General features: G+C 38.0%; 2 protein-coding genes across 8 annotated transcripts; one reads left to right on the forward strand and one right to left on the reverse strand.

The window, feature by feature from the left end:
• Positions 1-27,827: 27,827 nt before the first annotated feature.
• PDIA6 (protein disulfide isomerase family A member 6) lies at positions 27,828-62,317 on the forward strand. Its single transcript, XM_072634220.1, has 13 exons — positions 27,828-28,196; positions 35,322-35,463; positions 38,699-38,756; positions 40,499-40,625; positions 44,465-44,562; positions 45,456-45,586; positions 45,992-46,106; positions 50,844-50,984; positions 52,408-52,492; positions 52,619-52,691; positions 55,624-55,782; positions 59,923-60,019; positions 60,861-62,317. The coding sequence occupies exons 1-13, from the start codon at positions 28,178-28,180 to the stop codon at positions 60,927-60,929; spliced, it is 1,314 nt and encodes a 437-aa protein (XP_072490321.1). The 5' UTR covers positions 27,828-28,177; the 3' UTR covers positions 60,930-62,317.
• On the reverse strand, positions 62,255-120,819 carry ATP6V1C2 (ATPase H+ transporting V1 subunit C2). Of its 7 annotated transcripts, XM_072634221.1 has the most exons (15): positions 120,513-120,652; positions 117,905-118,066; positions 114,855-114,922; positions 99,613-99,698; positions 98,771-98,800; positions 87,499-87,593; positions 80,398-80,489; positions 73,750-73,848; positions 72,592-72,660; positions 69,880-69,972; positions 69,407-69,500; positions 66,252-66,389; positions 65,108-65,205; positions 62,883-63,012; positions 62,255-62,594 (listed from the first exon to the last, which is right to left on the reverse strand). In XM_072634221.1, the coding sequence occupies exons 2-15, from the start codon at positions 118,034-118,036 to the stop codon at positions 62,505-62,507; spliced, it is 1,314 nt and encodes a 437-aa protein (XP_072490322.1). In that variant the 5' UTR covers positions 118,037-118,066; positions 120,513-120,652; the 3' UTR covers positions 62,255-62,504. The 7 variants fall into 7 exon arrangements, with proteins under 7 accessions (XP_072490322.1, XP_072490323.1, XP_072490325.1 ...); XM_072634222.1 differs by lacking the exon at positions 98,771-98,800 and having other exon boundaries at positions 120,513-120,819; XM_072634224.1 differs by lacking the exon at positions 66,252-66,389.
• Between the last annotated feature and the right edge of the window lie 1,077 nt (positions 120,820-121,896).

Here is a 121,896-nt window from a genome sequence, read left to right on the forward strand (position 1 = left end):
GCAAGTAAAACACACTTTACCAAGATTATGTTTTCCCCATGAGCTAAAAGTCCTATTTGGAAGAAAGTCTTTCTAGTTTACTTGGCTGGTATCTTACATTTGTTAGAAAAATAAATAAATAAAATATAGATACCCTTTGAACCAGGGTTTTTACCTCAAAGAAACCTTTGATAAGAAGAAATTCCCCATGTATGCAAAAATAGTCATAGCAGAACTTTTTGTGATAGCAAAGAATTGGAGACAAAGTAGAAACTCACTAACTGGAGAAATGGCTAAACAAACTGTAGTACATGAATACAAAAATGCTATTGTGCTGTAAGAAATTATGAGTGTGATGAATATAGAGCAGCATAAAAAGATCTATAAAAACTGATGCAAAGTGAAGTAAGGAGATCCAAAAAGAAATAACATATAAAGTGACTACAGTATGAAAAGAACCACATAGCAAAAAAAATCATAAGGATGGCTTTTGATGGGATGGCTCTCTGGGAGTGAAAAGGGGAGCAATTCTAGGGATAAATATAATAGTGTAAGAAAAAGAAGACATTAAAAATGTTTTTAAAAAGAAAGTTAAGTAAACGGGCACTGGGATTAACTTCTCTAATATCTTGTCTTCTGAGATCAGAAGTTTGACTGAGCATGAACATATTTAAAAACAACATTTAAGGGAGCAGATAAATCTAATTCTAGCCCACTATTACTTCTCTCTGAGAAAAGTGTGGTGGTGACCAGCCCCTGCCTTCCACCTCCTGCACTGCCTCCTTAGAGAATGGGAGGAAGAGAAGCCAGAGGTATCTATTCTTCCTCCCTTTAAGCCACACAACATTTGCGTGCTGCATGTAAGGGATAGCTCCTGCTATGCAATTATGTACAATCAAGCTATATGTAGGATAATTTTGAAATAGAGTTCTATACAGAGAATGCTAACATTAAAGAGGCTTTCAGGAAAGCCTTCCTGTAAAAGGCGAGATTTTATCTAAAACTTAAAGGAAGCTGAGGAAGCCAGGCAAGGCAATAAAATCTCAGGCAACAAGAATGCCATGTGTAACAGATTCTCCTGGTCTCCCCTGTCTGAAAGTCAGCTGTGTCACATTTCGCTCTAAGTGACTGGTGTTCTAATTCCACTCAGTTACTAATAGTTGGATTAGTTTTTACAGAGAAATAGTTACTTCAAAGGTATAAAATAAATATAGAGAGAGCTTAGCTCAGTTCTTATTAGAGCTCATGGCTAATTACAACTCCAGACCCTCCCTTGGGCTCAAGTTTAAGGACAGAGCCATAAGGGTCACCTTTGCTTAGTGGGCAGAAGGTGAATAATAAATCAATATAATGATGATTGTCATATGTGCAGAATGAATGTTTCTCCACATGGAAAACATAGAAAGTCTGTTTCCAGGAGAATCATGAAGACATATAAGGGAATGTGCCTTGGAGAGACATTCCTAGACCAGCTGAGGTTGGCTAACTGCATATTAAAGAGGAGGCTCTTTGATTGGCTACAGAGGCATTCAAGAAAGTCAGTCAGCACCTGTACAACCTATGTCGAATTGCTTGCCTTCTCTATGAAGGGATGGGGAGGGAGGGAGGGAGAGAATCTGGAACTCAAAGTTTTAAGAAATGAATGTTTAAAATTGTTTTCACATGTAATTAGGGGGGAAATAAATAAACTTTTTTTTAAAAAATCAGACAAGCATTTATTAAGTGCCTACTATGTACCAGGCACTGTGCTAAGCACTGGGGATACAAAGAAGGGCAAAAGACAGTCCTGGCTCTCAAAGAGCTCATAATCAAATGGGAGAGACAACATGCAGACAGGTAAGTACAAATGAGCTATGTAGAGGACAAATAGAAAATAATCAACAGAGGAAAGACATTAGAATTAAGAGAGTTTAGGAAAGGTTTCCTGTAGAAAATGGGAGTTTGACTACTTAAAGATGTTTTAAGCAAACGCATGAAAATGGGAGAGCAAATTGTACGTTGGGAAAGTAGAGCAAAATAGAGTTCAGATCCGGGTGTCACTAGCTGTGCCAGTTATCCACCATCCGGAAATGACTCACTTTCTTTGTTTTGGCTTTGCCTAGGAGTCACCATTGCCCTCCCTATTGACTAGTACAGGAGGTGCAGAACAGATAACCCAGAGACCTAGAATGGAACCTGTTATCTTGATTTGTTAAGTGAAATATTGGGTGGAGTACAAGACTCTAGCAACAGGGACCATATGCCTAGTCTTGTTTGTACTCAAGAGAAGAAATACTATAAGTATGTTTGGCAATGATCTCTAAAGCTATGGAAGCTTAACAGTATTTTGCACTAAGTAGCTTCTTAATAAAGAGAAATGATTGCATAAATCATAGGCTTGTACTTTGGGATAATGGATTGATACTGCTTGGTCTCTTGGTCCCCATGATGATGTGGGGGAGGAGTGTGCCAAAGAGAATCAGCCATATAGCAGGACCACTTTTTAGCCTTAAAAAAAAGAAACAGCTATCATTATCTTCTTTAAGGTCTTCCTCAGATGTTCAGCAGGGAGGGAAAGAGAAGGAAAGTATATTTCTCCTCTCTTCCTACTGTCAGCAGTTGGAGTAGCTGATCACATATGTCAGGAAGCACACATACTTGTCTGGACAACCCTAAAACTAAACCTCAGATGTCTGACTGCTTCTTGTACTTTGAGCTTCTTTCACTGAACACAGGTGACTCCTTGGTAGCAATCTCATGAGTTTGAGAGGTCAGGAGCTCCTGGGTCCCAGAGCTTGTTGCACAGCAGAAGATAATCTCCACATCAACTTCTCATAAAATAAAATGACCACTACCAAGAGTGCACTACAGATGCAAGGATGCAGGTTTGCCAGAAGGTATGACCCTTGAATAAGTTGCTCAGGTAGTACAAATTTGAAATAAAAGAGAAATTCCCATTCAGCAATTCCAATAATATTTCATATTTTAATGTTTTAAATTGTCAACCTCTGGAGTAGAGTACAATAGTAGTGAGACATTTCATGTACAATTTATAGATGATTACTTGTGAGTCTTCTGTGTTACCATGAAGGAGATAAATAGCTGTCTTATACCTAATCTACAATCCTATAACTATACCTTGAATATCTTTTTAGATGTATTCTATTAATCCTTTTCAGGAATACCTGAGACATGAGCCCATTCTTAAACTTTGTTTTCAAGATTTCCCTCCAGAGTTGTATTCTGGAGTGCGAGGTACAATGAGCCAGAGAATATGAAAAAGAACAGTTACCCTCTCTTTAGAAGCCAGACTATGTTGAGAGCTGAAAATTAGTTTGATTGGTATTGCCACAGCTCCCCCATCCCCCGAATACAAGTATACCAAGGCTAATAAATTCAAAGATTGAACATTAACCCTTCTCAGGCTCTTGCTAAAATGGTATCATTGGATTGTAATCTACTTTCCTATTCCTCATTCCTATTTCTCTGTTCCACATTCCTCCATCTTATTAGATAATTTAGAAAAGGTTCTCACTTTACTGGTCCTATCGATCAGGAGTCAACAATGGAAAAAGTTTAAGAAGCCCTAAGAAGTTTTAGATAACAAAGCAGTCTCTGATTAGTATCACATTGGCCCTTTGTTTCAAACAATACATGTGTCCCAAAAGTCTTAGTGAAATTTTATGCTATTCAAGCTTAAAAATACACTAAGACTTTTAAGATACTTTATCTAAATTTGATTCTGAAGGAGTTCTGGACCTTCTACCAGAGAATGGAAACCCTATCCCCCACCATGCTGCCTATTGGTGCAGGGAGGATACATACCAACGCTGGCTGGGCTAACAACTCTTCTCCTCTTCCCCTTAAATGCAGCAAGAAAATTTGCTAAAGATAATCTCCATGTGATATGTCACTTTTCATCTAGACTCTCTGCCTTAGAGGCTACCCAAGATTGAAATATGTCTGAGAGAGTACAGAACGGAAACATTTTAGTGGAGGAGGGAACCCCCTTGACTATGAGTCTTATATAGATAAAAATGAGGGAAAAAAAACTGTAAACTGGTTCTTAGGATCTTTTTTATAGGCCACCATGGAAGGAAGGTTCTTATTACAAGTCATCCTTCCAAGAATTCTAACTGATTTTTCTGTCTTCTTCCCCACTTCTGACTAACCCCATCAGCAATGACAAGATGCAGGAAAAGTCCATGACCATACATATACACTTGCCAAGTGCAGTAGTCTGAGAAAGAAGATGACAGTTCAAAGTCTAGAGTTGGGGTCCTACTGGAGAAATGGCAGGCCATGTGCTTCTGCTACGTCACCATTGCTGATGGCAGCACGGTTATTATTCTCTAAGAGGCACAAGGGCCAATATGAAGATCTCAGTAGCTGAGATCTACCTTCATGAGTATCTCTCTTCTCTGATTCTGCAAGTGACCCCTCTGTTTTTAAAGTTTCACTGAGGCTGAAGATGTGCCTCAGCCAGCTTTAACTAACAAGGAGATTATTGTTAGATTTTCAGTGTGAGCATTAATACCTTAGAAATTTGTGGTGGCTGCAAATCAGGCCTTGATTTACTGGTTTTTTGATCGTCCAGACTTAAGAAAGTGTTAATAATACAGATTAAACTTAAAAGTGTATTCTTACATTCCTTCCCTCCTCCCTCACCCCCAACCCAGTTGTTAAATATTTACCAATACAATCCTGACTGAAGCAATGATAAATCTATCATTTCCTGCTAATCCTCAATTCAGCTTCCTGGTCTTTCTTATACAAATAGACCAAGCAAAATCTAAAAGGTGAAAATAAGTCTTTTATAAGTGCAAATATGGGCCACTCAAAATCTGAATATAAGAGCTTCTCATTGTCTTTGCTATCTACCCTCTAACATCCTTAAATTTTATCAAGTGCAAAGGGACAGGAGGAGTGCTGGGTTCTATTGATCAGAAGTCCTAAATAATTTCCCCTTAAAAATCAAAGGCTGGCCATACCCCCACAGGGAGGTGCTTGTTATAACCCCTTGAATTATGAAAAATCATTGGAGTGGAAGATTGGAGACGTAACAAAGAGCAAATCGTGATCATTGGGAGCCTAACAGGCAATATTAACTTCCAAAGATAGCATAGGACTGGCCTACAATTTTAGGATACATAGAATATAAAAGCCTGTGAGCTAACTCTGGAGTTAAAGGATCATTGTGGAAGTCAGAAATAGATTTTTAAAGGCTTTCAGAGAACAAGATGTTGTAGAAAGAACACTCTATGGAAGTCAAAAGATTTGACTCAAATGCCAAGCTCTGCCACTTACCAGCTTTATGACTTTGGGCAAAACACTTCTGCTCTCTAGGGCTCAGATTCCACATCTGTAAAAATACAAGGATTGATATATAGTCCAAAGTGGGGACTGAAATGCCCTGAAAGACCATAACTTAACCACAAAGGGTATGTCATCAACCAGTTGCAGGGTTAGGGACATGGGTTGTATGCTACCTTCCCCCTACTCATAACTAATGGTAGGTTTGTCTCAAACATAACCGCAATTGCCCCTTTGCTATTCTCTTACTCCAAACTCTTTCACTGATGACTTGCCATCATGGCATCATGGTTTGCCAGGGCATGAACATCTCAGAGAAGTTATTGCCTAACCCAATCCAGGTACTGGTAGCAGCTATACAGGCAAAATTTCCTATTATTTTATCCTTATTTCATCCCTTTAAGATTCCTGTGTTTATGGAAGTTTTATGTGCATCATCTATGTAATACTATGTAACTTTTAAATAAGTAAATACAAATATATTGGGAATGCATGCCAAACATTTTTTGCTGATAAGTGTGTGTGTTCAAAAAAGTTTGGAGACCACAGGATTAGAAGATTTTTTTTTTGTTTTTTAATTTGTATTCATTTTGAGCTCTTTAAAATTCAATTTACATCTTTTATTCTGAACTTAAGAAATAAAACAAGCATTTCTATAGTAAAGTGGGATAAAAAAACAGAGAATTAAAAAAAAAAAAAAGAAACAGAGAATTGCACCTGAAATTGCAGATCTATTATATACAACTTGCTATCTTTTCAAATATACAGCAAAGTTATCATGTGACTTTCTCTTTTTTTCCCTTCCTTCTGCCCCAACTTTGTGATGACTGCCACTAGACACAAATCGGTATGTGCATGTATAGGTATATACATACATATGCACGTGTATATATATATATGTATATATATATATATATATATACATATATATATATACACATATATATATGTACATTCATACACACCTATGTATGTCAATTCTTTTTCTGGATTCAAACAGTATCTTTCTTCATAGCATCTTTGAGGTTAATTTGGATATTTATAACAATCTGAATGACTTGGTTGCTCAAAGTCATTCTTAAAAGAGTATTTTGGTTACTATATATAATGTTCGCTTAGTTCTGCCCATTCAGCTCTTCATTATTTCATGGAGGACTCTCTATGCTTTTCTGAAATCACTGAGCTCATCATTTCTTATGGCAGAGTAATATTCCATCATGAATGATACCACAATTTGTTTAACCATTCCCCAATTGACGGGCATCTCCACAATTTCCAGTTCTTTGCCACCACAAAGAGAGCTGTTAGTAAATATTTTAAAACATGTAGGTTCCTTTCCATTTCCCCTAATCATCTTGGGAAACAGACCTAATAGTGGTATTGCTGGGTCAAAGGGTGTAGGCAGTTTAATAATTCCAAATCTCCCTCTAAAATAATTAAATCAGCTCAGAGATCCACCAGCAATGAATTAAGATCCAATTTTTCCATATCTCTTCCAACATTTGTTACTTTCCCCTTCTAACATTTTAGCAATCTGAGAGGTGTAAAATGATATCTCAAGGTTGTTTTTTAATTTGCATTTCTAATCAATAAGGATTTAGAGCATTTTTCCATATGGCTATAAAATTGTTTTGATTTCTTCATTGCAAAATTACCTGTTCATATCCTTTGATCATTTGTCAACTGGGGAATGATTTGCATTTTTATAACTTGGACAAAATTCTTTATCTATTTGAGATATGAGACTTTATCTGAGCAATTGTGTCTATAAAAAATTTTTCCCAGTTTTCTGCTTTCCTTCTGATCTTGGCTAGATTTGTTTTATATGTACAAAATTTTTTTAATTTAATGTAATCAAAATTATCCATTTTAATTGCAAGGAGCTAAAAAGAAACAATTTGAGTATTGTGGAAATACAATCAGGATAACACAAGATCTAGCAGTTTCTACATTAAGGGTTCAAAGGGTGTGGAATATGATATTCCAGAAATCAAAGGAACTAGGACTAAAACCAAGAATCACCTACCCAGCAAAACTGAGTATAATACTTCAGGGGAAAAAATGGTCTTTCAATGAAATAGAGGACTTTCAAGCATTCTTGATGAAAAGACCAAAGCTGAAAAGAAAATTTGACTTTCAAACACAAGAATCAAGAGAAGCATGAAAAGGTTAACAGGAAAGAGAAATCATAAGGGACTTACTAAAGCTGAACTGTTTATGTTCCTACGTGGAAAGACAATATTTGTAACTCTTGAAACTTTTTTCAGTATCTGGGTAGTTGGTGGGATTATACATACACACACACACACACACACACACACACACACACACAGAGAGAGAGCACAGCACAGGGTGAGTTGAATAGGAAGGGACCATATCTAAAAAAATGAAATTAAAGGATGAGAGAGGAATATATTGGGAGGAGAAAGGGAGAAATGGAATGGGGCAAATTATCTCTCATAAAAGAGACAAGAAAAAGACTTTTCAATGAATGGAAAAAGGGGGGAAGTGAGAGGGAAAATGTGAAGCTTACTCTCATCACGTCTGACTCAAGGAAGGAATAAAATGCACACTCATTTTGGTATGAAAACCTATCTTACAATGCAAGAAAGTGGGGGAGAAGGGATAAGCAGGGTGGGGGAGGATGATAGAAGGAAGAGCAATGGGAGAAGGGAACAATTAGAAGTCAATGCTCTTGGGCAGGGACAAGGTCAAAAGAGAGAACAGAAGAAATGGGGGGCAAGATAGGATGGAGGGAAATATAGTTAGTCTTACACAACACGACTAGTGTGGAAGTCATTTGCAAAACTACACATAGATAGCTTATATTGAATTGCTTGCCTTCCCAATGGGGCTGGGTGGGGAAGGAGGAAGGAGGAGAAGTTGGAACTCAAAGTTTTAGGAACAACAGTTGAGCATTGTTCTTGCATACAACTGGGAAACAAGAAATACAGGTAATGGGGTATAGAAATTTATCTTGCCCTATAGGACAAAAGAGAAGATGGGGATAAGGGAAAGGAGGGATGTTAGAAGGGAGGGCAGATTGGTGGTGGGGGTAATTAGAATGCTCAGCACTTTGGGGTGGGGGGAGGGGAGAGATGGGGAGAAAATTTGGAACTCAAAATTTCATGGAAATGAATGTTGAAAATTTAAAATAAATTTTATTAAGTTATCCATTTTACATCTCACAAGACTATCTCTTATTTGTTCTTAAATTGCTCATCTATCTTTAAGCCTGATAGGTAATATGTTCTTTGTTTTTCAAGTTTTCTTATAATATCTCCCTTTATATCTAATTCATGTATTCACTTTGACTTTATCTTGGTAAATGGTGTAAGATATTGGTCTCTGCCCAATTTCTGCCAGATTACTTTCCACCTTTCCTAACAATTTTTACCAAATAATGAATTCTTATCCCCAAAACTTAAGTTTTTACACATCAAACACTAGGTAACTATATTCATTTGCTGCTGTATGTCTACTCTGCGACATTGATCTACCTTTCTATTTCTTAGCCAGTACCAGAAGGTTTTAATAATTACTGCTTTATAATATAGATTAAGGTCTGATACAACTAAACCTCTTTCCTTTACATTTTCCATTAGTTCCTTTGATATTCTTGACCTTTTGTTCTTCCAGGCAATTTTGTTATTTTTTTCTAGCTCAGTATAATAAATTTTTGGTTGTTGTGTTTATCCTTCATTTTCAAAGAGGACTGTGACATCAGAGAAATGATGACATGACTTGAACTTGACTTTGTTTTGAGTGAGGGAGGGCTGTGCAGGTCAACAGCCTCACTTCTCCTCCAGAGCCATCTGAATTCAGTGGCCAGATATTCATCAGGATGACTGGAGATGGCCCAGGATGCAATGTGAGACCTTGGTCTTTTGGGCTAAGACCTTTTCAGATACTTGCTTAAAGTAATGTAAAGCCCATTCATTGAATAGGCCTCTTTAAAAAGTAGTCGGGGGGTGGCCCCTTTAATAGAAAAGAGAAAAAAATAGATAAATCTAGGTGGGAGGGGCAGGAGCCTCAGGGTTGTTGTTCTGAAGAGAAACTGTTACACCTGTCTTTCACACTAAGGCAGGAGGGTCCAAAAACAGTCATTGAGTGGACAGGGCAGAGACCCATTATAGTTCAGTCCATGAGCCTGAGAGTGGCCTTGTTTGTAAGGTTTTAGGGGAGAGAAGGAAGGAAAAAAGGAAGGAAGGAAGGAAGGAAGGAAGGAAGGAAGGAAGGAAGGAAGGAAGGAAGGAAGGAAGGAAGGAAGGAAGGAAGGAAGAGAAATTACCAGTTTTTTGGTAATTTAATTGCGATGGTATTGAATATGCAGATTAATTTTAGTAAAATTGTAATTTTTATTATATTAGCCATTCTTACCTATGAATAAAAACTATTTTCTCCATTTATTTAAATCTGATTTTATTTGTATACAACTTTTTTTGTGGTTTTGTTCATATAGATTCTGGATTTGTTTTGGTAGGTATATTCCCAGATATTTTATACTATCTAGAGTTATCTCAAATGGAATATCTCTAGTTATCTCTTCCTACAGGATCCTGTTGGTGATATATAGTAATGCTGATGATTTATATGGGTTTGCTTTATATCCTGCTATTTTGCTGAAATTATTAATTATTTCAATCAACTTTTTAGTTAGTCTTTAGGGTGTTGCAAGTATATCATCGTATCATCTGCAAAAAGAGATAGTTTTGTCATGTGATTGCCTACTCTGATTATATTTCTTTTTCTTCTCTTATTTCTATTGCGAAGATTTCCAATACAATACTGAATGACGCTGATGACAATCAGCATCCTTGTTTCACACCTGATCTTACTGGGAAGGCCTGTACTTTATCCCCATTACAAATAATTCTTGCTAATGTTTTTAGGTAAATGTTTCTTATCAATTTAATGAAAAGTCTATTTATGCCCATACTTTCAAGTGTTTTAACAGAAATGAATGTTGTACTTTAACAAATGCTTTTTCTGCATCTATTAATATCATCATATGATTTTTGCTACTTTTGTTACTGATGTAATCAATTAATAATTTTCCTTTGTTAAACCATCCCTGCATTCCTGATATGAATCCCGCTTGGTCACATTGTATAATCTTTGTGATATGTTGTTATAATCTTGTAGCTAGTATTTTATTTAAGATTTTTGCATCCATTTCATTAATGAATTAATCTATACTTTTCTTTTTCTCTTTTTTCCTTTCCTTGGTTTAAGTATAAGCATCATATTTTTTTTCATAAAAGGAGTTTGGGAGGACCCCGTCTTTGCTTATTATTCCAAATAATTTATTTAATATTGCAATTGGTTGGTCTTCAAATGTTTCATAGAATTCACTTGTAAATCCATCTAGCCCTGGTGTTTTTTTCTTAGGAAGTTCATTTACAGCCTGTTCAATTTCTTCTAAAAGAGGTCTATTTAAATATTCTATTTCCTCTTCTGCTAATCTGGGCAGTTTATACTTTTGTAAATATTCTTCAATTTTGTTATTGATATAACCAATTACATTAAGAGTTCCTTATGTTAAATCATCACTGCGTTCCTGGTATAAATTCCACTTCATCATAATATATAATCTTCATAATATATTCTTATGGTATACTATCTAGCATTTTATTTAGGATTCTTACATTCATATTCATTAATGAAATTGGTCTATGGTTTCTTTCTCTGTTTTTGTTCTGTCTGGTTTAGGGTACTGATAGATGTTTCATAAAAGGCGTGTAGTAGGACTCCCAAAGAATGTATTTAATGTTGGAATTCATTGATCTTTAAATGTTTGATAGAATTCACTTGTAAATCCTTCAGGTCCTGATGCTTTTTTCCTTAGGAAGTTCATTTATAGCCTGTTCAATTTCTTTTTGTAAAATAGGTTTATTCAAATATCCTATTTTCTCTTCAGTTAATCTAGGCACATTTATTGTTAAATTCGTTGGCATGTAGTTAGACAAAATAATTCCTCATGATTACTTTGATTTCATCTTCATTATTGATATAGTTACCCTTTTCATTTTCAATATTACTAATTTAGTTTTCTTCTCTCTTTTTTAAAAATCTTGTTAACCAATGGTTCATTTTTTTTCCATAAAACCAACTCCTAGTTTTATTTATTAATTCAATGATTTTCTTATATTCAATTTTATTAATCTCACATTTAATTTTTGAGATTTCCAGTTTGGTGTTTAATTGGGAATCTTTAATTTGTTCTCTTTATAGTTTCTTTTTAATTGCATACCCAATTCATTGGTCTGCTCTTTCTCTATTTTATTGATAAAAGCATTTAGAGATATAAATTTCCCTCTGATTATTGCTTTTGCTGCATTCCATAGGTTTTGATACGTTGTCTCCTTATTGTCACTCTCATTAAATTATTAATTGTTTCTATGATTGGTTCTTTAAGCCACTTATTCTTTAAAATTAGCTTGTTGAAGTGAAAATGTATTTAATAGAAATGTATGTGTAGAACCTATGTAAAATTGTATGTCATCTCAGGGAGGGAGTGGAGAGGAAGGGGGAAAGAAGAAGGAGGGAGGGGAGAAAAAACTCTAAGTTATATGGAAGTGATTGCAGAACACTGAAAACAAATAAAATAATAATTTAAAAAATAAAATTAGCCTGTCTAGTCACCAATTAGTTTTTAATCTGTTTTCACAGTCCCTTATTGAATATAATTTTTACTTCATTATAATCTGAAAAGGATGCATTTAATATTTCTGCTTTTCTGCATTTAACTATGTTTTCATGCTCAATATCTGTTCAGTCTTTGAAAAGGTACCATGTACCACTGAGAATACGGTATATTCCTGTCTATTCCCGTTCCACTCTCTCCAGATAACTAACATATCTAGTTTATTTAAGATTCTATTCACCTCCTTAGCTTCTTTCTTATTTATTTTTTGGTTAGGATTAGATGATTTTTAAGATCCCTTCCAACTCTGACATTCTGTGATTCTATGACCTAAGTTCTAATCCTCACTCTCGAACTCACTTGCACTGAGATCTTGGGGAGATCATTTAACCTTTCAGTTTTCTAATCTATCAAATAAGATTTGAGTAGATCATCTCTTGTGGTTATTGTTGTTGTTTGTCCTTCATTCTCAAAGAGGACCATGACATTAGGAAAATGATGCCATGATCTGCAAGTGAATTGGATTTAAGTGAAGGAGAGCTATTGCAAAGTCACCAGCCTCACTCTCTCCTCTGGAGCCATCTTGGTCCAGTGGCAAGATATAGATCAGGATGACTGAAGATGAGCCCACATTTAATCTCTTAGGATCCTCCTAAGCCCAACATTCTATGATCCTATAAGGAAAACTTAACCTAGAAGTGACTTACCCTCTCTGAAATCCAAGCTTTGAGGAACGCAAAGGGAAAATTTTAGCTATTATATGTTACTGTCATTATTTCTACTCTATAGACAGACACTACATCCTTGCTGAACTAACCCTACTGCTATTACCCACATAGAGCTTGATCACCCCAGTCTTTGAACCTTTCCACCAGCACTCACTTTTACCTTATTCAAGTAAGAAGGTCCACTATATAGTATCATCTGAAGAGAATGGGAAGGAATCTGGCCAAAAAATATGACTATCCCCGAATAGTTCCTCTACCTTGGGGAATAATTCCTTTGATAGAAAAAATTGTTCTCCTTTAAAATGTAAATACCATTGGGAAAAGCTAACCATTATCATTTATTTTTATCTTGTTGCATATTCTAAAATCTCAGCCTGGAAGAACCTTCTGAAACCATCTACTCCAACCTGTATCTGAACAAGAATTTATTCTTCAACATCCCTGATGCTGATCATCCAGTCTACAAGTAAACACATTCAATGGGAAGTTCACAACTTTCTGAATCTAGACTGTCCCATTCCACTTTCAGATAACTCTAATTATTAGCCAGTTTTTTCTGATGTCAAATATAAATCCACCTCTTTGTTGCTTCCACTCATTACTCTTGGTTCTACTTTCTGGGGCTAAGAACAAGTCAAGTTTCTCATCTGTAAGACCATTTTTTTCAAATATAACCAATCTTCAGTAATCATAGATTCCTTATTTGCAAATTTACCTATGTACTAAAATTTTTTTGTAACCTCAAAATCAATATTCACAGTATTCATAGTCATTCACAGATACGCATAGTAATGAAAAAACTGAGTTGCTGATTGGAAAAATTCCCAGCTGAGGCTGAACAAGATGAGGACCTATCTTCTTGTTTCAGCTCTCATAATAGAAACAAGTATTCTTTTTATGGTCTATTTAGTTCCTTGTGTTTTTCACATTTGTGTGCACTTTTTGGTGATTTTGCTGTTTAGAATGGTCTCCAAATATAGTGCTGAAGTACCATCTAATGTTCCTAAAGGCAAGGAACCTGTGATGTGCCTTTTAGAGAAAATAAATGTGTTAGATAAGTTTCATTCAGATATGATTTATACTGCTGTTGACCACGAGTTCAATGTTAATTAATCAACAATTGTACATCCAGAAAAAGGAAGAGGAAACTAGCCAATCTGTACATGAAACCACTCAGAAAATGCTAAAGCAAATGTTGTGACCAGAGGCTCACAACAACTTAGCCCTATATTTCCCAAAGGAATAATGATTCCATATTCACTAATTCAGTATTTGGAGTGACTATAGAAGACAACTACTTCAAAAAACAGGAATTAACTGTACTTGAAATCCATTATCGTATTTACCCCTAAGCTTTCTCATCTCTGTACTGAATGTCCTCAGTTCCTTCAACTGACTATTGAAAGACATAATTTCCAGTCTTTTCACTTTCCTGTTCCTCCTCTGGAATATTCCCTTTTGTCAGTGTTCTTCCTAAAGGAATGAGCACTCTGAATGTAGTCTAACCAGGGCAGAGTGCAATGAGACCATCCTCTATTATTCAGACACAGTGATCCTATTAGCACAGCTAGAGCTGGCAACAGCTTCTTCAGCTGCCATGTCATTGTTATGTTGTATTTGTCCTTTGTTCTTGAAGAGGACCATAACATCAAGGAATGATGACATGACTTGCAGTTGACTTTGATTTGAGTGAGGGAGGGCTATACAAGGTCACCAGCCTCACTTTCTCCTCCAGAGTCTTCTGGATTCAGTGGCCAGATATTCATCAGGATGACTGGAGATGATCCAGGATGCAATGGGAGACCCTGGCCCTTTTAAGCTAAGGTCTTTTCAGGTTCTCACTTTGAGGGAGGTAACACGCATTCAGTGAATAGGCCTCTTTAAGAAGTAAGTCAAGGAATGGTCCCTTTAACAAAAAAAAAAAAATCAAACTGGGAGGGGAAGGCCCTCAGGATTACTGGCCAAAAGAGAAAGTTACTATTTACATTCACTGGGAGCCAGGAGGCCCCAAAAAATAGCCATTAAATGGTGTTTGGGCGTGAATTTAAGGTCTGGTCTTTGAAATCTAGCCAGTAAACCCCAAGTTAACTAGGCAGTTTTTGGCCATTAAAATTTACCTTCCTTTGGAGAGGAGAAGGACAGGAAGAGGGAGAGAAAGATAGGAGAGGTAGATGCAAGAGGAAGAGGGAGACAGAGAGGGAGAAGAGGATCTGAGTTACCCAATTGGCTGGGTCCCCATTGAGGCAGCTCAAGCTACTCACAGGCTGTGTTTGTCTTTCATTCTCTATGAGGGCAATGATGTCGGGGAGGTGATAACATGACGCAGTTGACTCTGATTTGAGTGAGGGAGGGCTATGCAAGGTCACTAGCCTCACTTTCTCCTCCAAAGTCATCTGGGTCTAGTGGCCAGACCTCAAACCACCAATTTTTTCCCCACACAATTTGTTGTTTAATCACATCTCCCCACATCCTATATTTACACATCTGATTTTTTTTTTTATAGTCAGTGTTGTCAGGTATAAAGAAATGCTGAAGTTGCAGCTTATGTGTAGAAGACATGGTTTCTGAGATTTATTTATGGCTCTCTCAGGCTTACCGCTAATGAGAACAAGAAAAAAAAACATTTTAAACATTAACAATCTGTGGGGTTGAAATAAGTATTAATAAGAATCAATACTTGTTAGCTATAAGGTGGTGGGGATACGCATCTAAAGCATTAATCAATTGAGTTTGACAAACATCCAGGAATCATCCCAAAAGTATCATGACATTCAAGTGTCTCAGCCATTGCCCTGCTCACACATTTTTATTAATGATGGCTAACTTTGAGAAAGTCATTTAACCTTTTCCTATCTTGAAGGTTTAGCCTAGAGTAAAAAAGACTGGAAAAGATATAATAGCTATTTTCAAGTGTTTGAAAGATTGTCATGTGGAAGAAGCAGAAGTTTATCCCAAGAAGACCAAACCAAAAACCATAGGAAGAAGCTTTGAAGAGACAAATATTATTGGTATATCATTATAACTTTTTAAAGAAAAAGCTTCCTAAAACCCTGAGATGTCCAAAAGTAGAGTAAACTGCCTAGACAGTCAGTGGATTCCACATCACTGAAAGTCTACTTGTTGGAAATATTGCAGAAAGATTTACTGTTCAGGTGATTCTAGGCTGTTTCTAAGACCATTTCTAACTCTTCAGTACCTCAGAATCAAAATTCCAACTATTACTAGGCCTTTCCAACTTGGTAAAATCAATCAAAGTCTATATTCTATTATAGTCTTCAAGATCTAGGGTCATATGTTATGCTATGAACAGATAAAATAATAATATGAATTACAATTCTTTTAATAAGTTTTTATTGAAGTATTTTATTTATTTATCATCATAATTTTCCCATTATCCATCCCATATAACAAACAGTATTTTTGAAGACAAAAAAAATTCAAGAAGAAAAATCAGCACAACGAATCAATAGATTAAAAAAGTCCAAAAATATGTACAATGTGCAACAGTTATGGTTCTACCATCTGCACAAAGCAGTGGGTTAGAAGCATCCTTTTCTATCTCTTCTTTTAAGTCACACTTATTATTTATAATTTAGCATCATTCAGTTTTTATTGATGTGTATGTGTGTATGTATCTGTTTTTTTTCCATTTACATTGTTTATATTGTTTTCTTGGTTCTACTTCACTCTGTTATCGGTTCATGTGTATTTTTCCATACTGTTTTGTATTCAGCACACTCGTCATTTCTCACAGAACAGTAATATTCCATTACATTCATGTACCACAATTTGTTGAGCCATTCTCTAATTGATGGGCATCTACTTTGTTTCCAATATTATGCTCCCACAGAAAGTGCTTCTACAACTATTTTGGTGTATATGATGACTTTACTCTTAGCAATGGTCTCCTTGAAGTATAAATCCAGTAATGTAATCTCTGATCAAAAGGTATAGACACATTAGCCATTTTATTAGCATAATTCCATATTACTTCCCAAAATGGTTGCACCAATTCATAGTTCCACAAGCAATGCACTAGTATACCAATCTTCTCACAACCTAACATTGATTGTTACCACTTTTTGTAATCTTTACCAATTTATAGAAAATAAGATGAAACCTCAGGATTGTTTTGATTTGAATTTCTCTTGTGATTTGATTTTCAATGTATTAGTTTTTTTTTTTAATTTGTTGATGTATCTTTATAGGAATATGATTTTTTCCCATTAGGACTGCTTTAGTTGCATTCCAGAAACTGGTATATTGTTTTACTATCATCATTTTCTGTCACATACTTATTCATTATTTCTGTAATTTATTCTTTGACCCTTTCATTATTTAGTATTTCATTGGATCTGTGTCCTTCATTCATGTTACCTGAACTGATTACTAATTTTATATTACGATCTCTGAAGAATGTGTTTATTTTTGCCTTTTTATATGTGTTTGTCATATCTCTGTGGACTGGTGTGGTCAATATTTGCAAAAGTTCTGCATGATATTGTTATATTCATTAACAGTCCCATTTAGAAGATTTCACAAATCATTTAGCTCTGGGTTCTGCAATTTGCTTAATTCAATATTTTCCCTTTTATTTTTCTCTTGGATTCATAAGAAACTGGGGGACATTGAAATCTACTAATATATCACTTTTGGTGTATTCTTATATTTTAGTGAATATTTTCCTCTTAGAATTTAGACCCTGAGACATGTAAAGCATATTAATTTAATACTGATATTGGTTTGTTGTCTTTGGTTCCCTTCAGCAAAATGTAGTTTCCTTGTTTGTTTCCTTTTTATCTTGTGAATGATAGTTTTTCCTTTGTCTGATACTATTATTTCAACTCTTGTTTCTTTTTAGATTCCTCTAATGCATAACAAATTTTTTCCAGACTCTCATTTTTATTCTGTGTTTATCTTTGGTCTTTAGGTATGTTTGACGTAAGCAAAAGATTGTGTTTTCTTATTCAATTCATTACTCTTTTTTCATGTTATGGGTTTTTTAATCCATTCAACTTTAAATCTCTAAGAATAAGGTTTATATTTTCCTCCATTTATCTCTCATATTAAGAGGTTTTTTAGAATTTGAATTTTTTTCCTTCTTCCTCTGTAAAAACAATATTTTGTCTCCTGTTATTTTAACTAAATCTAGCTTAAGGCAATTCTTTTCACACTGATTCTTCTGCCCTTACCCTCAAACCTCTCCCTCCCTCCATTTGTTACCCCAGGGTTTTTTATTTGTTTGTTTTGTCTTACATTTCTTTTTTTCTTTCTTTCCTTCTTTTATCTAGTTATTAAATTTGTCTCCTGTCATCTGTTCACTTCAGTTCTATTAGTCAAGTAAAATTCCTTTCTCTCTTCTCCTTCAACTTGTTTAATTTTAAAATTGCATTTTCTGATTCTTTTTTCCTTTCATTTTTTTCCCTTCATTCTTTTCCCTTCCCTGCTTTTATTCTTTGATTCAAGCTCTTATATTTGTTTAGTTCTTTTTCAGTCTCTGTATTACTCACAGAATTAAAGCTTCTAAGGTACCTATTTGGGGCACATTCTTCTAAGCAGTTTCTAGGTTATCATCTTGTAGCTCTTACTCCCTTAACTCCTTTTTCTCTTAGAAATACCAATTTCTACAAGTAATAGAGGGGATATTGCTCCCTTGGTAGCAATTTTCCTATGTTCTTGATTGTACAGTTTATTTTTAACCTTTATACTCTCCAATGGTATTTTTCCCTCATTTGTCATGAAATGTACTTTCTAGGTCTATGACTTCCCACTCTTCTAGGTATCGTTGCCTACAGGAGTTCTGATTCCCCTTCACCTGAGGCAGATGAGTGTTTGCTCTAAGAAACAAATTCCTGCAGATTATATTTATTGCAAGTCCCCCAACCCATCTCTCTCTCTCTCTCTCTCTCTCTCTCTCTCTCTCTCTCTCTCTCTCTCTCTTTCTCTCTCTCTCTGTCTCTCTCTGTCTCTCTCTGTCTCTCTGTCTCTGTCTCTGTCTCTGTCTCTCTGTCTCTCTCTCTCTGTCTCTCTCTGTCTCTCTCTGTCTCTCTCTCTGTCTCTGTCTCTGTCTCTCTCTCTCTGTCTCTCTCTCTCTGTCTCTCTGTCTCTCTCTCTCTCTCTCTGTCTCTCTCTGTCTCTCTCGCTCTCCCCCCCCCTTCAGGGAAAAGAAGGAAATAGAACCTTTTCTAACCACTGAAACAAGATTTCCTTTATTTTACCCTTTTTCAATTCCTTCATTTGCCTCCTCACTCATTTACTGTAGCCTCTCTTCTTTCTGAAAGACTATAGGAAATAATTTCCCTTCATTGTTCATCTTTAACATCACATATTCCCCTCTATCTTTTTCTTCCCCTCTTCTCTTTTACATACATTCTTATTCTGTAGTTTGTTGCTGTTTTTTTGTTCAGTCATTTCAGTCAGTCCAACGCATTGTCACCCCTTTTGGAGTTTTCTTGGCAAAGATATTGGAGTAGTTTGCTATTTCCTTCTCCAGTTCATTTTACAGATGAGGAAACTGAGGTAAATAGGGTTAAGTGACTTGCCCAGGGTCACACATCTAATAAGTAAGTGTCTGAGGCCAGATTTGAATTTAGGAAGATGAGTATTCTTGACTTCAAGCCCAGCACTCTATCAAATGCATCCCTTCACTCCCTCTTCTGTAATTTAATCCCACAAAAAAACCAAATATTGATTCACCTGTGAACAGATGTTATGGAGTTTAACCTATGATGTTTCAGGCCTGTTTCTCCACTATCACTTCTGTTTGATTATTTCACCTTTATCTGCTATATACTCGAGTTGTAAACTGGTTCACACAGATTCTGGAGAGCAATTTGGAATTATGCCCAAAGGGCTATAAAAGTGTACATACCCTTTGACCCAGCAATACCACTTCTAGGTCTCTATCCCAAAGAGATCACAAAAATGGGGAAAGGACCCCCATGTATAATATATACAGCAATATATAATATATACAGCAGCTCTTTTCGTGATGTCCAAGAACTGGAAATCGAGGGGATGCCCATCAGTTTGGGAATGGCTGAACAAGTTGTGGTATATGAATGTAATGGAATACTATTGTGCTATAAGAAATGATGAACAGGAAGACTTCAGAGAGGCCTGGAAAGGCCTATATGAACTGATGCTGAGTGAAGGGAGCAGAACCCAGAGAACACTGTATACAGTAACAGCAACACTGAGTGATGACCACCTTTAATAGACTTAGCTCTTCTCAGTAATAAAGGGCCTAAGATAATTCCAAAAGACTCATGATGGAAAATGCTATCCACATCCAGAGAAAGAACTATGGAGTCTGAATGCAGATTGAAGCATACTATTTCTCTCTTTTTTTCTTTCTTGTGATTTTTCCCTTCTTCTTTACAACATGACTAATGTGGGAATATGTTTAATATGATACACATATAACCTATATCAAATTACATGCTCTTTTAGGGAGAGGGGAGGAAAGGGAGAGAGAGAAAAATATAGAACTCAAAATCTTACAAAGTGAATGTTGAAAACTGATAAATAATTTTTTAAAAAACAAACAACAAAAAACTACATTTCTCTAGTTATTAGTGATTTAGAGTATTTTTATGTGATTATTGATAACTTGAATTTCTTCCTCTGAAAACTGCCTATTCATATCCTTTAACCATTTCTCAATTGGAAACAGCTTTTATGCTCTAATTCTTATATATATATATATATTAGAAATGAGACCTTTATTAGAGAAATTTGGTTAAAAATATTGTTTCCCCAATTCCCTGCTTCTCTTCCGTTTTACCTACATTGATCTTGTTTGATCTTTTTAATTTTATGTAATCAAAATTGTCCATTTTATTTCCTTTGAGCCTCTCTGTATTTCCTTTTGATTATGGAATCCTTCTCTATCCATAAAGCTGACAGAAAAATTTCCCTGTGCTTCTCTAATTTACTTATGATGTCACCCTTTATGCCAAAATCATATATTCATTTAAAGGTTATCTTGACATACAGTGTGAGATGTTTGTCTATACCTAGTTTTTGCAAGACTACTTTCCAGTTTTTCCAAGAGCTGGTTGTTGTTGAATAGTGTGTTCTCACCCCAGTGAAGGTTAGATTACTACCCTCATTTGCTTCAGTATATTGTGTATCAAATCTGTTCCTCTCATCAACCTCTCCACTTCTTACCTAGCACCAAATTGTTTTGATGATTATAGCTTTGTAGTGTAGTGTGAGATATGGTACTGCCAGGCCACCTTTCATTGCTCCAGATAAGTTTTATTATTTTTTTCTAGCTCCATAAAATCCTGAAAATTATTCAAATTAATTTCTTGTCTTGAAATTTCACTTAGATTATATTTATTTATTTAAGCAAACACATACATATATAACATATTTCTAGGAAAGATGTTAAACTTATTCTTTTGTTAAATGATATGTCTTTAAACTTATCTAATTTAGTAAAACCTTCAATTTAAGATTCATGTTTTCTTGTATCAACCAAATTCTCCACACCTCAGGGTACATTTGGTTATTTTTTATGCTTTCTAAAAAGCATCTTAGTTGATCTTGACTCCAATGCAGTAAAAATTCTTCAATAATGTCAATCATTAAAGCAAGCTCTTGCAAGAAATTAGAGTTAACAAATCTCTTTACCAAACCAGAATAAGGAGAAAAATGCATATATAATGCAAGATATCTATACCATATAGCAGTAAAGATTTATAAACCACCTGCTGTCCATTGCAGTCCCAATATTTCCCCAATTTTAATAATTTCAAATTCTTTAGCTACAGTTTCTCATTCAGTTTGATACTATTAGATTGGTGATGGCTAGAGCAAATTTTATCCAGAAATAATTTTAAATAATTAATTTGTTTTATTTCAGATATTGAAGCAATTGATAATCATAATCAATGATTTAAACAGTGCTAAGTGATGATTTCAGGAAAATTTCTAACTACTTCACAGACTTTCTTCCCAATATTGTATAAGCATCATCAGAACAAAATATAATTAAATTTACTTTCAAATATTTATTATTATATTAAATATTCATTTGTTAATAATCATTTTAAGTAGACAACCATGTTTTGAAAATACACTCTGCTATGGTTGGCACAAATTCTTTTAAAGCAACATATGCTACCAACACAAGAGTTAATTGAACTGTTCCCTGGCTTTTCTTCACAACGGGGTCTCAAAATTACTGAAACTTTAACAATCATCTCTTGAGAGCCAGTATGATGTGGCTCCAGCATATCACTGTTTGTAGCCCCGAGCTCATTCCTCATTGTGTGAAATTCCCTGGAGTACATTTCCCAAAAAGCTCTATGTCTGGGTGCAGAGCAGGGCTAGCACAAAGCAATGTTTTCTGACTGAAGACACAGCTGGGACTGTAATTTAAGCAAGGAGAAGAAAGAAGTGCCATAATGGGTGAGCCTGTGTTGGTGTTCTCAAACTCGAGCACAAGCTGAATCTTGATAAACCTGGAGCCAATAAGAAACAATGGAATCTCAGATTCCATCTGAGTGGAAAAGTATAAATATTTATATAATTTCAGGTACTGTACTAACCCTGAGAGATAGGTGCTATCATTATCTTCATTTTACATCAACATTTTACAGTTGAGGAAAGTGAGTCAAACAAAATTGAAGTGGCATAGAGAGTCACACAGCTAGTAAGATTCTGAGGTGGGATTTGAACTCAGACCTTTCTGACTCCAGGCCAGCACTCTAGCCATTGCATCACCAGCTGCTAACTCAGAAATTCAATGAGGCCAAGCTAAGAAATGATAGAGAAAGGCTGTCTCTTTCCTCACCCCATCTGCCTTACCACCACCACCACCACCACATGCATACATACATGAGATGATTTTCTCACAACTCAAATGGTAATTTTCTAGGGAAATTATGCACATTTTCATATGAGTGTTGAGAATGATTCCACTGCTTGGTTTTTCCTCGTTATTTACTTGTATGAAATATATCAATTACTTTATTCAGAGTTTTTCTGTGGTTTATACTAGAGTATGTACTGAAATAGAAGTTTGAGACATATTTACATAATTACTATTACCAAAATGCCACACCTGAATCAGAGGTAGCATTGAATGGAACTTGTGCTACATTTGTGGGTTTGTCAGGGATTAATTATGTTATTGAAGAATATCTAAATTATTATTACTAGGCTACATTTAAATTTGTTGGGGTTTTTTTCAATCCTCAAAGTCTAAGCTGCAATTTGGAAGCATTTTCTCCAAGAACAAGCTTCATTACAAATCAAATAGAAACTTTGAATAAAATAACCAAAATATTTTGTTGAAAGAGAATAGCAATGGAAATAATACAGGGGAAAACAAGCTGTAGAATCACTCTCATTCCACACCCCCACCTGATACACAAGTGAAAAGCTCAAATAAAATGTCATTGCTTCCAAAAGATACATACAAATGAAGTCCTAGGAATCTCTCCTAATGAATGGCTTTCATGATCCCCAAGTATCATCAGAAATGAAGTGAGGGTTTTTTTCATATTGGCCCTGGTGACTACAATCTATCTGATTCTTGTTCTCATTTGTGATTTCTTTGTGATCAACCAGAATAGGAATAATATATTTTGTTTTACTTCAAAAAAATGTTAAGGTTATTGTTAGAACTTTCAATCTTTCTCGGAACAACGGTCCAGAGCCTGCATATGATCAATTTCATTTTCAGTAAGGCTGTCTAAACTTTTTGAAATTGTCTCAAATCAAGATCACCCAAACCTAGTGCAGTCTATTATCTATTTTGTTTTGTTTGTTTTTGTGGCAGGTAGGGTTGTGTTCCCAAACTTGAGTCCAAGTGGACTCCCAACAAACCAGCAACCAGTTAAGATAAATGATGGCACCTCAGAGACAGGGAGGAGAATAAGCCTTTACATAGTGACAGGCACTGTGCTCACCTTGAGAGACAGGAGCAAGAGGAGAGAGCTTTTCCTTTGTCTAAGCTGAACCTAAAATGCTCTTTGAAGAAAATTCTACGGACAGTGATTTTTTCCTCTTCTTCTGATGTGACTAAAAAAACTAAAAGCAATAGGTTCTACCTTACCCTATCTGGCTCAGTGAGGTGGGGAAAGACCTGATACTATGGCATTGGTTAGGTATACTCCAGAGAAGTCCCTTGAGATACTTAGGAAGCATCGAGATTTATGAAGGCGGCAAATGAGTCAAGCAAACTGGTTTATTTAGCACATATTTATGACCGGAAGGAAACAACTTAGTCATGGACTTACAACGCGTTCCTCAGAAAGTGGCCCCAGAAGTTTTGTTGTTTTGGGGGGGAGATAGGGGTATAGGGGAAATTTATCAGTGAAACCTGAGACAAAGTCCATTTGCAGGGGACTCCCCTCATGGGGGAGATTATTGATGCTCTATGCCTGCATGAGGGATGGAATTGTCAGAGCCTGAGGAAGAAAAGAGATCTTGATCATCTGGCTTCCAACTTCAACAAAGAAGACACGAGTTTCTCAGGTTTCTGAAGAAAGAGAAAGACTTTAGGAAGAAGCTGACATGTCGAGGGGCCAACAACTCCATCGTGTCTCTTATCCCTACCTTGCCATACTAGAGACTTTGGGGACTTTCTCCTTGGGAGAGATCAGGGATTCTCTCTCAGTTAAGCTATCTCACTCATAGTGAGAGAGTTCATTCACTCAATATTATCCGATATATTCTCATCTGGATACCTTCTCTGACTTCTGTTTTGCTGCTGACTTGGTTAAATGAGTTTTTTACTATTTAAATGGATGCTATTTACTAATGGTGTTCTTTGTGGAACCAACATTAGGTAAGAAGGGAGTCAAGTCTTAGATATATAGTTTGGGCAACTTCTTTGATCAGGAGCTCACTTGACTACTGGGCCATTGCCAGTCGTCTTGACTGTTGTCTTGCCACTAGACGCCAATGACTCTGGAGGAGAGAGTGAAGCTAATGACTTCGCACAGCTCTGGCTCACTTCAATCCAATTCACATAGAAGTGAAGACATCAGCCTCATGATGTCATTGGCTCTTCAAAAATGAAGGACAAACCATCTTTGAGTAGTACTAGCTGCCCTCTGGGGACCCAAGTGGTCAGTTCAAGTTGGGCAATGCTATTATCATCATTATTTCTCCTCTTCCTCCTCCTCCTCCTCCTCCTCCTCCTCCTCCTCCTCCTTCTTCTTCTTCTTCTCCTTCTTCATCTTCTTCTCTTTCTTCTTCTCCTTCTTCTTTTCCTTCTCCTTCTTTTTCTTCTTTTTCTCCTCTTCCTCTTCCTCTTCCTGAGATTTGTTAAAGACCTTAGCTTGAAAAAGCCAAGGTACCCCCTGCATCCTGGGCTATCTCCAGTCTCCACCCTCCTTCCCCTCCAGTCTCAGTTTGACTGAGGCAAGGCTCATTTAGTGATTAAGGCAGAGAATAGCCTCTTTACCTAGTCAAAAACATAAATAAAATAAAAATTGATCTGGGAGGGGAAGACCAAAAGTTTCTGGCCAAAACAGAAACAATTGTTATTTACCTTCATTCTGAGCCAGTCAGGGCCCAAACAATGACCAAATAGGGCTTGGCTTGGGGCCTACTGATCTTAGTTTAAAAAAGCCAAAGTCACCCACTGAATCCTGTGTCATCACCAGTTTTCTTAACTTTTGCCTTGCCACTGGACTCCAGTGACTCTGGAGGAGAGAGTGAGGCAGATGACTTTGCACAGCTCTGGCTCACTTTAATCCAATTCACACACAAGTCAAGAAATCAGCCTTATGATGTCATTGGACCTCTCTGGGAACAAAGGATGAACAGCAACAACATCTTGACTCTACAACTGATTTCTTCTAGACTGATAACATTTGGGCATGGATTGATGAGAATAGATATAATTCTAGTCCAGAACCCTTTGTCTGAGGAAAGCACAATGGTTAGCCTCTGGCCTCAACCTCCTACACCCCTCCTGGCAGGAATCAAAGATTCCCTTGGAGAAGGGTGGGCAGTGATGAACCTAAAGGTTCACACCTCTGATCGCCATCTAGACAGACACGTGGGGACAAGCATAACCTCCAGGAGCAATAAAACAGCACATGCCTCCTGACAGAAGGGCTGAATGGGATCTAGGTCCCTGCTTTCCCTGAACCTTAGTCCAAGGGGCTAAACACAGTCAGAGTCTATTACCAAATCAGACCCCCTGAGGAAAGGATGGAGTGATACCATTGGTCAATGTGTGTGTCCACATAGTGGGTGAGCCGGTTAAGGATGAGAGGTTCACATATGTTATTTAAGAAACTCCAGGGTGGTAAGGAAAGAGCCCAATAGTAAAGGCATTTGAGGCTCAAGCTGTTAGGGACACCCTGCAGGACCCCCAACAGAAGGTGGGACAAAAGGCACTACAATCAACGCTAGTCTTTTGCCAATATTCGAGAAGTGTTGCGCTATTTATGTCTCTATCTTTTGGACTTCAAGCCTTTATTGAAGAATTGGTAGTCCATTCACTAAAGAAATATTTCTATAAAGAAAAGCAAAGTGGGCTAGTGGGGGAAGACTGCAGGGGTGGAAGAAGACATATTCTAAGGCATGGAGGGCAAGATATAATAGGGGTACAAGATAGGTGGTGATAGAGTACAAGGTAGGGAATAGTGTAAAATTATACATACACGGGTCCCACTAGATGGTAGGAGACTGTTTGCATTTATCCAAAAGATATAGGCTTTATTTGAGAAGCATAGGAACTATTGAATAACAGAAGTTATAAACAGACACATCAGCGTTTTTGTAAAATAATAAGAGCATTGTGTCTGGGTTTAGAATACTTGGCTTCAAATACTAGACAAATTATTTAACCTCAAATGAGGCTCCTTGCAGCTTTAAGTCCAATAATTTTTTGTTGTTAGGATATTCTCTGTTATAACATGTTTGATCTATGAAATACAATGCCTCCTTTAGAAAACTGCATGTTAGAGCTGGAATTGGAACTCCTCTTCCAGATAAGCTGAAGCTTAAATGGACTCAGACTTACCCAATGTCACAAAGCCAATAAGAACTTCATCCAAAAATTCTAAGATACTTAACATTTAGTCATTAATAAAGAGCCAAAGAAAAATTCATTCTTTCTCAGGAAGAAAAATAGATAAACATAATGATGGCTGGGTCCTTGCATCTCCTCTGATACATCATCATGGGGTGAAACTGACACACAAACCTCAAAGGCAGTGCCAGAGGAGGACAAAATCTGGCAGTCCTCCCCAGCTGGGATGCTTCAAGTACCAGTCCAGAGGCAGAATGGGTGTCTGTCCTCAAATGTCAGGCTGCCAGGGTATGGGAGAGGCGCATCCCCTTAAGGACACATGGGTGGGAATCACACGTCCTTGGTTTCAGCTGAGTTCTGAAGGGTTCATACTAAGCATTTTACAATTATTATCCAATGAAATAATGTTGTAAGGCATTCAGCACGGTGCCTGGCACACAGCGGGTGCTGTGTAAGCACTTATTCCCATCCCTGCCCTCCCCCTGCTTTAGAAGCGTGGAAAAGCAGGGGCAGGGAAGTGTGGGGAAAGCTTCAAGGGAAGCTCCTTGAGGACGGAGACTTGGCTCCTTTACTTTCCCAGCATTTAGCACGGTGCCTGGCACGGTCACGTAGTAGGAGCTTATTGTATTTGTTTCCCGGGAACCTGGTCCAGAGCGTGGCACTCTTTACACTCAATAAATGGACTTTAGGTCACCATAGGCTGCCTAGTGAGGGAGTGAGCTCCCAACACTGGAAGTGGAGAAGCAGGGGAGGAATGGGGTCTGTTTTAGATAAGTTTCAGATAGAGGTCTACGTTCAGGTAAAGGTTAGACTGGATGGCATCCTCTATTCCAATAAAAAAGCATTAGGATGGCTAGCGGCAAGGTCAGGGCACAGCTGAATTCGAATCCTGCCTTAGACACTTAAAGCAATCCTGTGCAAATCACTTAACCAGTTTCCTTATCTGCAGAACGGGAATAATAATAGCACATGTAAAGCGCACTGCCGGACTTAAGGCGCTACATAAATGCTACGTTATACTTGTTCATTATCCAGTGGCCGGCAGTTGGAAACATAAAGGCAGGGAGCTGAGTAACTGAGGACAGCAAGAACAAAGTCGAGGAGACGAGTGGGGAGGGGGCGGGGCTGGGGCTAGGGGAAGGGGCGGGGTTGAGCCTCAGAATCGAAAAGGACCAGATGGGAAGAAGGCAGGAGGCAGGGTACTGAAGTTAGGTGCCCTCCCCCCTCACTGCCTATAAAGACGTGATTCTCTACCCGGCCAACTCCCATTGGCTATTCAAATAAGTGAAGAAGCCGTGGACCAATGAGGTGCGGCCACGGCTTGGCGAGCGTTTTCTCGGCCTCCCTCTCCCACTGCTATTGCAGCTCCCTGGCTTCTCTCTCCGCCCCTCCCGCGCGGAAGGCGGGGTTCGCCGGGCCGGCGGGGCTACTCCGGAGAGAGCGGGCGGGTGGCTGAGGGAGCGGGCGAGCGCGGATTGCAGCGGCGGCTCCTATTGCAGCGGTGCCCCCGGGGCGCTCCTCAACATGACCGGCCTGGGCTTCGGTGAGCGCTGGGCGGGCGGGCGGGCGCGTGCGCGGAGGCGACAGTTGGGAGAGCGATGCAGGGGGGAAAGGGAGGGGGAGAAGCGCTTGCGGACTGCCGGCTTCACCGTCCGCCCCCCGCGGCCATTGTGGCGGCCCGGGCCGGGGCGCGAGGACGGAGTCCGGAGGAGGGGGTGGGCTCTGGGCGGGGAACGCGCAGGGCTCCGACGTGCGGCCGTAGGTGGGAAGAAGGGAGAAGAGCGGCTGGGAGGGGGGGAGACGGAGGTGGGAGTGGGGGCCGTGCGGGGGGTTTGTGGACAATAAAAGTGACGGACTTTGGGACCGCTGCGTGTGGGGGAGGGGTGTCAGTAGGCTTGTGGGGTGCCCACTCGGGGCGCCCTGGTGAGTAGGGGCAGCGCTGAAGGAGGGACAGACCCTGGAGACCCCCCATCGGGGCGGGGGTGCTGCTCCCTGCGAGAGCCGGGGTAGTAGGGGTTAGCCTGGGTGGGAGATGCTTGGGGCGTGTGAGCGTGCGCCGGGAGTGGGGGAGAGGAGCCCTGGGGGAGGAAGTTCTTCCTGGAGGGGAGGAAGTGATGGCGGTCGGGGGGCGTCGGTTTGGGGGGGGCGGGGAGGCCTTGGTAGGCAAAACTTCGAGCGCTGTGCATCGGGATGGGGGAGGAAGGCCCAGTAAGGGTTACCCTTCGTATCTGGCCCATTCGGCCTGGACGAGTTAATTGGGAGGAGTGAAAGCGCCCTTCTTCTGGTCCCAGAGAACCAAACTCTTGTTTAGGCGTGGGAGACGGACTAATGAACTCATTCCTCCCTGCTCCAAGTATTGGGGAGTATACGGTAAAAAGAACTGGCTGTGCGTTCATTCTGTTTATATACTTAATATTTATGGGTGCACAAAGCGGGTTGGGAGTACCACACAGTTCTTCAAAGGTGCATATATTGTGAAAAACTGAAGTAAATATGTGTGTATACATATATGTATACATGTATGTGTTGGAGTCTTGGGTTCAAGGGAACCGTGCCTCTCTGGGTCCATCCCACGTAATACGTTTGAGGTGAAGGCTTCGTGAGAGTTTTGCATGGGGCACAATGTGAATGATAGGTGTCATGTCCATTATGTACCCATATTCTATCCAGGGTGCCTTTTTTCCCCTTTATATTCCTGTATTGTAACAGAACCTAGGAATTTCTGAATGAATACTTGCTGGCTAGAGCTGGAAAGCACCTTAGCGATCATAGACCGACTCTATTATTTATATTTCCTGAAAACTGAGACCCAGAAAGGTTAAGTGACTCGTCCAGTGTCACACGAGTGTAATTAAATAGCACATCCTGGGTTTAAACTCAGATTCACTGGTTCAAAAACTGATGTCCTTTCTGTTCAGCTGAAGAGGATAACTTCTGTGTTAATTTAGCTCCTTGATTTAGTAAATTTCCTTGGGAATATCTAGGTTTCTAGATAAACAGTCATTAAAATATAGGTGGTTTCAGAATTCACACTCTTATTAGCAATGTGGAATTGTCCTTTCACTGACACTTGGATGAGGTGGCATAGTGACAACTTTGAATGCAGTAGAGAAATAGAAATTAGAGATGCCAAATCATCTGCTCACAAAGATTCTAGACATTTGGATAATTGAGATATTAGTGATGGCATTCATCAGTGACCAGAAGGAAAAAAATAAATTTAGAAATAGTATAGGTCAGTTTAGAAATTAACCTGTTTTGTCATCTTTTATAGAGATATGTGGGATTCTTTTGTTTGGGGGGCCTGGAGTTAAGTTATAATAACCTTTTAATTTTTTTAAATTCTGAACTTAGATACCAGAAAACTTTTCATATTTATAACAGAATACAAAAACAAGATTGTATGTGCAACTGTGTTTCTCCATTCCACTAGCTTTTTTAAAAGTGTAATAAATTACACATAACTTGCAAAACTATTCTCTTCTGTTTAAAAAAAATACTTCAGTGGCCTCATGGTTCTTTCTAGTCTCCAAATTTCTGGTTCCCTGATTTTAAAAGAGAGAAAGGAGGAAAGGCCTTTGTATCTGACATGGTCAAGGAAAAGGAATCTGCACAATGGCGGTATACAAAAATATATGTCTCTTTCAGGAAGTGAGTAACACACTTTGTCATAGATCCTCTGGGGAAGCATGGTTGGTCCTTTCATTGATCTGAATGCTTCGTCTTTCACAGTTTTTCTTTTACAACATTACTGTATTTGTGTAATTCTTCAGTTTCTGCTCATTTGAACTCTTTATTAGTTCATAATACCTGGGATTCTCTACAAGTATCTTTTGTCCTTTTTTTATGGCCCAGTAAATTCACATATTTCATGTTTTGTTCAACCATTGATGCCCCTTTAGTTCTAGTTCTTTTCCCACTTTTAACCACACCTTCAGAATCAGAATGTTTGCTTTACTTGCTATTTCTTCCCTGATCATATATTCCCTCTCCCCCCCATTCCTGTTTGTTTTCTTGTGGTTTTTTTTACACCACACTGTGGTGGGTTCAACTTTCCTCTCTTTCAGTTAAGAGTGAGGTTCTTCTGATACATGCCCTATCTCCTCCCTTTTTATATATTCTCCAATTTTGAGAAATAGTCAATTTCACCCCTTTCTTCCTCTCTACACTAGTGAATTCCTTTTATCCTTCATTCTCTTGCCCCTTTAAAACCATCATTCCATGGAACCATTCCACCCCCAAATACTATTTTTCTTGTTTAATTTCCTTGATTACCTTTGAAAACATTAAGACTGAAGGAACCGTTTTCTCTCCCTTCCCCTTATCAACAAACAGCGTTTTTCAATTGCTCAAATAAATTTACCTTTTGGTCTTTCCAACATCCTCTCCTCCATTAAAGATCCACTTTCACCCTCATAGGATAATTTGCTTCACAGAGCAAATTATTCTTGATTGTAAGCTTTTATCTTTTGTAGTACCCCAAGATCTCAATATGATCTTGACTGGTTGCTCAGGATTTGAACTCAGAATTCTGCTTGCAGTATTTTTTTCTTTGACATGAGAGCTCTTGATTTGGGTTATGGCCATTCTGGGACTTTGCCATTTGTGTTTTGAGGATATGATAAATGATTTCTTTGTATCTTCATTTTACCCTCTGGTTCTAATAAATCTGGGTAGTTTTCGTGTATGATTTCTTGAAATTCAGTGGCCAAACTTATTTTAATCGTTGTTTTCAGAGAATCTAATGATTCTTAAATTATTAGTTGTCTTTGGTGTCAGATGTCTTGCCATTTTTTTCAGTCTTGAGTTTGTGCTAATATTTTTGGCTGTTTCATAGAGGCATTGATTTCTGTTCAGGGAGTCCATCTCTTGGATAAGGTTTACCACATCATTTTCTAAGCTATTTATTCTCCTTCCAATTCTTTCCCCCAGAGCATTTATTTCACTTTTTCTAAGTATTTGTGTAGTCTTTGTAGAAAATCCTTTTTTTCTTTGAATTTATTCTTGCCATTGTTACAGTTACTCTCCTTTTTGTACATCTTACCATCTTTCCAGTTTTAGTTCCTTAACTTGGGTTTTGAGCCAGGTTCAGGCTTTCCTGTGCTTTATCTCTCCCTAAGTCAGTCATTGGGGTTACTTGCACTGACCTTCACCTCTAGGATCCTCTAAATTTTGAGATTCATAGCATTAACTCTTTAGGGTCATCAGTAGCATCTCAGAACAAAGTGCTAGGGAACTAAAAGACTGGCCACCTGGACTGTTTGATTTTAATGCTGCTTCAATTTACAGGGTCTTCACCCTAGGACTTTCAGAGGTAAGGGGCAGCTCTTACGACCTCCAGACACAGACCCTATCAACTACATGTGTTTCTGGTTGCAATGGAAAGCTACCATCTTGTTTATCTGTACTGGTACTGGTCTTGACTTTACTGGTGACTTCCTTTCCTATTCTTACGGATGACATTTTGTATAGTTCTGCAGCAGAAGAAGCCATTTGATATATACTTTTATTATTGGATTCATTATTCAGTTTGGTATGGGTTTCAGTTTTTGCCGAAGTAGGTGTAGATATAAGCTGGTCAGTCTCCGTTCAGACGGTGATCTTGGCTAGACGTCCTTGTGTAGTTTCTGATATGTCATACATAACACCTTTTAAGTTAGCGTAGACTCATTTAGTTGTCAAGAATGTAGAGAACCTCATTTGAAAGAGGAATCAGCAGAATACCATCTAACTACTAAAATAGCTGCTGTCCTGAAATTATGTTATTAGTACCATCATTGAATAGAAAGGCAATCCATGCACTACAGGAGTTTATTTCTAAAGGTGAGAGTGATGAGGAGATCTTCAGTTTTCTACCACCTGCTTAAGCCTGGAGATATTCTTTGAATGGGGATATGTCACCATGGCTTCTAATCCACAGAGTAGATGATTAAGCTTATGTCTAGCTTGAAAATAGAACAGGAGTCCAAAGAGGTTTATTTTTAAAAGCACATCTTGCTTTGAGGTATATTTATCTCAGGAGCTTGATATATTTCAGTGATAGTTTGAAGGGAAGCAGCTTTAAACTAGTGCTGAGATCAGAAAAACTGTTCATAGTCATTGACTTCATGAACATCAGGCTTTATATATAAATCCTTGGGAAACAGCCTAGTTGGAATAAGGTTCAAAGATCACAGTACTGTACAAGTGCATTGGAAAGATGAAACACAAAGGTTTCATGAAGAAATTGGCAATTGAGGTGGACTTCAAAAGGATACCTTCGTTAAGGAAACATGTATGTTGTGAACTTCATCTTTCCTATTCCATCCCTCAAAACCCCTCTATATCTTGACCGGTTCTCTATTCCTGTCTTGAAGAAACCCCGTCTCTCTGACCCCTAGGTCTCATCTCCAGGAATTTATCTTGTGGATCATCTCATCTTTTATCTTTCATCTGCCAGCTCTTTCCTGTTGCCAGTGTACTTCAGATTTACTTCATTCTTTAAAAGCCTTCCGTTGACCCACTTTCCCCTCAAGTTATCCTATGTATTGCCCTTTCACTACTAAAGTCATAGAACTATTAGCTCTCTATTATTTCTACTTTTTTGTTAACTAATCTTCAACCGCTTCTGGTTGACTTCTGGTCCCACTCTACTGAAATCATCTTTTAATTACTTAATCTGATGGTCTTTCCTTATCCATTCTGACCTCTAGAGCTTTTATATACTGTTGATTTAGGCTTTTTGGATGCTTTTCTTTATTGGATCCTCATCCATCTCTTGCCCTCTTAAGTGCTTCCTGGGTCACTGTCTCCTCTCAGATAATTCCTGGGTATATGACTCTCAGATCTATATAACCATTGGTAATCCTTGTGCCCGCTTTCAGCCACTGTTCTTCAACTGACTTGCCAGATGTCTCTTCCAGGAAGTCCTGTAGGCATCTCTGCCTCAGGGTGTCAGAAGCAGAACTCTTCTTCCCACCTAAACATCCTTTTTCCAAGCTCTTCCCTGTTTGAAGGTACTGTCATTCTTTTGATAACCTATACTCATAACCTCAAAATTATCCTTATTAGTCTTTCTCCCTCACACCCAGTCTCTATCATATTGCCAAACTTTTTTATTCTACCTCCATAACTTCTCCCTCATCTGCGTCAGTTTCCCTTCTCTTGACTCCCAAAGTTCCAATTCTCATCATAATTGGCCTCTACTACTGTAATATCCTATTTGCCTCCTTGCATCTAGTCTTTCTTCTCCAGGCTGTCTTCCACACACTGGGCAATATTTCTAATACATGTCGGTTCCTTTGTTCAAAATGCCCATGTCCACCCCAACTCTGCCTACAGGATCAGATAGAAATGCCTTGCCCTAGTGTTTAAGGCTCTAATATCTGGCCCCATTCTCCTTTCTAGACTCATTTTATGCTACTACCCTTCAATTGCTTTGCATTTTAGTCATACTAGCAAATGAGCTATTACTTTAACCTCACACTCAGTCTCTCACATCTATTCCATTTTCAGTCCATTTCAATGCCTGGAATGCATTGCCTCATCTGTGTTCAGAATTCAGGTCTCAACTCAGTTGCTGCTTCCTAGTTTGAAACTTTCCTTGATTTCTCAACCTCCTCCCCTCCCCAAGTTGTTCAGTGTTTTCTTTAGACTGGATTTTTTTTATTTCTTTCTTTTTCTTTTTTTTTTTTTTTTTTTTTTGGTGTTCTACTTCTTGGTGCAGGCACTTAGAAGACAGAGACTTTACTTTATACCACTAACGCCCAGCATTGTACTTTAATATTTTTGTTGAGTGAGAAGGAAGGAAGGAAGTGTAGGGGGTAAACCTGATTAGAGGAATGGAAGGAGCTAAGTAGATAGCAGGGCATAGGTAGTGTTGTAGTCAGAAAGGACCTGACTTCAAATTTGGCCTCAGACACTTACTAGCTGTGTGAGTCTGGGTAAGTCACTTAACCTCTGTCTGTCTGACTTTGTTCATCTGTAAAATAATAGCAATTACCTCCCAGAGTTGTTGTGAGGATAAAATGAGATCGTTTGTAAAGTGCTTTGCAGGCCTTAAAGCCCTATATAATGCTAGCTGTTGCTATTACTGTTACCTTATTTTTTCTCTTCCCATGTAAATATTCTTTCCATTTTTATCATTCACTTTCTCACACTAAAGGCAGCATAACATAATGAAAAACACAGAATCAGACAGGAGCCAGAAGACCTGAATTTTTCCATTTACTAGTTGAGTGTCACAACCTTTCTTGGCCTTGATTTTCTCTTCTTGCTTATTTTATGAGGATATGAGGATCAAATGAGATGATGTATGAACACAAACTGTAAATTATTCAACAATTTGCACAGAAGAAAATAGTGTTTACAGCGACCTTAGCTGCTGAGTATGTATGATCTAAAAGGGCTTTGAAGCCACTTCAGCATTTGAGTCCTTTTGCTTCAGAGATTTTTATAAATGGTGGTGTGGTATTAGGTTCCCAAGATAGCCATCAAGAATCCATTTAGACCATAAAGCAGCTGTAAAATGTATTGCCATTTGTTCGTGAAAACTTGGAGAGTTATTTTAGAAGTAAGCAAGTTGAGGTCTTCTAACTGTATGGAGCCAACACTGGGGAGCACAGGGACCCGAAGTAGAAGATTAATCCCTCCACACCTTTTTGATGGTATGGTTGTGTTTTTTTCCTAGGACTGATAAGTTGTGCCTTATTTCTGGGTGTGAGCGGCTTATATTCCTCTAGTGACGATGTGATAGAACTGACCCCTTCCAATTTCAACCGTGAAGTTATTCAGAGTAACAGTTTGTGGCTTATTGAGTTCTATGCTCCATGGTAAGTATTTATGTTGTAGTTGTCAGCACTATGGTATCAAAGTATTGATATATATTCAAGTACAAACTTGAGAAAATTGATTGATGTTGGATTATTTGGTTTCTTACCTAAGGAGAGGCTAGTGAAAGATAATTGGGGTACCTGATTAAAGATATTGGAGAACATTACAGAGAAAAAGTAGTAAAAATGAGTGTTTATTATGTAGGAAGTTTTTTTTAAAAAATTGGAAAATACTTTGATATTGTGATAATACGTACAGAACTTGAACTGTGTTGCATAAAAATTAATAAAATAATGGTGACTGCATTCATTACGCCCAGATGTTTATGGACAAACTAGAATCCAGAATTATTTTTTCGATTTCTTATATACTTTCTAGTTGTTTGTCTTCATCTTAATATGCGATTGATGTAAATTAAAAGTAACTGTAACTCTCCAATATTATCTAGACTATTTGGGAAAACTGGCAAAGGAGTCCTACCAAACTCTTTTTATGATACAAATATGGTACTGATACCTAAAGCAGTGTAACAGCAAGCACCCTGGCATATCCAGGATGACCTGCTAGCACAGGTTTTTGGATCTGCTTTTCTTAAAGGAAAGCAACTTTTATGGGGTCATCCATATTACTTTAATTAAACACGCATACCATTCACTTAGTTCAGGGGGAAAGTCAGCACCATGTACTTCAGAGAAAATATAAGCAGAAATTACAAACAGGAAAGTAGCATAAAGACCAACAGACAGGGCTTCTAACTCTCTGACCCTAAGCAATACATACACCACAAATCAACAGATCCAACTATCTGTCCATTTCATAGATACATAGTTACCAGAGAGAGAAGCACCAAAGTCTGGGTTTTCAAAGGACAAGAGGGGACTCCTTAATGGTGAGTCCTGTCTGGCCAGATCATAGGAACACTCTTCCAATGAGTGATTGAACGCTGAAGCAAAATACTGACCTCAGAATATAGAGGGAGCCAGAAAGCATCACAACCCACATGCTTCAGTGCCTAATTACCAAAAGATGTGAAAGCCTTCAAGCAAGCAAACCCTCCCCTGAGATAGCTTTCCTTGGGCTCCCCATGAGGCCTATTAATAGTCAGGGAAGATCTCCAACTCCCATTAACATTACAACCTGGAAGAGCCAAAAAGAAAGAAAAAAAATATAGACCAATTTCCCTAATGAATATAGATGCAAAAATTTTAAATAAAATAATAGCAAAAAGATTACAGCAGCTTATCATGAGAATAATACACTTTGATCAGGTAGGATTTATACCAGGAATGCAGAGCTGGTTCAGTGTAGCATAATTGATGATGTTAACAACAAATATAACAGAAACCTTTTGATTATCTCAACAGATGCAGAAAAAGCTTTTGACAAAATACAATACCCATTCCGATTAAAATAAATTAACAAAAAAAAGTAATTAGGACTCAAGGTTTTTATTTTAGATAAGAATTGATAATTTACCCAAAACAAAGAACCTCTCCAAGGGAGGTAGAAAACATTTAATTAAAAGCTTGTCCTCAGTAGTATGGTGGGTAGAGAACTAGTCTCAGAGTTTAGGAAGACTGTAATAAAATTCCATTTCTAATTTATATTATGTGTCCAAAGGCAAATCATTTAACCTCTCAGTTTCCCCAGGTCATTCTCTAAATTGGAGACAGCTGCACATCTCCAATTTTCCTTAGCAAGGAGTGTTCTCTATTAATGAAATCATCAATCTAGATTTAAAAAAAAAAAAAAGCTTGAGCTAGCAAACTCCAGTCACATGTGCATTTAGTATAACACCAAACTAGTTGATAATTTAACTTTTTGAGGAGTGGAGGATGTACTTTTGTAAAAGGGTCTTTTGGAATGTTTGTAATATAAAAGAAAATATCTGTGAATTTAAGAGTAAAAATCTCAAGTTTTTAATACTTATCAATGGAAACATTAAAAATTGCTTTTTAATGAATTTGTAACTAAATTTGGTAGGATAGAAACTGTAGGCATCAGTTGAAATACGCAAAATATTTATTTTAACAAATTGAAACAACATGATTAATCGTTGTGTAATGTACATGAATTGTCTTTTTGAAGAATGTATTTTAATAAATGAATTAACATTAAAACTGTGGTAATATATTATTTGATAAAGGAACTTCAGTATTCAGTGCTGCATAAGGAATATTACTGTTTTTACACAAACATAGGGAAGCTCTATGATTTCAGCTTTAAAGGAACTATTTGTGTAAGAATTTCCTCCACAGAATCATTTATGACTGTACAAAAGTCTTAGTGCTGGAGGCAAATAGGAATTAAGAGATGTACCCAGAAGCACAAAGCTATTAACTGTTAGGTTCTGGAAGTGGAATTTGAACAGAGGTCCTAAAAACTGAACCTAAGGCTAGCCACTCTGCCAAAATAGTCTACCATTTTACTCACAGGGCGTGTGTTAATAGAGATTTGAGTAACAATATCAAACTAGAGGTTTTGCTATTTATATACATATTGCCCATTATAGCATCTTGATGTGCACAGCTGATAAAATCTAACAGCTGGGGGTGCTGTGATCCTGTTTAGACAAAAGTTTTTACATAAATCATACATAATTTTGTAAAAAATCTGACCCCTAATGTGACTGAGTTTATATAGCAAAAATACATTATTTGTAAATACATTAAAGCCTCATGCCAAGGTATCTTTAGACATTTGGAATTTTAAATTAGTGTTGTGCTCATTGCCCATCATTATAACCATGTATGTCTGGGTCAGTGATTGCAAATAACTAAAAGATTAGGATTGAGGAACAGAAGTGATTCAGAGTACATTATTTTGTTTGTATGTGTTTCTGGGCTGAGGTTTGGTTCTTAAATTTGTAACTTTTGAAATTATTACTTATGTTTCAGGTGAACATCCCATACCATTTTTTTTTGACTAATGTAAATTAATTTTTAAAAGTTTAATCCTCACTCTCCCTACCTCCAAAAGAATCTACTAGTTGCAAAACACCTGCCTGAGATATATGGAGTTTCGACTCTGCTGTTCAGATATCTAGCTCTTTGCTGCTTATTCAAACCATTTAGATAGAATTTAGCATTTTTCTTGAAGTGTTCACCAAAAGTCCCTAAAAGTCTATAATTTGTTTCTGTGATTATAAGTAGAGATTTAAGTAAACTAATCATTGGCATGTGGTTTTCCTAACCATTTACTCTCTTCTCTCCCCTTGCCCTCCCCTCTATAAAGGTGTGGTCATTGCCAGAGGTTAGCCCCAGAATGGAAGAAGGCAGCAACTGCCTTAAAAGTAAGTTTTAGCCATTCTTAAAGATAATCTGAATTTGTTTTCTGTGCTTTTGCAGTCAAAAATAAGCAGATTATATGGGTTTAGTCTGATATCATAGTGTGAATATATTGTAATGTCAAGTTCATATGGAATCGTTAGCAATTATATATTGTTTTCTGTTCTGCCTTTGATTATTATTGACTTATCTCTCATTTCCTCTCACTTTATAATCCATTTAATCTTGCATCCATATTCTCCTTTTCTTTCTTGCCTAGTTTTGCTTCTGAATAACTGTCACTTGGACTTCTGCAGTATTTTTCTAACCATTCTCTCTAGTCTCTTTTTCCATTTTAATCAAATATGTGACAAGTGTAAATTAATATTCTGGTAATACAGTTCATCCTTTACACTGCTATTAAAGTTATCTTCCTAATGTACAAATTGATTAAATAGTTTTCGTGCTTCCCCACTGTCTTCAGGATAAAAAAGAGACTCCTTAATCTACCATCCAGGGCTGTCATAATGTGGTGTCAGCCACCTTTTCGGCTTTATTTCATATTACTCCTCTTCATGTTATGTTCTCTTATCTTCCAATTAAACTGGAATACTAGCTTTTCTCCCTGAGTTTTTGTTTTCTTCCATGTTTGTACTCATTGTCACCTATCCCTAAAGATTATATTCCCCATACTTTCCTACACTTGTTAAACATTTTTTTCCTGAGGGTTAGGAGTAAGTGTCACCTATTCCATGAAATAAGCTTTCCTTTTTCCTTCTCTCAAATTCCTCACTTTCTAGTCTATGACCTCTCTAACGCCATTATTGTATATATTCTATCTTGTGATGTTGTGAGGGGGGTGAACATTTAGAGTCAGATGACCTAGTTAGTATCCTGGCTAGGATACTTCCTGTGTGACTTTGGGCAAACCACTTTTTTTCTGGTTTCCTGATTTCTTATACAGGGATCATTGTAATGATTACAGCATTTTCAGGGTTTTTGTGAGGAAAGTTCTTATCTTAAAGAACTGTCATTGTTATAGTTATTTTTATATATCTCCATTGATAAATCATACTTCTTGAGAACAGTTACTATCATGTTTTAATCCAAGCATATGTAGCATTGTACCTTGCATATATTGGGTCTTAAGTTTATTTAACTAAATTGAGTTGTATGAACCATAAAATGTCCTATAACTATCTCTGTCATTTAGTTATACCAGGGGAGAATTGGAACAACTAAAATAATTTCCATATTTACCTCTGTGGACCTGCTTGTTGTGGTTCCCACAGCTTACTTCTGTTATGCCTACTAATCCATTTCTTTTAGTCCCTCATTTACTCAAGTGTGGAGATTCTTTTTTGGTCAATTCTGTTTCTCACTCATGGACTTTTCCACTATTTTTTATTCTTTTTTATCCCCAGAATGGTGCTGCTGGACTAGATCTCCTCATGGATAGGGAATGTTATACTGTGATTGAAAGTAAGCTGATGCAGCCAAGCAAGTGCATAGCATTTATGATTCTGAGAAATTTGACCAGGCAAAAAGTATTAATGTGGGGAGTTTTTCATGTTACTGTATTTAACTTAGAACCCTGATATCACAACTTGTTTTTAAACTTTTTTATTTAAACAGTTCTGAAATTTATATGAAAAACATTCAATTTTGAACAAGATAATGAAACTGTACTTTTGATTCTGGTCTAGGAAAACCCAGAAGGTCTTTGTGAAGTATGAGTACAGAATAATGTTTATTTGAATTTCAACAGGATATCGTAAGAGTTGGTGCAGTTGATGCAGATAAACATCAATCCCTCAGTGGACAATATGGAGTCCAAGGATTTCCCACTATTAAGATCTTTGGATCCAACAAAAATAGACCAGAAGATTACCAGGGTAAGAATATATTATCCTTCATATCCGTTTCTTCTGACTTTGCTGTATAGTAGCATTTCTTTGTTTCAATTTAAGCCACATTTTAAATAACCATTACATTATCATGGAAAAATTTGTGGCATTAAATTGCCAAATCCTTCCCACTTACTTGCTTCTCTTTAGCATGTGAGATGCACATGTCCCTCTATTGATGCCTCTTTATATGACAATCTTGTTCCTCCCCCTACTGGGGTCAGAAGGAATAGCATATGGATAAAAGAATGTCTCATTTCAAGAGCTTAGAGAGCTTACACTCTAAACACCCACACAGACAGGTCTAAAATATACAGATATACATTAAGTGCTTACTTTCTGCCTGAAATACAATGAAGAATTGAAATACTTTCTGCCTTTTAAGAGCTCATGTTCTATAGAGCAGAAACAGTTAAATAAATACAAAACATGTGCAGTGTAGTTGGGATGGGAAGAAGACTTGTAATTTCCAAGGGGATATGGACATTTTGCAGGAGATGACACCTCATCATGTCTGGTTTTGTACATGACCATTATGGGAATTTATTCAGCTTGATTATATGTATTTGTCACAAGGGTTTTGTTTTCAGATTTTTTTTTATCTCCAGTGGGAGGTGAAGGTCAAAGGGTGGGGACAATTGGAAGGGGGAAAAACTATTGCTTGATTGCTGAAAAAATGTAATAAAATTTTGAAACCTTCTTGTTCATATTCTTTGACCATGTATTATTGAAATGGCTCCTTTCTCCTCCCTTTTCTTTGGAAAGGATAGGAAGAAAATAGAGGAAAGAACAATACATTTCTTAGCACTGTTTACAAAAATACAATTCAGACAGTAGATAGGATTATTATTTTTTATTAACAATTTTTTTGTTTTGTTAGAAATAGTACCTGCAGACTTACTGAGCCTTAAAGAATTTAATGTCTTGTTTTTTTTCTACTTCAGAAAAATTAGATTAAAATGTTAAATCAGATAAAATATAGGGAAAAAACTAATTGGTATATTTGTTGAGCAAAGCATTTGTTTTCAGAAAATAAACTTAGAGAAGTGTTCAGCACTGATTAGCTGAAATAACAGTAATTTATGAGACAAAAAAAATTTGAGTTAGAATCCTCTCCCAATGACTGACTGTAAGTCTCAGTTCCCTCATTTTTAAAATGTAAGAAATTTGGAATTGATCGTATAACATATGTTATATTTCCGTATATCACAAAGATTCAGTGAAACTTATCTCATATTTCTCTAATTGTCTTCATTTTGAGCTAGCTTTATCTTTGGATTTCAGTTGATGGTGTTGGGTTTTTTTTTTTAAATCATTAGTTTCTGACAACACGATTTATATCAGAAGTTATGTTGTACAGATGCCTTTACACTGTCACATGACTGGTAGATTAGCTGAATCCCCAATGCTCTCTGGCCCAATGTGAAGATAGTCTATATCCTCCAAAAGTTGAAAGTATTTTTTCAAGTAGCATGTCCTTTTAGCATACTGCTACATTAGTAATCCAGTCAGCATTTCATAATAGTAATATTACACATATATTACATTTCTTTGAAACTTGAATTCAAAAGATTTATAGCAGTATGAAGTGGCTACTTTTTGTCATGGTTGTTTAGTAAGGAGTATCTGGCAAAAGTATGTTTGTCTCTTTTGCTCCATTATGGATTCCTGCATTGTAGTCTTCTGCAAGCTTTTTTTTACTTTTTGTTTTTAAAAGTTCAGAAATCTCCAGGGAATTCAGTAGTTGTAGCTAAAAGTCATCATCATCATTCTTACTCTTTAAGGTAAGTCCTTTAATGAACTACAGTCCTTAATTAAATTGCAGTTTATTTTACAAGTCTTTTAAGACAAAGTCTTTTTTTATTAAACTTTAAAAGGACGTTAGTACTCTATTTCTTCTAATCTTGCTAGTTTTATGTAACCATTTTCTTGAAACGATTGCTATAAGATAGTTTTCACAAGTATTATTTTTACTTTGCTACAGAATTTGGAGAAAGGGGCTAACTTTGTGAAATATATCTAGTACTTTTTGTAAAAGGATATTCTCTGTAAAAGGATAGCATATTGAATTATCACCAGAAAAAAGCAGTAGCATGGCAGTATATTAGAACAATATCTGTTTTTAGAATCAAAAAGCCTGGGTTCAGATTCAGACTTTGCAACTTTAACTGCATGTGTGACCTTAAGCAAGTTCTTTATTCTGGGCTTCAGTTTCTTCATCCATAAAAGGAAGGTCTTGGACTAAATGCTCTAAAGTCCCAACTATAAATCTGTGATTCTATAAAAATAGTTTATTGGACCTTATATTCTGTAGGAGTTCCTATATCTGACAACTGAAAAACCCTAGTGTTTGTTCCTCTTTCTGTAGTTATTTCAGAAACTGATTGAAATTAACCCCAGATTTGAACCTTTTCCCCATCTATAAGTACTACAAATGGCATTTGATCTTCAGAATTTCAAAACTTTATTACTAAACTGTAATTTTCAGTTACTGCTAATGTTCTTCCCCTAAAACATACTGCTTCTATAACACTTTGGTCAGTTTCTTCTTAATATTCAGGGATATAGCTTAGTAGACCTACTCCATGTTAAGGATCATAAAATTTATAGCTGGAATGGATTTTAAGAAAGCCAGTAGGATTTCTATTATGACAGTGCCCTTCGTAATCTTCCCCTTTTAGCACCCATGAAAGATTGTTTTATATGAAATATGATGAGTATACTCTCTAGGGATCTATTTATCATTGTATTGGTTGTACCGACAGTGTTGTAAAATTTTCTAATTTTTTTCCCCTAGGTTAAGTTATTCAGGGTATTATTCAGAAAAGGTAGTTAAGACAGCAATCTCTAGAAGTGCTGGAAATTTTTTAATTCCTTCTATCTAATAGCAATAATGACTATTCCTTTAGCATATAAATATTTGTCTGCCAGGCCTAGAGGCCTGAGGGCTACCCGAGTCTTACCTTACCTGTCGTAGGTCTTCAGCTGGCCAAACCGGATAAACGTATGAGAGAAGAGACTTTCCGGAGTCGAACAAGGGTTAGGCTTTATTCAGGGTCCTGGTTACATGTGCAGGGGGAACTCTTCCTTAGGAGAGAGAGAGAAATCTCCCAAGGAGGCAAAGATCTTACAGTAAGAGAATGGAAGCAGAAGTGGAAGTGGGGAGAGAGGGGAGAAGGAAGAGCGAAGAGAGGAGGGAAGGAAGAGGGGCCTTCTGTCCTGTAAGGGCCCCTCAGCGCTAAGAGCGCCTTCAGGCTTTCCTGACCCTACTTAAGCTCTCCGGCTGCATAGTTTGCACCTGAATACCGTGCCTGTTAGATAACAATAGGTGTGCCCAGATCCGGGCCAGTCTCGAGGGGGGGATGCTCTCTCCCATCACGTTCTCACGGGAAGAGGCGGAAATACACGAGATCTCACTCCTCAATTCCCTGCTGTTTCCTGGGGGGCCTCATGAGAACTCTAAGGTTTAGAAGTTCTCACCTTTACCCGCCCAAGACTGTCCACATGGAACTGAGCTTACACCCCCAACATTTGTCACCTTTAAATTGTATTACATCTTAAAGTAATTGACATAAGGGAAATACTGATTGCACATGCTTTTACTATCACTGTTAAAAGTGCAAAGACTGCAAAAAAAAATGAAGCAGTGAGTCATTATAGCATTGAATAAACAGAATGATTTAAAAATAGGGACTGTCTATACTTTTTATATTAGAAAGCTACTTGGTAGCCCTTGTAAGCAGTCAATTTTGGAGTTGTCAGAAGTATACCAACTTGTTTTTATATGATACATGACCATTAACCATTTAAATTTGTTTTTCTTTTAGGTGGTAGAACTGGTGAAGCTATAGTAGATGCTGCTCTTAATTCTTTACGACAGCTGGTAAAGGAACGCCTTGGTGGAAGAAGTGGTGGATATAGTTCTGTAAGGCTTTCTAGTTATTTTTGGTAACTTTAAAAATAATTTTATTGATGCTATTTTGTTTTTATATCAGTCATTTCCAGATAGTTCTTCTCCTCTCTCACTAAACCAACCCCTCATTTCTTGTTAGTGTTCTTGACTGCCAAAAAAAAAAACCTCACTACTTGTATTAACTCTGCATTGCATGAATAATTTTCTAACTCTTATCTTGCTAATACTGTTCTACAAGTTTAGCAGTACTACATGTCAACCATATCTAATAAAATATTCAGTATTCGACACTCATGGTCTCCCATCCATTCATTAGAAGTTAGGGGTGCATTTCTTCAATCAAAGTAAATGTTCAAGGTTCCAGATTTTAGTTTCATTTGTTTGTTTCAAACACATTGCTGTAGTCATTGTGTTCACTGTTTCTCTGCTCACTGCAGTTTGGATCACTTCACCTAGGTCTTCCGTGTTTCTTTAAATTCCTCATACTTCACTTCTTAGAGTGAAATTATATCACACTACATTCATACGCCACAGTTCATCTAACCAAAGATGGGTAACCATTTTTAAGTTGTCTTGTTTTGTTGTTTTTTAAATTTTTAAATTGTCTTTGTTCCAGGAGTGTGAGAGTATTAAAGCTTCAGCTCCTAGTATATATGAAAGAGTATTATGTGTATTCATTTTTAAGATAGTATATGTATGGTTACTTTAAAAATTATATTCCATTAAGTTTTTAATACAGTGGAAAATCTTTTTGTTTTTTATTCATTTTGTACTGGAATTGCAGAAATTAAACCAAATCTTTCAGGAGTGTGTCAGCATTTCTCAAATTCAGATATGGAATTATATTCATTGCCCTCAATCTTACTTCAAAGCTATAGCTAAGGTTTGGATTATTTTAATTACAGAGTCGAAGTGAAGGTTCAGGGAAGAAGGATGTGATTGAACTGACAGATGACACTTTTGATAAAAATGTGCTTGACAGTGATGATGTTTGGTTGGTGGAGTTTTATGCTCCTTGGTGTGGACACTGCAAAAAGTAAGTTGGACAGTTTGTTTTTACTCTTTTTGTTTCATGTTTATTTTAATTACTCACCTCAAGTCTAAAATTTCTTACTTAAATTTAGAACTTTAGTGATAGAGAACTCAGTGTATCATCAGACTTTCAAATATTAACCAGTAAAATGGATCTGGAGTATGGCACACACTTAAGGAATATGGAACTTGAAGGAAAAGGAATACACGTAATACTTTTTTTATCTTGTATATAAGTCTCATGTTTTCTTTCAGGAGACTTAGAAGATAGGGCTTATTTGGGGGAGAGAGTAACTTAAAAGCTTCAAGGTCTGCCCCATCTGAATTGTATAAAAAGAGAGTATAAAAGCAAATATTATTGTTAATCATTGAGAATGAGGTGTAATCTAAAGATGTTTCATTCCTACAGCTTAGAACCAGAATGGGCAGCTGCAGCCACAGAAGTAAAGGAACAGACAAAAGGAAAGGTGAAGCTAGCTGCTGTAGATGCTACAGTAAATCAGGCATTGACTAGCCGGTATGGGGTAAGTATATTTTAAATTTTAAGGCTGATTATGGAATCATTAAATGTTAACAGAAAGGACCTTTAAAACCATGTAGTATAAATCCTTCATTTTAAGGGTGAAGAAACTGGAAACCTAAAGATGCATGATGTTCCCTGCTAATAAGAGCTGGAACTTAAAATCATAGTCTTCTAACTCAAGTCTAGTACTTTGACCATGCATTCAACTTCATTTTTCATGTAGAATATTTGTAAATGAAAGATGGAAAATACCTACAAAGGTGATTTTTTTTTTGTTTTTGAAGTAAATCTTCACTGATAACTTTGTTTTTACATTACTATATTTCCTTTTGTACTAGAACATTAGGAAGGTTTTTCAGCAAGTTGGGTGTTTAATTTGTGGGAGGTGAACAAGAATTCAATAGATGGGTTAATCTGTATTGTTGAAAGGGATATATTCATGTTGATAAAATCACAGAGTCATTGATATATTGGAATATTTACTTACATAAGTATTCCCCTCATCCAGACTGGGAGATTTTTTTTTCCAGTAATACCATTTACAGTGCTTTTCATCAATAATTGGTCCAGAGGAACCTGCCTTTAGTCCACAGCACTTGAAGTTCAGGCCTCCTCAACTTCTTTTTATCCTGTCTCCACACACAGAATTACTGAATAAGAATCCCTTCTACAGTATCCCCAACTAGTCATCTAGCCATTGCTTGAAGACCTACAGTGAAGGGGGAACTTACTGCTACATGAAGAGGTCCATTTGATTTAGGGATATCTCTAATTTTTCTGTATATTCAACTTAAATTTACCTCTTTAAAACTTAGACTCATTGTTCCTAGTTCTGTCTCTTAGGCCAAGGAGAAGAAATCTAATCTCACCTCTAACAGATAGCCCATAAGATACTTAAAGACAGATATATGTCTCCCCTTTATGCTCTACACCAAATTCTTCAAGTCTTCATGTATCATGAATTTGAAACTCTTCATGATCCTGGCTTCCTTCTTAGATGTTATATAGATTAATAATGTTCTTTTTATGTTGCTCAGAATTGAACACAGCACTCTGTTTGTGGTTTTATCAGGGGAATCTGGTGAAGTCTTCCATCATCTTCTGGAAACCATGCCTCTTTAGTTTTGTTTGGCCAACACAGGATACCATTGACTCATTAAGCTTGGAATCTAAAAAACTGCAAGTGTTTTTCTGACAAATTGCTGTCTAACCATACCTTTTCCACATTCATTGAGGTCGCACAATGCATAGAGTGCTAGACCTGGAGTCAAGAAGATCTGAGATCACATCTGGCATCATACTTACTAGCTGTGTGACCCTAGGCAAATAAGTTAACTGCTGCCTGTCTCAGTTTCCTAAAGTGTAAAGTGGGGATAATAAAAGCACCTGTTTCACAGGGTTGTGAGGATCAGATGAGAAAATATCTGTAAAATGCTTAGGACAGTGCCTGGTACGTAGTAGGCACATTTAATAAACATTTCCTTCCTTTCAGCTAACTAATAAAAGTTTATACAGCACAGGGCCAATCAAGCACAAATCCCTGGGGCACTCTACTGATGACCTCCATTCAACTTAAATATTGAACAATTATCACTACTCTAGCCATTCACCAGTTCCATATTTCTATAATTGTTATATCATTTAGCCCAAATCTCTTGCATCCTTTCCATAAGAATTTCATGAGACTGTATTAAAATAAACACAGTGGGCAGCATGCTCTGAGCTCCTGTTAATTGGCCTTCGAAAAAGAAGGATATAAGATTAGTCTGAAATGCCTTCTGACCGACAAGGAGCTGGAAATTAATGAGGGAATTGGAAGCTAAAAATTCAGCAGTTAAAATAGGTTAATTAGCCATGTCAGATAATGTGTCAGCTAAGGTTTCTAACATAATCCTTAATGGTAGCTCCAGGCCTGACCCATGATTGTCTCTACACCCACTTTCCCATTTTTTTATCTTCCTGCCACCTAATACCCAGCAGCACTCCTAGCCAATTCAGAATCCTTTTAATTGAATGGCAGTGTTGTGCTGCCTCACTCATGTTCTTAATGACTTAGCTAAGAAGTTACCTTCTGCTCGTTTTGGAAAAGGAAACAAAGCTCTATAAGGATAATAGGATATTAAAGGTGGAAGAAATTCTAGAGATCATCTAATCTAATCACTTCATTGTATAGATTAAGAAGTTTCAGACAGATCAAATGGCTTGACCAGAATCAGTAAAGCTTTTGTCTGTCACCTCAAAAATCAAACTAGTTTTATCCGGCAAACATTGCTCCCAGAATTAAAAAAAGATAACCTTTTTCCTTATGGAATGTTAACAGAAAATTGGCTTAATCTCTTCCTACCTCTCTCTCCTTTCTCTTCCCCTCCATCCCCCTCAAATTTTGAACTAGATAAACCTGCTGCCAGAAGGAGTGGTTAAGTCAAATTGTCCTAGCTGGAGTAGGAAGAAATCAATTTAAAGAAACAATTAGGCACTTGGCAGTGGTAGGGGATGGAATGAGCTTGAGTTTGTTAGCATTTCTCTTCTTTTTAATTCTTGGTATTTAGGGAGTTAAACACCTCTTAAATTATCTCTCCTTGACCTGTTTTCCAGGTCATTTGTCTCTGGGTATCTGATATTCTCCTATTTTTTCAGTCTTGATTTTTGTCCTAATTATTTCATACTGTCTCAAGGAGTTGTTGACTTCTGCCCTGTATTCCAGTTTTCAGGGAGTTCTTTACTTGGGTAAGACTTATTTTACCCTGTTCTCTTCTAAATTATTTATTCTCCTTTCAAGAACTTTTATTTCATTTTTTACCTTTTTGCTTTACTTTTAGACTTTCATGTAGTCCTTGTAGAAAATCTTTTTTTTTCTTGGAATCTCTGCTTGCAGTTGTTATAGTTAGTCCTCCATTTGCAGTAATTTTTTATACTGGTCAGTATTTTTATTTGCTTTACTCTTTTCTTCAACTGTAGTTACTGAATTGGGCTTTGTGTTAGTACCAGACTCCTCTCCCTGCTGCACTTTTGGGTAGGCCCTGTTTGTTCTCAGTATAATTTCATTCCTGGCACTGACTACTACTTCCTGGGGTTAGGTCACCCACTGGTTGTGAGACTAAAAGAACCAGATCTTGAGGGTTTTCTCTGGTTATCTCAGGACAGAATGCTAAGGACTTGGGCTTTCCCCACCTAAGCACTCTAGTACCTCATGCTGGTCACTTCCTTCTCTTGCTCTCTGGTACCCACCTCAGGCAACACTCTGGGGTTTTCTGTTAGCCCAGGAGCTTTCTCAGGGAAGCCTTCAGCTTTTGAGTGCCTTTAGACACATGCCTCAAAGGTAGTAACATGTGTCCCTGGTCCTTCTTTTGAGAGTGGAAAGCTACCCTGTTCTAGCCCTAATTTTGCTAACTGGGGCCCCTTTCCTGTTCCTGGACTGAATTTTTATTTATTTATTTTGGTGCAGTTCTAGAATGGAAAAAGTCACTGTCATTTCTCATTGGATTTCTTGATCATTGCTCAGTTTGCTGTGACCCTCTAGGTTTTGCTGGATTTAGATATCTAGGGGCTAGGCAGTTTGCTTCTCATTCAAACATTAATCTTTCCCAGAAGTTTTATTTTTCTGCACTCTCTGCAGTGAGCAGGTTTAGGAAGTGACCCAGGAGCCCCATACCTATCTCCCATACCAGGAGCTTCCATACCTATCTATGGCCACTGACATTTCTTGTAAACTAGAAGAATTACCAAAAGAAAGGAAGAAAACTGAAAGATTCTAATGAACTTAACCACTGATTAATGTGCAGTGCTAGGGTAAATCACTGTTCTTTATTCAAAAATGAAAAACTCAAAGATACATGAAATTTGTTGAGGATAAGAATAGAAGAAAATATTTAAATCTTCCTTTCACAAATGAAAATACTGGCAGAAATATGGGGTATATAATAATGGTTAAGCAATATTCATCTTTTTCCTGGTTTCAGTATATTGTATTGAAATGGCAAGCAGCCTTTCTTTCCAACTCATCTGTGTATGGTTTGATATGAAAGTTGATGAAACAGTAGACAGACTCTTCAGCACAATTAATTGCCAGTATTGAAGTGCTAAAACTTAAAAAAAAAAATTCAGGGCAATTCTTATGTAACAGAGACAACATATAGCAGATAGTAATTTGAATTTGTATTTGAAATACATCTGGTACAACTATCCTAGGATTTGTTTGTCTGTTTTTTTAGCTGAAGGAGTGAAATTATCATGGAGGGTCTTCATTAAGATCCAAGTACCCTTAACATGAGTGTTAGGATTTGTGTAGAGAGTATTGATAATTGTGTTCAGCTTTGACATGTACTTAGAAATGAATGTGTATTTTGTAGACCTGTTTTATCCCACATTCCCATTTCCCCAACCTGTGCATGTAGATCCTTTCAAACATGGATCAGTGGCTAAGTTTAGTTTTAATAATACATTGCAAATTTAATTGATTTATTCAATTATTGAAATTATTATATTCAGTTATTATTGAAAATTCCAAAGGAAAAAAGCTTGATTGAGCCCAAAGGAAGTCATACTCAAGAAAAGAACAATTTAGACTGAATCATAGCAGTATGAGACTTCTAATATATTGCTACTTTGTGAATTCTTTGATATAGATACAAAATGAAGGTAAAAAATTTTGTTCCTTTTTTCTTTTAGTAATTTACAAAGTAGTTATTACTTTTATCTTACTCTGGTTAAAGAATTAATATTCTGCATTTTATTATAGATTGGAGGATTTCCCACAATCAAGATTTTCCAGAAAGGAGAACCACCTATGGATTACAATGGTGGGAGGACAAGATCTGACATAGTTTCCAGAGCTCTAGATTTATTTTCTGACAATGCCCCTCCACCTGAGCTCCTTGAGGTATGTCACTTTTTTAAAAATTCTATCTCAGTTTATTAATACAGAATATTTTATACTAACTTCCCTGTTTCCATGGAGGACATCACTACATTCTCTCATTATGCATTTGTAACCTCACTCTCAATTTGCCACTTCCCCTACATTCAGTTATTTGGCAAATTCCATCAATCTTTTTGCATCTCCCATATCCATCCCTTCTCTCCACTCACAAATCTGCTACCCAAGTTCAGTGTACTTCTTTTCTGTCACTTCTTTTCTGAGCTGTTGGAGTAGCCTCCTAGTTGATCTCCATGTCTTCAATATCCCTTCTGTAACCTATCTTCCATATAGCTGCCAAACTGTTAATTTCTCAAGCATAGTTCTGATAATGCCATTCACCTGTTCAAAAATCTTCATTGGTTCCTATTTTTCCAAAATGATTCCACATTACTCCTCCTCAGGCATATTATTCGTTCTGACCCAACTAGCCTACTTGCTGCTTGCTATCTTAGGATATTGTCCACTCCTACCTCCATGGGTCTGTACAGATTGTCTCCTATTCCTAGAATACTTTCCTTCCCACTTCTTGTCTCATGGAATCCTTAGTGTCCTTCAAATTACAGCTGAAGTTCTACCTCCTACATCAGGCCTGCACAAGCTGCTTGCAGTACACCAAAGGATTTCCTCTACATCCAAAGGATGTTTTGCTCTATATTTTTTGTGGGTGGCCCAAAATCCCTTTGGCATACCACAAGCCGTAAGCAGGCAAGTTGTGCTGGCCTGTCCTACATGAACCTTTTTTTTTTTTATTTACTTCAGTTGTTAGTGCTCTCTCACACCCTTCTCATTAACTCTTGTTTTCTGTTTCTCTGTGTACTTGTTGTTCCTCAATCAAACATTTCCTTAAGGGCAAGGACTATTTTGTTTTCCTCCTAACACAGTGCCTGTCACATAGTAAGCACTCAAATTTTTGCTTGGTATATTGAAATGTTGAAAATACTTTTAAAGCTGAAGTTTGAGAAATTAATTTCCAGTCTGGTTTGTGGAGACTATGAAACCTGAACTAAGTGCCCTTAGGTTGTTTCTGTTTCTTTTTATTCTAAATTGGCTCTTAGTCTTTTTGACAAACAACAGTGTTACACTGCTCTTAGGTACACAGTTGTCTTTGAATGCTTCATTTCACTTCTCTGTACTAAAATAATTGATAAGAGCAAGAATGTACAAAAGATCATAAATATAACATTTTATTTGGTTTTGTGTATCATTGTTAGATACATTCCTTAAAGTGGCGAAAGAACTTAATATATAGTAACATAAATGATGGGTTGCCTTTTTGAATAACTTTATGAAATACAGAATACTGAGTTTTTCTTTTAATTTTCTTGGCTGTTCATCTTGCAGCTTCCTAAATAATAACTGCCAGCTTCCATATTATTATTCACAGATTGTTGATGAAGCAGTTGCAAAGAAAACTTGTGAAGACCACCAGCTCTGTGTAGTTGCTGTATTGCCTCATATTCTTGATACTGGTGAGAAGAATAGAAATTCTTCCTTTGTCAGTTTTTCTTCTGACACTAACATATCCTGTAAATAGCTTTTAAATAGAGGGAGAAAAATTACATCATCTCTGACTCAGATTTTGTCTGTCTCAACAGGAGCAGCAGGCAGAAATTCTTACTTAGAAGTTCTACTAAAGTTGGCAGAGAAATACAAAAAGAAATTGTGGGGGTAAGTTATTGAGCATTTTTTCATATTTCAGAGGGTACAGGACTTCCTGGACATTGTCTTCCCTTTAGGTATCTGGAATAGTTAAGATCTTATTGTTTCTCACATTATTTTACATTTGTCTTTAGAAAGTGCATACTCTATTGGAAAATAATAGAACCTTTTCCATTAAATATAGAAGTGAAGCAAGGATGTCCATTCCCCACTACCATAAGCTTCAGCAAACTTGCAGGCGACAAAATAAATGAGCAAAAAAATGAAAAATGCATGCTCCAATTAAATGACCTTAGGATTATACAAAACATATATAGGATGATTATTAAATGGAAAAGATGAAAATGCCCACTGGACCCACGTTTTAAGTTAAGAACAGATTAACACAAAACATAAAGCTATGAGATTTTCCTCAGTCCCTAAGTCCAGGAAGATGATAGTGGTGGTGTTTGTCGTTAGAGCGCTGAGACTCTTTTATGGAGATAGAAAACAAGTTACTAAGTAAAAAAGTTGAAGTTGAGAGGGAGGTTGATTGGGCTGAAGGAAGAGTCTCTTGACTAGGTGAAAAGCTGCTAAAGGAAATCAAAGAATCTACCTTCTGTAGATCTTTGTGAGACTAAAAACACTTTATGAATGATAGTCATGCTTTATTGGTAGTATGATGTCCAAAAAGAGGCAGGATTGTATAGTGGGGAAAACTCTGAGTTTAGAGTCATTAGAAGGCAAGAGTTGAGTCTTTGTTCTGACATTTAGCAAATGTCAGTTTATTAGCTGCAAATCAGTTAACTATCTTAAGCTTCAGTTTTTTATGAATAAAATGAGCTTAGGAATACTGACACCACTTATTTCTTGTCAGCATTGAAAGGATAATGTAAAGGATTTTGGTAATCCAATAAGTATCCATTTTTCTTTATACAGTAATAGCTTGTGTTCACATAGTGCTTTAAATTTTACAAAGTACATTCTTTATACACTGTACCCTATGGGGTAAGTAATAAGTAGTATTATCATTCATGTGTAGGTAAAATCCTTTATTTCTTCTCTTTCTTGGCTGTTCTCCTTGGGAAAGTTATCTGTAATCAGTGCTTCTATTTCTTTTCACTCTTTGTAACTGTAACCACTGCCAGCCTTGTCATTCAACTGAAAATTGCTGTCTCCAAAGTTACCAATGATCTCATAATTGTGAGATCTAAGGGCCTTTTCTTGTTCTTCACTCTTGACCTCTCTGCAGCCTTGGATCCTGTCAATTACCCTCTAGGTCCTGGTTCTCCTAACCTCTCTGCTCCTTTTCAGTCTCCTTTGCTGTATCTTCATCTGAGTCACAGCCTTGAGGCTCTATCCTGATCCTCTCCCTCTCTATACTGTTTCACTCAGTGATCTCATCAGCTCCCTGGATTTTCTGTTATCATTTCTGTGTTGGTGATTTTCAGATCAATTTTCTAGCCTTAATCCTCTAACCTGTGGTCTCTCAGCTCCAAATGCCTAACAACATCTCAACTTGAATGTCTTATCGATAAATTTTTAACTGAACATGTCAAAATCCACACCTTCCCCTCTTGCTAGTTTCCCTGTTATTGTTAAGGACACTGCTGTCTTCTTAGGTTCCCAAGCTTCTCAAGCATTCTCAATTCTCTGCCGTAATCAGTCATTTGCTATATCATTTCTACCATCATAACATCTTTCATATAAAGTTATGTTTGGCATTTAATTTCCTTTGTAACCTAATCCTTTCCTACCTTTCTAGTCTTCTTACGCTTTCCTCCCCAGCCATGTATACAGTAAATACTGGCCTCCTTGCAGAGATAAAATCTGACCATTTTCACTAGCTGTCCTTCATGCTTGAAATGTAATGCAGTTGTTGTAGGAGAGCTAAACTGTTTTGCCTTCCATTCTACCATCTTGAGGAGACTTTTCTACACATACTTTATAAGTGAGAAAATTTACCCATACAGCTAATATGTGTCGGAACTCTGGATTTGAATTTTCTCTTAGTTCAAGGTTCTTTCCACCACATTTTCATTGTTGTTTATCATTTTTCTTAAGGCAAAGAAAATGGGAATGCCGTTAAGGTAATTGAAGAAAGTACTGTCCACCAAAAGGAGATTGTACATCAAAGGACATTTTGCTACCCATTAAAAACACCGATTCTATCTTAACATCTCTCCCATCTGTTCCCTTCTCTCTACTTGCCCCACAACCATCCTGACTTAAGTTTTAATTAGTTCTTGCATAAACTATTGCAATAGCCTCCTAACTGCTTTTCTTTCCAAAACACCCTCTCAGCGGCCAGATTGCTATACTTAAAGTGTACCATGTCACTGGATAAAATTTAGACTTCGCTTTTGTGCATTTAAAACCCTGCACAGTCTGACTTAGACTGTCTTTTATTAGTGTAAGTTACATACTATTCTCTGGCAGACACTGTTATATTTTACATTTATATACCTAATTATATATTATACGTTGTACTATACCTTTTTATACACTTTGTTTTTTATGTTTATATGTTTTATACTTTTTATTATATATTATATATAATATGTTGTGTATATATTGTGTATTTTATATGCATATATACCAATTATATACTATTCCCTGTACATACAAACCATCCTAACTGCTGTTCCCCATACATGACATTCTGTCTCACATTATTGTGGTTCTGCTGTCAGGCCCACATGCCTAGAATGATATCCCTTCTTGCCTCTTGAAATCCCTTGTTCCCTTCAAAGCTCAGTTCAGATGCTACTTTATTCAAGAGACATTTTCTGATTTCCACAGTTTTATTTTTAATATATCCTATATTATCTTTTACATATCTCATATTTTATCTCTTTTGTATGTGGAAATGATATTTTAGGAGTGAAAAAATGACCAATCTTTTATTTTCAACTTGAGTATAATGAGTGTCCTAAGAAAGTATAAAAATATTGTTTTGTAGATGGCTGTGGACAGAAGCTGGAGCTCAGCATGAACTTGAAACTGCACTGGGAATTGGAGGTTTTGGGTACCCTGCAATGGCAGCTGTCAATACAAGGAAGATGAAATTTGCTCTTTTGAAAGGATCTTTTAGTGAGCAAGGAATCAATGAGTTTCTCAGGTAAGTGGGGAGATAAGGGTGCATAGTAGGCTTTGAAGAGAAAGCCAATTTTGTTTGAATAAACTTTTCAACCCATATTTAAATTAGTTGGTGCTTTAATTTGCTCCATTTTTTATGGCCTTTTCCTCTTAAATATTATTGATAATTCTAAAGTGGTAAATGTTAAAGAGGCAGCTAGGTGACACAACAGAGTGGTCAGGAAAACCTGAATTCAAATCCAACCTCAGATGCTTACTAGCTGTGTGAACTTCGGCAAGTCACTTAGCCTGTTTCCCTCAGTTTCCTTCTCTGGGAAATGGGCATAATAATAGCACCTACCTGTTCACAACCTGTTGCCATGAAGCTTATGAGAGAATACTTATAATTGCTTATCACAATGTCTGGCACAGAGTATGCATTATGTAAATGCTAACTTTTTATTTATAGTTAACGATAATAATATAATGATGATTTGTATGTGCTTTGTATTGAATCTTTTCATAGTTAGTTCCCAGATTTTCTGTTCCTATCTTAGCAACAGGTTTTGTTTTTATTTTATTTTTGTTTTTTAAAGATATTTTTAGCCATAAGCAAAGTTTTCATGAACCAGGGACCCAGAAGGGGCAGAGCTGGCTAGTCAAGATTCCACTGTACTTGGCTTTTGGACTCTAGTTATTTGAATATGGGTGTGTCTGACCAGGGAATTCACAGTTCTTCAAATAATATAATGAATCCACTCTAGGAAGTATTAAAAGTTTGCTAGCTTTCCTATCCTTGTTCTCTGTTCATATTCATACCTTCCATACTATACCAGAGTTTGACCTTATCCCTCATTTTGAGAAAAATACCTATCCCCTAACTCCCAGCCTAAAGAGAAGCAGCCTTCCATACAATTCTGCCTCTACTTCTGTTACATCTTCCCCAAGGTAAGGAAAGTAGTTGTCTAACTGGAAAAAACTACCATTTCATTTCTTTCTGGGTACAAAGATATTTAAAGTTAACAAAGTTACAAAAAAATTAAAATTTAAACAAAACCAAAATATAACCAAAATTAAACCAAAAAATTTAAGCTTTAAAGTAACAGAAGACTTAGTCTAGTAGCTTAGTAATATCCATAAGAAACTGAAAGCAAGATTTTACCAAATTGTGCATAAACTGAGCATGGATAATTAAGAGTACATTCTACATCTGAATATGTGAAGAAATCTTTAAATTATATGAAGTATTTTCAGATAAGTATAGGAAAAATAGTCTATAATTAATTTAGATTGAGCATAGAAATAGACATGGATGATCAAATCATTGGTTTAGGTTTTCATTTAGTAACCAAGAGAAGCAGTGTGGCATAGTAGATAGATAAATCTGCCTCCAACACATAACTGCTTTGTCACCCTAGGTAAGTCACGTAACACTGAGAGCAGTGTTCTAGGCAAATCGGTAAGTTAGGGAAAAAATGCTGGTCTCTGTTAGTAGAGGCAATTTCCTCATCTGGATGTTCTTTGTACTGATCTAGTTCCTGTTATATCACTTAGTTTAAACAGTGCCTTACAAAAAAACTTTTTATAGTGCCTCCCTTAGAAGCCTTTAATGTTCAGAAAATAGTTGTTGGGAAAGCTGTACAGCCCACCTGGGCACAGTTATTAGGCCCTACTGCTTATCACCAGATATTCTTCCCTAGGCCATAGGATAGAGGGGAAAAAGCATTATAATAGGGATCATATTATCTCTTAAAAACCTGATATAAATTTTTGTGCTCATCAGAAACATTTCAGATTTATAACTTCTTAAGAGATTAAAATGCCATGAGTAATCTAATTTTGTGTGTTCAGGGAGCCAAGTTAGTGACTTATTCTCATATTATATATATTCAACACAGCTACCTTAATGTCGTTGCTGAATCTAAAATATGGAAGAGGGATATCAGCTTCTTGATTTTTAAAAGTTAATTTTCTTCATCTTTACGATGAACTAGACTAAATCCCTAAATCTTTTCAATCCCTTTTAGCTTGATGATTCTGCAGGGCATAGCAAAGGTACTACAGGGATAGTAATTTTTTGTAATTAAAAGCATCTGACAGATTTTTTGCTTTCCCCCACTATTTTGCTTAACAAAAATAAGAGATTGGAGTAATGTATGATTGTCGTTAGTATGTGGGAGACTACATTCCACTACTGTGGAATTTGAATGAGAATAGTGTATTTTTTGTAGGAAAATTTTTCAGGGGTCAGAGTTGAGAAAATAACAATCTTATTTCTCTTGAGCTGAGTCATGGTGGGTGTGATTTGATACTTTATTTTTCCCCCAATTACAATTTTTTTTGTCATTTGGATTGGTTTTTTAATTTTTAGTTCCAATTGCCTTTCTTCCCCTCCCCCATCATTGAGAAGGCAAGCAATTTTATATAGATTATACATGTGCAGTCATGTAAAACATTTTCATATTTGCCATGTTGTGAAAGAACAAAAAGACAAAAAGGAAAGAAAAAGAAAAAGTATGCCTCAATCTGCATTCAGACTCCCATCAGTTCTTTCTCTGGAGAAGGATAACATTTTTCATCCTAAGTCCTCAGGATCACTGAGAATAAATCATTTGCAGTTGATCAACTGCAATATTGTAACTGTGTACAGTTCTATCAGTTCATATAAGTCTTTTCAGGTTTTTCTGAGAGCATTCTGTTTGTCATTTCTTATAGAGCACATTACGTTCATATGTAACAACTTGTTCAATCATTCCCCAATTGATGGGACATCCCCTCAGTTTCCAGTTCTTTGTTCTTTTCCTTTTTGTTGCTTATTTATTTCTTTGGGATACATACCAAGTACTGGTATTTGCTTGGTCAAGTGATATGCAAGGGTTTTAGGCTCCTTTGTTTTCTATCATGGCTTTTAGGTAGTCCAATAATTTTTAAATTATCTTTCCTGGATCTGTTTTCCAGATCAGTTGCTTTTCCAGTGAGAGATTTTGCTTTTTTTTTTTTTCCACTCTTTTGACACTTAGTTTCTTGATGTCTTGGCACATTTTCCCAAGCTTCAGGGTTTTTGTGTAGCTAGTTCCAGAAGCTTTCAGTTCTTCCAAGGTGGTATGACCTAAGGAAAGGTATGTTTACTACTATCCTGGCCTGTGCTCTTCTGCCCTGGAGGTGTGACCAGGGACCCTGGTCCCCACTCCCCTGCAACTACAAGCTCTGATTATACTAGTGGTCTGCCACAACCCAGATCTGTGGGGGTAGTGCAGCAGAGTCCTACCCCCAGTGCCAGCAGAAGAACCCCTGTAATCTCTTTCTGAACAGTTGTCTCATCCCCTTACCATCTGTGGACTGAGAGCTCTAGAAGCAGCCACTGCTGATTCAGTCACTCCCAAGGCTTGGTTTGCTGGAGCTGCTTCTGCTGGCATGGCCAGCACTGGACTGTGCTTCCCTCTTAGCCTTACCAACTGATCTTCTAAGTTGTCTTGGGCTAGAAAACTGATTCACCCCATGGTTTTGTGGGTTCAGCCAGTCCAGAATTTGTTCTGAGTTACTGTTTTCAAGGTGTTTGGAGGATAGCTAAGAAAAGTCCCTTCTATCTTGTCTTCACCTCCACTGAGTTGTCATGTTGTGGCTCCATAAAGACAGGTGTAATTGTATTCACTCCTCCGTGACTTAGACACCTAGAGGCTGAAGGGGCAAACTACTTACTAAAATGAAGTAAAGGTTTGATAACTTGAGAAGAAAGAAGCAGCAGTTATAGGAGACTACACAAGATCTAAGGATTTAGGGAGTGGAAGATGACTGCTTGTTCCTTGTGCAGTGTCTTGCTGCATACTGTGTCTCATAGTACTAAAACAGTACAAAAATTATGCATTCAATTGACTCAGACACTTGAACAGAACACCCTACTCTCCATGCTGCTATACCATAGTGCCCCAGCTAATCTGATGCAGGAAAAAAGACAGTTTGGGTTTGTTTTTTTCATGAAACATACCATATGCAACATACGTATTGATTATGCTTTGTACTGAAGTATGTTGTATGAGTTGACAAAACTAAGGCACAAATCAAGGTTTTGTTTTAATCAGTTATTTATATTTTCCAATCTTTAAGAATATTGAAGTCACATTGTACTTAGCTTACCAAATACATCTTTTGGGATTCAGAGATGTTTTAAATTTCTATTTTACAGAGAGCTTTCCGTTGGCCGGGGCTCCACAGCACCAGTAGGTGGCGGTGTTTTTCCTAAAATAATCACAGTAGCTCCCTGGGATGGCAAAGATGGTGAGGTAAGCATTTATATGTGCCTACTCTGTGCTAGGCACTGTGCACTTTGCAAATGTTATCTCATTTGATTCTCACAACAATCCTGCAAAGTAGATGCTGTTATATCTGTTTCACAGTTGAGGAAATTGAGGTTAAGGCTGCTTTTTATCATGTGCTGGGAGACTTCTAATTTTTATATGTATTGTATTTATATATTATATATTATTATATTATAATGGTAATTATTATATTATTATTATATTATAATGATATATCATTATATGTATTTATATATTATATACTTATTACATTATATAATTATATGAATTAAATATTAATATTATATAATTACTTATAATATCTTTTGTGTGTTTCTTTGATTTTTTATTACTGACCACTTCAGAGTCTTTTATTTTCTCATAATAAATTCATTCTCGAATAAAGAGGACCTGGTTTCAAATCTCATTGACAACTATTTGTCTTAGGCAAGTCACCCAGACTTCCTTGGTGCCTGTTCCTCATCTCTAAACTGAGGAGATTAAACCACATGAGTTCTGAGTTTTGCCCTTCCAGCTGAGATTTTATACACTATGACAGGGAACATTATGGCTTTGACCCATTCTTCATGACTGACATATATTTAAGAAACTGTATGATATTTAATCTACTATTTGATTTAGGCACATGGAAGTTGAGAGGAAAAGGTTTAAGGGGAAAGTATGGTGTGTAATAGGCATTTAACCTGTCTATAAACTTAGGAAGTTGTATATAGAAACTCTTCAAAGATCCTTCCATCATCTAGAAGTCTGACTTGTAAGGTATTACTTTGCCACCTTCAGTAAAATCCCATTTACTGTTTCACAGCTTCCAATTGAAGATGATATTGACCTCAGTGATGTAGAACTTGACGACTTAGGAAAAGATGAGTTGTGAGATATGACATATACTTCTTGGGAGCGGATTTTTCCAGCAGTGGTGGAACATCCTTTGCAATCAAATGGATATACCAGTGGCCTTTTTAAAAACTGAAGCAGCATTGTTTGGTCATTTGAAACACTGTAACAGTGAACTGTTTGCATCTCAAGAAAAACATTGAAAAATTCTATGAATTGTTGTTAACCAGTGAATTTGATTGTATTCTGTCAAATAATATTTTGAAGATAATTGATTTTTTTTGTTGTTGCTGTTAAAAACATTTTTTCCATCCCAAGTATGCTGTTTGTAGGTTCTTTAAGGCTGTTACTTTACTACGTTTTTAACTGTGATTGTTTTTCTTCATTTGAACACAATGCTTTGTTCCAGTTAAAGAATAAAAAACAAAGTATTTTTGACAGTGCCTATCATGTATGAAAACAAGTCCACATCACACAAACTTTAATTCAGGGTTTGAGGGTTGTTGACTAACAACTATCCTCACATAATAATGCCCTTTGGGTTCTTCTGTAGGTGAATAGTTAAAACACAGTATATATGCTTTTCTTTTTGAACATTTAGGGAGATGTGGCTCTCTCTGGCTTCCTTTCTCCTTACCATCTTTTTTTTTTCCTTTTTTATTTTTGTTTTCCCTGGGTCTGTTTTCTCTTATTTTAGCCATAATATTTTTGTAAACTAAATGCCTACAGCATTTACGTACAAAGTTCCCCCTTGCTTATAGCACTATTTCCAGTTTTGGGAATCCAGACAAAACTTCTAAGTGGGAAGAATTCTCTTGAGCAGAATTAGGGACAAAGCGTTTGTGAAAGCCAGGCAAAACTTCTCACATACTATTTTTAAAGTGCTCCTTGTGCCTGAAGCAGCCACATTTGCTTGAGGTTTTAATCAGTTGCTGGTTCAGGGCTTCATTTCCAATCTCCTGCTCTCAATCCTCATTTTAGGTCTCATCAAATGAATATCAGGGAACAGAACCCAGGTATACAGCTAGGCAATAAGTTTCCAAATGTTTGTTAAATGGCATGATGTACCCCATTTGTAATAGTCTTTTTCAGACTTCTATGTAAGGCATGGAACTGATTCTTAGGCCCTACTTACTTAGGACCTAGATTCTTCACTTCAACCTTGGCAAATTGTGTCTTAAGACTTTGGGGCAGGAAACAAAACTATTAGACTAAGTACAAAATAGTTGTAATTATTTTACGTTTGTACATATAATGGCTTGAATACGTGTAAAATTATCTTTAGAAAAGGGTGACTTTAGGTGTTCAGTATTATCTTAGTTTTTAATTATGTTTAAATTGAAGTCAAGAAACAATACTTCAAAGTTCAAAGACAATGGGAGCTTTTCTTTATTGTAACTTACAAAAAATAAATACAACCATAACTAATTTTGTGAGTAATTTTTGTAACATTCTAAATCCTAGATCATTTTTAAAAAAGCAGTTTCTATTCTGGTTAACTGTTTGTAAAAATTCTCTAACTTAGAGAAGACAGCACCTACAATTTAATTTGATTACATAATGAAGTAAAGCTATCTCTAGAGTTACTAAGGGTTACTGGACTTCTGAAAAAAAGCTAATCAAGAAGGCTAAGGTCAATGTGAAAGTAGACATAAGGAAAATAATCTTGATTATTTAGTTGTAATCCAGGAATATCCACAGAAGCCTAGAAAAGGAAAAAAGACTAATTAAGTACATTCTTGAAAGAGCAGGGTATTTTTTTAAGTTTTAACATTGTTCATATTTTCTATGATTCCATATTTGAAAACACTGCTTAACTCTAATTCTAACACTTGACAAGAACTTACCTAGACATTGAAACTAATTCTTTCTTCCTGCCACCCTTCACATTGATTTCACACACACGTGCGCACACATGCACACACACACATTCAGTTTTATAATAGAAATAAAATACAATTATATTACATCTTGTCATACATGATATACATACATCCAGTATACTTGCTGCTGCTACTTCATCCAGGTGTTTGAAGACTGAGTTTAGAACCTCTCTTAAACGTTTTGTGGCCTTCTTGTGGGGTTGTAAAAGCACTGCCTGAAAATTCACGGGTAGTCCATACCTTTTTCAAATGTATAAAGCATTACTGACTCAGAGTAAAAGATCAAGACCATCTTAAGATATACAGTAAAACCTCAAATAAGCACAGTGGACATTACTGACATCACTAATTTTCTGCTTGACATTTAAAGTAAATTAGTCTCAGCTTACTTGAAGTTGCTGACGTTGAATATAGTCAGTAGGCTATGAGCATCATTCTAAACATCGACGATAACAGAAGAGTGCTGAAGGTAGAGATGTATTTGATGGTCTTTTTTTAGTCCAACAGCTAGGTGGTGCAGTGGGTGGGGCACCAGCCTTTTTAGTTAGGAGGACAAGAGTTCAGATCTGGTCTTAAGCCCAACTGCCTCTTCTCCCTTGCCTCTCCCCCACCTCAGCCCCCTCCCCCCCCCAAAAAAAAATCCTGGAACATAAAGGACTTTGTATGACTAGTGCCTTCTGAAGTTCCTAGCATACTAAGGATGAAAGAAAAAAAGAACCTCAGCTTTGGAATCAAGTTACTCTAAAAAGTAAATACTGGCTAAAAATGGAAGTTGTTCTTGAACAAAAGATATATCCAAAAAAATGAGCATTTACACTAAGCTATATTTCTACAAATTGACACAAATTAATATTAAGTGCAAATAACCCTGACGCCCTCATGTTGTTCCTGCTCATTTCATCTTGTTGGCCATGCTCTCCCTAGTAATAATTAGCTAATTAACATTCTTTGTGCCCTTTTCCCTCCCCCTCCCCCAAATTGACTATATAGTACCTATTTTTATGTATATCCTCCAGATAAAGAAGATGGTCCTTGAGGGCAAGGACTGGTTTTTTTTTTATCCTATCTCTAGTACCTGGGAAATATTAAGTATTTTTTATTTCATTTTATTCTCTGGGAGGGATCTATTGAAAAAGGAAAGTGAAATAATAATTAGCAATGTTTTTTCTAAGAGAAGGCAACAGTTCCTTAAATCCCTCCTAATTCCTAAATCACAACTATTAAAGGCCTTAAGAAGATAATTATTTGCACTTAATATTAATTTGTGTCAATTTGTAGGAATTAATAAAATACTGTCAGCATCAGAAGTTGATATAAAATCTGCCACCAGCTGGCATACTTATCGTGGAACATTTCTCAAAATCCTGTTCACCCTAAAAATGTTGGCAACCTCTGGAAGGTAGAGAGCCACAGGAACATGTCAGCATAGAAGGGGAAAAGTTGAGTATATAGGCACCAACTCCCAACATGTAGAAACTTGGATTTTGAAAGATATTTTTGTTGGCTTTTCATTCAGAGCAAATGGGATCATGGGGTAGACTTTCCCTCCCATCTCTTTCCTCTACCCTACCCTCTCCTTTCCTCCTCTCTCCCTTCTCCCACTTCCAATTCTCCTTTCCCTCTCCCTCCTTCGTCCTCTTCTCCCTCCCCAGCCCTCCCCTCTATAGTGATCCTTGGTTGCAACATAGGCTTCCCTTTCATGTAGTCCTTTAGCTTTTCCTCCTCCTATCACATCCATTTCTTCTGTGGAGATTTCTCCAGGAAGATTCTGTTTTATCAACTTTAATCTACATCTAGTATTGTCCCGTTTTTCACTTCTGGAGAGAAGTGTTCTCATTCTTCTCCAAAAGCCTACCTGTTACTAGTGTTTTAACAGTCTTACAAGCTCTACCCATAGAGGTAGGCTCTATTACCTATTATAGATGATACAGGCCTGTATAATTTGTTCTACCAGTTATCTCTAAAATTCTATAAAATCTCAGCCACATAACAGTAATGATATTTCTTTAGTTTTCCTTGTGACCCTGAAAAGAAGATAAGGTAGATGTTGTCATCTCCATTTTAGAGGTGAATAAAGGGGGTTCTACATTAAAGTGAGCTGCCTGTGATCACGCAGATAGCCTCAGAGCTGGGACTTGAACCCAAGCCCTGTGCTGAGCACTTTACAAATACCTTATCTGGGTCCTCCTAACAACCTTAGGGGGAAGGTGCTTTACTCTGCAAGCAGAAGTGAAGGGACTTGCCACGGGTCACAAATTTGAACTCTCTTGATTCTAGACCAACTGCCACCTAACTGCCTTAAGAAAAATGGTATTTCTAGACTGGGTTCCCTTACCTTAGCACAGATTCAACAAATACTCTCAAAGCCTTTAGGTGAATCCAGGCAATAAACGCTTCACTGAAGTTCACCTTGAGCCAGCGCAGAAGGGGACCCTTGAAAAGAAATCAGGTTATCACCTTTCTCTCTTACCTCCAGACACATGTTAAAAGAAAATTTTAATTATGACAAAATAGTGATGTTGATAACGAGAAGCTTGCAAAAGGCAAAAAGGTGGTGGAGAAGCCACCTAGAAATCCATCTTCCAGCAAGAGAAACCAGCCCCAACTATATTATGGGGGCTGATTGACATCAAATTTCAGACTCCATTAAGTAGAGATGAAGGAAATTAGCAGCTCAGCCACCCAGCACATGCAAACTATCCATACCAATGTCTAGGAAAACTAGGGAGCCCAAAGTAAGTTCTGATACAAGGCAGATCTCAAGCTTTTGTCTGACAACAAATTCCAACTCAGGATCCTTTACAGTCTGTCATTACAAGCTATGTGTCAACAGTGCTAAGGCCAACAGTGTTCCACCAACATTCCAAGACTACATTTCAAACCAGCTTACAGCCCCAGTCCTGCTTGGCAGGGGAAAATGGCCAGATTTCAGTAGAGCTTCCCTTGATGTAGATAATGACAAAACTCATGATAATCAGTACAAGCTACAGAATCTTCTCAGGAATCTTGAAAGCACTTCACAAACAATAGCACTTGAATCCTTCCCAGCACATCAAGATATGTTGTTAGGTGGTTGAGTACCACTCTTCATTTATACAGATGGAGAAACCAAGAGAGCATAGATGAGCTACCCAATATCCAAGTGAGTTAGTGACAGAACCCATCATAAAGCCAAGGACTTATGTCTCCCAATCAGTTCCATCCACCTAGAAACCTAGGATAACCTAGCCCACCTGACCAAGAAGCACATTCATTTAGGTTATTAGGAGAAGAGGTGGAAGTGAACAAAAAGTCCTATAGGTCAGGGAAAGGCATGATTAGCAAGGGAAGGGTCCCCTTTTTCATCCCTTTTATTAATTTGAAGTCTAGGGAAAGCCACACTAGGTGATGAAAATAGTGGGGAGAGATTCATTATCAAAAGTTAAAGACCTCTCAGCCTGAAGAGGGAATAGAAAAGCTCCTCAAGCAGAATTGCTTACCTCACCCTCGCCCTCACTCTCTTTTTCTTTCTCCGTCTGCCCCGTAGTGGGCCTACCAGGGTTCCCTATCGGGGTTACCTTAACCATGTGATCCGGGAAGGTAGATGATCTCTTTTTAAGAGCAACACGTGAAGTTTGCTATAAGCATAGAAATGATTTATTAATCTTTCAGCAAACATGCATCAGAATACAAATTAACATTAAATCAATGAAAAGCATCTACAAACAAGCAAGTGAATGATGAAATTTCACATTAATCCTAGAGATTAAGTGTACAAATTAGATCTGTCATCTAACCTGGGGACACTGAAAATAGCCTGTGCCTGGCTTGGCACATTTGCTTGCTCACAAATCCAGGACCAAAGCCAATCACTGAAAGAGGGATTAAGATCACATATCATGCTTGGAATATATACAGCCTCTGCCTATATTGTGTCTTCCCTCATAGAGCAACATAAAATTTTAGTGGAATAGTCCAGGCCCTTCCTGAATCTTGAAGGAAGTCAGGGAAATAGGGGTGACAAGCTGAACTTTCCAGTCATGAGACATCCAATGCAAAGGCATGGAGATGGGAGATGGAGAGTCCTGTCTGAGAAATTGAAAGTAGACCAGCAAAACCATACTGAAGAATGTGTGTGTGTGTGTATGTGTGTGTGTGTGTGTGTGTGTGTGTTGGGGGAGGGATGTTAAGTAAAAAAAGACTGGAAGATGATGAAGAGACAGTTGCTGGTAGTGAACTCTAACTCAGGAAAGACGAGGACTGAATTTGTATATCTGAGATTTCATCTTGTCTCTGTAAACAGAAATGAAGGATCACAATGAGAACAGAAATAGAGATTTTTTCTCCTTGGTCAAGAGTAAAAGAAGAATGAACTTACTAGTTCTTAATGTATAATATAATAGATTTAAGATGAGATTAAGACAAAAAAATAGATTCTGACCTATAAACCCAACATTAACATACCTCAAACCCACCCCACCCCACCCCTACCTACCTCCATCCAAAGGCTAGTAGGCAGTATGCTACTTTCCCCATATAATATGATGAGAAGGTTGAAAGCTATTAAATGTTTAAAAGTTGGATGCCTGTTACAGAGCTCCATTTCCCTTCTTAAAGAAACCTTGGCCACACTCCTCAGGGCAAGGAAAGGGGGAGGATGGGGATTTACAGAATGTAAAATTCTAGACCAGCAATCTGATAACCCAGATGGCAGGTGTGATGCTCTTGTATAACACACTGATAAAATGGGGTGGTCTCAGGTTGGCTTGTGATGATACAGAGGGTAGTGCCAAGGGCCCCACTTAACCCCTCAGCACAGGCTTCTCAAAAGTGTCTCTGGGAATAAAAATAACTCCTAGATAGTCCAGGTCCATGACATTCACAGGTATTTTCATTAGGAAACTGGTTAGCTGGTTTCCAAGTCAGGAAGAGAGAGTGCACTGGTTCCTTAACTTGGTGGGGGGAGGGGGGAGGGGAAGGGGAAGGTGGTGCTTCAATTTTTAGTCTATTAAAAAATGTGGACAGGAATGCTAAGGGAATCTAAAGGAGAGGTGGTTCTGGGTAACAAGATTTTCTAGTTAGCTCTAAGTTAACAGACTCATAGACTTTAGCAGTGAAAGGCAACTCAGAAATCATCTACTCACACTCTTTTCTCTTTCCCAATTTAAAAAAAACAAACTGTGTTTTAGCTCTTACTTAGTATTATTTGGCAAAGTTCCACTGAGACTTGCCTCAATAAAGTCAAGTCCATTGACCAGAATTGACTTGTTCTTTAATGACTGAGGATCCTAAAGAAGCTGAGGGCCACTGTACAGAACAGAACGTCAGCTGTCATTGTTCAAAACAACATGAAAGCTGTGGGTGACTGAACACTAGAGCTGGGTCAGAAGTTGGAAGTTTTTATGTACATCTTTTCTTTCTTGTCTTATAACAGTAGGGGCAGTCACAAAATTCCAGTTAATGAAGGTTCCAGGTAATTTGTTTATGGTAGTGATAGTTTACTGTTTTTTGCTTTGTCCTGATACACATGCAAAAGGGTTATCAAAGCATGAATTGCAGTATATTCAGGATTCTTTGAGTTATCTAACTTTGACATCAAACTTGGCCAAAACACAGGATAATGTACTAACAAATACTCTTCCATACAAATCATGCTTCTAAAAACCTCAACAATCTTTAGAATAAACACATTTTCCTAACTTTAAAAGTACGTCATCTTTACATTTTTATTAATTTGCATAAAATTTGTATTAAGCCTTTCCCCAGGGAAGCTGAAGGACTTTTTGAACTTGCTCTCCATTCTCATGACAAGTCCTGAAATCAGTAGAGATTCACAGGATCTCAGAACCAGAGCACTTGGTGATAAGCATGGTAATAAAAGATTTCAATGGACTCTCTGAGGAAAAGGAGAAATAGAAGGCATAGGCCTTCTGGTTTCTGAAAACCTGACTAAGATTTGAGTATATGTATTATTAAGCCCACTTTACAGGAGCAAATTAAGGTATGAAAAGAAAAGCTTATTTGCCCAAAGGCCACGCAGATCGTGTTTAAAAATGGAAAGAGTCTGTTAACTATCATTATATGCTAAACTAAGCTTCCTTCACATAGTATAAAGTTCACATGCTATTGTTGGAGGACACTCTTTTAGGCAGATGGCTTACTAAAAACATGGGTAGGTGAAGACGAGGTGGTTACTTGGTACATATGGACACCAGGCACCACTCCCTTGAAACTGTGGTCAAGAGTGGTCTGACTAGTTTCAGCACATCTACATTATTGCCATCAACAGTGGGACTGTGTTGGTCCCTCTGACCACTGAACCTCTAAATTCAATTGGCTTCAGTGTGAGGGTACCCTAACACCCCTTTTCAAGGGCAAACTGTTCATTATCAATCCCTGTGCCTGCTTTCCTAGAGCACTTGGCACAAAGCTCCTATGAAGTCAGATGGTCCTGCCTGATGGAAGTACATGAGAATTATGAGAAGACAGTCTTCCCCAAGAACTATCTCAGAGAGTTGGGGACCAAATCAGGGAAACTTCCAAGCTTCAAAGGACCTCTTCTAGCTAAGACATCTGCCCTGGTACAAGAAATAATAGGAGAGTGTGGCAGCAAAGTTTGGAAATTCAGTAGGAAAATTCAGGCTCAAGTACTTACATACTGTTGCTTCTTTTCAGAGAGCAATTTAGACATCTCTTCCCTTTCAGTTTTAATTTCTTTTTCATCATACAAAAATTCACGGACAATGAACCTTAAAGTAAGAGAAGGGAGGGAAGGATAGAATTTGAAACTCAAAACTTAAAAAAAAAATGTTTAAAAATTGTTTTAACATAAACTGGGGATGAAATAGAATATTTTTTAAAAGAAACAATATGTTAGCTAATTATTAAATGTGTAGGAAAGTCCTAGCAAACTAGCAGTCAGGAGAAAAGGCTTCAAATACTGACTTTTACCATGAAATAAATCACAAGTCTATAGTTAAGATAGAGGCACTGCAGAAAAACACATTTTCAAGCTTTCAGCTTCAAATTCAAAAGTGAAAAAATATAAATTAATGAAAGTAAATAGACAGATAAATAACTGGGTGAGTAGATAAGTAAATAAATAAAGCGATAGCCCCTAATCCTTACTTGTTTTCTCTGGCTTTGGCTTTGAAATCATCGATCACCCTCCGAAAGATCGTGACTGTAAAGAGTCCTCCCTCGTTGTCCTCAGCAATCAGTCTGTGGAAGAGAAGACCCCACTCGTGACTATACTCGAACTAAAAGGCACTGTTCTTCAGGATTTGACTTCCTACTGTTCTTTTATTTTTTTCTTTTTTGCATCTTAAGAAGCCTACAGGTCAAGGATCCATACATTTGGAAGGTTTCAGAGCTGGGAATACAGGGAATTTCCAAATTTCGACCCTGTACTCTTCATTCTGCCAGCTCCTAGATTCTCCCAACTAGATTGTAGCAGCTAAGAGATTTGGGGTATCATTAATGACAGCCAAGGATACTCTATATGTGGTCTAAAGGTTGGTCCTTTTGATGGTTGATCCTTTTGAAAGCCAAAATGTGTTGAAGTAGTAGTTAAGAGAACTGAATTTGAATCCTGGCTTTGCAATTAAGTGGATGAAGGCCCAAATGGTATATCTGCATTTGACAGGAAGTTGGGTGGAAAACTTAAGATTCTGGATGACAAAATTAGGATTCAGCAAGATCTTAACAAACTAGAAGAACAATATTTCTACATTACTTCAATAACCTAAAAGATAAGTTATTTCATCAGTGAAGATATATTTTTCCCATTTTCCAAAAAAAATATTTTCCCACTTGATGTATGTGTGTGTGTGTGTGTGTGTGTGTGTTCATCCTTCATTGCCGAAGAAGACCATGCCATCAGAGAAATAATGACATGACTTGCACTTGACTTTGTTTTGAGTGAGGGAGGGCTGTGCAGGTCACCAGCCTCACTTCTCCTCCAGAGCCATCTGAATCCAGTGACCAGATACTCATCAGGGTGACTGGAGATGACCCAGGATGAGGCAGTTGGGGTTAAGTGACTTGCCCAAGGTCACACACAGCTAGTGAGTGTCAAGTGTCTGAGGTGAGATTTGAACTCAGGTCCTCCTGACTCCTGCACTGGTGCTCTATCCACTGCACCACCTTGCTGCCCCTTCCCATTTGATAAGCCCATTGGGGACAACCAGATGCCAAGCACAATGAACTTAGCTAGTTTAAAACATAGTCTATGAACCATAGAGACCATCACCAGCCCTGCACCTAAAGTGCTTTAATCTTGGTAAACTCTGCCAGAGCCTTTGAGAACCCCAAGATCACCTGCATACCAAGATGAGTTTTGTGAATTGACACCTTCACAGTTCTGGAGTCAGAACATCTGAGTTTGAAATCTATGTGACCACAGTTGAGTCCAATGGGCCATAGTCTTCATCTTTAAAATGAGGGTTTGGTTTGATGATGATGATGATGATACATCTATAGAATGCATTAAGGTTTGCAAAAACACTTTACATATATTATCTCATCTTATCTTCACAATAATACTGAGATCGGTGCTTTTGTTATCCCCATTTTACAGAAGACAAAACAGAGTGGCAGAGGCTTAATCCCAAGGCCACACAACTACTAAATATCTTAAGGCAGGTTTTAAACTCATCTTCTCGCTCTAAATATAGGATTCTGTGGCTTTCATCTGGAAGCTAGCAGCAAGTCCTTAGTTTACAATAAGCAAACAGAAAGTAAATCACTTAACTATGTTTGCTTTCACTCTTACACTCTCTCTCTCTCTAAATATATATATGTGTGTGTGTGTGTGTGTGTGTGTGTGTGCGCGCGTCTGTCTGTCTGTCACATGTATATGTGTCTGTGTGTATATTTTGTATGTATGTATCTATATGTTACTCATCTTCCAAGGCCCATTTTCAAACATCACCTTAACATGTGATGCTTACAATATATTCTAAGACTGGGGCTATGTGTGAAGCCCCTAGGGAATTCCTTCCTCTTTTGGTCCCAGTGGAGTTAGGAAAACTGTTGTTCTGCCTTGTATCACAGGTAAATTTGTCTTTCCCTACCTACAAGACAGATTGTGAGCTCCCCAAGGAACAGGGTCATCCATGTCTTTTTTTAAATCAGACTATCTTCCCATAGATGTTTGATCATGATATAGCTATGCCAGGAAAGCATAAGTTAAAAGAGTTTCAAATAACAATAGCCCAGCAATGGACTACATGCCTGTCACCTATGGTCCAATTCATCAAAGGGCAAAGAGGTTCATCAAGTGAATTATATTCCCCCTCATCAGAGAAACTCATAAAAGTATATTCTATATTCTATGGTCCAGAGGGACTGTGACCAGCACTGGCAGAAAGAATTGCCCACACCAAAGAAATTACAGATCCTAGAAATACAGAAGAAATATTTTGTACATATGCATTATATATAGAATCCATTTTTAAATATTATGCATCTCACTATGCATAAGATGGAGCCTGTGGCTCCATAGTGAGTCCCTAGAGTGACTCAGCCTCCTAATGAAAAACACTTCCTCCTCTCTGGTCTAGTCCAAGCTCCTTCACATTTTACAGAGGAGGGAGGCCCAGAGAAAAGGGATAATTTATCCTAGGTTGCACAGGAGAAACATTGTTCTGTTTACGGCAAAGGTGGGCCTAGGACCAAAGTTCAATGCCCCCCTCAGTCCCACACCTTGCCTCTTCAATTCACTACATATTCTGAAACACACAGTCTCTCTTTGAAGAAGATGTCATTTCTAAGAAGGGCAAAATCCACGGAAACAAATGCCCTGACAGGCCAGGGACCTGGTGTAAGAGTTTGACTTACTTGGTTGACCGAGGCACCACCATGTCTGAGAGAGACTCATATCTTTTTTGCCACTGTGAATAGTTTGGCCTTCAAGCAACAGAGAACACAACTTCAGTTAGCAACAGCAAAGACAAAAATAAAGTACAACTCCAAAGTGTTGTCATTAAAGTTCACAAGAGCACTTTCCTCACAAGCATCCTGTGAAGTAAGTTTGTTATTATCTCCATTTGAAATATGAAGACCTAAAAGTCTTGAGAGGACAGCTGACTTTCCCAAGGCCTTATAAGTACTATAACTTTCTCTGGAAGAGTCCATCAGGTCCCAAGGCAGCTGGGATGGGAGGTTCCTGCCTGACACAGATCATCACTGCCAGCAGCTTCCTACTGTGGGGATTTAAATTGTCCAACCTACAATAAAAGAGACTGAGGCAGAACTCTGAGCCAATGGCACTTTAATAAAGGGTCCATGATCCCCTCTAATGAAGTTAACCTCATATCTTCCTCACAATCTAAGATGCCCCCTTCTTCCAGGGTCTTATTTTTATAAGATTTGACACCATATTTGATACCTGAACATTCTAAAGAGGCTATACAAAGTACAGAATCCCATTGGTTGATAGATTTCATTTCATAGGCCAAAAAAATGATACATCAGCTAGAAATGGCATGTCAGCAGAGGGGAGGAGCCTTGGGTGGGGTGACATGGAGCATTCTTCTCTGACTAAGTGGTCATAAGATAGATGGTCACCTCCTCATGTTGGACAACAGAAAATGGTCTGGAGGTACAAAAACAAGTTGGGGGACTTTCTACGTCATTTCATCACCTCCACCACACTGGGTGTGGAGTGCCTCTAGTTGACTGCCTATGATTAAGCAAATGAACTTACAATCTGCATCTCAAAACTCTAGGATCTAATATACAGAACTTATAATCACCACCCTTAGGTAATCATATCAAATTGATTAATACTGATTGGAATAGAATAGGGATCCAAATGCATTATTTCTCACATTATCTGCCCTTCTCAGATGGCTCTTCTGGTTCAGCTTTACATCCCTGAAACCTGGTAGTGGCCAAAGAGTTTTCCCTTGACTCTCTCAGCCCCTGGCCAAAAAGAAATCCCCCAAAGAGGAACTGAGATCACTCAACATTGGGGCCACTTAACAATGCTCTTACTTTGGAACTATCACCAGGAGAGTGATGAGATACTCTGAATCCAGAACAAAATCCTCTTTGTTCACAATATCAGCTAATGTCCGAGTGAAGAGATTTCCCCTGAAATGCAAAAGCAAAAAGATGTAGGGTTAGTAGAAAGGGATCACAGTCCTGTGTGAGCTCCTGTTCTTTCACTTAGGCTTTTGGCATATAGACATATGTGCCATATACGTAATACAAAGACATTGAAAAGGAGATCTCAGTTATAAAATGATATTCAATATTCAACCAGTCAACAAGTATTATTGAGTGTTTTTCTGTGCAAGGCAGTCTAGGAAGCAGTTTAGATCAGGGGTTCTCAACATGAAATTAACATAATTCCATATAACTGGTTTTCTTTACAATTGTCTTTTATGCATTTAAAATATTATTCCAAATAAAGAGCATCCATAGGCTGCACCAGACTGCCAAAGGAATCCATGGCTGAAAACAAGATTAAGAGTTGCTAAATGAGATAAAACACGGTCCTTGACTTCATGAGTTTACCATGAAATATGACACAAACACAGATAACTAAATAATGTTACATGATGAGTGCATTAGAATATAACAAAGTGCTATCTAGCATATTACTAGGAACAAACACTTAGCTGAATGAGGGGATCTGGGAAGCCTCCTTGGAGGAAGTAGCATTTGAGTTGGACTTTATAAAACCAAGATTTGTTAAGCACCTACTTTGTACCAAGTCCTATGTTACACCTCAGAGAGATCCAGTTTGAATTAGACAGGGAGTTTGCACCCTTCAAATGCAAGTTTTAAAAAGACACCAAAAAGATTCCCCAAACATATTCTGTGTAACATACAGTGAGTCATTACACAGATGCTTATGAATAACTTATCTGACAGGTTGATAAAATAATTTGATTTCTTTACTCACATTTTCTAGAGATAAATTCACCTTGAATAAAGTAGGATAAAGTATTAGGATAAGGATAGGCAAGGCAATCATGTGGCCCTCTAGGTCAAGGTCAAGTGAAACTCTTTGACTGATTCCAAACTTCACAGAACAAATCCCCTTAATAAAAGGATTTGTTCTGTATAACTTGGACTCAGTCAAAAGGCCACACCCAAGAACCTAGAGGGCCACATGTAACCTTGAGACAGCCTGTTCCCCACCCCTGTATTATGGTAAAGTTGAGGAAGAAGCAAGAGGAGAAGGTTTATAAATTTCAAACTGGATAAGACCTTTAAGAGTATCTTAAGTATCACCTCATCTTACAAATGAAAGAACTAAGGTCTCAAAACAAATGACTTGCCCATAGTAGCACAAGCTGGAAGATGAAGATCTGAACCCAAGTCCTGTCTATAAATCAGGTCATCCTTCCACTTTCTATTCCACTGCCTCCTCCAGAGCAAGTAAAGTTGGGATCCACTGGTGAAGATCTTTACTGATGGGGGTGGGAGGAGCAAGGAAGGCATGGATGAGGTACCATTTAAGCTAGGTTTTAAAGGCAAAAATAGGGATGGATATTTCACTTATAGAATATAAAAAGAGGTGTTATTTCTTTTTCTATTTTTTTTAATCCCCATCATGTAGCACAGTGCCTGGCACTAGGATCAGCACTTAAGAATTGCTTGTTGATTAATTCCAGGCATAGGGGACAGCATGAGCCACTGCAGGGATGGAGTTGTTCAGCTGACCTCGAACATGAACTGTGGGGAATGGAATGATTGAGAGAAGACTGGAAAGGTAGGGAAGGTGCCACATCATAGAGAAGGTGCCATTCCCTAGTTACAGACTTGGGCAAGTACCCTAGAGGCATCATGGGACAAGGGGAGGGAGGAGTTTTGCCCGCTGTTTGAAAAATGTTTCTTATTCATCTAGCTATTCCTGTTGTTCCCTGGCTATTCACACCTTTCTATTTCCTGGCAAACAGGGCATTAAAGCTGGCATCCCCTCTCTTCCCCAGAAGATGTGGCAAACTTGGCTCATTAACCCAGTGGTGTTCTCACCAGTCTACCAAGGTGGCTAAACTCTAGCTGCCTGAATTCCACACCTCAGTGACCTGGGCTCCCCTCCCTATCTCCATTCTTTCCACCTACTATGCTCTGCCAGATTAATCACCCTAATGCATTATTTGGATCATGCAGCTCCCGCTCCTCTGCTCAAAAGCTCAGTCCCAGTACATTCCCAGTGCCCACGAAGTCAAGTCCAATTTCCTAGCTATTCAAAGGCCTCCAGGTTCTGGCCATAACCTACTTATTTCCCTCTCATGAAGTGTTTGACTCCATTAGAACACAGCTCCTTCTAATAGCTATTACCTGAGTCTCCAATTTACCTTCCCAATCAGATCTCCTTCTAAAAAGTTTAATCATTTCCATAACTGTAATCCCACAAAAATACTCAACATTTCTATAGAACATTAGGATTTTTAAAGCATTTTCTACCAATAACCTTATGAAATGGACTTTGCAAGTATTAATATCCCCTGCTTTCAAGATGAAGAGTCCAGAAAGGCTACAATTTATCTAATGCAGCACAGTGCAAGGTCCAGGATGTGAACCCAAGGGACTACTGACTCCAGTAACTTCCACATTATGATGCTTCTCTACACTAAAAAGACTGAGAATGCATTTATTTATTATTATTTTTAGGAAAGGAGAAAGGAAGGAAGGGAGACAGGGAGGGAGGGAGAGCAAAAGCCTACTTATGTGCCAGGCACTGCTAAGCATTTTACAAATATTATCTCATTTGATCCTTATAAAAACCCTAGGAGGAAGGCACTATTATTATTCCCATTTTATAGTTCAGATAAATAAGGCAGGCAGAAGTTATGTGACGACCTGGGTCACACAGTGTATCAGAGGCTGGATTTGAACATAAAGTCTTTCTGACTCTAGGTCCAGCACTCTAGCCACTGTCTCCTAGCTGCCTCTAATCCAAAGATCAACAGCTGACAGGATCTTAGCTATGTCTGACTTCCTCATTTTATAGAAGACGGAACTGAGACCCACAGAGTGAAAGTCACATGTCAAAATGAAGTCAGTAGCAGTTAGAAATCAAACCCAGATCCTCAGATTCCAAGCCTGAGTCAACCTCCCCTACAATATGCTGCCTTCGCCATGCTCTGCATTGAACTGACTCTACCTCTCTTCTGGCTCCAATCATCTTCTAGAAGTGGAAACTGCTTCATAGGAGGCAGGAGGGAATTCCCTAGGGGCAGGCAGGGCGCCTAGCCACTCTGAAGCTCACCTCCAGGCGAGGAGGAGGAGTTGGTTCAAGTTACCAAAGGGGAGATGGCTCAAGATAGAGCAAAGCTGCTTTTCAGCTCAAACAATCTAGTTACCCTTTTTTTTAAATTCAAAGAAACCTTATCCTGGAGGTGATACACTGACAAAAATGATTAGCACTGTGGTACATTCCCAGTAAGCATATGTTAGGTACTTTTCCAATAGCAAAAGTTCGCATCATAATTAGTTAATACTAGGTTTTCAAAGCACTTTGCAAATCTAATCTCCTTTGATCCTCACAAGTACTTCGGGAGGTAGAGGCTTTCATTATTTCAATTTTTGTTGTGGTAATTAAGGTTGAACCCTGTGCTACTCTTTCTGACCTGGTCTAGGTGTTTTCTTGGCCAAGATAGTGGAGTGGTTTGCCATTTCCTTCTCCAGCTCATTTTACAGATAAGGGAACTGAGGCAAACACAGTAAAGTGACTTGTCCAGGTCCCAAAATTAGCTAGTGTCAAAGACCAGATTTAAATTCATAAATGAGTCTTCCTCACTCCAAGATTAGTACTCCACTACACCACCTAACTGCCCCCATTTTACAGATGAACAAAGAGAGGTTGACAAAATAATCTGACTTGCCCACAATAAGACTGTTAATAAGTGTCAGATCAAATTTGAAGTCAGGGTATAAACAACAGCAAAAGAGGAAATAGCTTTTATCCTAGCCATGAAGGTTAAGGGAGGATTTTATCACTCAAGAATGGGGATAAAGGACATCATTTTTTGATTGAGAAGTTTGCTCTAGAGGAATGGTGGCAGAATATGGTAGACAGAGCATTGGATTTGGTGTTAGAAGACCTAGTTTTTGAATCCTGCCTCTTTTGATCCCAATAGGTGTGACCTTAAGCAGGTCACTTCACCTCTGGACCCCAGTGCCTCTATAAAATGAAGAGGTTCTAACAGATTGTTTGGAAGGTCCTTTTCCTATGCAAGGTCCTATGATCTTGGGGATTTTATTCCCTCTGATGTGGAACAGAACAAGAAAACTGAGAGGCAAAATCACAGCAACTTCTTACTTCCTGAATCTTTTGTTTAACAACAAAGGCATAAAAGAATGACGGTGGTTTACAATCTGTTTTTGTTTGTTGCTATGCTCTGCTCTGCTGCCCAACCATGCTTCAGTGACTATATTCTGGGCATAAACATTTTATTGACAGGCTAACAATTACCCAGAGGAGGGAGATCAGAAAGACTGGGAAACTCAAAACCATAAGGACCAGTTAAGGAAATTGGGAATGGTTAGGCAGACGGAAGGCAATGCTTAGAATTTCTTCCTCTCTGCCTCCCCACCTGGCCTGGCTCTGGGGCCATCTCCTGAGAAGAATTCCCTGACATTCCAGTTATATTTGCTGTCTCTCCCCCTCCTTAAGGATAGAGAGCTAACCCTGGAGCCAGGAAAGTCTAGGTTCAAATCCACCTCTGACACAAACTGCCTCTGTGACTTGGGCAAATCACCTAATTTCTTTGCACCATAGCAACTCTAAGATTGTAATTTGCAGAGAAGGTACTGATCTGCATTGGTAGAGGTACTTGTATTGCCTCATTCTGAGCTGGTTTTGATGGGGTGCTTGGGTGCATGTGCTTGGGCCCCAATTCTAAAATCACACTTCTCTTTAAAAATCCCATTTCTCCCTAGCCTCAAAATACCACCCCAAACAGTTTCTCCCCAGTCCAAGGACACAGGCTGCCCCATCAACAACCGTTATCTCCCTTCCTGCTATAGTAGCCAGCTGCCCCTACAGAACTCATTAGGTTTAACCAGCTGTACTGGCTGAACTGGCTGTGCACTGGGTCATAATGACATTTCCTAGTCACTGACCAATCACACATATCCTAGACTTAGACATAACTATACTCCCTGACATTTATATTGTCTAACAAATGAGAGCAACCTGGTATTTCTGAGCAAGCCATGCCAGTGGACAGAAAGAAATAGTAATTTACATTTCTACAGTTACTTAAGGTTTTCCTTATAATCAACCCTAAATCCTCAGGTCAAAATTCTTTATGAGCCTGATTTGGGATTTTACACCTCCTGAAATACTAGAGAAATAGAAGTAGATAGAAAAGCTGGTTCCTTATTATTCCCATTTTACAGATAAGAAAATTGAGGCTCAGAAGGATTAAGTGACTTGCCTAAGGTGGTATAATCAGTAAGTGGTAGACCCAGGATCTGATTCCCAAATCCACGTTTTTTCTATCCCATACTTGAACTTTCTAAGAGCACAGGGATGCATAAGTAGATGCTTGAGAACACCTTGTCAAAGATGCTACAGGGAGAATTCCCATATTGTGTAGGAGGCTTGAGCAGATGACTTGTAAATCTTCTGAGAAGCAGAATGTAGGGCTAGTAACCATCTGATTCAGGGGGATAAGTCCCTTGAACAATAACTTGGGCTTACCCTTCCCTTACCTTCCTACTACCAGAGAATGGATTTCATCTCTTCTGCTTGCCCTTTCCCACTGCCCAGTAGGGTTGTCCAGAAAACCTTAAAAGATTTTCATAGAAAGGAGAAGGAACAAGACTTGGGTTTGAATTTTGCCTTTGTGACTGAACTAAAATTCTCTGACCCTGGACAAGTAACCTCTAAAATGAGGAGCATAATATTTGAACTAATCCTTTCACAGGATTTTTGGGAAGTACAAAATACTTTAGTAATGTAGAAGGGAGGGCAAGCTAGGTAGCTCAGAGTCAAGAAGTTTGCTGTTGAGTGTTTCAGTCATGTCTGACTTCTCCATGACCCTCTTCAGGGTTTTCTTGACAAAGATACTGGAGTGGTTTGCCATTTCCTTGCCAGCTCATTTTACAGATGAGGAAACTGAGGCAAATTGGATTAACTGAGGTCACACAGCTGGCATCTGTGAATTTATTATGCAAATATGCATCCTTCTCAGAGGACATGGATGCACTCTCTTCTCACAGAACCCATATCCTCCTTGGAGGACTCAACCCAGCTGCCATCAGGCCCAGAAAAGGTTTCTTTTTCACTTCATCCACTCTAGTTCAAATTTATTTGTACATACTGCATTCTTCTTTGGCAGGTGGTAAATTCCTTGAGAAGAGGAATTCTCTCACCTTCAGATAGTCTCTCTCAATATCTCAACCCCACCCTTGCATTTCATAGAACATAAACACTAGCTGAATTGAATTGAGAAGGAGAAGTGAGAGAGTTACTGGGAGTTTGGGCAAAGAACTAAGCCATTCTAACCGTAAGAACAAGGTTAGAAATCTAGAGGAGCATAAACAAAGCTGGAGGGTGGAGAGGTGTCAGAGTGGGGAAGGGATAAAAGGAAGGTGAATGGGTTACACAGGCTGGGCACCTAGAGCAGAGCCTATAAAAACCAGTCCCATGAATCAGCATAAAGCAATGATACATACGTGGATTTCTTTTCCAGGTTCTCCAGCTTTCCTCTCAGAGTGCTGTAGGCAGCTGTTCGAGCTTTTAGGTCTGTTTCTATTTGTGCCAGTTGCTGTATGTGAAAACAAAAGTTAACTTTGCATAGTTAACAAGTTAGGATTTCCTACAAAACTGCCTCAATTTGGATATATTAAAGAACAATAAGGACAACCCAGATGAAGATGAAGTCATCTGAGGACCTATGCAGCAGCACAGTGTATAGGAGGCACCTGTGAGTTCAGGGTCCAAAACTTACCAGCTTTGTAACATTTTTGCAACATCTCCCCTCTCTGGGGCTCAGTTTCCCCATCTGTAAAGTGGGGAATTTGTATTCCTTTCCTAGACAGCTGAATTTTTAGAAGCATCATGAGAAAATGCCTGTGAAGAACTTTGCAAACACAAATCACTCTTGCTATTAAAGTCATTATTTGTTTCCTCATTGCTTTGGGAACACATTTCCAGTATAGCCTAAGCCCTGGAAAATCTTAGCAAGCAGGAAATAATAGCAGCTGACATTTAAACATCTCTGCTCCTTTCAGCAATCTTATTCCTGGCATTATTAGCCCCATTTTACTGACACTTCGAGAATTTTAAGTGGCTTACCTTGTGGTCGCACAAGTGTTAGGGCAGAAAAAGCCTTTAAGGATATGTTTGAAATATTGATCTTACTGACTACAGCCCGGGTCAGGGAGGCAGCAAAAAGTGAGTTTGAACAGGGACCCAGCACCCAAAATCTGTGGCCAAGGGCAAGTCCCATACTCCTCATCCACAAAATAAGAAATAACATCTAAACGACTTACCTCAAAGGCTTATTAGGAGGCTCAAATGAGACAATGAAAAAGCACTTTTTAAACCTTAACACAATAAAAACATCACCGATAATTATCATAACTGTCATTTAATTAGTTGATCTAAATCTTTCTCGAAGTTATTTCTGTTTTTATCCACCTTGTTCTATCTTTTAGAGTAGTAACAAGTTCTATAACATGTCTTACCAATCTTATAATGTAACTTATTTGTCCCAAATTGGCCACTCCTAAGTTTAAGACTTGCACAAAAGGCTTCCCTGATTTCTTAAGGAATCTCCTTGGTCTATTGCTCAAAGTCCTGAAGATGGCAGACTCTGACCTCAGACTACCCCCTACTTTCCATCTTCACACCAATTTTCCAGACACTGCCATCAACTGGAATTCCCTCTCAACCTTTTCTCTGCAACTTAAATTGTATCTATCTTCACATGTCCAATATTTCTCTTGATTTCTCTAGTCAAGTATATTCCCTCTCTCCCTCCTAAATGCACTTGGTCCCCACCCACCCAAGGCACTTCTAGCACAAGCTGGTTATTCTTATCTCATTTCCTAGGCTAGAAATTCTAGGAGGGCTTCTAGTACTTTGTTATCTCTTGTCTTAGCTCAGCTGTACTAGAGCTCAACTAGTTTTCATGCCTTATCTGTTCAGTTAGGTTGCAAAGGGGGTATGGACATCTTATTTATCCTTATATTCCCCACAGCACCCAGCACAGGACCTTCAATTTAGGAATCATTGAATATAAATGTCTTAACAATTCTGTATAATTGGCACAGAACATACAATTCTGTATGTAGAATATATATTCAGTCTATTCGTCCTGTTTATATCACCAGTGGGATAGAAAAAATAGTAACTGGCAGCCAACTCTAGAATATATGCCGATTGGTCCAGTCCTGGCCATAGAGATGGTCAATACCTGCTCTAAAAAAGAGGTGCATTCAGAGGAACTATGTTCATTACACATCTAAAGCATGAGCTGAATTAAATCCTAGAACTTCAGAGCTAAAAGGGACCTAAAACATTATCTTGAGTCTAATACCCTCAAGAAGTTGCATGCTACAGAGGAACAGAGCATGCTAGACTGGTAGTCAGGTACTCATGAAATTATTTCTTTTCAATGGTCATAAGGCTTTCTATCAGCAAATAGCAGCTGGCTACTCGATGACTTGAAATCTTGCTTAGTTCTAGCTCAAGGACGATGTCCCTGTGTCTCCATGTTTATCAAGAAACATAGAATTTAGAACTGGAAGGAGAATCCCTAGTACTATTCCTTCATTGTATAACGAACATGACCAATCATCACTCACTTTCCTTATCTATAAACTGAGAGAGTTGAACTAGGTGGTCTTTAAGGTCCCAAATAGCTCTAAGTCTTAAGACACTAGGGCCCAGGAGACTACGTTAGTGGAAAGAGTCATTTTAAATCTCTCTTACTGCCTAAGTCACCTTGGCAAGTCACTTGATCTCTTAGCTTCAGTTTGCTCATTCATGGGGAAATGAAGAAACATTATAACACCTACTATGTGCCAGGCACTGTGCTAAGAGCTCTTTTTGCTTTTACATAAACATTATCTCATTTGTTTCTCATAACAATCCTGTAGGTGCTACTGTCATCACCATTTTACAGGTGAGAAAACTGAAGCAGATGAAGGTTAATTAATGTGCCAAGAAGTCACACAACTAAGAAGAACCTGAGTTCAGATTTAAACTCAGGTTTTCTTGACTCAAGCTATACTGTACTACCTAGCTCCCTCTGTAAAATGAGAGGGTTGGATTAGATAAAACCACCTCTAAGATTGCCTCTCACTTGTCCCTTCTCACACTGGATCACAGAGTCTATGTGGATGTGGGAGGGGGGAAGGAGAGGAGAATGTGAGGGTGTAAGCTGAATAGGTGGAGACCATGGACTCCATACCCCCCCAGGAGAATGACTGCCACCTGTGTCTGGGCAGGAACTGAATGTCCTTTCAGCTTTCTCTAATTGCCTGAGGACATCAAAGCTTTGTGATGATTTTCAAGAAGCCCAACCTGGATTCCCAAATGCCTCCAGGCTTCCAAAAGGTCACATATTTATCAGAAGGCAAGATGGGCTAGCATCTAATAGCTGCCCACAAGCTAGGGGGGCCCGGTGGACTGTGTTGACAAAATACTGTGAATTCCAAGAACTATGGTTCCCTTATAAGGACCATGGAAAGAAAAGAACCCTGGAGATGGAGTCAGGAACCCTGGGTTTGAACCCTGGAGTCAACACTTCTTAGCTTGGTGACCACAAACTAATCACTTGATCTCTCTGAACTTCAGTACCTTCACCTATAAAATAGGTATAATAATGCATCCACTAAAGTCCCAGTTCAATGCTTCATCCCAGTGTGAGGGTAACTGGGGGATTCTGGAGGGTGCACCAGCACAGAGCATAGCAAGTCCAATACTTCCAGAGGGTTTCTGGCCTGAGAGGCTGATCACAAGGTTAGATAATTCAGGATTAGCAATCTTTGAAAATCATTTCTTTTGGGATCCAAGGGAAAGAGCCTTGCATTTGGCACCAGAGGACCTGAATTCCAGTCCTAGATTTTCCATTTCCTACCTGCATGACTGTGGGCAAATCGCTCATTTTCTCTAAGCTCTTCTACTCTCAATGATTCAATGAGCTACTAAGCTTTAATGGGGCCATGCATGGCATTACAGAGAATAGACACATTGTCAAATCGGAACTTGAAGGCCTTATATATATGTATTCTGAATGCTATGAAAAATGACCTTTAAACAACTAAGTTGTTTAAATTAAATTAAATTAACTTTTTTAAGATCTACTAATTAGGAATCAAGACCAGACTGAATTCTGCCAGATAGTGAGTTTATAACAGGACAAGAACTCGATTAGAAGCCAGGAGCCTTTCATTTAAATCCTAGCCCTATGGCTTATGAGCTATAGGAATTTAGGCATATTTCTTTCCTTTTGTGAGCCTGTTTCCTACTCTGCATAACAAGGGAACTGCATTCAATGGGTAATACTCAAAGAAATTACAGTATATGGCTGTAATGGAATATTATTGTATTGTAAGAGGTGGCAGATATTTCTGAGAAACCTAAGAAGACATGTATGAACTGAGATAGAATATGAGTGAGTAACTAGGTGGCACAGTTGATGGAGCACCTGGCTTGGAGTCAGGAAGACTCATCTTCCTGAGTTCAAATCCATCCTGAGCTGTGTGACCCTGGGCAAGTCACTTAACCCTGTTTGCCTCAGTTCCCTCATTTTTTAAATGATCTGAAAATGGAAATGGCAAACTACTACAGTATCTTTGCCAAGAAAACCCCAAATAGGGTGATGAAGAGTTGGACATGACTGAAAGAATGAGTACAGTCATCACTATTTGGACAATCAGTATAACAGTGTAAAGGAAAAGAATTTTGAAAGACTTAAGAATCATTATCAACGCAAGGACCAGTCATGGCTCCAGAAGACAATGGCCAGAAGTATAGAATGAGATGAAACATACATTTAATATTATTGGATTTATTTTGTTTGACTATACTTAAATGTTATCAGGGAGAATTTCTTTAGGAATAGGGAGAGAGGAATTATGAAGGGGAGTTGGTGAGTAATAAGACTGATTCAAACAAAAGGAGTTTCAACTAAAGTTTTTTAAAAAATTAAACAGTAAAGAATAGAAGGAAGCTCAAAAGGAGAAACAGACAAGGATAGCTATTTTGTTAAACTGAATATACATGTTTTGAAAAGTGTAATAGTTCACATTTTTCCTATATAATCCTCTTCTGTTCTTTGTATATTGAAATGTTCATATTTAAATTGATTATCAAAAAGAAAAAAATTTAAATGAGGGGGTTGGACTAAATTATCTGAGTTCTCTTCCAGCTCCTAGGTCTTATAAAAATTGGCATAAATAGCCTTCCCCTGCCTCACCGAGGCAGCCACAGTATTTCAATAAAAGGCTCATAACAGCACATTACAATCCCTTCCACTGGTTTGCACAGTGAGGACTTCAAAGAGATGGAAAATATGCCAGTCAACCTGTGTTCCTTGGACAGAATGTTCCCCAATTCTCCATGCTGTGGAGTGCATGCTCTCACTTCTCTTTGGACAGAGATTTCACAATCATTCTCATTCAGAAGTTCTTTCTTAGGTTAAGCCAAAACCACAGACAGGACTGTTTGATCAGACCTCTGAGGATATGAGTGGATGAAAATGGACAGGTAGATGGATGCCAATGAGTCTGCACCCTAGCTGACACGTGTTTTTCATAGTAGCTGTGTCACAAATTATTTATTTCACACCCGTACAAAGGCTTTACCAAAAGTAATAGTCACTATGCAATGCCTCTTAGGGTTCATTTATTCATTAACAAATGTTGATGGAAAGGAACCAAAGATTGGACTTAGTCAGGAGACCCAGGAACCCTGACTGACACTTCTTAGCTGTGAAGCAGCAGGCAAGTTACTTCTCTTGGTTTAAATTTCCTCATTTGCAAAAGGGTAATAATAATACTTTCCTTCAGGATTTCCTTTTTTTTTGAGACTGGGTCTCCCTAAGCTACCCAGGCTGAAAGTTCAAGGGCCTGATCCCACTGACTGACACAAGAACTTTGACCTGCTCTGTTTCCAAGCTGGGCCAGTCCACCCCCCCACTCACCCCCTGTTTCTGGGGGCTCATCACATTGATGCTGAAGTTAGTGAGGATACTTGATCAGTTTAACCCATGTAACTCAGAACTCAACTCAAGATCTGCCAGCCTTAGCTAGCTGCCACATTGCCTGCTGTCCTAGGACTATAGAACAAAACATTTTGCACACTTGGAAGCACTATTGAAATATGTGTTATTCAATGAGAAAAAAGCTCAATAAGATATATAAATATATCTTATTTATAGATTTATAGATATTTAGATATTTATATATAAACAGCAGTTATCATCACTGCACATTTATTCCTTTATTCAATAACCCTTAATTAAGTGGATGGGTATGGAACACTGTAGTGACCTATCAGATCTATCACTACTAAACTCTTAATTACTGAATAATAAGCTTCCATTTAGGTCCTCCTCTGGTGTTTCATTATGGTATGAATGTGAATATGGGTTCACAAAAGGTTTTCCAGTGAAGTATAATGTAAGGTCTGCCATGGTCTACTAAGCTAGAAAGGCTTCTGAGATTGGTCAGGTGATGACAAGACTGTGTGTTTAACAAGGAATGCCTAGCTAAGATCACAGAATCTCACCATCTGGTCTCAGCAAGATGAATTGTTCTCTATTAGGCTGGGGGCAGGGGGAGGGTCTATATAATCTGAACAGAAAGGAGAGATACCCCCATTAAGGAAATCACAAGTGCTTAAAGCATTTGAACATAATCAACCTTAGATGTGAATGTTCAAATGTTATAGAAATGTGAATTATTATCATAACTCTATCCTGCTTCCTCAAAAACCTGTTTTGAGAGGGGCAGGCTATACTCCTACATCCAGATTGGTAAGGTAGGTGGGGAGGACAAGTATCTGAGCCCACAGTCTAATGGGAGAGAACAAGAAGGCCCTGACCATGACCACAACAGATCATGAGGACAAAAGCCCATGGTATTGCAGAGTAATACAGGTTGGGGAACATACCCACTGCTAGCATAAAAAAAAAAATTGGAAGAATTGGGGAGGCATTCAGTTCACTGAAACTCATAGGATTTTGCTTCCTGGTTCCATACTGACTGCCCTGACCTGAACCTCCACTCCTGAATATTGCATTCTGTTTCCTTCTCAAATGCTTGGAGGTTGATACTACTCAAGACATCCTGGTATCAAACCTGGCTGTTCAGTTTGAAAAATGGATTTGTACCTTTCTTTGACTCCACCAGTGGGTACTACCTCTGGTACTTCCTGGTTCCAGGAAGCTTCTCATGAAGAATATGACAGCCAGGGCAAGTAAAGAAGCCCTGAGTTAAGGAAAACACAAATCTAGTCATGCATGGGGAAGCATGAATCACAGAATCTGAGAATACTGAAGAGCCAAAGAGGTGTTTAGAACAGAGGGCATAAAATGAGGTTGACTTCATTTTATAGATGAAGAAGACAGAGATCCAGAATAAAATAACTCATCCTAGGTCACTTTTTCAAAGGTAAACTGTCCCCCCTGTGCAGTGCTTTTATCACTCTATCAAAATGTAAAATGTGGAAGCTCTGTAAGTGGGACGGGGGAGGGGAGATGAGAGAATATAGTTCAGAAGGCTCACACACCCTTCCCCCAAGATCCCTCACATCTCCTTTACCTTGGCTAATGTGTCCACTACAGCCACAAGTGGCTGCTTGGCAGGATACTTGGCCATGTCCCATTCAAAGCGGGTCACAAAAGAAGTTAAGTCAACTGAAAAGACATGAATAGTCAATTTAGCAACAAGAAAAGAAAATCTAGCCTTTCAGTATGTGGGCAATGACAGACTGCTACCAGACAGAATAATGATGATAATAATAAAACACAATATTCTATAATAACTTTTAAGGTTTACAACATAGTTTCTTCCCAACAGCCTTGAGGCGGGACCAGTACAAATATATCTATTTAAATCTGAAAGGGAACTTGGAGATCACCTAATCTAGGGGTGGGGAACCTTCGGCCTCGAAGCCAAATGTGGCCCTCTAGGTTCGCAAGTGTGGCCCTTTGACTGAATCCAAATTTCACAGAACAAATCCCCTTAACAAAAGGATTTGTTCTATAAAACTTGAACTCAGTCAAAAGACCATACCCAAGGACCTAGAAGACCACTCCATCTTAGCCTCAGTAAGACTCGAGGACCAATATGATAAAGTTATTTGTCCAAAGTTACTTATATAAGTGTCAGAGACAGGATGTAAGTCCAGGTCTCCTGATAAGGTTCAGCGCTCTCTCCAATATATTTGGTATTTACATCAGTGTTGCAACTAGTGAAAAACTGTGAGTTAGATTGATCTCCTCTGAGAAAGATCCATGCAACACAGAAGTCTAAATACCCTGCATCAATATAATTAATGTTTTAACTGAATGATATAATCAAATGAGTTAACATACACAAAGCACAAAGACCCTATTCTCATTGTGTCAAGTCAGCTGAGAAAGCTTCATCACAGAAATACACCTTTTTGTCAAGGCTGATTTAAAGACAATTGCTATATTTAAAATAATAGCTCATTTCTCTGGCACTTTAAATATATACAAATTGCTTTCTTTACCTGGTAAAGTAGGTTGTGCTTATTACATCCCTTTTACAGATGGGGAAACTGAAGTTTAAAGTGGTTAAACAACTTGGAATCATAGCCTCAAAGGAACTGCCACAGGAAAGGACTTTAAAGGTTATCCAGTCCCACCTTCTTACTTTACAGAGGAGTTAACTAAGAGAGGTGAAATAAATATTCAAGACTGCAGAGATTATATATTTGCAAAGGCAAGATCTGAACCAAGATCACAAGATTCCATAAATCAGATACTTTTACCTTGGTCCCACCCAAATTCCCATAGATAAATGGGATCTAAGATTCCCTTCCAAGTTTCTTCCTTTAATTCTAATGTCTCTCTGGGGCAGCTGGGTGGTGCAGTGGATAGAGCACCAGTGCAGGAGTCAGGAGGACCTGAGTTCAAATCTCACCTCAGACACTTGACACTCACTAGCTGTATGACCTTGGGCAAGTCACTTAACCCCAATTGCCTCATCCTGAGTCATCTCCAGTCATCCTGACGAATATCTGGTCACTGGATTCAGATGGCTCTGGAGGAGAAGTGAGGCTAGTGACCTGCACAGCCCTCCCTCACTCCAAAAAACAAAGTCAAGTGCAAGTCATCCTTTCTCTGATGGCACAGTCTTCTTCAGCAAGGAAGGTTAAATACACACAATGCTCTCTCTACTCTGATAAAGGAGCTGCTGTGCCCTTTGGGCTCTCTAAGAGAGCAAAGCAAAGTAACATGCTTTCACCCTCTGTCAAAATTTACTGATTTTTCAAGACACATTAAATGCTTCTCCCTCTTACCCAGGAAACTTTCTCTGATGTTTCCAACCAGAAATTATGTCCATTTACCCCCACACCAAATCTTAAACGCTCACAGGACTTCTATTGTTCTGCACTTTGGAATGGATTCTTTGTTCCCATGTAATCCCAGCAAGTTAGTCTTATCTGTATCCTCCACAGCACAGAGTACAGGCCTTACATGTATCAGATACTTAAAAAAAAAATTATAATGAATTAACAAATATTTCTTAGGATAATGGACAAATAGGATTTAGGGGTAATTTTTTCCCAAGCTCGTATTTTTTCACAGAATCAGGAAACGTCAGACATGGAAGAGACCTCAAAGCTCATCTAGTCCAATTTACACCAGGAAAATCTTTTCTATAACATCCCCAAAGGGGAAAACCCAGCCTTTGTTTGAATATATTTAGTGAGAAGAGCTACCACCTCTAAAAGCAGCTCATTCCAGTTTGCGACAGATACTAGGAATTATGACTACTAATATTCTACGTATGATCTGACTAGGGAAGAATATTATGAGATTACTAGTCCTCACTATTTTGCCTCCCTTAATGTAGCCTAAGACTTCATTAGTTTTTTGAGTATCCTATCACACTATTGACTCATGGATCTTATAGTGCATTAAATTCTCCATTATCTTTTTTTGGGGGGGAGGTGGGAAGGGGGGGAGGTGGGCAGGGTTAAGTGACTTGCCCACATGTTAAGTGTCAAGTGTCTGAGTGCAAATTTGAACTCAGATCCTCCTGACTCCGGGGCTGGTGCTCTACCCACTGCACCATCTAGTCCATATCTTTTTCAAATGAATTGAAATTAAGTCATGCCATCTTCATCTTATGATGATTTTTTTTAAAAAAGTGTATCCCTATTTAATTTCATTTTCTAAAATTAAATTTAGTCCAGTGTCATCTAACATGTTAACTATTGTTCTCTGAGAACCCACACTTAGACTAGCACATTGGTCCACTAGAGTGAGACTATAATTTTTCCCCTCTGTCTTCTAGGAGTAACTCTTTAGAGTAGGGCTTCTCCATCAACGTTTCCCTCACTGATGATCAGCTGATTACCCAGTGAGACTTACTTAGTTTTTAGAAATGGAAATTAATTAAAGTGGTACAGTAAGAATAGTTGGCATGAAGCATCTCCCCAAAAGGGGAGAAGGGGAAAAGGAATAATCATTTATACAGTATCAAAAATATGCCAAGTACTATACTAAAAGTTTTTTTAAAAAAAAACAAACATTACCTCATCTGATCCTCACAACAAGCCTAGAAAATAGGTGCTATTGTTATCCCTATTTTGTAGTGGAAAAAACTGAGGCAAATAGAATGTGTGACTTGCCCACGTGTGTAACCCAAGATCAGCTTCATCAACTTCATTTCCTTGATCTATCAGGCTAGCACTACTTAAAAAAAAAAAAAAAAAAGGCTAGTCACGCATGACCTATCCTTCACGAAGTCACCCTGGCTCTCAGAGATCACTATTTCCTTTTCTATATATTTAGTAACCATCCCTTTAATATAGTCTAGAATTTTTCCAGGAATTGAAACAATGGTCGTTGTCCTATAGCTGGCAAACTCTACTATCTTCTCTTTTTTGTAAATCAATAAAATATTTACTGTTAGGCAGTCCTGCTACACCACTCCCCTTCTCTATGATCTTTCAGATATTCCTGATAGTAACACAGCAATTATATTTGCCAGTACTTTCAGTACCTTGTCTGGCCCTGAAAACTGGCAGCTAAAGGCCATTCTCTTCCTATCTACCTGCTTATCTTGGGTCTCAATTCCTTATTGGTCTTTTATGTTCTGTCTTTTCCAGCTGAAACCTTGTTTTCCTTACCAGATAAAATAGAGGGAAAATGATAACAGTGTGGCGGAAATTAGGCATAGACCCATACCTGACACCATACACAAGAATAAAGTCCAAATGGGTACATGATTTAGGTATAAAGATTGATACCATGAATAAACTGGAGAAGCAAGGAATAGTGTATTTATCAGATCTATGGAGAAGGGAAGAATTCTTTACTAAAGGAGAGATAGAAAGCATTATGAAATGCAAAATGGATAACTTTGATTACATTAAACTGAGAAGTTTTTGCACAACCAAACCCAATGCAACCAAAATCCAGAGGGATGTAGTAAATTGGGAAAGAATTTTTACAGCTAAGCTCGGGGATAAAGGCCTCATTTCTAGAATATATAGAGAACTGACCCATATGTATAATCATACAAGTCATTCCCCAATTGATAAATGGTCAAAGGATATGAACAGGCAATTTTCAGAAGAAGAAATTAAAGCTATCTATAATCATATGAAAAAATGCTCTAAATCACTATTGGTTAGAGAGATGCAAATCAAAACAACTCTGAGGTACCACATCACACCTATAAGATTGGCAAACATGACAGAACAAGAAAATGATAAATGCTGGAGAGGATGTGGGAGAGTTGGAACACTAATTCATTGTTGGTGGAGCTGCGAGCGCATCCAACCATTCTGGAGAGCAATTTGGAACTATGCCCAAAGGGCTACAAAAATGTGCATACCCTTTGACCCAGCAATATCGCTACTAGGACTGTATCCCCAAGAGATCATAAAAATGGGAAAGGGTCCCACATGTACAAAAATATTTATAGCAGCACTCTATGTAGTTGCCAAAAACTGGAAGTCAAGGGGATGTCCATCAATTGGGGAATGGCTGAATAAATTATGGTATATGAATGTAATGGAGTACTATTGTGCCATAAGAAATGATGAACAAGAAGACTTCAGAGAGGCCTGGAAGGACTTATATGACCTGATGCTGAGTGAAAGGAGCAGAACCAGGAGAACTTTATGCACAGCAACAACCACAGTGTGTGAGAGTTTTTTCTGGTAGACTTAGATTTTTGTAAGAACACAAGAACTTCTTACAAAAAAAAAAAAATCCCAAAGGTGGTTCTCAAGGCAAAATGCCTGCCACACTCAGAGAGAGAAATATGGAAGTCACTCACATAATGTAACAGATCATGTTTGTGTATGTGTATGTGTTTGTGTATCATGTTCTGATTTGTTATACGATTTCTTTCATTTATCTTAGTCTGACTACATAGCATGACTATAGTGAAAATATACTCAATAGGAAAGTATATGTAGAATCTATACAGAATTGTATGCAGTCGTGGGGAGGGAAGGGGGGAGTGGGAGGTAGGTGTCACAATTCTATGGCAGTGATTGTTAACCATTAAAAAATAAAAAAATAAAAAAAATAAAAATAAATAAATTAATTAATTAATTTAAAAAAAAATAGAGGGAAAATAGGAGTGGAGTAGTTTTGTCTTCTCTTAATTGTCATGATTCTATCCATCTGAAAGAACAGTACTATCTCTTCAAATGTTTTTTTACCCAGTAAAATGAAAGAATAAAATCCATCTTCTAGTTATCTTCAGCATTGCTAACAGGCTTAGTTATAATAGCCTGTGCATTATCCTTACAGTACTGTTACGCTCTTACATTACCTAACCTTGGATTTCATCTTTTAAAGTCTTAAATTTTTTATGGTGAGCTTAACACTAAAAAAAAAAAAAAAATCTATGTTCATACACATGGAAAAGCAAAGAATACAGTATAAGAAACTGCATATATCTTTTCAGCATAGCATGCATAAATTCAACAGTTTTCAAATCGGTTCTGCTTGTCTATACTTCTTTCTAGTCTTTTGCCCATTCTCTGCTAAAGATGCTTCAATGATCTTTTTTCTTCTTTTTTCTTTCCTTCCCCCTCTCCCCCTCCTTTTCCTCCTTCATGCACTCTAGCCTATAGGGAAAAAATTAAATTAATGTCTTGTAACAAAAATACATAGTTAATATCTATATCGGTAGTTACCAGGGTCTTTAGACTTTATAATGGTCAATATAAAATGATTGCAAAGAATTTGTTCTCTGAACTTGAAAAAATTTCCTCAACAATCTTATTTATTTACATCATTAAGTTATACTCCTCAGGAAGAAAAAGTTTTCTAAGCAGATGTTCACTTCCACCTCATTAGAAATATCAAATCCCAATGGAGTTTTTGCCATCAGAACATAGCATTATCTATAGCTCCCAACAGAAAGACAAATCAAATATTTCTGAACTCTTGAGCACATGTATCTCAAGCTCCATGTCTTATTCAAAAGCAGTACTAGATGCTGAAAATGCTAAGACAAAAAGGAAATAATGTCAGCTCTTCAGGAGCTGGTTATTCCTATCAGAGGGAATATAACATGAACATATAGAACTATATAGAAAATATACGCCACATAAGATAACGGAGGAGGGGAAGTACAAAGGCACTAACAGCTAGGGGCCCTTTTCAGCTCTGAAGTTTTTGGTCCCATCTCTTTAACATTGTATAACTTTCTCCCCTTTCCATTGGTAAAGAGTTCTCATCAATTGCCCTCATTGATGTTTGCCTTGAATTCCTGCCTAGTTAAGGGGGAAGGACTGATGAAATATGAATGAAAGGGAAGCATGACTACCTTGTTTTGCATTTCTCTGTATTAGATCAAAAGCATTGTTGGCAGGGGCTTAATCAACTCTGTAGTCATACCACAGAAGCACTTAAGCTTATGTCACATCCAAGGAGCCAAAAACAAGACAAAGACTTAAGGGCCTCTTACTTACTTGACTCTAACAAGCTTTTATCCCCTAACTCCCATATATATCCTAAAGCTTGGGTTAGACACACGCTTTTCAAATATCATGGACCAGTTCTTCCTGCAATCTAATGTACACATTTTTGTCCAAGTGTGACTATAAAATCGAAATGAATACTAATGCTTAAGGGTCAAGCAAAAAAATAGTCAACAAATAATGAAATAGGGGTTTAGGTGCTTGTATTCCCAAGACAAATTTTGTGACTATATAATGTTCTACCCTCATTAAGGGTCTTTTCCCATCCTATCTCCCCTGCCCCAGGCCACCTAAAATACATACATCATATCAGGGATGCCCTTTCCCCTCTTTTCTTTCCCCTTTAATGGTGAGATGGAAAATCACAAGGCCTTACCATCTGCCCTGCTACACCTTCCTAAGCTGTTTCCTATTTCAGCATCTGCCCTGTATACAAAGCTGTTTAATGTCTTCTAGATAATCTGGGTCATTGTTGTCAATTTTAATTGTTACACTATTTTATGATGGTTAGGTACTATTACACTGCTCAAGATAATTTACCCTTATACTAAATGACCCCAGGTTTCTATGCTTTCTAAGTTGTGTCATCTACTTCTCACACTTTCTTTTGCTTCTTCTGTAATCAGGTTATCATCAGTTTCTGTCTCATGAGCACTTCCTCCCTCTCATCAAGTTTGTAGCTCCTCATCTCTTCTGGGGTCCTAAGCCAGACCGGGAGCAATATGGTCCAGTAGAAAGAGTACCATTTGTAGAGGCCATTGGCTCAAATTCTGCCTCTGAAAATTAAAAACTCTGGGGAGTAGAATTACTCAGAGGTAATCTCCATGGATCAGGGCTTAATTAAATAGTGAATGAAGTTGATGATGTATTTTGAAATGAATGAGTATCCATATTAGGTGGCATGGGGATGAGTGTCCTTAAAAGCTTTCATTTGACTCTGTTTACATTTCAGAACTACTATCATATTTAAGCGCTCCAGTTCTCAATTCTAAAACATTATAATTGTGACAAAAACTTAAGATAATAAAAATAATCATCAAAAGAGGTCAAGGGTTTTTCTGAAAAGCTTTTCTTTTCTGAAGACTTGAAAGAATATCATTTCTGAGCTGGTTTGATTCCAGTCTTGTCTTATTTAAAAAGATACTATGCTTTAGAACTAGAAGGGATTTAAGAGGTCAATTCATTCCCTCCTCTCCCCATCTCCATCTCCCCACGTACAGTAACACTCACACGCGTAGCCTCCCAATTTTACAAAGAAATTGAGATCCAGAAGGTAAAATAAGGTCTTCAAGCTAAAGCCGGATCACCACTTGTTAAATATAGGGAGATTGTTTTTCCATGTACTAGTTAGACAGGATGCCTCTGAGGTTCCTTACAACCAACTCTGAAATTTTACAATTCTCCTTACTTTCTTGGATTCACACAGTAGTAAACAGCAGAACTAGGATTTTAATCCAGCCCCTTCAAATCCAGGTAATAATAATAGGCAACATTTATAAAGTACTTAAAGGTCTGCAAAGCACTTTACATGATATCTCATTGATTCTCATTAACAACACTAAAAGGTATAGTGTGTGGCAAGCAAAATAGAATCTTTTGCAATTTTTGTTTTAGTATAATCAAGTGCCTCTCATAGAATCTTGCCTTTATCAATCAATTGTCCTTACAAGGAGTAAAGTACAGAAACCAGAGTTTCTTTAACTAGAAACAATATATATATATTTGTATTGTTATTATAATGTGATTAAAGATCTTTCCCCCCCATTAATGAGCCTGCCCATTAAGGGAAGTTTGACTAGAGATGATTTGTGGGAAGGCCCAAGCCTTTTGCTAATGAGGCACTAGTTCTCAAGGATTGTGATGCCCTCTGGCTCTAAAAAAGGTATAAATACTCCAAGTTGAGGTTTTACTTTGGGGCTTATTGACTGGAAGTGTTTGTTTGGTCAGAACTCTGGGAAGCCACCTTAAGGAGCCCTCAGGCTTTGAAAACCCAGATGTCATTCTTCCCTCTCTGGTAACTATGGTCAGACAGTTGGGTTCCAAATGTCTGTTGAATTCAGGCAGAGGAAGTCATGTCTGTTGATCTTTGATTTCTCTATATTTTCTTTGAAGTTCAGGGTGCTGACTCCCCTGAACTAGGTGAATGATATATGTGCTTGGTTAAAAGAATGATACATATGCTTTCAAAAGTTGCCTTTCCTTTTATGAATGCTGATCTAAGAACCTGTGATAGCAGGCCCCCCCTGTGTATGTTGGGGTGCTTACTGATACACATATAAGCGCTATAATTATTACCATTTTAAAGAGGAGGAAACAAGTTTGAGAGTAGTTAAAGTGACTTTCCAATGAATACACAGACAGTGTCTGAGATAGGATTTGAACTCAGGGCTTCCTGACTAGTTCTAATCCTCTACTACACCACCTCTAGGGCTCTTTCTACTAGGCTGTCTTCAGGGTAAATGAAATGAATCTTCAAGGTTCTTGGCTATCATGAGTTCACAAATTAATTTCTTTTAATACGCAAAAACATTTTTTAGTAAAAAATCAAATCAGGAAGCATGTATTAAGTATTTACTCTGTACTAGGCACTGCACTAAAGGTAAAAATACAGTAATGATCCCTATTTACAAACAGCATACAGTAGTGACAAATGAAGGGTTCTGAGACCTTTTCCCCTTAAAACAAGGTTTTTCCTAAGGCCAGAAAGATTGAGTCTGTAGTGGGCCAGTTACTTGCCTTGAGACCTCTAAGGTTGCTGGTGGATCTGGTCTACACAGGCAAGAAGAGCTAATCCAATACAAAAGATGACTAAAACCATCAGATTGGTTTACCAATCTAACAAAAAGGAATTGATAATTTCTTTTAGGGTTTGTTAACAGGGCAATTGTACATGAGAGATTTGGTTTGGAAAGCCTTTCTGATGGAAACCCTTTAAAAACTCTACATGGGCAACTAGGTGGTATCATGAATAGTGGTGGACCTGGAGCCAAAAAGACTTTGGATCCTGCTTCAGACTCTAGTTCTTTGACCCTGAAGTACTCAACCTCTGCCTCATTTTCCTCATTTGTAAAAATGGGGATAATAATAGCACTTACTTCCTCAGGTTGTAGTAAGGTTCAAATGAAATAATGTATGTAAAGCAGTTGGGAACCTTGAAGTATCATCTAAAGGCTAGCTGGAACCCTTTAAGAGCATTTGATTGTCTTGCCCAAAATGTATCTGCCCTAGGATTAGCACAGGACTAGGTAGACAGTGCTTAACAAATGTTTCAACTCAAATGTTACCTCCTTCAGGGAATCCCTGATTCCCCCCCACCACGACTCAGTTAAGAATCTCCCCTAATCTCATCCCCTATGCCCCTCTCAGACACAATTGTCACACATTATAGTCATCTATACTTTTATCTTATCCCTCACTAGACTGTAAGTTTAAGCCCTGCCAGGGCATGAACTGCTTTGTATCTAAACTTCATATCTCAGGCACTCACAGCCAGGTGCTCTGTGCCCAGAAAGGACCGCATAAATATCTATTGAACTGAACTGAAAATAGGATTAGATTCACACAGAAGAATACATCTTTAAAGCCATCCAGCCTACGTGGGTGATGACTGACCTGGTTGGAGAAAAACCAAAGTCTCCTCCCTCATCTAAACCAGATCCAGCATATTTGAACACAAAGGCCCCACGGTAGAAACCAGAAGGATATTTAAAAGTAAATGGCCTAAGGATATGTCACAGCACCCTTAACACAAACAAAAACAAAGTATGTTAATTTCTTAATGGACAATCTTTCCGCACGCATGTCTGGAATAGAGAGCATGTGAGCAATGCACTGTGACCCCATCAGAAAAAAACAGTAACAGAGAAAAACAACCATATTTCTGAACTCAGCAAGGTATACGTGAAGTCATACACTTCTCAGAAAGAGAAGCAGGGTGCTAGAGGGAACCATGGAGAACTAGACTTAGGGTCAGAAGATATGGGTATTTACAGTGTGGCCCCAGGTGAGTCACTTAACCTCTAGAAGCCTCAGTTCTTATATCTATAAAATAGGATTAATAACACTTGCACAGTGAACCCCTTCCTAGAGATGGCTAGGTGGTATAGTAGAGAGAACTCCAGTCAGAGAACCTGAGTTTAGATCCAACCTCAACACTCACTGGTTGGGTGACTTCAGGTAGTTCAATTAAGCTGTTTGCCTCAGTTTCCTCAAACTGTAAAATGAAGAAAATCATAATGCTCCCCCCTCAGAGTTGTGAAGATCAAATAAGATAATACTTACAAAGCACTTGGCATAGTGCCTGACACATAGTAGGTGCTATATAAATGCTAATTCTTAATATTATTATCATCATTATTATTATCAGACTGTCTATCAGTTTCCTGAACAGTCTGGTGATGAATTAGTGGACCACAATGTTTTTAAAGCCTATCCACCCAGTAGAAGTGCTCTGATCCAAGCCAATGAAGGAAGTAGTCACACAAAACAAACGCTTCAGTTATTTACAAGAATAAGTCCCACTGACCTTGCAAGGGGAGCAGAGAAGAATAAATGAGATAAAGCATATAAAGTCCTTGGTAAGCCTTAAAGCATTATGCAAAGGATAATTATACAAAGGTAAGCCTTCTTCTAAAGAATTTCCCCCTCCTCCATGACATATAGATCAGTTATTGGGCAAGGAACAAGTAACACAGGAAACAAGACGAAAGTCTAAAACTGCGACCATCTGAGTCATATGGATATCGTGACTGAGCTACGAGGTGGTTACTTGAGAAATCCATCATAACCCAATCACTGTACCCCTACAACCAGACCAACATTCCTCCCTCTGGGTAGCATGCACACATCAAATAGGACCATGACAACAGCAAACCATGCTCAACCTACTTTTGAGGTATTTCATTTTTTCCTTCAACCCTGAAATGTAGGAAGGTGGATTATGAGTTATATGAAAGCACTGGAATAGGGCTCAAATCTGGGGGGTTGGGGTACAAGGATTTCAAAGACTCATTCTGAAACACAAAGGCTTGTTTTCAATATATAAATATGTGTACACACATGCACATGCAAGCAATATTTTACTACTTTAGTACTTGGAGACTTGATGAGTGGAGATAAGTCTCCTCCACTGACACAGATCACAACCTATCTACAATTTGATAGACGGTCACCTCAGAGATGCTGTGGGTGAAAAAAAGTTAAGCCTTTGGCCAACTTGCTGACAAACTTCCACCTGTCTCTTAACATACTCTAGACAACAAATCCACAGTCAGTCTTTAGGCTTGTACTCAAAAGTCTTTGCAGTCTGGAATGTCTTGCCAAAGTTTATATACCATTTATATAACAGTCTTAGGAAGTCTATTGTTACCTCTCAGCCCTGATATGATGAGGCCATCAATAAGCTTTGAGAACTTTTTAAAAAGAAAAACATTTTTAACAAGCTTTTAAAAATCATTACTTTGAGAAACTATCAGATCAACATAGAAAAAGGCTTTTAATATATAAAATAATTCTGTCATGCAAAGACCAGGACTTTTTTAAGTTTTTCCAAATATCCATTTTAGGTTCTAACAGGTGTTGAGCAGCTAGATGTCATACCAGAGGTATGCAATGTCTCCAGTACTGAGTAGGTTAAGTTCTACTTAGAGGCTGGATCTGCCAAAGATATCTGCAAGCTCTCCCTCAGGCCCCATCCCCCAAAGCACACTGGGACCATACATGTTACCCACCTCCATTGGCCAACAGGTTCTCATGAACTCTTCCTTTCGCATCTTCCATAACTTCTACTACACTCTGAGCCATCTTCTTTATAAGGCTTTGAAGGAAGAAAGAGAAGAAAAATATTAGTAGCAGAAAAATATCATAGGAATGTATGCAGACATATCAGGTAATAAGAAACTTGTCATAAAGAAGGTAACAGCATGTTATAGCAAAAAGACACTGGATTAACTGATAAATGGCCAAAGGATATTAACAGACAGTTTTCAGAGGAAGAAATTAAAGATATCTGTAATTATATGAAAAAATATTCTAAATCACTACTGATTAGAGATGCAAATTAAAACAACTCTGAGGTACCACATCACACCTATCAGATTGGCTAACATGACAAAACAGGAAGATGATAAATGTTGGAGAAGATGTGGGAGAGTTGGTACACTAATTCATTGTTGGTGGAACTTTGAGCTGATCCAGCCATTCTGGAAAGCAATTTGGAACTATGCCCAAAAGGCTATAAAAATATGCATACCCTTTGACCCAGCAATATCACTTCTAGGGCTGTATCCCAAAGAGATCATAAAAATGGGAAAAGGTCTTACTTGTACAAAAATATTTATAGCAGCTCTCTTTGCGGTGGTCAAAAACTGGAAATCAAGGGGATGCCCATCAATTGGGGAATGGCTCAACAAGTTGTGGTATATAAATATAATGGAATACTATTGTGCTATGAGAAATGACAAACAGTGGGACTTCAGAAATACCTGGATAGACTTATATGAACTGATGCTGAGTGAAATGAGCAGAACCAGGAGATCATTATACACAGTAAGAGCTACAGTGTGTGAGGACTGTTTCTAATAGACTTAGCCCTTCACAGCAATAAAAGGACCTAAAATATTTCCAAAGGACTTGTGATACAAAATGCCATTCACATCCAGAGAAAGAACTATGGAACTGGAATGCAGAATGAAGCAGATTAGTTTCTCTTGTGTTAATGCTTTGTTTTGGTTTTTCTCATGGTTTCTCTCATTTGTTTCAATTCTTCTATGCAACATGACTAATGTGAAAATGTGTTTAATAAGAATGTATATGCAGAATCCATATAAGATTACATGCCATCTTGGAGAGGGAGGAGGGAGTGAGGGAGGGGGAGAAAATGTAAAGCTTATGGAAGTGATTGTTGAAAATTGAAAATAAATTAATTTTTAAAAAGGAAAAAAAAGACACTGGATTTCAGATTAGAAGAAACTAGAGTTATAATCCTACCTCCAACACATACTAGCTATGTGATCAGGAATAAGACACTTAACCTTTCTTGTCCTCAGGTTCCTCATTTATAAACTAGGGATAAAGCACAGAGCTGTGGCAAGGATCCTATAATATATGCAAAGTGCTTTTCAGGACTTAAATCATTTTGTAAAAGACCTTATGATAAAGATGGTGGTGATGATGACATCAATGATGATGATGATGGGAGACAACTACTTCCCAAGCTTATGTCACTAACTGCTTATTAGACATTTCAAATTGGATATATCCTGTAGACATTTCAAACTCAACATTTCTAAAACATAATTATGCTGGGAATTGAGGAGAGATAAGAAAGATCACAAAAAGCTTTGAGAGAGACACCATAACAACCATATGGAAACCTACATTTCGGTTGACTCTTGCTAGCTATGTGACCTTAAGCAAGTCTGAACTTCAGTTTCTTCCCATGTAAGATGAGGACTATAATTCATACGCTATACGCTATCTACCTCACACGGTTGTTGTGGAAATTAATGATAAACTTTAAAGTGCTCTAGAAATGGGACTTATCATGGCCATTTTTCAAAAATAATGACAAAAAGAGGAGGCTCAAAGAAAAACGACACCGTTCCTTTCTTCAAAAACTTATAGGTCTAGCAAAGGAGACTACAGATAAATTAAAATTTTAGGACAATTTCACAATTTCACAGACACACTGGGGCACAGTGGATAATCAGATGTTCACTGCTCATACCCTTGTCTAGTGCTTTGCAAACCTTAATAAAACACTACAGAAATGAATGATTACATTTGGAAATGAAAGAGTGAATACAGGCTAAAGCCAAATACATTAGGTTTCTCTAAAGTACTCAAAGTAGCATGACAAGCAGTGTGCCATAGCAGTAGTTCTGGAGTCAGAAGACCTGACTTCTCATCCTGACTCTGATGCTTATATTGTTTGATCTAGGAAATTCCCTAGTCCTCTCAGGGCCACAGACCTCTCATTTGTAAAATGAAAGATTTGGATTAGATTAGAGCTTCTCTCTCTCAAAGGTCCCTTCCAATTGTAAATCCTGTGAATGGAATTTCATTAGGTTAATTAGGCAGTCAACAAATACTTAACATTATAGAGAATAGAGACCTCAACACTGAGAAGTTAGGAAAAGGGGAGGATTGTGGGGAAAGATAATGAGTTCTTTTTAAACTTGTTGAGTTTAAGATGTCTATTGGATATCCAGTTTGGGATGTCCAAAAACCACTTGGAGATATAAAGACTGGACCAGATCAGGAAAGAGATTAGGACTGGATCAGCATAGAGATAAATAGGTTGAAGCAGAGAAGTATAGAGTAGGCATTCACCTCTAAAGTTTGCTATAAGGCCTTCTTTTGTCCCTCCAAAACATTTCCCTGTCAGCTTCTGATGCCAACAATTCTTGCCAAGGAGATCATTCTTTGGAGTTAAAGAATACCAGAAAGGTCTCAGCTAAAAACACAAAGGTGTGACTGGGATTAGTCCGCATTATCATATTAGGAACATTAAGGGCCTCTAGAGAATAGACAAGCAGAGGTTTTAAAAAATAACAGATGAGACTGGATAGAGAAAAGGGTTCAGTGTTTTAGTTCCTATCCAAATAGAGGATTACCCAGCTAAAGCACCACAAGGCAAGGCAGAATACAAGGAAGGTGTCCTAGAGGACACTTAAAACACCCCTCAGGAAGGGGCCCCCAAAAGTGATCATTTGAGACTACCCCCTTCCCAATTCATGTTCAAGACCAGAAAGCCCAAGAAATAACAAAGGTTATTGCTCCCAGAAGGGAGTATTTGTCTTCTGGAATAAACAAAAAGTCACAAATCTAATCCCACGATTGGAAAGAAAGTTATGAGTGATGAAAAATGAAGAAAAGCAGAACTGTAGACACAATGATCATAATATAAACAGCCCTACACACAACAGAATTCAGACTAATTGTCATGCCCAATCTTGGTACTAAAGAACAGATGATTAAGCATACTTCTGTCACCTTAGCATGGAGGTGAGACTGACTACAGGTGTATACTGTAAGATGCCATGTCAAAAGGCCATTGTGCTTGTTGGTTTTGTATAATTGCTTTTCTTGGTTAGAAGGAATGGTTGGAGGAGGACTATGATGTAAGATAATCAGATATGACTATCATGTAAACAAAAGCAATCAATAAAAATTTTAAAAGTAAACATATACTTTTTCAAAAACAAAGTACAGATCATTTGAATTTATAGCTTTATGCATAGTCGTGTTTTATTTAGACTATATCAATGGAGGGCAAGGAATGCCCTCCCTTTTGTACTTGTAGCATTACTCTAGCTCCTTTTTTGACACCGGGCACACAGCAAGCCTCAATAAATCCTTGTGGATTAGCTGACTTGCTTCCAGAATTTCTTTTGCCAGTGGTGGTTCTGTTTACAGCCAGGCTCTTACAGCAGGTAGATGGAGCAAGGCTCAAGTAAACTAGATGACAACACAGGGGCTTCCTTAGAGTATTCCCAGGTGAGCTAAGCAAGACATAAGGGAGGATGCCCTGGGTGTTTTAAAAGCTAAAGGTTTGATGTTCCTTTCTCTTCATTATAGGAAAGTCTGAAGTGAGATAGTTTGGCCCAGAGGTATAAAAAGCACCAAACAGGGGAGTCTGTTGAGATCCAGGCCTAACAGATGACTCAAAGAACCCCTGGGCAAGTCACCCAGCTTCTTTGTTTTACTATTTCCTCCTAGGTCAATTGGGATAATGGAACCAACCTACCCTGGAGCAAAGCAGCAGGAATAGAAAGGTGCGGCTACAAAAGAAGGAGGCTGAACTATAATGGAAAACCCTAGAATGAAAATATCCGGGTTCAAAATATTTTTTAATTATCCTTCTTACTATTATTAACTTTATTAGTATCAACAAACATGAACATTTCCCTGTACAAATAACAGAAAGAGGCCTGATTATTATGAAATCATGAATCTCCATTATGTACAACTTAAAAAAAAAGCTTATTTCTAATTTCTCATTTCAAATTCAAGTTCTGCCACTTACTAGCCATGTGGCTATGGGCATGTACCTTCTCTGGGCCTTAGTTTCTTCCTCTGTAAAATAAAGAGGCTGAAAAATATTGTCCCTTCCAAAATTATGTATTTTTATTCACGAGCAGTTAAATCATCTATTCCAACCCCCCATTTTTGCAGAGGGATAAACTGAGGTCCAGAGTAAATTACTCAGTTACAAAGGTCAGAAGCAGTTGACTGAGGCCTTAAACTCAATTTCCCTATGAATCTAAGGTTCTTTCTGTGACATCATATGGTGTGATCCAACTCAGTCACCCATTTTATTTGCCCAACTGAATTCTAAATAACTTTTGGTTGTTTCTAAAACATATGCAATGAGCACCTAGGGTGGTGCAGTGAATAGAGAGACAAGCCTGAAGTCAAGAGGATCCAAGTTCAAATTCAGCCTCAGACACTTACTAATTGTGACTAGGCAAGTCATTTCACTGTTTGCCTCAGTTTCCTCATCTGTAAAATGAGCTGCAGAAGGAAAGGACAAACCATTCCAATATCTTTGCCAAGAAAACCCCAAATGGGATCACAAAGAGTTGCACCTGAAGATGACTCAACAAGAACAAAAAATGCCAGCTTACTGCCAAATGGAGGAACTCATATTTAGTGCAGAGAAAGGTGGATGGTGATAGAAATTCATATTTCTAAAGTTCTTGGACTACAAAATACTTTCCTCACAACAACTTTGTGAAACAGGTAGTCCAAGTATTTTCCCCGTCTTACAGATGAAGAAACAGAGATTTCCTGGAAGTTAAAAAACTTGCCTAAGGTCACATAGCTGGTTAAGCATCAAAGCCTTGATTCTCCTGACTCCTGATCCAGTGTTCTTTCCCTGACATCATGCTACCAACAATGGTACTTAAAAATAGTTACAGCCCTGGATGTTTGGCTAACTTGCCTAGTAAGCAAGATCATAAAGCCCAATTGGGCATTGATTGGCAAGACTCCTGCATTAAACAGAAGACCATAGAGTAGGTAGAAGGAAGAACATAACATGGGAAACGATTGGAAAAACAGGAAGGGGCCAGGTTAAATGTCAAATACAAGAATTTGTATTTGATCCTAGAGGTAGTAGAGAAGCACAGTAGTAGCAGAGTGCTAGGGGAACTATCTGGTCAGATCTAGACTTTAGAATAATCAATCACTCTGACAGCTGTATGAAGGATCACACAATCAGAAGTGATAAGAGCCAGAACTAGGGAGGTGACTGTGTGAGTAGAAAGAAGGTGACCTTTGCAAGAGATGTTGTATAGGTAAAAATGAGATTTGGCAAATGATAGGATATATGGGGCAAGGTGGATTAAAGAGTCAAGCATGATACTGAAGTTACAAATCTAAGTAGGAGAATGGTTATAGCCTGGGCAGCAGTAGTAAAGGTAACTAGGTGGTGCAGCAGATAGAGCACTGGACTTAGAATCAGGAAGACTCATCTCCATGAGTTCAAATTTAGCTTCAGACACTTATTATCTGTGTGACCCTGGCAAGGCACTAAATCCTGTTTGCCTCAGTTTCTCCTGTAAAATGAGCTGGAGAAGCTGGAGAAGGAAATGGCAAACCACTCCAGTATCTCTCCCAAGAAAACCCCAAATGGGGTCATAAAGAATCACACACAACTGAAACAACTCAACCACAAAGCAGTTAAGTTCAGTATATGGGTGAGTTTAGGGGAAAAGATAATGAGTTAAAATTTGAAAAATCATCTTGAAGTCCTAGAACAAGAGGGCAAGGTAGAAATAGAAAAAATCCATCCATCATCACCTAAAAAGAGATCCCAAGATGAAAACTCATAGGAATATCATAGCCAATTTTAAAAGCTCCCATGTTAAAGAGAAAAACCTACAAGCAACCAGGAAAACAATTTGAATAGTATGGAACTATAATCAGAATAGCACAAGATCTAGCAGCTTCTACATTAAAAGACTGAAAGGCCTAGAATACCATATTTCAAAGAGCAAAGAATCTAAGTTTGAAACCAAGAATAACTTAACCAACAAAGCTGAAGGAAAAATGAAAAAAATGAACATTTAGTCAATTGAAAGACTTTCAGGTATTTGTGAGAAAAAGACCAGAATTCAACAGAAAATCTGACATCTAAGATCTAGGAGAAATATAAGGTAAACATTAAAGACCAACTATGATATAGGGGATTCAAGAAGGTCAAACTGTTTACTTCTTATATGGGAAAATGTCATCCGTACTTACTTGAATAGTTTGAAAGAGCATACAGTGGGTTTGTGTTGAGTCTAATGGAATGATTCTAAAAAATAAAACTGGGTAGGAAGAAATAGAATGAAGCAATTACCTCATTCAAACAAGGGGTGAATGGAAAAACTGTTACAGAGGAAGCAGGTGGAATTGGAGTGTTGGGTGCTAGTTGACCTGGGTTTAAGAGGGAATAACATACATCTAGAAAGGTTTGAAAGTCTTCTAAATTTATAAAGAAATAGGAGGGGAAGAGACAGGATAAAGGAGGGACTTTTGGAAAGGTGTATAAATTAAGAAGTAAGAGGATGGGAGGAGAGCATAAGGGAGGGATTCTTAGAAGGATGGTAGATTAAACAATAGGAGGGTAAGAGGAAAGGATAAGGAAGAGATTATTAAAAATTATAGATTAATAGTTAGGAGTAAATCAGATGGTGTGAGGAGAGATAGGATAAAAAGAGAGGGTGAAAATGATAATAGAGAGGAAAAATAGGATGGAGGAAAATAAAGTAATAATTATAACTTTGAATGTGAATGGGACAAACTCACTCATAAAATGGAAATGGATAGCAGAATGGATTAAAAGTCAGAATCTTAGAAGATGTTGTTTATAAAAAACACTTTTAAAAATGAAAGCTATAAAGAGTTAAAATAAATTGCTGGATTAGAATTCTACTTAAGTAGAGGTAAAAAAAAAAGCAGAGGTAGCAATCACAATCTCAAACAAAATTAAAGCTAAAATTTAATTAAGAGATAAATAGGGAGACTACATTTTCTATATATCATAGAAAATGAAGGAATACCAATACTATATACACCAAATGCTATAGCATCTAAATTTTTAAAGGAAAAGTTAAATGAATTACAGATGGAAATAGATAATAACACTACAATAGTAAAGGACTTTAACCTTCCTTTCTTAGAACTAGATAAATCTAATAAAAAAATAAATAAGAAGATGTGAATATAATCTTAGATAAGCTGGGCAGGATATATATCTGGAGAGAACTGAATGAGAATACACACATTTTTCTCAGTGGCACATGATATATTTACAAAAATTGACCATATATTACAGCATAAAAACTTCAAAACTGGAAGAAAAAATTTATACTTTCTCAGATAAAGGTCTCATTATCTCAAAACTATAAAGAACTCTGTCAAATTTGTAAGAATGAGTCATTCCCCAATTGATGGTCAAAGGATATGTATGAAAGGACAGCTTTTTGGTGAAGAAAACAAAACTATATATAGTCATATAAAATATTCTAAATCCCTATGGATTAGAGAAATGCAAGTTAAAACAACTTTGAGATATCTTGCACCCATCTGATTAGCTAAAATGATAGAAGGGAAAAGTGACAAATGTTAGAGGCGATGTGGAAAAATTGGAACTGTGAACTGATCCAACCATTTTGGAAAGCAATCTAAAATCATTCCCAAGTTATAAAACTGTGCATACCCTTTGATCCAGCCATACTACTATTAGGTTTGTTTCCCAAGGTGATTAGGGAAAAAGGAAAAAACCTTATATGTTCTAAAATATTTATACCACCTCTCTTTGTGGTGGCAAAGAACTGAAAATTAAGGGGATGCCCATCAAGTGTGGAATGGCTAAACAAGCTGTGGTATAAAAATGATGAGTCAGTTGATTTTAGAAAAACATGGAAAGATTTACATGAAATAATATACGGCAAAATGAGCAGAATCAAGAGAACATCGTACACAGTAACAGCAATATTGTTCCATAAATAATTAAATAATCTACAAGGATCTATAAAGAAGATGCTATCCACATCCAGAGAAAAAAATTAATAGAATTATGTATAATAAGTATGGCTTTGTGTGCATATGCATACGCCAACGCACACACACAGGCACAATGGTAGCCTTCCCTAGGGCAGCATGGGGAGTGAGAGAAAAAAATACACAGCAGAAAACAAAAAAAAAACTTAAAAGGAAGTACATAAAAGCAAGGTAACTTTGAAAATGACATAAAATATTTATTACATAGTTTTCCCCAAAAAAGTAAATAATGTGAAATAGAAACTCGTGGTTTTAAATTGAATCTTCCTTTTTATGTTGTGCTGTATACAAGGAAATGTTGAGGGTTTTGCCTTTTTGTATTTAATTTAAAAATGAATTTAAAAGAAAAAAGGGGGGAAATGTTTGTTGACTGACTTACTATGTACAAAGCACTGGAAATACAAGGATGAAATAAGATATATTATAAACTGGGGTGGGGAATCTTAGGGATTAAGGCTACACGTGGCCCGCTGGGTACTAGTGCAGTCCTTTGACTGAATGCAACCTTGGTCAATGGGTCTCTCTCAAGAACCTAGAAGGCTACCTGTGGCCTCAAGGCCTTACCCCTGATATCGACCCTGCCCTCAAGGAAGTCATCTTCATAATATAAACCACATAACGATCATTTTACAAAAATATATAATAAATCCTAGTAGTACCCTTTGAATAAAATAATTTGGCAATTTTTATATAAAAATAAAACATTAATGCTATTCAACAATCTTTTTTTGGTCAATTTATTTTTAGTTTTCAACATCCACTTCCACATGATTTTGAGTTCCAAATTTTCTCCCCATCTCTTCCCTCCCCCCACCTCAAAAGAGCATGCATTCAGATTACCCTTCCCCCAATCTGCCCTTCCCTACTGTCTCCACCACACCCTTCTCTTATCCCTTTCCCTTCTCTTTTCCAGTAGGTCTATATAGATTTCTATGCCCCATTGTCTGTATATCTTAACAACCATTTTTAATATCTGCTTAGTAGTAGTGATTCAAAGAAAAAAGAACAGTCCCTACCTTTAGGGAGTTTATATTCTATTATAATTACATCTAGACCTTAGTAGAAGTCACAGACTGTTAAATCATTTTTTTGTTGTTTCCTTTGACTTATTTCCTTGATTTTTAGTAGTCAAGAATCTGGCAAATCTAGTCCTCAGTTTCTTCATTCCTCATTAAAATGAGGTGATCAAACAAAATGATCTCCAAAATACTTTCAAGTTTTAAAATCTTCATCCTAAGTCAAACAATTTTTGCTATTGTTAAGTTTAACCCAGACTATTTAGAGCTTCTTTAAACACAAGAAACATACAATGAAAAACATATGAATGTCTACCCTCTGAAATTCTCTTTTGCCATTATTCTTCCTTTTATATTACAACCCTTTGAGGATCGGGACTGTGTGGCTTTTTATCTTTCTATCAAAATGCATCATTTAATAAACATTTGTTGTATTAAACAGAATTCTCAAATTCTCCCACAATACACCTGTTCCATTACATACATTACTACAATACTGTTCCCTGGGGATTCTGCTCTATAGTCATCTTTTCTACTTTCTTGAATGATTACTCATTCCCTTTCTCCCATCTTCACAAATTATCTCTTCCCTCTCCAACCCATCCTTTACACAGTTGCCAAAGTAAAAACTTCTAAAGTACTACCTCCTACATGAGACCTTTACTGATCTCTCTCATTCCCCTTGCCCATGTTCTAATGTCCCCCCAGCTCCAAAATTGCCTTAAATTTACTTTTTGTATCTTCTTATACTTGAACCTTATCTGCCTAATAACAACATAGCATAGTGGATAGAGAACTGACCTCAATAGTAGGTAGTTCATGTCCACCTGGGACACCTGGATAACCCTGGGCAAATCATGTGGCCTCCCAGAGCTGTAGGCAACTGACTAGGACTACAAGTTTCAGAGAAGGTACAGACTTGCATTGACAGAGGAAGTTTCCCCTTGTAGGAGGCTCTCTACACCAATGAAGTCACAGATCCAATATACATCCTCCATAGTGTACACCCAGAGATATATACCAGAGGCAGGCAGCTAGGTGGTACAGTGGATAGAGCATCAGTGCAGGAGTCAGGAGGACCTGAGTTCAAATCTTACCTCAGACACTTGACACTCACTAGCTGTGTGACCTTGGGCAAGTCACTTAACCCCAATTGCCTCATCCTGGATCATCTCCAGTCATCCTGATGAATATCTGGTCACTGGATTCAGATGGCTTTGGAGGAGAAGTGAGGCTGGTGACCTGCACAGCCCTCCCTCACTCAAAACAAAGTCAAGTGCAAGTCATGTCATCCTTTCTCTGATGGCATGGTCTTCTTCAGCAAGGAAGGACGAACATACCACCAGAGGCAGCTAGATGGCTCAGCAGATAAGAGCACTGGACCTGTAGTCAAGAAGACCTGAGTTCAAATCTGATCTCAGACACTTACTAGCTGTGTAACCCTGGGCAAGTCACAAACTTCTGTTTGCCACTGGAGAAGGAAATGGCAAACCATCACTCCGTGGATAGTATTGGTGTGCTATGCTCTATAGCACGGAAATGGGAAACGGAATGTTGTATGTAAAGGTCAGTTTGGTTAGATAATAAAGAGTGTGAAGGGGACTAATGTATAAGAGGCCTGGGAAGTAGGTTGGAGCTAGGTTGTAAAGGGTTTTAAAAGCCAAAGTACCCCATGCACTGTATCTGCAATCTCACACTCAGACTCAGCTCAGCCTTACCTCCAGCAGCCTGGAACCCAAATAAGGAATAGAAGGGAAATAATTTTAGATGAGGAACCCAAAAGACCTTAGAGTCCAAGATTTGCTCATTTTAAGCTGTGTAACCTTGGGAAATCACTTCCTCTTCGAGGGCCTCAGTTTCCTCAATTATACAATAAAGGGACTAGACTAGATGAATCTCTAAATTCCTACCTTTTAAGATTTTTTTTCAGCCATGAATAATCCATTCAAGAATAATTGTGCTTTTGATTGCATGTACATGCTGTGCTGTGTGGGTCACTTCTACTTAGCTAAATTTTGAGCTTTTGGTTTACCCACCTATAAAATGGGGAGATTAAATTCTAAAGTCTTCAAATCCTGTCTTCTTGTATTAGGTTAAAAATGAGTATCTGTGAATGTGGGCTTAACTAGACCCTATGTAAATGTTTGTGTGGTCCATTCTTTGTTCTCCTTCATTAATACAAATTGCATTCTAAGAAAGCTCTCTGGACATGTAATGTTTCCACCAGCAATTGTTAACCTGATTAAGATCACTTAAAGGGCTCAAATACACAGAAAAGGAAGGAATGTGCTGCTTTCTAAGACAAAAGTATTGATTCTTAGACCTCAAAGCACTGAAATAAAAATAATTAGCAGATTCCCCCAAAAGAACTGCTAGGGAATAAATCAAAAATAGATGAAAGAGCCAAAAGTTGCCTTACAGTAACATGGAAAAACACTCAGTCTAGCCGAGTAAATAAATAATAAAAGGATATGGAAACAATACACCCTGAAAACTCTTGTACCTTTCTCTACTCTCCTGACCCGAGGCAGTGCTGACAGGTTTGTGCTGCCTAGGTTACAAGCACAGCTAGTATTTATTTATCTAACAACACTTAAACATTTTTCAGAGAATCCAGTAGTCCTTTTCAAAGAACTAAAGCTGGGTATGGGCAGTTTCTTCAAGTACTCTACTCTTTATAAGCTGTCCTCGACATTATTTATTCCCACTGTGTGGGCAGGTGTGGTCGCTGGCAGGCTAACCAACCTTTGGCTATACTACTGTCAAGCTTGAACTGACCCTTTGGAGTGGTCAAAAGATCATGCCTCTCTAATAGAAGCAATGATGTCCAAGGAATAGAGTTCCAGATTTACAGACAGGAGACATGGGTTTGAATCCTACTACAGCTTACTAGCTAACTAACTTTAGAAAGCTGTTCACAAATGTGGCCCAGCTTTCTCACCTGTAACAGTGAGGGGTGGAGGAGAAGGCAGGAGTACAAGTTAGCCTAAGTTATCTTTAGGGCTCTTCCCAACTCAAATCTTAATCTGATCAGAGGTCTAGACACAGTATCTTTTCATTGTTTCTGTTTTGGCCAGAAACCTTAAGGGTCTTCTCCTACCAGATTGATTCTGGTTTGTTTGGTTTTTTGACCAGGAAAAAAGAGGCCACTCTGCCTCATTTTTACCTAGCCTTAATTACTGAATTGGCATTTCTTCAGACAAACTGAGACCTGAGAAAGACCTTAGCTTAAAAAGGCCAAGGCCTCCCACTGCATCGAGGCCATCTCTAGTCATCCTGATCTATATCTTGCCACTGTACCTAGATGGCTCTGATGGAGAGAGTGAGGCCAGTGACTTTGCACAGCCCTGCCTGACTTAAATCCAATTCATTTGCAAGTCATGACATCTCCTTCCGGATGTCATGGTCCTCTTTGAGAATGAAGGACAAACAACTAGTACTGAAAAATTAAGACATGACAGGTGGTTTATTTTCTTTTGGATCTCACTGCTTTCACAAATCAGGAATTATTTGTATTGACTGCTAAAAAGAGTCAATTCTAGCCGCTACCTTGTGTAGCCAGATGATTAACATGCCAACTTGCACTTGTTTACTTTATGAATTTTTTTGACCCTGAATGCAGAGTATGGTGGAAACAGCAATCACAAACTCTAATACTCAAAGGGACCTTAGAGATAATAATTAATGACATGTGAATAGTATTAAGTATATTATCTCATGTGATCCTCACAACAAATCTGAGAGATAAGTTCTAAAGTAGGCATTATACTCATTTTACAACCAGGGAAACTGAGACTGAGAAAAGTAAGAGTGATTGCCAATGGCTAGTCAGAATAGAAGTGATAATTTGAACTCTTCTTGATTCCATGTCCCACATTTTATTCTCTATGCCATGTTGTCTTCTCTTTTCGATTTCTGAGATCACAATTATTTAGAGAGGGTGGGGGGAGGGCAAGAACCAAACTCCAAATGTCCCAAGACTCCAACTGTTCCTTGCACTACATCATAGACTAAGGCTGCTGGCTTTTTGGTGAACTAGCCTCTTATACCTGGGCTCTATCTAGTCCTGACTCTGCTGTCAGTAATTCACTGTGTGACCCTTGTGTCTGCCTCACAGGGTCCCAATTTCCTTACTTTAAAATGAAGGAGAATAACTAGCCAGCTCTCTATAGTTCCTTCATGCTCTTAATAATCTGCAGTTCTAATTATACTTATCCACACACTCATGCTCACATACCTCTATCTAGATAAGTTTTATTAACATTTGCACATTTCCTTCATAACATCACAAGCAACCTAGATGACAAACTCACATACAAAAGAAATATTAAAGTAGGACGGAGACAAAACAATACTTCATTGGTACATTGAATACTACTCAGAATTCTAGCCAATTGCTACAGTAGTGCCTAAATTATTAGAACATCTTAAGGTAACATTAATACCTATCAACCATTACACAGTGTAATATAGTTTAAAAAAAAAAAAGAGCACAGAGATGACAAACTCAGTTTGAATCTCAGTTCTGTTACTTTAAATGAATAAATGGATGGATGAATGGAATACTGAATGAATAACATTTGTCAAGCATTTACTACACATGATCTTCTCATCTATAAAATGAGTTGGCTATATTAGATCATTTCTGTGGTCCCATCCACCCACAAATAAATAGGTCTTCCAGAGCAGGGACTGTTTCATTTTTGTCTCTGTATCCTCAGCAGTGTGATGTAGTGGATCACGAACCAGCCCAAGCCAGGAAGACTTGGATCTCATATATACTAGTTGTATGACGAGGCTAGTGACTCAGCCTCTCAGTGTTCTAGATGACTGAGTTACAGAGAAGGTGTCAACCTGAATTGATAGGTGGAGCTTTCTCACCAGAATCTCTCCATATTAATGACATCATAGCACTATCCCCAGCACCTAGCACAGTGACTCAAACATAAAATATACTTAATGTTTGCTTAATTGAGTTTAATTCTGGCTTTAAATCCTGTGAACTGTTCTAGGGAATCATGCTGCCCCTCCCACAATTATGGAAAATGTTGATCATTTCTCCTTAGAATTTCCCAAAGCATGTACCCTGATCTTATCACCTCACCTTCATAATATCTCACTAAACAGAGGAGAAACTAAGTTGTATCACCAAAATTTACAGATAAGTAAAATGAAAACATTTATTCATTCAATCATTCATTCAATAAACAATTAACAAGCATATTCTCTCTGCAAAGAAATATTTTCCAGATTTCATAAATTATAAAAGCCCTCAATTTATATTATATAATTATATATAGTATCCTACATCCAGCAAACAGGTAAATATTACTACCATTGTTACAAATAACAACACCATAGGCAGTAGGTAGGGAGGATTTTCCAATGCCAATCGTATAACAGCAACCATAAATACTAATTGTTTTTCAACTGTGTTCCCTGGAACCCCAAGATATTCACATTTCCAAGCTTGCATCCGCAGTCCTCGCTCTCAAGACTGTTGCTCACAAAGCATTTTAAGAATCGGAATTCTATGTCCTAAGAGAAATGCAGATTTCGCAACCTCAAAAAATAGAAAAACTATAGCTCTAAACAATGCTTGGGGCAATTTCTAGAAGGAAAGAAAACTTCTTGATTCCCAGAGCTTAATACTAAGAGTCCTACTTTTATTTCAGGATAATTGCCTTGAATATTATGGTCTTCTTTAGCAGCATACTTTTCTGTGTGGCTACCAGGATGATCAGCAACCCTTAGAAAAAGGTTAAACCTCTTCCATCCACTATACTGGTACACTACCACCAGGTTGAGACAGGTATGGGTTCAGTTAATGCAAGAACACCGTGTCCTCTAAAAACAATGTCAGATTCTCATTTGTATGTAGTAAATAAGGACTATTTTACCTTTCAGCGAAGGTATCAAGTTTCCCCAACTCATCTGAGAGACCAACAAGAGAATCCAAGGTTCCCACCTGTAAAGAAAGAGTATAAATTAATGTACAAAAGCTTTATGGGAAAGATACTTTGCGAATTTTTTTTTAATACAACAGCTTCTAGTGGGAAATTCTATGCTTGCTTACTTGAAAGAGCCATTCCTTGTTAGATAAATTAATCCAAAGTCTAGAAACTTGGTTAGAATTCTTTAATAATGGAAACTTTGGACCTTAGATTCTCCTCACTGTCATTATGTTTCCCACAGGAAAGACTTCATGTTATCTTGTGGTAGGTCCTACTTTTCAAAATAGCAATTTTGCAATTTGTTTGATTTCAGCAAGAGATATCTGTGGAAGCAAACTTGAAAACTTCATAGAATGTCCAACTCCTTGCAGGGACTATTTCTATTTTTGTGTTTGTGTAGTCAAAAATTAGCATAGTGCCTTATACACCATAGGCATTTATTGTTTATGAAATTAAATGAATCAAATTGGGAAGATAAATTTAAAAAATTTTAAATTATAAAGTATTTCTATTTCAAGTGATTTCAGTCCATACCTTCTAGAGTTTTTGCTACAGATAAAGGATCTGGTTTGGGTAGGGCTCCTTTAGGGTCATCCCAGGTGCAGCCATATTCTTAGATTTTCTGAAAGTTTACAAACATTCCTTCAGGCTTACCAAAGGGATTAGAGAAGGAATAGAAGTATGCACAACAATTATCCAATTATCTCTGATGAAATTAAAGATGTGGCTTCCCTTCCCCAAGGGTCCTTCTCCTCACTCCTCATGACACTAATATTTTCAACTTCTATTAAAAAAAGACAGCCAGTAAATTGGAAAGAGCCCGAATTCTAGGGTTTGAACTCAAGGCTTCTTCTACTGGTGTGACCTCAGGCACATCTCTGGTTCCTGGGAGTCCATATCTACAAAATGGGAAGAACATTGGACTAGGACCTTCAAGGTCTTAAATCTATGCTCTTCATCTGTAAAATGGGATTGTGTTTGTTCTTTGTATTGGAAGAGGACCATGACATCAGAATACAGCATCAGGGAAATGATGCCATAGACTTGCAGTTGACTTTGATTTTAGTGAGGGAGGGCCATACAAGGTCACTAGTCTCACTTTATCCTCCAGAGCCATCTGGGTCCAGTGGTCAGATATTCATCAAGATGACTAGAGAGGGCCCAGGATGCAATGCGAGACCCTGGCCCCTTTAGGCTAAGGCCTTTTCTGGTACATTCAGTGAACAGGCCTCTTTAAGAAGTCAAGGGATGACCCCTTTAATTAGGAAAAGAGAAAAAATAATTGAAGCTGGGAAAAGATCCTCAGGGTTGCAGTTCCAAAGAGAGATAGTTATCATTGACATTCACTTTAAACCAGGAGGAGCCAAAATATAGCCATTAAGTGGAGCTTGGGCAGGGACCTATTGTGGTCCAATCTATGAGCTTCAGAGTGAACTCTGTTGAAGGTTTCATTAAAGAAAGAAAGAATGAGATTAATAGTATATGAAGGGATTTCCTGTGCTTATCCCTTTTTTGAAATAAAGGAAGATTAAGCACTGGCAGAAGTTAGAACAAGGATGCTTAACCTAGGGTCCTGGAACCTTTTTAACATGTTGAAAAAAAATGTAGTTGAATATAATTAAGTCTCCTTTGTAATATTTTATTTTATGTAGTAAAACTGTATTCCAAGACACCCATAAGCTTCACTAGACTACCAAAGGGTCTATGACATACAAATAAAAAATTTAAAAACCCTTGCTTGAAGAGCAGTTGGTGTACACATCATTATTTTAAACATCTGGATTATTATTTCTACAGAAAGTCTTTCTTCTTCCCCCACCTACTAGTGTCCTGACTCTCAGGTCACCCCAGGTCAGAAACGGAAGAGTCAAAGCTTCAGAACTGATCAGTAGTGTGCCTGTCACTGGCCTCTGTACTTACAGCCTGGGTGTGATAGGCAGAGACCTGGTCTCAAAAAAAAAAAAAAAAACCTTATGCAACTAAGCACTGTGAACTAAGCATTGGAAAATTTACTCAATGCCAAGACATATGGGAACCGAAAAGTGATCTTGGGCATGAACACTGAATTTCTTTCCCTTCATACCCTCCCTAAAGTGGGTCAAAAGTATACTTAAGGATGGAGACAAACAAGGCAAATTCCAAACTATAGCAGATTGTTAGTCCTTACCAGAAGGCATTAGAATGGGAATTTAAAATAAGACCAAGAGTTTAACTCAACAGCCAATCAGTAGACTGTCCTGGAAAACTTTTAGCAGAGAAGAAACAAGTTTTTGAAACAAAAGGGAGCTAGTTAGTTCCATCTTTAATGGAACTCACTCAACTAGGAGATACTGTTCTCTCCTTATCCAAAAGTTTGTTAGTTATTAAGCAGAAAGTTTCTCTGATCCCTGTTATCCATCCCTTTCCATGATACCACAAATAATCTCAAGATGTCTCCTCGTGTTCCTAGTTCTGTAAAATCAGACATTTCTACCACTTACTCTTGGCATGGGATATAGCAGAAAATTTGCTGACTCTGGGTTAAAATCTTGCCTCTGATGCATACTACCTCTGTAAGCCTTTGATTTAAACGCCTCTGTCTACTCATTTACAAAACTAAAGTGGTTAGTCAGTGGCCTCTGAGATCCATTCTAGCTCAAGTTCTAGGATCCTTTGCTCTTGGTCATTTGCTCTTGATGGCCATTTTCTATTTTTCATTAGCCTTCATAGTATCATCTCATTTTTTATAGGACCATAGGTTTATAGGAGGAAGGAACCAAAAAGTCATCTAGTGTAACCTCCTTTTACATGAGAAAACTGAGGTTATGTTAAATGACTTGCCTAACTCATAACTCAGATTAGATTATAATACAACACTCTTTCCACAAAACCAAATTAACTATCTTCTTCCAGGATGCTAAAATAAGGAGCAGCCTTTTCTCCTCCTTCTCCTTAATTATTGCTTTTTTTTCCTCTCTCCCAACTTTCCCTAGTTCCTCCAATTTCTAGGGCTTTACCTTGAAGTCAGGAATCGCAAATTTGGTGTTGTGGGATAGATTAGACTTGGAGGTTACTGTGTTCATCCGTTCCAGAGCCTGCAAATTCTCCATATCTCCAGGGGCAGAAATTAACCAAAATTCCGACGACATGCTTGAAGTCTTCCCTTTTAGTCAAGGTTACTGAGAAAACATACGAAAAAGAAAACCAACATATAAAAGAAAAGAATGTAAGGACCTTTCTACCTGCTTTTTCCTCTTCCTAGTACCAGATCTACAGGATTGAGAATAGGGACTGGACCTGCCATGGGTAGATATAGTGTAGTACAGAGAGAAACAGCCTCAGATTGGATTTGGATTCAAATCTTTGGAGTCACTTAGGGTTAGAATCATTTCTGTGACTTCAGGTATGTCACTCTCTCTTGCTGGGCCTCAGGTCTCACCACTGTAAAATGATGGAGTTGGATTGTAGTTTAGTATTGACCTTGATAAACTGGAAAGAGTCTAAAAGGCAACAACCAGGGTGGTGAAAGGCCATGAGTTCAAGTCATATATTTTGGCTGAATGAAATGGGGAAATTTAGCTGAGAGAAAGGAAGACTCAGGAGGACAAGGTAACAAATAATTGAAACCTTTAGCACAATGCCTGGCACACAGCAGGTACTTAATAAATGTGTATTAATTGATTTACAGATTGATGTGGAAGATGGATTAAACTTGTTTTGTTTGGCACCAAGGGCAGAAGCAGGAACAATTGGTGGAAGTTGTAAAGAGGCAAATTTTAGGCTTGCTATAAGGAAAAACTTGCAAGCAATTAAAACTGCTCAAGTGTATCATCAGCTGTCTCAAGAGATGACTGGTTCCCCTCTCCTGATATGTCTTCAAGCAGAGGCTAGAGGACCACTTTTAAGGCATATTGTAGCAGGTACAGATTGAACTAGAGGGTCACTGAGGTTCCTTTCATCTCTAAAATATTGTGATCTTGAAAACTCCTTTCCACTTTAAATTTTATGGTCCTAAAGCAGTCCCCTTACTTAAAGATGGCAAGTACCTAAAGGGCAACTAGTCAGGAGCTTGGTCTCCTGAAAGTCAAAGAAAGCTTTTAGCATTGCCCTCTCAGGGTTGTTCCAACTGGTTCCTGGGGAGAAGGAAGAGGAGTAGGTGGTGGTGGAGGTGGAGGTGGAAGAGCAGAAGGAGGTTTTCCATTTCCTTTCCCTCCACCCCATTCCAGTGACAAATCCCCATATGACCTCATAAAAACCTGTAATAATCAGGAGGCCTAGCTTGGGAACTTGATGTTCCTTTAATATGATATCCACCTTTTGAACGGACTGCATGGGCTTCCTGAAAAATTGATTTTAGGGAGGGAAGGGTACGATACCAAGTTGGGGGGAATAGGTGTAAAAGAGATGAGATTTTCCTCCTTTGGCAAAGAAAAACCTTAGTGGCATAATTATTGGATCTGGAGTCAAACGACCTGGGTTTGAATTCTGGTTGTGTCATTTAGTAACTTTTTTTGTTTTACTTTCAACAATTTCCTTGTTTCTAAAGTTAAAGGAGCGGAATACATAATCTATGCATCCTTGCCATTCTAACATCAAAGATTAACTCTGGACCCACAAAACTGAACATGCCTTTGTTAAAGTCTCTTCTAAAAAACTCTTAAAATCCGGTCTACAGAGGATGGGGCATGTCTTCCTTTCAGAGAAGTGGCTTATAGGAAACCTGGTTTCTAACTCTGGGTACCTAGGAATTTCTACCCAAGAGGTCCTACCACTAAAACCCATTATTAGTTCGGCTCCTTCGAACACAAATACACCCACACACATTTCTTCTTTCCATTGTCTTCCCTCCCTCTAGGTGTTTATCTGTCTTTCCTTCCTCTCAAGTACCTCCTCCTTTTAATACCTGCTTAGAAGACCAAAGTGGAAGGTAACAGGGCTCCACTATGCGGACTAAAAAACAAAAACAAAAACAAAAAAACCCTGAATTTTACTAAAAGAAATTGATAACTAATTCTCTGAGGCAGTTTTAAGTCAATTGAACCCAATTACCTTTAAATCCATTTAAAATAGCAAAAATTTCATTCTGTCTTTATTGCAAAGAATCTGGGGATGGATTGCCCTTATTCTCAGGGGACTAAAGAGGTGCCACCTGCAAACGCAATTGCCTGATGTTGATGTGACAACTGAAAAGACTGTCAACTGGAAAGGAACTGAAGAGTTGCCTCATAGTTCCTCACGGGGCTGCGAGATGTAATGGTCTTGGTTGGCAGACGAGGTTCCAGTTTGAACTCAGACCCCTACCAGCCTTGTGACCTTCACCTCTGAACTTGAGTTTCCCCGTCTGCAAAACCCGAGAATACTATGTGCGCTCCCGGCCTCGCAGGAGAACAGAGAGAGAAGCGACTGCTAAGCCAGAGAAGCTGTAAGAAGTGTGCGCCGCCTTGATCCCGGGCTTCCCATTCAGACACGAAGGAGTAAAACTGAAGCCACGGGATATGTGGGTGGAAGTTTCCTTTCCTCCTTCTCCCAGTCTCCAGATCGCGAATGGGTTCTCCCGACTCGCAGGCTCCCTTCTTCACCCACCCTCTCTCGGCAACACTTTCCCGATTTTCTTCCAACCCTTACCTGGCGTAGAACGAAGGGGGCGCGCATGCCAGAGTGCTTGGGAAGGACTGAGGGCAGAAGAGACTGAAGGCGAACGCTAGCTCTGGTTCGGGACGATGCGTTCGATCCGCCTGGGCAGCCTTGGCGCGCGGGCACCTCCGGCCCTTCGGAGACTCTCTTCGGGCACTGCCGAGGTGAGGGGCACTGGGGTGTGCTGGGCTGCCTCCTGCCGGGTTCGCTGGAGGGCAGGTGCTACCCGCTTTGCCCAGATCAGTCCCTGCGCCTGAGCCCCGGCTGCCAGGCGGCTGCGGCTCCAGCTGCTCCCGCCGGCTCCACCCCGACCGCCTGGCGTTTTATCGCCGAGCAGCCTGGGGAGGTGACTCGACTGCCCCCACCTGCTTGCGGATTTGCATACGGTACCAGGTCTCCTGGCGCAGGGCCCCTGCTGGCTCTCTCCGACTCACCTGGCCGCTCCCCCTTCCTTCCTAAGAGCCTAGGACACCGAACTCTCCTTCAGGGCATCAGTAGCAGGTGGCATTTATGTGACTAGTGGCGATTTGCAAAGCGTTCTCCATACACCAGCTCATTTGAACTTCGTAACTATTCTGTGAAGTAAATCCTAAAGATATTATTGCCCTTCGTTTTACAAGTGAGGAAACTAAGGCTAAGAGTTTAGTGACAGCGTCATACAGCTGTCTGAGGTACGATCATTTCTCTCTGTCTTTCTTCATCATCATCTTATTGACCATCATCATCGTCATCATCATCATCACCATCATACTATGGGATTTTGTTGGCAAAGATTTTGGAGTGGTTTACTATTTCCTTCTCCAGCTCGTTTTATAGATAAGGAAACTGAAGCAAACAGGGTTAAGTGACTTGCCCAGGGTCACACAGCTAGGAGGTTTCTGCAACTCGATTGGGTCTTCCTTATTCCAAGCCCAGTGCTCTATCCTCTGTGCCACCTAGCTGCCCTGACCATGGAATGGGACTTAAATGTTCTCTAAGAACTGAAGGGGAACTTAGGTCTTCCAGTCCAGCTCCTTCATTTCATAAATGAGGAAACAACCTCATCCGGACAGGTTTGGAACATAGGTCCAGAGACTCCAAAGGATTGTTTTTACTGAACCCGACCCTAGCCTTCCCTCAAATCTCTTTGCACTCATTATCTATTTTTTTTTAATTGTTAGCTTTAGTTTTTTGCATCTACTTCGTTTCTGAATATATTCCTCCCCTCCCTCCTCTACACTGGAAGTCAACAAGTCAACATGCATTTTACTAAGCTCATTACTTGTCTGGTGCTGTGCTAAACTAGGGATACAAATAAGGCAAAAGCAAACAGACCTAATCCTCAGAAAACTCATGTTGAGACAAGATATATACAGATTGAAGTGGAGGTAAATTC

Source organism: Notamacropus eugenii, chromosome 1 (assembly GCF_028372415.1).
Source record: "Notamacropus eugenii isolate mMacEug1 chromosome 1, mMacEug1.pri_v2, whole genome shotgun sequence".
NCBI lineage: Eukaryota > Metazoa > Chordata > Mammalia > Diprotodontia > Macropodidae > Notamacropus > Notamacropus eugenii.

Bases quoted from the DNA above. Each gene is read 5' to 3' on its own strand.
- PDIA6 (XM_072634220.1), top strand. The intron at 55,783-59,922 runs GTAAGTGGGGAG...TCTATTTTACAG, and splicing joins GGAATCAATGAGTTTCTCAG to AGAGCTTTCCGTTGGCCGGG. The intron at 60,020-60,860 runs GTAAGCATTTAT...ACTGTTTCACAG, and splicing joins GGGATGGCAAAGATGGTGAG to CTTCCAATTGAAGATGATAT.
- ATP6V1C2 (XM_072634221.1), bottom strand. From the start codon at position 118,036: ATGTCGTCGGAATTTTGGTTAATTTCTGCCCCTGGAGATATGGAGAAT. The intron at 80,490-87,498 runs GTAAAGGAGATG...TTTCACATACAG, and splicing joins TAGTGGACACATTAGCCAAG to CAACTGGCACAAATAGAAAC. The intron at 66,390-69,406 runs GTAAGTACTTGA...CTATGCTTATAG, and splicing joins CTGAAAAGAAGCAACAGTAT to CAAACTTCACGTGTTGCTCT.